This window comes from Metopolophium dirhodum, chromosome 2, assembly GCF_019925205.1.
Source record: "Metopolophium dirhodum isolate CAU chromosome 2, ASM1992520v1, whole genome shotgun sequence".
NCBI classification, from domain to species: domain Eukaryota; kingdom Metazoa; phylum Arthropoda; class Insecta; order Hemiptera; family Aphididae; genus Metopolophium; species Metopolophium dirhodum.
Window position 1 is genome coordinate 16095850 of NC_083561.1, and position 119302 is coordinate 16215151.

The 119302-nt window shown below is 27.4% G+C and overlaps 10 protein-coding genes, 2 long non-coding RNA genes and 1 pseudogene across 21 annotated transcripts; 6 read left to right on the plus strand and 7 right to left on the minus strand.

The window, feature by feature from the left end:
- Positions 1 to 9254: 9254 nt before the first annotated feature.
- Positions 9255 to 13812, minus strand: LOC132939033 (transformer-2 protein homolog alpha-like; annotated as a pseudogene).
- Positions 13813 to 18083: 4271 nt separating this feature from the next.
- LOC132939071 (GTPase-activating protein CdGAPr) lies at positions 18084 to 32526 on the minus strand. Of its 3 annotated transcripts, none has more exons than XM_061006087.1 (19): positions 32333 to 32526; positions 30931 to 31043; positions 29639 to 29839; positions 28566 to 28790; positions 28269 to 28496; positions 28016 to 28206; positions 27716 to 27858; positions 27147 to 27249; positions 26549 to 26788; positions 26159 to 26412; positions 25975 to 26103; positions 25703 to 25893; positions 24616 to 24865; positions 24398 to 24528; positions 23740 to 23937; positions 23006 to 23677; positions 22574 to 22922; positions 19896 to 20559; positions 18084 to 19813 (listed from the first exon to the last, which is right to left on the minus strand). In XM_061006087.1, the coding sequence occupies exons 2-19, from the start codon at positions 30961 to 30963 to the stop codon at positions 19723 to 19725; spliced, it is 4293 nt and encodes a 1430-aa protein (XP_060862070.1). In that variant the 5' UTR covers positions 30964 to 31043; positions 32333 to 32526; the 3' UTR covers positions 18084 to 19722. The 3 variants fall into 3 exon arrangements, with proteins under 3 accessions (XP_060862070.1, XP_060862068.1, XP_060862071.1); XM_061006085.1 differs by having other exon boundaries at positions 30931 to 31099; XM_061006088.1 differs by having other exon boundaries at positions 29639 to 29866; positions 30931 to 31099.
- Positions 32527 to 35734: 3208 nt separating this feature from the next.
- LOC132939692 (mitochondrial DNA helicase) lies at positions 35735 to 40355 on the minus strand. Of its 3 annotated transcripts, none has more exons than XM_061007002.1 (8): positions 39879 to 40355; positions 39586 to 39794; positions 38402 to 38696; positions 37659 to 37960; positions 37443 to 37592; positions 36686 to 36874; positions 35979 to 36302; positions 35735 to 35906 (listed from the first exon to the last, which is right to left on the minus strand). In XM_061007002.1, the coding sequence occupies exons 1-8, from the start codon at positions 40135 to 40137 to the stop codon at positions 35817 to 35819; spliced, it is 1818 nt and encodes a 605-aa protein (XP_060862985.1). In that variant the 5' UTR covers positions 40138 to 40355; the 3' UTR covers positions 35735 to 35816. The 3 variants fall into 3 exon arrangements, with proteins under 3 accessions (XP_060862985.1, XP_060862986.1, XP_060862987.1); XM_061007003.1 differs by having other exon boundaries at positions 39681 to 39794; positions 39879 to 40016; XM_061007004.1 differs by lacking the exon at positions 39879 to 40355 and adding an exon at positions 39208 to 39276 and having other exon boundaries at positions 39586 to 39648.
- An 8187-nt stretch (positions 40356 to 48542) lies between these two features.
- On the minus strand, positions 48543 to 51013 carry LOC132939045 (uncharacterized). Its single transcript, XM_061006042.1, has 6 exons — positions 50866 to 51013; positions 50686 to 50748; positions 50550 to 50591; positions 49498 to 49599; positions 49119 to 49415; positions 48543 to 48607 (listed from the first exon to the last, which is right to left on the minus strand). The coding sequence occupies exons 1-5, from the start codon at positions 51011 to 51013 to the stop codon at positions 49120 to 49122; spliced, it is 651 nt and encodes a 216-aa protein (XP_060862025.1). The 3' UTR covers positions 48543 to 48607; position 49119.
- A 494-nt stretch (positions 51014 to 51507) lies between these two features.
- On the plus strand, positions 51508 to 53078 carry LOC132939046 (uncharacterized). The gene is made up of 3 exons (XR_009663947.1): positions 51508 to 51627; positions 52442 to 52674; positions 52964 to 53078. It is a non-coding gene; the product is annotated as an uncharacterized LOC132939046 (long non-coding RNA).
- LOC132939044 (uncharacterized) lies at positions 52200 to 56126 on the minus strand. Its single transcript, XM_061006041.1, has 5 exons — positions 54738 to 56126; positions 53319 to 53478; positions 52956 to 53195; positions 52755 to 52863; positions 52200 to 52649 (listed from the first exon to the last, which is right to left on the minus strand). The coding sequence occupies exons 1-5, from the start codon at positions 54874 to 54876 to the stop codon at positions 52446 to 52448; spliced, it is 852 nt and encodes a 283-aa protein (XP_060862024.1). The 5' UTR covers positions 54877 to 56126; the 3' UTR covers positions 52200 to 52445.
- A 6770-nt stretch (positions 56127 to 62896) lies between these two features.
- LOC132938621 (uncharacterized) lies at positions 62897 to 66407 on the minus strand. The gene is made up of 3 exons (XR_009663924.1): positions 66238 to 66407; positions 66049 to 66155; positions 62897 to 65291 (listed from the first exon to the last, which is right to left on the minus strand). It is a non-coding gene; the product is annotated as an uncharacterized LOC132938621 (long non-coding RNA).
- A 5920-nt stretch (positions 66408 to 72327) lies between these two features.
- Positions 72328 to 81988, plus strand: LOC132938176 (bolA-like protein 2). Of its 6 annotated transcripts, none has more exons than XM_061004874.1 (3): positions 72351 to 72655; positions 80471 to 80565; positions 81846 to 81988. In XM_061004874.1, exons 1-3 carry the CDS (start codon positions 72593 to 72595, stop codon positions 81943 to 81945), a joined length of 258 nt encoding a protein of 85 aa, XP_060860857.1. In that variant the 5' UTR covers positions 72351 to 72592; the 3' UTR covers positions 81946 to 81988. The 6 variants fall into 6 exon arrangements, with proteins under 6 accessions (XP_060860855.1, XP_060860857.1, XP_060860856.1 ...); XM_061004873.1 differs by lacking the exons at positions 80471 to 80565; positions 81846 to 81988 and adding exons at positions 73082 to 73227; positions 77309 to 80460; XM_061004869.1 differs by lacking the exons at positions 80471 to 80565; positions 81846 to 81988 and adding exons at positions 73082 to 73227; positions 77149 to 80459.
- Positions 75344 to 77116, plus strand: LOC132938178 (general transcription factor IIH subunit 3). The gene has a single exon (XM_061004876.1). It carries the CDS (start codon positions 75639 to 75641, stop codon positions 76554 to 76556), a length of 918 nt encoding a protein of 305 aa, XP_060860859.1. The 5' UTR covers positions 75344 to 75638; the 3' UTR covers positions 76557 to 77116.
- Positions 81989 to 82027: 39 nt separating the features above from the next.
- LOC132938177 (mevalonate kinase) lies at positions 82028 to 84358 on the plus strand. The gene is made up of 4 exons (XM_061004875.1): positions 82028 to 82660; positions 82787 to 82958; positions 83644 to 83828; positions 83890 to 84358. The coding sequence occupies exons 1-4, from the start codon at positions 82028 to 82030 to the stop codon at positions 84151 to 84153; spliced, it is 1254 nt and encodes a 417-aa protein (XP_060860858.1). The 3' UTR covers positions 84154 to 84358.
- Positions 84359 to 88204: 3846 nt separating this feature from the next.
- LOC132937899 (endothelial differentiation-related factor 1 homolog) lies at positions 88205 to 92531 on the plus strand. Its single transcript, XM_061004488.1, has 5 exons — positions 88205 to 88682; positions 88750 to 88801; positions 90130 to 90290; positions 90354 to 90447; positions 92172 to 92531. The coding sequence occupies exons 1-5, from the start codon at positions 88611 to 88613 to the stop codon at positions 92231 to 92233; spliced, it is 441 nt and encodes a 146-aa protein (XP_060860471.1). The 5' UTR covers positions 88205 to 88610; the 3' UTR covers positions 92234 to 92531.
- An 887-nt stretch (positions 92532 to 93418) lies between these two features.
- LOC132937898 (EKC/KEOPS complex subunit TPRKB-like) lies at positions 93419 to 94178 on the minus strand. The gene has a single exon (XM_061004487.1). The coding sequence runs from the start codon at positions 93990 to 93992 to the stop codon at positions 93462 to 93464; it is 531 nt and encodes a 176-aa protein (XP_060860470.1). The 5' UTR covers positions 93993 to 94178; the 3' UTR covers positions 93419 to 93461.
- Positions 94179 to 94312: 134 nt separating this feature from the next.
- On the plus strand, positions 94313 to 106839 carry LOC132937897 (zinc finger protein 521-like). Its single transcript, XM_061004486.1, has 5 exons — positions 94313 to 94632; positions 94729 to 95153; positions 97175 to 97247; positions 97333 to 97534; positions 101845 to 106839. The coding sequence occupies exons 3-5, from the start codon at positions 97186 to 97188 to the stop codon at positions 106267 to 106269; spliced, it is 4689 nt and encodes a 1562-aa protein (XP_060860469.1). The 5' UTR covers positions 94313 to 94632; positions 94729 to 95153; positions 97175 to 97185; the 3' UTR covers positions 106270 to 106839.
- The last annotated feature ends 12463 nt before the right edge of the window (positions 106840 to 119302 follow it).

The following is a 119302-nucleotide window of genomic DNA, read 5'->3' on the forward strand; positions in this document are numbered from 1 at the left end:
TCCCAGACTACAACCACATGCAACATGAACAAATATTTTTTAAACGTTAATTAGAATCTATAATTATCATTTACCACATTATTAATATTCAATTACAAATGCGTATATTATATTATATTATATTATTAAAAAAATTATACATTATATATAATATTTTGTTTCAAACAACTTCACAAATATAGCATATAAAAATATTTCGAATGGTCGATACATCAAATAATAAAGTTAAAAACATAGTATACAAAATATAGGTAATAATAATAATAATTATCAAACAATAATTTATTAAATGTAGGCACAAGGCATATTACACATAATATATTAATATATTATAATATAATATACGTATTTGTAATATTATATATTAATAATGTGGTAAATGGTAATTATAGATACTAATTAACGTTTAAAAAATATTTGTTCATGTTGCATGTGGTTGTGAGTAATATTGTCTGGGGATTTATTTTCCGGGGATTTTTTTTCCTGGGGATTTTTTTTCCGATTTCCACCCGCAATACGCAAATAGGTTTGCAGCAATTATTATAAGCTAATATAGGTACGATATTATTGTATATAGGTTCATATTTTGAGTTTGTGTACTTTTTTCATTCTTAAATCTACCCGTGGAGAAAATAGACATACCACCAACGCACCTACGCATTGGCTTATACATGTCAATGACGCAGGATTATAATTTATAGGATAAAATTGTGATGGGAGATAACTTCTTTGGATAGAGGACGTATCGGAATGTATACAGTATATGTATCGTGTACAAAACTGTATGCAGTTTTGCTTCTATATCACCTATATCAGTTTTGTCCCAATATAACTTACAGTATAAGTTATCTTACAATTACGAGCACCAACGACCTACCTACTTTTAGTCACCTCAATATTGGCTATTGCTATCTATCCTCATGGCCCTATGCCCCTATATCTCTCTTTTATACATATGTAGATAATACCAGCAGATTTTGTTCAAAATATATACCAATTTAAATATCTACTTAATTTACAGGATGATTAACCAAGCAACCTCTCGCCCATTTTTTCATTTAATAATGAATTTATTCAAATTCTGATTTTTGGAATTTTCAAATATGTATTCTCACTCAAACCACATTTTTCAAATTCTCGAATATTATTTTAACTACTTACATAAGGAATGTCCTGTGGTGATATAAACTTCTGTTTTTCAAATAAGAACCCCCTTTATTACTTTAAATTATTTAATGGATAATTTTTTTTAACATTTTAATTTTTGATGTACTTACCAAATTCAAAATTTTGAAGAGTAGTTTCTTAGTTATTGAAATGTTTATACTAATGATATACTTTAACCCTTAACAATGGTTTTACTAAAGTATATAAAATAGATGTTAGATTGGATCTAGTATTTATTATAGGATAGTTGGAAAATCAAAATCACCGCAATAGGAAAAAAAATGACAGGTAACATTATACCGGGGATTGCTAAACACAAACAATTTATAGGAATTATTTTATAAATTATATATTAGAAATTAAATTAATATTGTACCTATATTATTGTTAAAAAAAACTATTATTTTATGAAAAATGTATGACACAATACCGATGTTTATAATAATAATAATAATAATAATATAACAATTGTATATAAATGAATGTATAAAAAAATAATAACAATAATTGTCTTTTACCCTATATTATATATATATATTATAAAATAAATATATACCACGATACCAACGCTTATAATAATAATTGTATATAAATTAAAATGTAAATAAATATAATATGTGATGGTAGTATATAATATTATGAGATTATATTACCTAATCAGCCACGAACTTATAATAAAATAATAATCATAATAATATTAAATATAAATGAAAATGTAATGTGTTTATAATATTACCCAGTCATTGCAGCGTTTTCTGATATTATGAGTGGTCGCTTTTAGGAAGTAAGACTCTTCAACATTTATTTTAATAACTTTGGATTCTTGTAAATAGTTCTCTCATTCTTCTTTCTGTAGTTTGAGTCAATCCTAGTTTTTATTTTGTTGAATGACTCACCTACATAATTTAAAGCCAAGAATTACATATTAATCACGTCTATTTTGAGTAAGGACTAGGGATACTGTTAAAAATGTCGAAAAACAATATTGTAGCATATATTTTATATACATATATTATAATATATAATATGTAGTAATATTGTATTTTTAACATAATTTACAATATACAATCTATAATTTATAAAATAATTTAATTCTTATAAATTATTTATATTTAGTCAAATTTAGTATAATTATACTGAGGATTTGTTTCCTCTATTCTTATTATAAGTAGGTATATATTTGGACCATTTTTACAAATTATTAATGTTGTTAGATTAATATTAATCACTAACATTTACAAATCATCATTGCCAATATCTTCCAAAATACAAATCTATTATTATGGATCTATTATCCTTAGCACAAAAAGTTAAATAACTCAAAAACTACTCGTTCAAATTTTGATTTAGGTAGGTATCTACAATATTTTTGGAAAAATATTCACTAGAGAAGAGTGGTTCTCATAATCTCATTTAAAAAACAGAAGTTTGTATCTTTACAGTATACTCCTTAATAGTTGTACAAGATATCTCAAAAATTTGAAAATATTGTCTTTATTCTTTAAATTTATTTAAAAAATCTAAAAATCTGATTTTGAATACTTACTGCATTATTGAAGAAACTAAGGAGGTGAGCGTATTTGGTGAATTACTCTGCATAATACATCGTTACATATTTATATATTTTCATTAGGTAGGTACGCAGAAAAGTAGCTATATAATAATGTTCCAAATAAAAATGAAAAAATATGAAATATTAGGTATATATAGTTACCTACATGGCTATTGGCTACATATTATATAATAAATATTCCACACGGTTTTAGCGCCAAATGCCGATTTGAAATTACGTAGGTAGGTTAAAAATTATCAAGTATCAGCCTAGTATTTAAAGAGCTCTGGATGCATATATATAGAAGGGCCAAGAGCCCCTAAAAATGTTATTTAAAAAATGATAAAAAAGTGCTAATTAACAAGTAGGTAGTGCAAAATATTATATTTTTTTAAAGGTACCTAATTTAAAATACACACTTATGTTAACTACATAGTTATAGTAATTATTTATAATTCTAAAATATCATATAAATAATACCTTATAATATAATACAACTTAATATTTTTTAATGTGATTCTAGTTGTGTAATTGATTTTGTTTGTCAGTAATTTTGGTAAAATGATAATACTATAATAGTATTATAATTTTTAATGATATAATATATAATAATATTCAATATCCAATATTCATAGTACTATCGGGGGCCCCTCAACAAAAATAAGGCCGGGGGTCCCGGACGCGTTCGTGGCCTTGTGGCTATCGCTACTGGTCATGATTCGCGATAAAAAGTAGATATCCATCTCTCATTCTCACACATTTCTATTTCCTACCGGATGTCCGGCTACTAACCAATCTTCCCTTCCTTGTAAAATCGTAATGATACCTATAAAGTATGTCAATTTATGTACAAATAGTCCATAGATACGATGGTAATATATAGGTAGTGCATTAGTACGTGACAAAAGGTAATTTTTAAAGTAATTGTTCCTGAGATTTACCAACTTTTGGGAGGTGGGTATCATTTTTTATATAATCTCATCAATTACCTACCCATGATATTGTTCATCACAACTTTAAACAATAATATTACTTAGGTATGTTTTTACAATAATCAACAATGGTGGCAATTAATTATAGCAAAACTAATAGGTACCCAAGTAATAACTATAAAAAAAGTTAAGTTTACTACTCTAAAATGGTAATGATGAAAATAATAATATTAACATTTTTGGATACTTATGATTAATATTCTTAAACCTTCTAAGTTATATAATATTAGTACCTATATGTTGAATAACAATAAAATTGACAACTCAAATATTTGTCATGGATTGAGTTAACAGTAGGTAGTTGAGGCCATATTAAGATTGAAGGTAAATAATAATTCCAGGCTTAAATGTAAGCCCACACTCCATTACCTCAATTACACATTAGACAAGAATATTGCTTTGCTTTTGACTACCTAATGATATTAATGCCTTGATGGCACTTTAATTGTTCTCATAATAAATTATGTATAAGTTATGTTATATAATTTGTATGAACTACTTATGAAATACCTTATGTTAAATTTCCAAGACTTAGGTATTAAAATTAACATTTTTATCGCATCTATTATTTACTAATCATTTATTATAATATTACTAACTGTCATTAACTTATAAACCCAATAGCAACCACACGACATACCATATAACAGTGGAATAAATATCAATAAAAATGAATCGAAAATTGCATTGTGAATAATAGATAATGTAATGATTTACAATAAAATAACTAAAATTGTTATCAGGTAAAAATGAGAGCACGTATATTTTAGGTTACCGTCATGACTTAAATATACAAGGTTATTGCACTTAGCATATATTGTTATGAAACAAAAATAAAATTGCAGCATTAAGGTACAGTCTGTATTTTAGTATATAATATCATAGTATATAGCCAGTATAGGTTGTCCCCTTACGCTGCCATTTTAATTCCTTAACGTGATAAAGTGATATAGTGGGGATACTATTGCAATAACATTGTATATTTAAGCCATGGTTACCGCAAGAACAACTTATGAGGAACTTTATCTTACATTTTAAAGTCTTGGGTGTTGGAATTAAAAATGTGATGAATTTTCAAGAACAAAATAATTTACATTTTATTCACGATTTTCATAAGAATCTGAATTTTAAATGCTTATAAAAAAAAATGTGACCCGGTATTTTAGATAAATTTAATTCTGGTAAGAGTAACTTATGAGGAACCTTGTATTTCGTTTTCATGCTTTTTTACTAACAAACAAAAAAACATTATCATTCGTTTTTACAAATTATTTTCAAAAGTAGTGGGAAATTTGTAAGTATGACATAACTAATGTACAAACTAGATCTAATTTGCTACAAGAAACCACTCTCAAAGTTGAAGATTGAAGCAGCATTTTACTGATCCAAAAGGCTAATAGAAAAATAAACACACACGCACATCAATATATCATTATTCATTATAAAACCAATATATTCATTGATTAATATTTATGAATTATAAGTAATGACAATTTTTTTTAATGATTTATTTATGTGGATAAAAAATAAAAGTATTTCCAACTATAAAAAAAGATTTATTTTCATAACATACCTACAATTGAATCCATTTAAGTAGGTGTAATAATATTAAAAAAAATCCAGGTTGAAGTAAGCAAACAAAATCAATTAAGTGATACATAATAACCAATATATAAGTTCTGGCTCATGAAAATAAAAATATAAACTACTATCGTTCAAAATTGATGTGAGAATATTTTTCATTATTATAAACAAATTATCCTTTTCGTAGGTGATGTTGAGTCAGCAACACCTGAATAAACATAAATACATTTTTTAATTAAAATTTTATTAATATATAGTATGAATATAATAAAAATATTAAAGCCTATTGTAAAATCATATACTTAGTATTTAAATCAAAGAAAATACCTTAAATAACTTTTTTCTTTTATATGTTTTTAATATTCAACATAAATACAGACAATACAGTACATTATACAGTATATCCAATGAAAACATAGTAACTTTGTATTGCTATGATAATATAGTTTTCATTACCACACCACTTCAAATTCATTTGTGTTCAAAGAATATCCTTTACAGTGTACATATACATATATATATAAGAATATATAAAATGTTCATTATTGATCATGTTTTATTAATATATAAATAATAAATAATTATAAATAAATAATATATAAAATATGAATATATATATTAAATAAATTATAAATTTGTAATCTGGATACAACAAATAGTTAAACATTTAAAAGAAAAATCAAATATTTATCGTTTTCTTAGCATGCATTAATTGTTTGAGACATAGGCTATTATCAGTACAAATTAATACAACATAAATTATAGAACAGGTCAAATAAAAAAATTATACATCCTAGACTTTCCATTTCACTGATTAAATACACACCTTATACCTACCATATTACAGTTTTGACAAATTGGACGGCGTTCGATGAGCTCGCCCTGTATAAAAATCTACCACACCATCATGTTGTGCCAACAATGAGGAACATACTGGTGTCATGATCACCATCAAATCAACACCATCAAATCAACACCATCAATATCAACAACACCATCATCATCATTGGCAAATGACGCCCCAATTAAGTTCATTTAACCATAACAACTCACATTCCTCCTATATGAATATAAAATTCAAACTATTTTATATGGATATAATTAAATTAGATATCAAAAGGATAAGAATAATTACAAAAAGAAATAAATATTGTTTATATCAATTTTTTTTTTTTAAATTTTACGTTAAATTAAGTTACAAATGTTATTTGCTAAAAATTAGTCCAATAAAAAATAATCCATTGCTTATTTATATAAATATATCAATTTGAGAGTTCAAGAAGAATATAGAAGAATTTTATACTTAAATATATTTGAGGGTGGTAGATGTTTTACACAATTTTATTAAAATGTTAACTTTTTAAATTAATTAATATGTATAATTACATAATTATTTACAAATGCATTGTTTACCATTTTAATATTTTGAACTTGAATTAAAAACAGATCTTATTTTATTTATTAATAACCATGAACATGTGTAAAATGAAATATGAAATCCAATATAAGACACTACTATTAACAGTTAACTGTATTGGTCAGTTTCAAAATGTAATATAAATAGATATGTAAAGAGACATAACCTTTTTTAAATTCTTTATCTACAACTAAAATATCACCAGAAAAAAATTACTGTCAAGCTACTATTTTAGAATAAAATCACATGCCATATTTGTACTAAAATAGCTACTTTTTAAGTCAAAAAAATATATTTTATTATTGTAAAAGTACACATTTTGTTTAAAGTGTTCAAAGCTAAATTTATTGAGTTAAAAATAATGTTTAATACTTTAGTATACAAATATGGAAATACATTATGTTATTACTTTTAAACACAATTTGAGTGGTCTGAAACATAAATAATTTTTCAACTTGAATGCATAAAATAGCTAATAATATAATTAAATGAAAAGTAGAAATAGTCTTTTTCTTTATATTTAAAAAAAATAAAAGATCAAAATTTCCTTGCTTCATTAGAAATATTATTTCAGTAAAAGTTTATTAAGTGTTAGAAAAGCTGCATAAGATATTCTTCAAAGCCAGTAATACAATTTATAGTAATTCATATAACATCACAGATATAGATACTCACTAACTAGTCACTAACTTATAATAAGAAATTAAATCACTATTCACTATTTTGATACATCAGATGATTCTTTTATTAAAGACTCTATCAATGTCTATAAATTTTTTGAAAATAAATTATATTTTTTACTATATTTTAACATAATAATTTTTAAGTTTTTACTGGTGTGAACCTACCTATCAGAACAAGTATTTTTATTTCATATACCAAAGTAGTAATTGTTGATATGATATAAACTATGTATATTTTGATACTTATTAGTTATAAATATTTAAAGTTTAGATAGAGTAGTGTACTAACATTTTGCGTGGTACTTTAAATATTTATAAGTTATAACTCATAAACTACTGTTCCAAAATGTGATTTTCATATCATAAATTACTTTGAAAAATATTTCGATTTAAAATAAGAAAAAAAAATTGTATTTAGTTATTCAAAAAAGTAAAAACATAAAAAAACAATAAAAGTACAATGGTTTCAAAACCATTATGAGATAATGAATGTTCTTTGATAATGAATCACCCAGTATAAAAATTTTTAATTTTAATTAAATTGTGATGATTTAATTACATCACAGTTTGTCATCAAAATGATGTAAATTATATTCAAGGATTAAAGAATTAATCTATTTTATTAACTATGTATCTGTATACTATATGATGTTCTGCATAAAAGCCAAAAGCTAAACATAAAGTACTAATACCATGTCTGAATGTTACATTATTCTAAAAATAAATTATATATTAGATTTTAAACTAAGTTAAGCACTATTATCGGGAAAATGAAAAGTGGCCGCTGATGCTCACGCTCCTGGCGGAGGAGTTTTGTCACAGTTTCACAAAATAAAGCGCGCACATTTTGAAATATTAGATATGGATATAATTATTAATTACCCAATACAAATGTACAAATTATAATGATGCAGTAAACCAATTTCAGAACCTCTGTTTATCGGAAAAACAAATGTTTCTATTAGATATATTTGCAAGCGGCCACTTTTCATTCTCCCGACTATAGTAGTGTACCTATTTTTTTACAGAATTTCTTTAATAAAATGATAAAATTTAAAATTAATGATCCAATTATCTTTTATGATTTATGATCAATAAATAGTGTATATTATAGTTTATATATATAGTGAAAACTAAACAGCATGCTGAGCAAGTGATAAAAAAAGAAGAATATTTGAATACAAATTAATATACTTTAAAATGTATTTCTCCTATTAAAAATAAAAATAATTAAATAACTAAAATTATAATAAGTTACAATATATTTTTTGTAATATTATAATTTTAAAATAGTTGAATGCATAAATTCAATTTATTAAAAGATCGCATATCTTGTATTTTAATACAACTATACTTAATATATTGTTATAAAAGAAACTCTTGTAGATATAAAAACTAAAATTGTTTTAATTAAATAAACAGCAAGCAAAGATAGTTTATCACCTCTATGCTTTTAATAAATAGAGCCGACACCAATAAAATAAAATATATAAACCTCAAGATCAATAATTGAAAAAATACATTTTATAAAATATTAGAACACCTAGAAAATACGAAAATATAGAATAAATTATATCAAAACTGTTTTACCAATTAACCAATGTGTGAGTATTTCTTAATTTCTTATTTTAACTTTTAGTGAGACTAAAATTATACATTATATGTATTATTGTATAAGTTGTTACAGTGGTTGATCAATGCTCAATTGTACATCAATTTATAATTACAATATGATAAATACATATTCAAAATAAGAATTAATATATTTCCAAAGGAAAATGTATTTAATAATTATTAAACATAATTACCTTAACGTCTGTAACCATAGTTGACTTCTTTACAGGAACGTGAGAAGTGTCCTACTCGATTGCAAGAGTAGCATCTAAGTGAATCACGATAACTGTTGTTTCTTGATGACCTACGACTGAGTCCACGCGTTTTTGCAAAACTTACAGTTAAGAAGCTCCCATACAATTCCCTGTATAAAAACACATTGGATTTAAAAATTAACCAGTTACATACAAAAAAAATAGAAAAATATTCACAGTAATATATTGTTATAAATACTAATTATTTATAAGTTTTAAGAACATAATTGAGTAATTTTTACAGCATAGATATATTTTTAAACTCACTAAAATCAGTAATAAATAATTTTTTTTATATTTTTAAAGCACCATACCTAATTATTTTCATTGGAATGGGGGATGTTCAGTTCTTTTTTAAAAATTTTTATCTATTTATCTTGCAAAATTCTATTTAAAAATATGTTCAAATTCTATTAATATTCAATTAATTTTTGCTACAACGTATTAATACTTTATAACAGTTATAGAATATGTACAAATAATTTGTTTGCAGGAAATTAATTAAGTATAACATACTTTATATTTAACTAATTAATATTAACAACTTAATAATATGATTGTAAGTGGTATAATTATTGTTAATTATTTGTCTCCATTTTTCATACAGAAAATATACTCAACTTATGTTTAGCATAATCGATAGTCATTTTATTTTCAATATTTAAGTATAATTACCTATCATCAAAGATTAAATAATAATTTGTTTTCTCCTAACAGTTTCCTTCAACATTTTCCTTTTAATGCGAGTAATAACAAATTTTAAATTATATATACAAAGCGTCAAAAATCCGTGCTATTAAATTGTTGTTCTATTTTTATTAATCACATAGTTCCAGATTATCATTTGTATTATTAAATTTAAGCTAAGCTTAAACTATATATATTTTAATCTATGTTAGAATTATAGTATACGCGGGTACTAATGTTACTTTTTATTTTATTATTATACTTTATCCAACATAAGAAGTGACTTGGGCGGATGACTTATACACATGGGACATGCCATTGTTTTGTGTATCGGTTACAGGTGGTTGATTGTAGAGGAAACAGTTGTGTGTGACCTGTGCATCACCAACTAAAACCATTCGCTTCTTATGTTGAATAGAGTATATAAGTTACATAAGTAATAATTGACTAGAAAATTGTGCAAATTATGACAACACTTTTGAGTCCGTAAAAGAAATTAAATTTTTATCTAAATTTATAAGTGATACAATTTTACAAATAAATGATTTTAAGCAAGGCGAAACATTTTCAGCAATGGAGTCCATAATGCATTGTATGGACAGTCTGAGACACACAACCTAATTCTTAATATTAATAAGGATAAAACATTAGGTAGACAAAAAAAAAAATGTTTAAGGGCGATGAAAAAAACACTTAATTATTGCTTTAAATTTTTTTTTTTTTTCATTGTTTGATTTATACTACACACTCAGTTAATTAATACACATAATTGATTCTCCACTATACTCAAAAGTATACCCTAGAGTTGTGTTTCCCAAACTTTATACAATGGCAACCCATAAATTAAATCTTTAATGGGTACATGACCCCCTGCTAAAAAAAAAATATCAAGTGGGTATGCCATAAATAAATAATATTTTTATTATACCTAATCAATTTTATCATTGGATTTTTATAAAATACAATACTGAATAATAAATACATAATAAATAAATAAAATAAATTATAAATAATACAAAAAAATTTGTATAATATGAAAATTGAGACTTCATGACAAAGTTGAAATAGTCTGAATAGGCATTTTCGTCGAGAAATCCAACGTACTTCTGAGTGAAGTAAAAATGATTTAACATTTTCTTCACAGAGTTTGTAAAACAATCTACTATTTAATGTTCCAGATTTAATAAAATTAATAATTTTAACAGATTCACTAGGAACTTTATCTAATTCAGTTGAAATTTTTTTTTGACACAAGTGCCTCTCTGTGAAGCATACAATGAGTCCATTCGTTATCTGGGGCGACTCGATGTTATACATTCTAAAATACTAGTTGGACTTCACATTATTATTATACAATATAGAGGTATCAATTTACAACTAAAATAACTGTAATCCGAATCGTAACTGCGAGTTGCGACCCATCAAAAAATTTTGCGACCTATGGTTAGGTTTACTTTTAGCTTTGTTAGCTTAAAAATTAGAGTGAATCGACCAAATATGAAACTTAATGGTAAGAACATTATCCATGTACTCATGTTAATTTTTTAAAGGTAATTCAAATTTTTAGCAAGTTGAGCATTTTATACAAGCAACTTGCTTAAAAAACTCATTATTGATAAAAACCTACATACTAATGCAGTTAATGTTCTTACCATAAAGTTTCATAAAAGATCAATTTACTCTTAACAAAGCTAAACCCAAACTGCTAACTGTACATTTTATATATTCCACACTTGTAAAACGAAAACAACAAATACGGGTGTAGCATCCTCCTAATGAATATTTTATACCACCTTTTTGGAGTTTAAGAACTGAAAAATCATGTATAGTTTATTTTATACAGTTATTATCTATATATATAAAAATAAGTGTACATTTTGAATAAATTTTATAACTCAAGATCCACCCAACCGATTTCGATAAAAATTTCAGGACATATTAAGATTGATATGTAGATGGTTTTTGTAGGCTGTGGGATAAGTGGTTCCGGAGTTATGGCCTCTTTAGTGCACACCTGGCAACATGGCCAAAAACAACAACATTGTCTATACTCTATTCGGAATGAGATTGTACCCCGGCGGCCAAGTTGTGCGCATGGGCGTGGCTTTATTCCGTGCCAGCGTCCAATGCGTCACCGTAGTGGGGATGACGTCTGACTATATGTCTGACCACGGTCCAACAAAAACTGGTCGTCGCCGGGCTACGATCTCATTCCGAATAGAGTATATGCAATTATTTTTATCTATATATATAACCCTAGCAACCATTAAAAACAAAAATTTTGATTGTGATCACTTCCCTTTTTAAATTAGCCTACGACACTCACAAAGAATGTGGCTTTGTATTGGTGAAAGAATTTTTGAAATCGGTTCAGTAGGTAGTTTCGGAGTTTATCCTGAACATACAAACAAACGCTATCATTTTATATATTAGTATAGATATAGATAAAATGAATGTTTGAGTGTAGATTAGACCTCTGGGAAGAAGATAGGCTAATTTAAAGTGTTAAATTAGTTTTTTTTTTATTCATCGGATTTTAGTACGGTTGCGTTAGGCTTTTGTATTAATTGATTATATTAATCCTCCGTAGGTGGAATTAAGTAAAAATGACAAACTTGGTACAATTTTGATACTTTAGAGTTAAATCATACACTTACGTACACTGCCTACCTGATAATACACTGCTGCAAATCAGAATTTTTATTCCGGGCAACAAAAAAGTTAAGATAAATTTTGAACACCATACACCGAATATTAAATAACGAATTGAACAAAGTTTGAGTCATATAGAATTGGTACATTTAACGGACAACAAAGTGCCAGCAGGATCAGCTAGTTATAGATAATCATTGGTATATAAGATTTTTAAAAACTAAATGAATGTAAAGAAATATATTAATTATTTAATATTATTTTCTACAACTTACATTCCATTAGTACGTTTTTGTGCTTCAGCAGCATCTTTATCTCTTTTGTACACTACAAAAGCAAAACTTGGTCTGGTTCTTGACATCCATACTTCAAGTAGTGTACCATATCGTTCAAACTCTTTTTCAATATCACGTCTTGTTATGCTGCTTCCTAATTCAGTGAATAAATACATCATCAGTAATTAACTGAAATATACAATAATATATTTCATTATCTAATAAATGGATGATATACAAAGGGTGAACTATAAATCAAAAATATTTGTTTTTACTAAAACTATCTACTTTACAATAACAAAAAATTTAAATAGCCTTAAATAGTCACTAGTCAAATTGAGCTATAGGTGGTCTAAGTACTAACCGATGTCTCTGACATGGAGCCTGTGTTTATCGACCGGCGTCTTGCTCCTGCTGCGACTGCGGCTGCGACTTGATCCCGAACGGCTTCTAGAATAGCTGCGTGATGTCCTACGGCTGCGCGAACGGCTGCGACTTCTGCTCTTAGAGCGACTATGGCTCTTGCTTCTCGACATGGTGCACTACGGTATATAAATCACATTATTAAATGACGGCATAATTTGGTTTAATTGGTTGATGTGGCTAACATTTATCATAATATCATACACTAAACGCTAAAACGAACACTTACGTCTCACTAAACTCAGTTATGCGTCTCCTACCACACATGAACTTAAATTGTATTGATGGGCAACGTTTTGAATGAGTTCATAAAATTAAAAACTCACTAAATGGAACGATACGAAAATTAATAGAAAAATGTAGATGAACAAAAAAAGCCGATCGAAATATTGTGCAATGTGAAAATTCTATCAGGAAGGTACAGTTGTGGCAAATGTGAAAACGTCCAATACCCAATGTAAGCCGCAGAGACCACAGAGTGCAAACGCATCAATTAAATAGGAATTATGGATACATATTGTAATCAAACAATAATGAATTGTCATGGAAAAGCAAAACGATAGCAAACATTCCCCTACCGTGGTAAATGATTCATTTTCGGCCATACTTCATACAATATACCCGATATATGCGATCTTTGGTATTCTGTGGTATGAACCACACAACAATATTACCAAAAGAAAATTCATATTTCATATGGCGGGGCTTCGTATGGTATTATACTATTATCTTAAGGGGGCTGCAGTCGGTTTTGTCAAAAGGCTTTCTCTTTTTATAGAAGCCTTTTGAACAATCTAAACATTAATTTTGATTGTTATAATGTTTTTCAATATATTTAAATTCCGTATCATAAAATAAACCTTAAGGGGACTAGGGGAGGCTCCAGTCAATGAAAAAAATCTGGAAGAATTTGGTTTGACAAATTTTAATTTTGAAAACGGATTATGATTGATCAACAAGTTTACTAGGGAATGATTGAGGCGATTTTGAATATTCCAATTATTGTTAGTGTCATAATGAATAATATACATAGAAAAATATCATATTTTTATTCTTGGATATCACTGCTAAAAAAAAATAATTCAAAATCACCTCGATTATTCCCTACTAAACTTGTTGATCAATCATAATCCGTTTTCAAAATTAAAATCTTTCAAACCAAATTCTTCCAGTTTTGTCTAGCTTATTGGTCTAAAAGTCACTTTTTTTCCATCGACTGCAGCCCCCTTAATATATCATTATAATTGTTGTGAATCGTAATAAATAATAATGTAAATATGTAATAAGAATTTAATTAATTAATTGACAGTTCTGCACTGTCCACGTATTATTATATTATATATTTTCAAATATAGAATGTCAATTTATGCTAAAAATCACAAACATAATTTATTGTCGATTGTTTATACGAAATAGGAATTGTCGTAATGGACGTAATTTAGTATTGATATATTTAGTTTGTTTAATTTGATTTGGAACTTTTTTTTTTTTTGTGGTTTCATCACTACATGGGGAGCTGTACGCTTTTACATTCCTTGGCCCCCTGCAGCATCGTTTATTTAAATAAGTAAGCATATAAATCTGTACAGCAGTTGGTTTCGGCTCGCATGGACCATAACATAGCTTCCGCAGCTGCTATCGCTGGTATATATTCCTATACTACGAGCTCCATGATGCCTTACACGTCTTTACAATATGGCTAGGTCGCTAGGCCGGGCAATCCTCTCACATAGTGAATTTTGCAGTTTTGAAATTTTGCAGCACAACATTGTTCGAAGTCTTCTTGGACTGGCCTAAGTTAGCCACCGTAGACTTCCCGTTCTCAACTTCCTCCTTCTCGAGCCGGCTGTAACCCGCCGCTCTCGCTTCACGTGCTTGATTGGTCACTCGCCTGCAGCTTCAGCCGCCTGACGAGCCCTCTCCTCTTCCTCTTTGAGGTTCAGGACCTCCACCGTCTTGTAGAAGATCCTGAACGTCTCCTCTGCATCGCGAAGGGATATTGCCTTCTCCTAAAGATCAACCGGGAGATCCCCGAAGACCGGTTCGCACAGTATATCCTGTACGTCTACAGCCTCTGGGGGCGTCCCATCCGCTCTCGAAGTTCAGTACGATACCTATCCCAGTTGGGGCAGTGGAATATCGTGTGTTCGGCGGTGTCTGATCCAGAGGGGCAATGCTTGCAGCTGGGGCTGGAAGCTCTTGGCAAAGCGGTGGAGGTAATACTGGAAGCATCTGTGCCCAGTGAGTGCTTGAGTCATATATAGTAAGTCCAAGGAGTTATCGGTGTAATCCTGTTATCCCACCTGACTAGGTCTGGTATGAGACGGCGGGTCCAGGAGGCTTTGTCAGTGGCACTCCACTTCGTTTGCCAGTTGGAAATTGTGGTTTTCCTTCCATCTTTCTTGATTTTGGACTTGGAAAGGGGATGAACGCCAAGTAGGGGTCCTCAGACAGCCTGACCTTGATCCTCCGCCTATCTTCAGCCACAATATCTACGGGGGGCATGTCCGCCAGCAGGAAGGCGGCTTCGTTAGAGACCGTTTCTAGGCCCTCATGGCCTTCAGCACAACTTGACGCTGAGGTCTCCTCAGATTCGTCGTGTACTTTGCTGTGGCGCTGACGGACGTAGACCAGATCAGGGCGGCATAGAGGAGCTACTACCGTACCAAGTAGTCTCCTTTTCCACTGGCATGGACCGCTGACGTTAAGCATGAGCTTAGACAGGGCTATGGCCGAGGCGGACGCTTTGCTGGCCACCGTTTTCACGTGCTTCCTGAAGGAGAGCTGTGTGTCCAGGATGACCCTCAAGTACCTTAGGTGTTTGGTAAAGGTGATGGGCTGGCCCGCGATTCTTAGACGAGAGGCCCGAGAGGGGTTGTAGGCCCTCATCCTCTTTGTCAGCATAACGGCTTCGGTCCTGTGGTGGGCAAGCTGTAGTCCACGACCAGCCATCCAACCATTAATCTTCTCGAGCACTGGGTTGACCAGGATCTCGAGAAGCTCGCCCGTCCTGACTACGCCCACGACCGCACCTTAATCTACATCATATGACACGTACCTAGTAGTGCACATGCCTCATATAACTTCATCGCATAATTGTTTTTGTTATTCAATAATAATTAGTTATAATACAATCTAAGACAATGTTCTATACAATTCCTTGATACCTACATGGCTATATGACTAAACATTTTAAAATTAAAAACGAAATAGTTTGGGTTAATATACTTATTATATTATAAACCGCCCAGAATATGATGTAGTTGGTATTATTTTTAGTGTTAAGGATTTTAAACGAATACAATATGCTTATACTAATTAGTAATTTTCAATAATCAATATTGATTTATATTGATATTTTTTTTATATAATGATATTATATCAATTTATCATTGAATTAAAATTTAACACCATCCATTACAGTGACCCACTTGTAACCTTCTGTACAGCAGAGCTGCCTGCCTTTTTTGTTTTGAACTGTTTTTTTCTGTTTAAAACGATGTTTGAGTTTTTAACAGTTGAAAACAATGTATAAACAATTTAATATGTAATTTAATTATATATGCTAATATGCCGTGTGGCGTGTACTAGTATATGTTTGATGTTTCACTGTTTATTTATTCCTTTTTTTGAAATCTTAAAAGTATGTGAAATGTATTTTAAATATTTTCTGAATAGATGATTTATGTGGACAATGTACATTATATTATGTATACATTAACTATTAAGTAAATATAATTTAAATTGGGTAATTTATTCAATAAAACTTAAAAAAAAACAAAAATTAAAATGTCAAAAACTTCTTATGTCTATAAATAGATCAAAAACATCAAAATATTTAGAAGTTGATAAGTTGATAGTATACATAAATAAATTGGATAAACATTGAACATTTTAAGTATCTACGGTTAATTGTTTTTGAATTACAACGAAATACCAAAAGATTTTTTCAAAAATTGGAGTTAGTGAAGTATTTTTTATTTATAGGTACCTATTTATTTTTAATTTTTCCTGATTATTAAAAAGTACTTACTTTTGAGTTTTGACCCTTAAATATCAACTAGATACAATTAGGTACCGCAAACTATCTTTAGTTGGAGATCAAAACATTCTTAGATGTAACGGAGTAATGAATGAATTAATTTCTTTTGACAAAAATGTTAAATCAAAAACAGTTTTTGATATAGTTAATTTTTTTTATATATATAATTAGAAAATAAATAACCATAAACTAGACATTTTTACAATATATGAATATTATGTTGTACCTTTTACTAGACATGTAAAAATGCCAAAATTTTAAAAATATTTCGTTTTTATTTGTGTTATTTATAAATACTTGAAATTTTGACTTTTTTAGGTTTAAGTATGATAAAAAGTTTGTTTTTAAATAAAAAATAAAAATAAAATACATGAACTCGCATAAGCTGTACTTACTGCATTTAAAATATATCGAAACTATAAAGTTACCGTTTTTCTTTTATAAGGGTTTAAATATTTAAATATTTACAAAATTCATCAAAACCACGAATAGTAGGAAATTATTTTTTAACTTAATTTTAAATTTCAATACTTAGCCATTAGGACTTAAAAATTTGTTAGTCATAAGTTTATTCACTGCAAGTTTATAAAGACAGATTACTGTCCTATTTCAGAAAATACATGTTATATATTTTTCATGATAGTTTTATTTCATTGCTGTTAGTTTCTGAAGGTATCTCTTTTTAAAAGATTTGTTCCATTAAATAATAATATGATAATACAAAGAATTCAAAATTTGTTTTCAATGATTGTTATGTATTTTGTTTAAAAGCCAAACAGAAACTGGTAATTATTTTTTTTTTTGTTAATTTTGGTGTTACAGGTAAAGTAAAAAAAATATATAATAATAATATAAACTTAAAAGAAAACACTTAAGTATACATGTTTTTACAATTTGTGCATAACAATATAAGAGTAGCTTAACAATTTGTTCATTATTAAGCTAGATACTATATTTTTAACTAGCAAAATAAAAATTAACATTTTAAGTTATTGACATAAAAAAAATAGTCATAAAATTATAACTGTGAAAAATATATATCGAGACAGAGTAATAGGCGTAATACTTAAGAAATATTTTTAATACATTGATTACCTATAGTTAATAATAAATACATTTAAAATTAAATGAAGATTAACATACTAAATGTTGTTGTTCTTAAATAAAAATAACAAACGACAGACAACCGCAACAAATAAAAAGGAAACAAGTATTAGCATAATATGTCAAATACACACTTCTATAATGTAATATGTATTAAATATTAATATTATGAGTTAAATTAGTTAATTGATAAGTTATAAGTAGTAAATTTAACAAAATAATAAAAATGATAAAAAAATAAAATAAAATATAATAATAGTAAAACAAAGTTATTCAAATTTAGTAGTAAGTTTATAAAGCTAAGTTAGCAATGTTGAAATTGAAAACATATTGAAATACTTTAATACAATAAAAACACAAAATGATTGTATTAAAATATTGAATACAGTGTAATATTATGTCATTGTTAAATAAAAAAACATTCAACTATATGAAAATCAATGATTTATAAGTTACTTGTACAGTTGCACATTATTATACTTTTATTGAAGTAGAAGATCTGGTATTAAAAAAGTACTTTTAAAGTCAACAAACCTATTGTCACACAGCATCTTAGAAAGATTTCATTATAACAATTATAAAATAAAAATAATTAAAAATATACAATTCAATCAAAATTATATCATTAGATATTTATATTATTCTCTCAAACTAAAGAGTCAATTATACATTTGGCATACATTCAAATTGTATTGAGTATTGACTATAATTTTATCTTTGGCCAAAGTTTGTAATTCATATTTCATTTAATTATTGAGTTTTATTAAAAACTAATATAAGATTTTAAAAAGAAATTATGTTTGTTATAACTTATAAATAATGCTTAGATAGCAACTAACTGTTAAGAAAATTCAAAGAAAACCATTAAATAACAATAGAATTTATATAAGAACATATAGGTTTTCACTAAAAGTGTCATATTTATTCATATTATATTAGAAATATGATATGATTAAAGAAAGCAAACATTATATTATACTCTACAAATTATTTCACAAGGTCTAAAATACAGACCTGATAAAAATCACTATCACAGAATTAGTTTTAATAACAAAACGACATTTTTAAACTTAATTAGGACATAAATATATAATTTATATATTTTATAACAGCTTATAACTAAAATTATGTAATTGTTAGAGATTAATGGTTTACTTTTTATTATTTGTCATGAAATTACAGAACTATAATTTAGTAACTTAATTAATAAAATAATTTTTAATTGAAACTACCAAATTAAATCATTATTTCTAACGATAGGTAATTTTTTTTTTTTTTACTGTTTTTGTTCGAAGAATGCTGCCATATCTTTTATACAAAATTGAGGTGGTCTATCACTAGTACTATGTGCTCTTTGTCGTATCGAACTGTAAAAAAATATATTAAAATGTTAATTACTTTACAATATAATATATACAAATTTATTTTAATTCATGTAAAAATATGTACTTTGAAGTCTGTTTATCTGTTTTTGTTTTCAAAGTATTTTTGTTATTAATTTCATCAGAAGAAGTTGTACATCCAATCAACTGATTTACTCTTGATGCAACTAAACCTTTAGTTTCTTTTTTAGCACATTTTTTACGTTCTAAACTTTGTGTATACCATTCTTTTCGTTCAGGATCTATAGATAAAGTATCACGTTCATCATAAGTGATTATCTTTACTAAATGTTTTGGTTGTTTAATGGATGTGTTTATATTATTTCCAGTGCATTCATCTGGAGATTTCAATGTCTTAGCTCTTAGACGTTTAATTATATCATCATCATATTGAATACTTTCTGATGTTTTAAAACGTTCACGGAGAGCTTGCCTACGTTCTTCTTTATAACGGTCAATACGTTCACGTCTTGTAGCATCCATATCAATAGACATTTCAGATTTTTGACAGCTAATTTCTGAGCTTATAAGATTTGGTGATGTTTTTACACGTTCCAAATTTTGATTATCTGTTGGAAAATTAAAAGCATCTAATGAAACTGTACTAGTTACATGCTGACAATTGTTACGTAGTCTTCTATTTTTTATCCATGTAGAACTGTTTTTAGGAGATTTATTAGAGTCAAATTTATTTAATGACTCGTGAAAATTTTTTGTATTTTCCTTATTTCCTAAAACAAATATTTGTATTAACTACAGAACAGTAATAAATGATAATAAAATACATTAAAATATATGAAATAATTAAATTATGATGAAACTGTGTATTGAAATACAAAAAGGTGGATAAGTGGATGTCGCTCTGCTGTACAGTAGGTTACAAGTGGGTCACTGTAATGGATGGTGTTAAATTTGAATTCAATGATATAATATCATTGTATAAGAAAAACGATTCTGAGCGAAAACGGTCAGTCAGCCTATGATTTTACCAAGTATATTTGATGATATTATTGTGAATAAAGTAATTTATATATAACCTATTTACTCGGAGCCTTGTTTTAAATTTTCAATCTTTAGCCATAAAAGTTAAACATTTTATACATTTTTAACCAGAAAATAATTAATAAATTATAAATTTGATAAATGTTGTCAACATTTGAACTTTAAATGCTTATAAAAAAAAATTGTGCATATGTATTTTCAATATTTTTCAACTGCTATTAGAACGATATATCAGGAGCCTTATATTAAATTTTCACGCTTTTTTACCCAACAAATAAAAATTTATTGATATTTATAGAAAAAAAAACTAAAAAAATTGAAAACTGACAATGTCCGTAGACAGCTCAAAAAGAGTCAAAATATTTTCAACATTTTATGGTGTATAGAAAATGCTAATATAAACATTCAGTGAAATTTTCAAGTATCTACAGTCATTCGTTTTTTAATTACAATAAAATAAGAAAATTGTTACATGAGAAATCGAGTAAATATCAAATGTTGTAAAAATATAAATTTCAGACGCTCATAAAAATTTAAATTAAGTTTCTTCTAGACATTTTTTTTTTGATAAAGGTAGACAAACTTATGAGTAATCTTATATTACATTTTCAAATCTTAGATTTAAAAAGAAAAATTTTTATGAATTCTCATCAAAATAATTTGCTATTTTTCGTGATTTTTCCGTATTTTGTCAAAATTTGAACTTTAAACGTGTATAAAAAAAAACTGTGACTAAGGATTTTTAATTTTTTTCATCTGCCTTTGAAACAATAACCTAGGAGCCTTCTATTAAATTTTCAAGCTCTTTTACCCAACAAATAAAATTTTATTGATATTTATAGAAAAAAAATTTAAAAAAACTGAAAACTGACAATGTCCGTAAACAGTTCAAAAAAAGTCAAATTATTTTCAAAATTGTATTGTGTATAGAAAATGCAAATATAAACAACCAGTGAAAATTTCATGCATCTACGGTCATTTGTTTTAGAGTTACACCAATAACCAAAATCGATTTTGTTAAAAATCGATTTTGCGTAAAAATTCCCGTTTTTCCTTAATTTTTCTTTTGTTTTTCACATCGCTTTTGAAAACTACTGGGAAATTAAAATTTTGACCTCCCCAATGCACCAACGATATTCACTTTCCCATCGAACAAGATACTGAAGTCGAAAATCGAAGCATTATTTCGACTACTTATCGTGTACACAGACACAAAAATAAAAAAAATAAAAAAAAATAAAAAAAAAAAATAAAAAAAAAAAACACACATCATTGTAAAATCAATACATTCATCGTTTCACTCAGAATCTAAAATGATAGTTTTTTGTTTATTAATAATAAAATGTATTAGAGTGGAGAACTTATACGTGATATAATAATTATTATTCTTTAATTAATAAAAATTACTGCAAGTGAAAAATATCAAGTAATAAAGTAATAATATTGTTTAAATTGGGTATTTCTAAATATTTCTTTACAATTTTGTTTTTTGTTATAGTAATAGCATTAAAAATTAATTCATAATTTTTGTGTAGGTACAGTTAGTTTATTCTCAATACTCAATCTAAAAAGTTAATATTGTAGTGCCATAAACAAATTGACAACTTTTCACTAAATATATATTATTATTTATTATAGTGAACCTATGAGATATGAATATTAAATTTATAGTTTTGAATTTATTAAATAATGAACACTAATAATGTAAGTGTTTTTTTTTTTAAATTCTGTAACATCACTTACCAGTAGAACTTGAATTCTCCATCAAATCTTTTCTCATACGTCTTTCGTGTACTATATCTCTTCCAATTTCTGATTCAAATTTGCGTCTATTTGAGTCTAATAATAAATCCACTTTATTCTCGGACACTTCCTCAGTAGAAATCACCAAAATGTTTGCACTATTTGTTATATTATTTATATTGTCAATGTGCTCAACATTTTTAATTGGTAAAATTATTGTTTCAAGTCTATTTTGTATTAACATTTCAGTATCTTCATTTGTAGGTGAAACCAAATAATCATTATTATCTAACATGTTTTGATTGTTTGTGATTTCTTTAATTTTTAAATTTTCATTCTCTAAATTATCCTTAACATAAAAAAAAATGTTCATGTATAAAATATAGAATAATACACTATATAATACACTGTATAATTAGTTAATATAAGTACCTGTGAAGAAATTGATATTTCACGTTGACTAGAATTACAAGATTCAGGACTAGTAACAACCAATATTTCATAATGAATATTTTCAACAGATTTATCTTTCTCAAAATTTAAGTTATCTATTGAATCAATAGAACTCTTACAGGATGATGGCATTACTTCTTCATAACTAGAATCATCTTGATGAAAAATTGAATTTTTGTGACCCAAACGTTCATAATTGTTACCCATAACAATTTCATACATAGATCCAGTTTTTTTGGGAGAACTATGTGATTCAGTTAAAATTGAAATATCTGATTTCACTTTTTCTTCAATTCTATTATTGAAAAAAGATTCACATGGAGCATTATCTCGAACATTTCTTAATTTTATTTCTTGAAAACTACGCCGGTCATTTGATAAACTTTTATTTCTTAAGTCACCCTGGTAACTTAATCGATTTCGAGGTGTGGTTAAAAGGTTTTCGGTCAAAACATCTGGTACACAAAAGTCAATCACAATTGTCTGGTAACCAGGTGTAGTGTTTTTGTCACTATAACTTTCTTCTGATAATGGACAGTATGAAAGTGTAGGTGTGGTAATAGTAGACAAAGAACCTGTACCAGTTTCATTACTTTCAACATCTGTCATTATTTGATCACATTCTGTATGTATGTCTGCAACAACAGTCATCTAACACAAAAATATGTATGGTTTTTTAATCTGAGGAAATAAAATAATATTGAAATAATTACATGTTCTGGAGACTGACTATCAATGAATCGAATATCAGGTGAAGCAAACCGTTCTTCTAAATATGATAGCCTATTATTTTTTGTGTGATCGCTGTCTTTACTTGAATCTGTGGTTTTCTTTTTCTTTGGTGAAGGATCTGCACTTAATGAATCTTCTGCGTGCGCTAATATTGGTAAACGTTTAGCACTACTATTCAACTACAACATAAAGAAATAAAAAAAAAAATCAATCAACTTTTAACATATGAAAGGCAAATAAAAAGCTTTATTTTCAAATATATTATATTTTATTTTTAGAAAACTCAATTTTATAAGACGTTTGTTATTTTTACAGTTTCGTTTTAAGTTTTATCTGGATATATTATTTCCGTAATTAACAGAAGGTCTACAAAAATCAAATGTCAAACATAGTAACTTTATAAAAATTATTTATTTCGAGTTATATACTGACTGTTAGAAAAATACTAACATTATTTCATTTTTGTGTAGTATTTTTTAATTATCTACATTTACAGAAAATGTAATAACTAATAAATATTGTAATGTAATACATTTTTAAGCTATTTATTTAATACTTTTAGCCTATGTAATTTGAAAACTTTAAAAACTTAACCTAAATAAAATCCTTTAACATTTTAATTATTAATTTTAAACTTACATTATTAGTAGTCACATTCTGTAAGTGTTCCATGCTTGAACGGTTACTAAAAATATGATTGGTATCTTCATCAGAAAATACTCTCATATCAGACTCATCCAAATCAAAGTTAACTTGTAAATCACTTAGATCTAAAAAAATAAAGTTAGGATGAACTAATATTATTCAGTAGGTGTTTAGATTTTTAAAAACAAATACATATTATTATTTATTTGTACCTTCTTGACTTGGGTGAAGAATAGGTGATGCCAGATCTTCTTGATCAGCAAGTTGATCAAAATAAGAATCATGTGACACAGAACGATTATGACCAATTGAGTTGGAACCACAGAAGCCAGGAGGAGAACATGGAGGTGTCCCCTTAATTTCTCGTAAAGACATTGTTTCACTAACTGACTTGGAAGTCTTAGGTGTGTCTTGAATATTCATACCTTCAGTTATACTCTGACGTACACATTCTTTTGAATCCTGAATAATTTCATAATTAATTTAATTTATTAATAATGACAATTTTTATTTTAGATACATATTCATAAGAAACCAGCCGGTCCCGTACATTTTATTGCCCGGCAACCAATAATTATTATAGTAGCTTCAAAACCCGTGGCAACCATTTATAAACAAAAATTTCCATAGGAAATCTCAAAATCCCTGTTTGGAGCACCTTCCGGGGTTGGTCCTCTCCCCTTTTAAATTAGCCTATCTTCTGCCTAGAGGTCTTCTAATCTATCTCTGTCCCACACCCATAAATAAACCAATTTTATTTTGTTACCTCTAATATAAGAGTACATTGGCCTATTTTCAAACAAAAGTTCAGAATTTTATCAGTACTTGTATGTTGACTCTTTTACATTATTTTAACTTTTATTTAAGTTGAGTATGTAAAATATTACAATTTTAAAAGATAAATTGAAATATCTTAAAAATACATACATTTTAATCATAGACAAATAGAGATGATTGTAATATATAATCTTTTTTAGATAGATAATCATCTTTATATTTCTATGGTGGTATGGTACAAACCCAGTTAATATCCTTACTTTTAGTCTGATAATAGGTCAACAATTCATTCTAATATATGAACAACACAAGATTGGTTTTACCTTATACTGAACACAAATTTACTATGTTGGCATGTTGTACAGTTCTAATACAGAGACAACACATAACGTGTGCCATCCTCTTACATAGATAACTCGTTTTCATAAACCACTAACATAAAAGTACTTACAAAATAAATGTATTAACTTCAAATTTTTTTAAATATTTCTTAAAAACGTAATACATTTATATAAATCTTACCATGTATTTAGGTATTAAGTTTGGTTCTGACTTTTTACGAAGTGGCAGAACTCCAAGTGAGATACTACTTCCGCCACGAGTAAACAATGATTTCCATCTTGATGGTGAACGTCTTTTGTTAGTATTACTTCTTCTTGACGGTAAATCGATAACAGTATGATACTTTTCAGGTAAACAAGAAGGACCTCCACCTAAAATGTAAAAGATAAATATTATCTATCAATTATATTACATAAATATATTTTAATTTAAACTAATTTTAATTTCCTTACCAACTTCAATATAATTAGGATCATTTCTTTTTGCAAAAGTTAGAACACGATTTTGAGCTTCTTCGAGGGTTAAAAGTTTTGTTTGAGTAGATATTGCTAAAGATTTAGGTCTAGATTTTTTGGGGGTTCCTAAAAAGAATTAATTGGGATAAAATTTGTTTTTTAATTATTAACATGTAACTACCTTTGGTAGGCGGCAATTTTGCTCCAACACTAGGAATAGGGCTAAAAATATAGTCTGTATACCGAATTAAAAATTCAGTAACTACAGCTTGAATACCAACACCATGTAAAGCAGCAACACCACTACCATTTTCTAGTTGTTTACTCCTTAACAAGTTAGGTGCCCAAACAATTGCAACATTCCTTGCTGTCATGCCTGTTTGTTCACCAAGAGCAGCCACGTGAGATAAATGTTTCATCAAGTATTCCAACGTTCTAATACAAGCAACATTTTTTATTGTTAATAAAGGAATAAAGGAATTTCCATATTTATTTTATAAAACCGGTTTTATAAGAACATTTTTGTTGGTCCATAGAAATATCTATTTAAAATAAGTTTTACTTTACTTACCTAAAATGAGGTGGAGGTAACTTTTGAACTGTTTCTCGCATAAGCTGTAACCTGACTTCAGTAGTTTTCTCTGGTATTGATTGTACAGCATTCACAAATGAATCATAAAGTTGATAAGTGCATAATGGATTTGGTAGTTCTCTAAAATATAATTTTAACAATGAGGCCACACTATGTATATCCTGTCTTATTGATTCATCTTCCCACAATGCTGGTACTCTATCTTCATCAAATGTTGACCTAATAAATGAACAAATTATGTTATAATATAATGGATAAGAGTTAGTGTTGTTGTTAGTTACTGTATTAATTTTATGGAAGAGTGAAGAAATACAATACATACTCTACATATTCTAACTTTATGAATGGAATATTTAACTTGTAAAATTTCAAGTATAGCCAAAAATTATTTTTATTTATTTATGAATTGATAGAAAAAAACTAAAATTTAACTAAAAATAGTTTTATAATTTTAGGTTTTTAGCTATAGTAAAAAGACCAAAGAAACGTTGCATACAAAAACATACAGTGTCAGTAATATGTCTGCTTTTAAAAGCTTGAAAGTATTTTAAACAAATAGTTCAATATTGATACAAACCTCAGTCTTTGAATATTGGATGTAACACCAGAAAGTCTATATATTCCATCAACTATTCCAAATTTTTCAATAAACTCAGCACAGCTAGTTAACACATCAGGTACTAAAATCAAATTTCCACAATTAGTATAACCACTTTATTAAGATTAGACAATATTTATGGAAATAATTAAAGTTGTTTGTTATGAAAATAGTAAAGAGGAATCTATGAAAAAAATAGTTTTTCATGTGGATGTTTTGTCTTTACTATATCAGTTACTAAAATGATAAATAATATATTAATTAAATTGTATATAAATTTATTCAAACTGTCAAATAAATAAAAATAAGCTATAATATTTTATTTTTTTAAAATAACTTCAATAACAAGGATTATGTTACAAAGTAAAAATAAATGATAAATAAAATATTGTTTACCACAAATTTAATAATTAACATTTCATAAGTTTTTTTTTCTATCAAAAAGTATGGTCTTCGTATTATTATTTTCAATAAAATAATAAATTTAGAAAAAAAACCCTTTTACATTAACAAATTACATTTAGTGTATAATTAAGAATTATACTAACAATCTCTTCCAGAATTTAGAAGATGTTCACCCAAATCACAACCAAATACTCTTTCTTTTAATATTCCAGATTGTTTTAATGTTCTTCGAGTTGGCCTTGATAATATAAAAGACCGAAAAAATGATATCAGTTTACCATGTTTTCTGAAAATGTTGACAAATATTTTATCAATCACAATGTACATCTTATTAATTGTTTAAGTAATATATTTGTATAAATAAATACCTATTGAATTAAGTAATAATAATTACAAAACGTTTATTATGACATCACAAAAATATAAATAGGGCACGGATTTACCTTAATACTGGTTTTGATGGTTCAGAAAGAGAAAGCATATGAGGGTTTATGTAAAGATTTCTCGGGACTTTGTCTGTTATAACAGCTACACAGCTAGATGGGAAAAACCCAACTAGAAAACCATGTTTGCCTCTCCACCAAACACTTTCTTCAGGCGATGGCATGTCAATAACAGAAATTATATCACCAATCTATTAAAATAAGATAATAGTTAATAATATTTATATAAGAATCATAAATGTATAATAACTACATCAAATGAAATTTCATCAGAAGCATGTGCAGTATATTTTCTGACTGAATAAGCTGCGGCAACTGCAGGGGTATTTATCGCACAATGATCTCCATCAGCAACTAAAAGGTGATGACCACGATTATCTAGTTCTAACCAGCTAAGAATAGGTCCACAGTTAATTAAACTTCCCACAGCTATTTGAGATAATCTTTTGCAATATTTACTAATCAAGTCTTTTAAATATTCCTAAAATGTGAAAATTAATAATGAAAATATTATAATTCAATAAAAAGTCTTTATAATCATATTTCTTACATTAGGATTTTCACAATCACTTGGTACAGGTTGAAGTTCTGGAAGTAGACTGAATTTTCTATCATAAACACATTTATGTAATTGATGATCAAGAGTTCTTGCATTTTCATATGATCGTCTTAAGACCCAGACTGTATTTTGTGATTCTACTTTGATAGTTAACCAACAATCGTTATCATTATCTACATTTCCAAATTTTTGTTCATCTTCTTCAATCAAATCAAACTAAAGAATATATTTATATTTAATAACAATAATTATGAATATGTCATACATGTATGAGAAGTAACATTTATAAGCAATTACTAACTAAAAGCCCAGAAGATCTCAGACTTGTGTGATGAAGTAGTTATTAATTTAAAAGGCTTCTACGCTTAAATTTAAAGATGTAATTTTTACATTAAACGATCTGTTTTTTAGTCAATTATTTTTAGTATATGTTTGATTTGGATACTATTCCATTATTGAATTATAAAATTATTAAAGTTATCTATACTTATACTAGTAATCTCGTTTTTCAGTAATCACACATGACACGTTGAATGCGCAGAAATATCAACAAAAAAAGTTATACTCATGTAAATATTTAACCAAAAATATATTTATATGCTCAAAAACATTATGCACAGCTGTATAATATGTATGTAAATATTTTATAATTAGTAAAAACATGTTTATCAACTTATAAAAGTAATTAGAAAACACACATGCAAAAATATGCAAATTCAATAAGTCCCTGGCCTCATTAAAATTAATATCATATACTATATAAAATAGCTGGGTATTCAAATCTATTTAATGACCAATGACTAATGTTTTAAATCCAAAGTTGTTTACCCTTATCTATTTTTATTATTCAATAGTTTTAAACGACCATTTTGTATTGTAACAATATTTAATAATTTGTATTCATCAGAGAATTCATAAATGGTCAAAAAAACAAAATTTATTTATATTTTCTACTAAATCAAAAAAATAGACAATTGAATTTCATATCAAAAATAGTCACGAAAATAAGAATATTAATTAAGTATAAACTATATCAAGTAAATTAATTTTATCAAATTACTAACTTTTAGTGGTCCAAGTTCAACATGTTCATAGTGAAAATGAGCACACTCTTCTAATTTTGGAAACCTAGACTTTCCATCATCAATTGATGTCACAGGTAAGGTGGCCATGCGCATACTTCCATTACTGACAACACTGCTTCCAGAAGATCTTCCTTCGGAATTTCGACTCAACAAAGTATGATCAGGCATTTTGAGAGATGTCTGAAAATTGACCAATTATTTAAGTTTCTGTAACATCAAAATATAAGAAAAATATATTATGGGTTCTTGTTTTCTTCTCCATAAATAATTAAAATAAGGAAATATAAAAATAAAAATATATTAGAAATGTCATTACTTTTATAATAAAAATGATTCATTACCTACTTATTAGGCTAAAAATGAAGGAAAAGCCATGGAATTATTATGTGTTTTAATCTACTTTTGATAAAAAAAAAAGGAAACAATTCAAATTATGGATTTATTAACTTTTTTTATAAGCGCCAGTAACTATTGGCTAACAATATAAGATATTCATTAAATAATTTAATGTCGTACGTAACTTAGCTCTAAGTAAAACCAATGCATTGACAATTTACATATCAGATGACTTGATGAGTGTAGTTTTACTAATGTATATACATATAGGTTTAGTAAATAGTACGCAATTTTGAGAACCATTGTTTAGACAATGTTTAGTTTATTTAGGCAGCCAATATGTGCAAAGTTAACTGATGATGATTAATACACCTTTAGAATAAAATATCACCCAAGGAGCAATAAAAGTTCATAGAGTGTATTTATCCCTTTTAATTTTATGTATAGTTTTTAATCGTTATAATTATAAATATTTAACACTACCCTCAAAAACTTTTCTTTCAATTTTTAAAATAGTAATTGTGGTCTTGAAATATATATTTGTAGCACAATTTTCTTGAACAACCCCTCTGTAGATATTCATTAAACTAATAACCAATAAACAAATATATTTTTAGCAAAACAATTGTCTATAATTGATTTTTAGTATTTTTATTAATACTGCAATCAATTGTATTGGCGATCAAAAGATTATCAAATTGATAAGCTGAAACGGGCTCGCTGTATATCATTTATATGTTATTTTTCCATCTGGCCCGTTTCAGACCATCCCCCGCTGGCCTGTAAATTGATAAGCTTTTGATCGTCAATATAAATTATTGTGTTTCTAAATATAACAATAGTTAAAGTTCTAAAAAAAGCACACAAGTAATAGGTACATATAAAATATTCAAAAATAAATATTTTTATTATTATTACTTTTATGAAATTCTTACTTTTGAATAAGAAGAATACTGCAACGTTCCCATTTTAGATTATTTATCTTGACAATAAATTACTAGAGTACATACTATAATGATTGATTCTGTAATGTTTTATAGAAAACATCCTGTAGAAATGATTTTTGTTTTGTATTAGTGGTAAAATGAATGCATCCATTTATTCCTTAAGACAAATATAAATTAATAAAATATAAAAGGAAAATATTATAAAAATAAAATACAAAAAAACTAGGTATAGATTAATACTTTACAAAATGTTGATAATTTTGTAAAAAAAATCTGTTTCAATGTTTTCTGCAACATAAGTCTACTATAGGTTATTCTTATAATCTTATTCATTCTACAAAAAACAAGTTATTATTGTCAGTGATATGATTTTTTTTTTCGGTGGGAGAAGTCATTCCAGTGCCATGGAGTATAATTTTAAATAAATATCAACCCTAGTCTACTAGTAACAATAAAAATGATACTCAGAGTTTAAGCTATACATAATTTATTTATAGTTCTGATTAAGATATTTTAAAATACAAATACATTTTTTTGGGGTAAACATTGTTAACAGGTTATCCATTAACAACACTAATGTATTATGTTTATACAACATTAAAAGTGCTTGTTAAATTTATTTTAAAATATACCTAACCGGATACACACAAATAATTTAAAAAGTTAGTTCACTTTCTATAAAATACAATAAGTACCTTTATCATACCTAAAACATTAATTATTTTATAAATGTAATTACATTTTTTAAAAATGGCCTAAATATAAAATTTTAGAAAGTATTAGAGCTACACATAAATATAAATTAAAACATTGATTTATTTTATTCATCATCTTATACATACCCATAAGTATATGTATAAATATAACAAGATATAAATGTTTTTAAACTATAATTAAAAGCCAATAGTTTATTAGTTTAAATGAATATTAAAGTAAAAAATGATTTACAATAAAATAATATCACTTGATTGTGCTTATGAAACATCAAAATTAAAAATGAAGGTATGCACCGGGCTAATATATTAGTGTTTATTTGATGAGTTATAACATAAGTTGAACATCTTCAACTTTTTATATTCAATTAATACACACAAACTATACATCTTGCTGATATTTAATCCAGTAATTTATTAAAACATTCTAAATTCAATAGTTATTATCAGTGTACCAAGTTAGTACTTAGTTGTTAGATTCTTTTTTCCTCAAATTTAAATGATAATTATTTTTTATCATTTAGCCAGTCCACTATATAGCTTAATGTTAAAATATTTAAAAATGTTTAATTATTATTATTAATTTGATAGTAAATGGTAGCAAATGCCAATTTAAATTAAGTAAAATTCTAATCTATACTCCAATTATAGTATTTTAGTGTATACAACTATTATACCTAAATTTTTACAAAGACACTGTTTGTAGATCCAATTGGAATGGACTCAGACGAACCATATGTTTTTATAAACATGCAAATTGTATTAAATGAATACATTTCATAAAAAAGCACCAATAAGTAAAGACTTTACAGTAACATTAAACTAAAAGAACACTAAAATAAAAATTCAAAAAATTAAAACAAAAGTTATCCTGCCCTAATCAGATTAGCCAAACTTTAATTCCAAAGAAGCTTCATCGTTTGTAGAATCTCTTTGGGAAAATGTTAATGAAATATAATAACGGGTTTAACATTTGGATGCACATTGCACATTTCTCAAAAATAAAGTTGATCTTTAAATATAGCTAGCTGTATTGAAAATACAAATTGATTTTTGTAAAATATGATATAGTTATTTAGTAAATAATCATTATTAAGTATTAGTTATTTCTGATAAGTGATAACGTCCTATTATAACCATTTATAACTTAATAAGTTAAAATCATAGAAATAGGTTAAAATAGGACGTTAATGCAATATTATCTTAGTATCTACTATAATTTACGGTGTTATTTTATTATTATTGTTATTAATATTTATTTAAATTTTAAATTTTAAAACTTATCATTTATTTAGTCATGGGTAAACTACAGAGTAACTTTTACAATCGACAGTTGTAGATATACATTCGAACGTGGTTTACTCGAAATCGTCGATCTACCTCGAACTTTTTCCCCGGTCCCTAGAATTTCCCGTAATAATTGTATCACCCTTATATAGGTAACTTGAACATTCTGGCCGGTCCCTTCAACTTCTAATTCAACCCAATTAACTTCGAACCACGATCGACTGTAATATTATTTAATGCATTTCAATCGAAAAATAAATGTCGATAACACATTGACGCGACGGCGTGGATAGGCTACCTAAATACCTAATTAATAGTTACCTTATAGTAATGTCATCAATACATAATATTATAGACTTATAAAAGACTTTAATCTTTATATATGTCTCTATAATTTTACTATACTTTATTATATATTTATAAGTAAATTCTTCAATTATTGTCGTCGGTTAGTCTTTTTAATAAAGCAACTATTACTATGTAAGTATATAAACAATGTGCCCCGTGAAGAAGTGACCTCCAGCTTCATAATATGACAATTGACAGTATACCTTAAGTTATGTAAAATATTAAATAACCCCTTTTAAAGATGGGACTAAATTTTTTATTTTTTTTTTTGAATATTAGCTATTCAACTTTTTTCAAACAAAACCAAACATTTGCTTACGTACCTATCTTCAAAATTTTTAATCGTAATTTTTTTTTATTTTAAAGCTATTTAATTTTGGTATCGAATAACATACACTGTCAAACCAGAAATGTAAATTATTATTAGCTATTTAGTTTAAAAAAGTAAAAAAAAGTTGCCAAACATTAGCAATTTTGAAAAGAAATCGTGTTTAATTCAAAATAATGTTATATTTACTATAGTTTTATTTTTATTTTATTATATTTTTTTTATTACATAGAATACTACATTTTCATAATTTATTTCTGAGTGATACACTGATTACTGATACCACTGCTAAATTTGAAACGAGTACACGACTTTTGTGATTGTAATGTGATCTTAATCTTGGTCTTTTTGCTACTGGAGTGCCACATGCCCACATTGTATATAGGTACGTGATTTAGTGATCCGACTTTTCGTCATGTGTGACCGGCCCATAAGAGCCGCCTCTTAATTATTTCATCCACTATGTTTGGTTTTTGGTACATCTCTTTTATTTTTGATCCCCCATTCTCTTGTATTCGCATCTAACGCCACCCGTGGGGGGGGGGGCACGCCCACCACCGCTTATTTAGATAATACCTAATTTGTACCTATAGCATTTTATTGCATTTATTTGCATTTTATATTGCAGTTTTGGATGGCGATAAGGAGGACTGATAACTGATAAGGTGACAAAAATTTTTTTTACGATGTGATATAAAAAACAGAATTTATGGTAAGTGAGTAGTATACATTTGTATGTTCACTGTACGTTTTATTTTTCACCGCGGTAATTTCATAACGTTCGAGGGAGGATGTCCTGCTTGAACATAATGATCTTAACGTAACAAAAATCATAGGGAGATTTCAAATTCGTTGTCCACTTATTTGCCCCTCACATAAAAATATTTACCGTATATCATTTTACAGGGAGATTTCACATTTTTTGTCCACGAATTCTCCCCTTATATTCCGTCTATAAACCTTTCCGAAGACTCAGAAATACCTTTGTTATGTTTGCAGAATGTAATTCATTTCCGAATATCAACAAAGATAATAATACATTTGCAAGTAGTTGACCATAATAATAATAATAATAATAATAATGATCGTATGTGGTGTTATATTAAACTGCAAGAGGGATGTTATGAAATTAAAGATATTAAGCATTGAGTTGTGAAACAAATAATTATTTATAATAAAAAAATTCAAAACCCGGTTAACATTTGACATTTTGGTTGATCCTAACGATTTCAGACCATACTACAATTTGAAATTGTACATAGGTAGCAATAAAAAAAATCTATTATCTCGTAATTTGTGTTCTGTACTTGAAATAATTATTTCAGTTTTATAATAAGGTTTGTTGGGGGAAAAAAAAAAATTTGGTGTGTACACAGTAAATATTTTTGAGTAAGGGTCAAAACCGATTTTGAGAGTGCAAACTCCCTGTAATTTTAAAATACAGTAAATATTTTGCGTAAGGGGAGAATTCATGGACAACGAGTGTGAAATCTGAATCGTGATTTTTGTTACGGTAAAATCATTGTGTTCAAGCGGGACATCCTCGTTTGAACGTTGTGAAATTACCGCGGTAAAAAAAAAAAACGTACTGTCAACATACCTACAAATGTATACTACTTAAGTGAAGCTATTATTTTTTCGCTGCAGGCGGCCTTGTTCGCATCTATGCATGGTCCAAAGATGGACGTAAGAATTTTTCTTTCAAATATTAGTAGGTTATAACTTATTCTGTTGTGCCTTGTGGAGTGTCCATGTTTCGCATCCATACATCACTACCGGACATATCAGGGTTCTATATAATTGCACTTTTAGGTTCTTAGACAGGATCTTTGCTTTAAACATCTTTAGTTGTAAAATTTCACAATGTCATCTTAAATCTTTAGCTGCCCTCACAGGGCACATTCTTAAATTACTATGTATATCATCAAATGCGAATGGGTTTGCAGGTTTCAGAAAATTTAACAAATCACTTAAGTATTCAACCCATTTTTCTGCTATTGTCAATTGGAAATAATTACTGGACAATGAGCAATGATGAGGCATGCACCTACCATAGTAATTGGCCGAGAGATAATGTGCATAGCGCATTGTGCATAATAGAATAAAATTCATTAAACATTTTTTGTAAAAATATTTATTTATATTTTATAAGCATTTCACAAAACAATAAATTGATAAATATTATAAATATTGTATTATTAGGTCTTCTGTTGTGAAAAACTTAAACTTTGTTTATTGAATTCTAAAGACATAACTCCAAGATTACCACTATATCGATTTTTGGAAACCTGAAAAAAAAATATTATTATTTAAATAAATTATATTATAAACTCTTAACTGAAACAGTAATATTGTTATACCTGTAAATATTTTTTAATTTGTAAAGATTCCATAATTTTATTTTGTATTATAAGAATATTATCAGCTTCTTGAGTGGCTTTAGCAGTACCAAAAATAGAATTGATGGACAACTGTTCGACATCTTTTTCTTTTCTAGGATGCATTACTAATGTCACATGACAGTTTGAATATGTAGCAAATCTCCTAAACTCTGCTATAATTGAATCTTGTTGCCAAAATCGTTCTGAACCCATATCATACTTGGCACCAATGCCCATCATAAACTGTACATTATCAATGATTACATGGCCAATATCATATACATAAACAGCATTGACTACAGCCTAATAATAACAAAGTGTTAGTATAAATGTATAATATTATAGATAAATTGTAATAAACTAGGACATTTTTAAACAAATTTATAATTTTAAAAAGTTTTGAAAAATTCATATATGACAAAAAGTTAAATAAATTATGATACCTACTTAATGTACATAAATTAGTGTTTAAACTAATTATACCATTATATCATGAATTAATTTAAATATTGATATTTTAAATGTACGAATGTGCGTATTTAGTCTTCTAATTTCTTTATCTAAATTACACTTGCATATTTTATCAAAAAGTGGTATATTTATTTGGTATAATATTCAATATTTAAATCAATGAACAGAAAAATAAGTTTTGGTTCTTATAAATTGACTTAATAAATTAAACTTACGTCCATCACCATATTTAGTGGTTGGGGCCCATGAAAAGTCAAAAAGTACAGTGGAAGCTTTTCAAATTGATCTGCTAAGTTGTCAAATAAGTCTAAATTAAGATGCACAGGTTCCTTAGCAAATTGTTGAAGCATGATTTTTGCTAAACGTTGATTACGTATTTCAAAACTTCCCCATAATGTTGGCAACTATACATATACAATACATTAGGAATAACAACATTTATATTATTTTAAAAATATGTTGTATGTGTTTAGGTTAGAAATTGAATTTTATAAAATAGTCAAGAGATACAACAAATTAATAATTATCATCTAAAACGTTTTCTTTTTAAGTAGGTACTTATGGATGAATGGTACTTCCAAGTCATCCAACTGAGTATAGTTTTGTTTACCTTCAAATCATAATAAATTATGTTAAAATTGAATTCATTAGATTTAAACTATATTGTTGCCAATAAATAAATACTTTTTTAAATCATAAACCTTAAATTTAAATTAAAACTCTAAGCAGACCATAAATAATGGTAAATTTAAAGTTGAAAAAATACTTGGAGGAAAATATACAAGAAACTATCGTTTGACAACTTGTGCATAATTTACTTTTGGATATACAAGTGTATATCTAAAAACTATCTAAAGATCTTATCACAATTTTAATATATTATATCATCTACTATAAACAAAAATATATTTTAAAAAAATGTAATTAAATAAAGTTGTTTAGTATCCAATTGAGACTATTTGAATAACTTACACCTTGTTCAGCTAAATCTAACGAATATTCACTTATAAAAGTTGTTTTTCCTGATCCCGTTGGACCCGTTAATAAAGTAAGTTCTCCACGACGATGGCCTCCAATAATTTTATTTAATGCCGGAAATTTTGTCCATTTCATTCCAAGAGTCTAAACAAAGTTCTTTAATTTTCAAACTGTTAATTATTACTATTTATATTTTTATTTATGCTTTACCTTATCATGATTTTGTAACTCTGCATAAACTTCATTACGTATTGTTGAGAATTGAATAATACTAGGATGAACCATTTTATCAGCAGTTTTAAGTATTTTGTCAATATTTAAACCAAGTTTAAATGCTAAATAAGGGGATGGTTGATCATTGGTAGGTCTTATAAAATAACATCTATTTTCTATTAATTTCTTAGCGAAAGTTCTTGCCGAGTTCCATGCAATTTGATCATTTCCAAACCATAAGATTAATCTGTTGAAATACTCCAATGATGGCAGTAATTCTTGTGGTAATTTCAGCACACCTTAAAAATATAAAATTATTAAAACGAGTTAGTTTTAAGAATATTATTGTTTTTTAAAATTTCTCTTCAGTATACAAATATAATTAAAATGTACTTGTAAAAGTATAATCAGAACATATAAAACTGTTAGGTAGTTAAATACAATTGATGAAAATTGAATTTTAGTGATTGTAAATTGATCCATCAACATTTACTTAGACACTGCTTCAAATAGTTTAAATATAACATTTTTAAGGATTGGATTAGAAAAATTATAATTAATTATAAAAATAAACCAATTTATAACATAAATTACAATCAAATAAACATTGTTGAATTATTTTTAAATTAATTCTATTTAAATAAACAATGTTAAAACAACACTGATCTTAGTTCATACGTATATTATACTTGGTAAGACATTCATTAACTAATTGACATAATGTAGAATAATATAAATACCATGAGGTAAGCAAATAATATGATGAGACGATTGATGGCCGACTAACACTAATAAATGTTTAAAGTCATCAACAATAATTGCACTTTGACTATGATTTGAAGTGAATGGAGGAACTTGAGCAATTCCCCAGCAACAATCATCTGGTACAGTCTTTTGATTGAGACTATTTTCCAATTTAATTTCTTTATATCCAACAACTATTTTATTATCAAGCATCATAGTCAGGTACAAGGAACTATTTTCTGAATTAACGTATAAACCTGGAATACGATCAAGGTCTTGAATTTTTAATTCCTGTAAAATAAACACTTTTATTCACTTTTACAATATTTTAAACACAAATAATGATACAAATTACAAAAGAGCTAATTTATTGTAGCTTTAAGCCGTACATGTCTATCTAAATACTTAATGGAAATTAATAATTGAACTTCTAAAATATAAATATAAATTAACCCCATCATGGAGGATATATTGTCACTTGAATATTTTTAATTTAATTTATTTTGATTTAAGGTAACTCACATAATACTTTAACTCCCAACAAATGTTAATATTTAATACATTTATCATTAATCAAAAATTAGAAATAATGAATGAAAAGGACAAAAAAAACTGAGCAATAAAATAAATAGGTAATAATAATGATAATAATAATATAAATAACACTCATAAAAAATTGTGTTATTTTATTAAATGTCAATTTAATCAGGGTAATTTTACTTATTTTGATATTTTTAATCATGCCAATAAAAATTAATCATATATTCATAATTATTATTTAAGTATAATTTTGTGAACTAACATTTAAATTACTATCCATTTATAAATCATTATTGATTGATTAGTTTTGAGTTTCAACATTTTGCTTTTTCTGTAACACACATATCAAAATAGATCAAAGAATTCTTTATAAACTTAAGTAATAACTTATAAATCAACTGTCAATAAATTGAAAGGTAAATTTGATATTAGAAAAAAGACAACAAATTAACAAACTGCAATGGTCTCTTTGACTCTTTCATAGATATATCATGTTATAAATTGAATACTACATATTGTGGATTTCCTACAAAACTTAATCTTATTTAAAAATTAAATATTATCATTTAAAATATTAATTATTAAAGTTTGAATTCATGTTATATATGAATTAGATACTAAAATAGTGTATAACTATTACCTCCATATTAAGAGATTTTAAAATACTCTTTTTACTACTAGTTTTTAATGATTTGAAATGCATTAAATTATCAGATTTGTTCTTAAAATCTTTACCAGCTTCAAAAACCTTAGGAGCGGGTACACAAAGTCTTTCATTATTCTTATTTACGTGTGACTTAAATATTGACCAATCGCCATATCTCAAACAGTGTGTACAAATAAACCAACCTAAAACATTTAAATATTATATTATTCAATAAGTACAAAAATGTTAACATTTAGTTGTTTAAAATTTTTCATAATACTATTTACCAGTAATTTTATTAATATATAAAGATGTGTTATTACAAAAACCACATCTCACCAATAAGCAAGTAAATTGATTTTTGTATGGCACTTTAAAACTGTCTAGTAATTTTGAAACGAAAAAATCTCCTGACGTCGTTCTATCATGGTCGATTGAACTCATTTTAGACATCTGATTTTTGATTTTAAAATTTAAATTTTGTCTGAATAATTTCCCTTGGGAAAAAATTTTTGAATAATTCATAATTGAATGGTATATTTTCATAATTGTAATTATTATTTTTAGATAAAAAAAACATAAAATATGTTATTTAAATGCCAAATGCGAATTTAGTATTTAAATTAATTTATAACATAGTAATTACAAGTTACAACTTTGAACAGTTTGAACTAATAATATAAAGATGGACATTTAAATTTAATATTTAGAATTTAAATTTTAAATAACTATTAACAACAATGATGAATTGATAATAACTACGATTTAAGATAGTAATATCACAGAATATATTCTGTGGTAATCACGGACTAAGATAAAATGGACTGGAAACGAACAGGCGGGCGGGTGACGGGGAGCCGGGCCGCTTATGAAATGGAGTAGGCTTGTGCGGGGGGAATGAGGCAAGTGCGAATGTAGCGCTACCACGGACTAGGATGGAACTATTGGTTATTTCTATTATTTATTTATTTAATATTTTTAATATTTATGTAATACATTTTTGATGTCGTAAAATGGTTTTGAAGGAAAATAGATTCTGGATTTTTAAAACGTAGGGTAATAAGTACACATACATAACAAAAATACGCGATTTATTTATTAACCAAAAATTATAACACTATAGTACTATACCTACTTTAAATTTTAGTTATAAAAATACAGACGAAACGGTAAGCATTTTTTTCACTCCCTTAGTCTCCATTTCAAAATTCTGTTTCTGACTGTATTCTTCAATTTGATTAATATTTTAATCTATGTATTAACAAGTTTTAAATCCTTCTTTTTTTTGAATTATTTTTTTTTTTTGATCATTGTTTAAAACTTTTGTATATTGACACATCCTCATCATTACGTAATATGATATAATAAAAGTCAGTACTTCAATTTTATGTATACTACATGGAAAAGTGTTTATAAGTTTCAATTTTTTGTTAAAAAAATCATCAATTGTCTGTTGAAAAACACCATAATCATTGCAACATTTTTGAAATGATTCCTCTACGTTCGTGTTCGTCAACAAATTGAATAAAAATGTATAATGTGGCATAATTACATCAGATGGAGTTTGTGAATAGTTAGTAATAACGTCATCAGGTGCAAAGTGTTTAGAACAAATATAGTTCAATGGTTTTAATTGATTGTTTACTGTATTATGTATTTATGTACTGCTGATTCCCAAGCTACTTTGTTACTTTCGTATACTTTGAACAGTGTAACATTTATCTGATTTTCACGACTTTCACATTCATTACCTAATTGAACATTTACGTACTTTACGTCTTGGTGACATTTTGCAACTTTTAAAGTAAGATAGAAAAATTAAATTTGATGTAAATAGGTATGTAATAACTAATAAGTAATAAAACCACCGACTAAGATAGTACTATGCATGTGACGGTAATCGGAAAAAAAATCCCTATATTTGTGAAGTTGTTAAATTAATTAAGTTGAATTACACATAATATTTAAAATAAAATATTATTCATAATGTATAATTTTTTTAATAATATAATATAATATAATATTATAGGTATTTGTAATTGAATATTAATAATGTGGTAAATGATTATTATAGATACTAATTAACGTTTAAAAATATTTGTTCATGTTGCATGTGGTTGTGAGTAATATTGTAGTCTAGGGATTTTTTTCCTAGGGTCGGGGATTTTTTTTCCGGGATTCGTATGCAGGCCAGAACTTTTGCTTGGGGGGGCTTAATAATTTTTATTTTCCCTTACACACAAGTAAACAATAAAAACTAATTTTTAAATAACCACTTTTGTTTATTATTATCATATGTTTTATTATTATGCATTTAATATTTATATAATTATATTTATAACTAAATATTATGACAAATTAATTTAAAATTTAAGTTTCCTGGGTCTCTTTTCAGAAAGAATTTTTAATACTTCGGATTCTTTAATTTGTATTTCTCGATGTATGTGGAGATTTGCCAGACCATTTAAACGTGACTGTCCCATTGTGTTCCGTAGGTAGGTTTTAATTCGCCGTAGTGTGGAAAACGACCTCTCAGCCGTACTTGTACTTACTGGTAACGTTGCAAATATTTTCAAAAGTATAAATACTGATTCAAATAGTTTAATATCACACAAATTTAAACCATCAATTGCGTTTAGCGGTAAAGTATAACCACAGTTTTTAAATTTTTCATACCACAATTCGAATTCGGCCTTAGCGACAGAAAAACTAATTTGTTGCATATCTTTTTCGTAAAAGTCAAAAAGATATTTAAATCTTGAAATTTGTTCATCTGTTGGATTACGTCCGATTGGTAAAAGACATTTATAACTTATTAGGAGATTTTAATGTTTTAAAAATCGATCAGAAAGACTATTCTGACTATTAAGAAATGAATCGACCAATGGAATAAAAATTGAACGTCTATAGTATTCTTCAATATTTTCAGATGGTGTATTACATCGCTTAGTTTGGTGTTTTGTTAGTCTAGGTATAGACATAGTCAATTCAAATGAACGTATATACATGAATTTTTCAATGGTTGTTTATATTTGCATTTATTTCTATACATGATAAAATTTTCAAAATATTTTGACTCTTTTTGAGCTGCTTACGGACATTGTCAGTTTTCAATTTTTTTGAAATTTTGAAAATTTTATGGCGTATAGAAAATGCTAATATAAACATTCGGTGAAATTTTCAAGTATCAACAGTCATTCGTTTTTTAATTACAATAAAATAAGAAAATCATTACATGAGAAATCGAGTGAATATCAAATGTTGTAAAAATATAAATTTCAGACGCTCATAAAAATGTAATTTAAGTTTCTTGTAGACATTTTTTGTTGATAAAGGTAGACAAACTTATGAGTAATCTTATATTACATTTTCAAATTTTAGACGAACTTATGAGTAATCTTATATTACATTTTCAAATCTTAGATTTAAAAAGAAAAATTTTTATGAATACTCAACTCAAAATAATTTGCTAATTTTCGTGATTTTTCAGTATTTTGTCAAAATTGTGTCTGTCATCACCTTTTAGGACAGTAAAAGTGCTTGGATTTTCTTCAACAGTAACTTTTCTGATAGGAAAGTGAATCTAGTTGGTACATTGGGGGGTCAAAAGTAAAAATTTCCCAGTAGTTTTCAAAAGCGACGTGAAAAACAAAAGAAAAATTAAGGAAAAACGGGAATTTTTTTTGAGCTGTTTACGGACATTGTCAGTTTTCAATTTTTTTAGTTTTTTTTTCTATAAATATCAATAAAATTTTATTTGTTGGGTAAAAAAGCGTGAATATTTAATATAAGGCTCATGATATATCGTTCTAATAGCAGTTGAAAAATATTAAAAATACATAGGCACAATTTTTTTTTATAAGCATTTAAAGTTCAAATTTTGACAACATTTATCAAGTTTATAATTTATTAATTATTTTGTAGTTAAAAATGTATAAAATGTTTAACTTTTATGGCTAAGGATTGAAAATTTAAAACAAGGCTCCAAGTAAATAGGTTATATATAAATTACTTATTTCACAAAAATATCATAAAATATACTTGGTAATATCATAGGCTGACTGACCGTTTTCGCTCAGAATCGTTTTTCTTATACAATGATATTATATCATTGAATTCAAATTTAACACCATCCATTACAGTGACCCACTTGTAACCTACTGTACAGCAGAGCGACATCCACTTATCCACCTTTTTGTTATTTTATTGTTAATCAAAAACGAATTCTTGTAGATACATGAAAATTTTACTAAATGGTTTATATTAGCATTTTCTATACTTGATAAATTTTTTTAAATATTTTGACTTGATTTGGACTGTTTACGGACATTGTCAGGTTTCAATTTTTATAGTTTTTTTTTCCATAAATATCAATAAAATTGTATTTGTTGGGTAAAAAAGAGTGAAAAATTAATGCAAGGTTCCTAATATATTGTTACAATGGCAGTTGAAAAATATTAAAAATACATAGGTGCAATTTTTTTTGTTATTATTTAAAGTTTGAATTTTGACGAAATTTATCAAATTGACAATTTACAAATTATAAATAGTTAAAAATGTATAAAACGTTCATCTTTTATATCTAAAAACTTAAAACAAAGTTCCATGGAAAAAAATTATACTGTTACCAAAAAATCTAAAAAATACATAGTTATTTTATTTTCATAGTTATTGCATATAATATGGATATATATGCATATATTATACCAATTTTTTTTTGTGTTTGTCATTACCTTTTTGGACAGTTAAAATGCTTAGGTTTTTTTCAACAGTATCTTTTTCTGATAGGAAAGTGAATCTAGTTGATGCTTTGGGGGGGTCAAAAGTAAATATTTCCCAGTAGTAAAAATTAAGGAAAAACGGGAATTTTTACGCAAAATCTGTTTTTGAGAAAATCTATTTTGGTTTTTGGTGCAACTCTAAGACAAATGACCGACAAGTGTCCCACTTGAAACCTTCTCTACAGCAGATCGACATTCACTTACCCACTTTTTTTTTTGTTAAGACTGTACCAGTTTTTATAACTAACAATTTAATAAATACTTGTGAATTTGATTCAAGTAGTTCAGTTGATCAAAAAAATAAATTTATAATAAATTTATCATATTTATGATAATATTTGAAAATATTAAACAATAGGCATAAATTAATTTCATATTAAATAATAATATTATATTATTAAATAGTAAACTTTAAAAAAAAAACGCTTGCCAAGTCAGAGATCGGCATGTAAACTTTCTTGATTTTTAATTTTTAGAAATGTATTAACTGATATCTCACCCAAGCGGTATAACAATTTAATCCTGAACAATTTTTGTGTAAACAGCCCCACAATTATCATTTTCATTTTCATTTAGTGAGATTGATCTCCGAAACCGGAGTGCGGATTTTGTTGTTTAGGGTCTTGTTAGATTCACATTGGCTAGGAGAAGTGCAGTGAAGATTTTCAGAACTTTATCTTTAATTGTTAATTCATTACGAAACCTTAAAAGTATATATAAAACATTTTATTCGGCGTTTTTTAAATGTTTTTATGCTTTACAGCTTTGTAGTGAATTAACGATTGGAGATAAAGTTCTGAAAATCTTCACTGCACTTCTCCTAGCCAATGTGAATCTAACAAGACCTCAAATAACAAAATCCGTTCTCCAGTTTCGGAAATTTACATCGCTAAATAAAAATCTAGCGAAAAATAACTTTTTTTAACTGTGAAAAATTAAATAATTTTGTAACTCCTTGATAATTCCTTTTTATTGAGTTATCAACCAACTTTCTTGTTATCACAGTTTATAATAGGAAATGTTCGCGATTCGCTCGTAGCATGACTAAATAAATTAGTCAAAACTCATGGCTAGTAATTTTCTTCTCCGCATTTTTTTGGTTGACAATATTAATAGAATATTTATCTATGTTAGAAATATAGACTCACAAAGACTTGAATAAGGAGACCAAACGTCCCGAAATGAGTCGCTGCGTACGCTAGGGTTGCTATTTTAACCCTCGTAGTATAAGGGTTATTCATGTTTTTTGGAAAATATATGCATTATTTTGAACCATCTTTAAATTGTATAGCTTGTACGATTACGCATTTATACATGTGTATAAATGTTTATTTCATATATATGTTATTCTTAACATTACAAAATAGATTTTGTCATGATTCTTAAGAAGCAAATTTGAGTATAAGTAGTATAACGATACATATTATATCGGTATAAAACGATCGTTCAAGAAAACACGTATGTGTGGTGTAACGCATAGTATCATAGACCTATAAACTAATGGACAGCGCTTAGAGAGAGATGTCAGGGTACGATATAGAGTAAAAGAGAAAAGAGAACGTGGGGGAAATATAGTATTAGTTTCATACGTCAATGATTACCCCCTTTATGTTCTTTCTCTCTTCGTTCTTTCTTCTTTCTTTCTCTTATATGATTCCCGTGCATTGATGGGCGGAGTGGAATGCGCTGTCCATTAGTTTATAGGTCTATACTCTACGCTAGGACTATGCATAGTATCGACTATCGGGCTCATACTTGCTGTGAACAAAGATATATAGGTATAATTGGGGGACCCAACACCCAACTGCCCGATGATCGTATAAAATAACGATTTTCACGGATTGTATGATTTAATTATTTACACAAAAATAAAAGTATTTATGAAATATACTATATAGTATATTACACACAATAATCTTCCTTACATCGTGGTCAATAATTTTTCGCATATTTAATATGTAAGTAACAAAGTGTTGGTAACACCATAATGTTCAGTTGGTTATGGAAGCACGCCAAAAAGCCACCCGACAAATAACCACCCGACATAAGGCCACGACATAACGACAAAAAACCATTCGACAAAACACCATCACCAAAATCCGACAAAATGCCATCCGACAAAAAACCATCGTACCACACTACCAACTGTAAATTTGCGAATGAAAATCGAACACTATTGAATCGTCAAACAGCCACTCGACAAATAACCACCCGCCATAAAGCCACTTGATAACGACAAAAGGTAATTCGACAAAAAACCATCATACCACACTACCAACCGTATAAATACGGTAACATTGTCATAAAATATCGACAAAATATCACTTAAATTAATTATCAAAATTAATTAAGTTTTTGGCGCTTGATTTGAACCACTAATCAGATAATAGATATTAAAATTTAAATCTTATGGGCCATGGCATAACGTTTTAAAATTTCACATTTTCACGATTCACGGATAAATGACACAAGTCACGTCGTTAATAATTTTCTTCAGTACTTCAAAATTTTCAAGTTACAAGTTGCGAATTATTGTTGATGATTATTAAATAATGTTCGATATATTTCAACATTAACACCAACTAAATTATAAAAAAAAACGATAAATCGAAACGTTTAAAACCAGAAAGTAAGTACTTCTAAATTCTGAAAGGAGCGAAGAATGTAGCAATGATTTTCCGATGTGTTTAATACTATTTTTTTTTGTCTGTAAACACCTTTCAGGGGTGCAGTAATATCTATAAAAACTAATATCGCATCGATTAAAATACATTTTGTACTATATACTTTTCGGGTAGAAAGTGAATCTAGTTAGTATACTTTGGAGGGTAAAAAGTAAGACATTTTCAGTAATTTTCAAAGGGGATCGGGTTAAACAAAAAAAAAAAAATTATGAAAATTTAAATCTTTTAGTAATATATATTTTATTTTTTTGGTGTAACAGAAACTTGTAACAGTATATAAGTACTTTAAATTTCACCAAATGTTTATATGATCTTTATCCATACATCATAAAATTTTCAAAATATTTTGACTCTTAATGAGCTATTTGTAACAATCAGAAATTTACTTTCAATTATTGTTATTTACTATAGGTATATATTAATATATTAATGGTTTATTCAACTTGCCAGTAAATAAAAATATTATTAGTTGATATTATTAGATGATACCGTTATATTATCTGATAAAAATATAGGTCCTTAATACAAAAACCAAGTGTTATTATAAAAAAAGTAAAATACTCGTTTGACAACAACTTATTAGAGTTAAATATTTAAGTCAAAATATATTAGTTTTAATAATAACTCTAATGTTAATAACATTTAATTGATAATATAATAATTGAACAAAACCTTTGTCACAAAATATTTATAAAAAAAAAAAAAAAATTACAATAAAAAATAACATAACATAGGTATTACCTGAGTTAGGGCAATATGTTATACAGTTTTTATATAACTTAATTAGTAATTAATTACAATATTTAATATTTTAATGTAATTAAAATGTATTTTTAAGCTACATTATTTCATTTTATGAAACCTTAATATTCGTCAATTATTTTACATTTCTATATTATAGGTACTTATCAATAGATATAAAATTAATAAATAATCATGAGCTCAGAACTGTCGACTGATAAACAACTTACAACTAGATATAGAACTTCAAACCTTACGGCTTACAACAACTTTGAAGATATCAATAAATTAGTTATGATTGTACATTTGTACCTACAGTATAATTACACAAATAAATTTATATTTTATATATTACTTACACTTTTTGTTCATCAAAATATATTAGCATACTTATTTTTATTTAATACTATATAACATTGAATACATATAATTAATACAGTGTATTAGCTTAAAGAAAATCTTGGTCGCAAAATATTTAACTAAAAAAAAGATTAGAATCAAAAGTAAGAATTAATGTTACCTTAGCTACATTTGAGTTGTTAGGGTAGTGATTTACAGTTTTTATATAACTCAATAAGTAATTATCTACGATATTTAAAATTGTATAGAAACTATATTATACATATTTAATTTCATATCAAACTATCAAAGATTTAAATAATTAGTAATTATAGTTATAATTTATAATAACATATTATAATTATAGCTTATATTTTAATATATAATAAAAATAATGACAAAAAATAAAATTAATGAAAAACAAATCTATTTAATCATCATGGAATTCTCTGAACCTGGAAAAATCAATACCTGCAAAATAACAAAATATATACATATATATATATGTATATTCAATCTTATGAATACATACTAAATAAAAAATAATATTATAACAATCTTTTTTGAATTTAAACATGCAGGTAATATCAATATTATAAATTTGATTTATTTTGAAAAATATGCGTTTGTATTATAGTATTCGTTCAAATAAAAATGTCAGTCCCTAAAATGGAAAGTGAAATATATTATTATTATAAGTGAGTTTTAAGTACCTTTTAAGTTTGCAATAATATATTTTATATTTTACTAATGTTATTGTTATTTACAAACTACTGTGGAAATTAATTTTACTATATAATATATTTGAAATTATGTTTAATGCTTAAGTATTAAGGTAGTACTTATTTTTTAAGTTTCATCATAATATTCAAACAACATAATATGTATGTTTACTATTTTGTTTATTATCGGCATCTACTTTATGTATATTTTCTATTATTAAATTATTAGGTACCATCCATACCTTATTGTTGTTACCTACTTTAAAATATTTGTACGATTAATGTGGTTTCGATGTTACAAATAGGGCAACGGTTGTGGATTAAATTGCCCAAGCAATCTCTACACAAGCATTTGTGTCCACAAGGAATGCATGCGTGGCTGTTGACATTGCTTAAACAAATAACGCAGCAATCGGCGGGTCTTGGTTCAACTCCATTGATATCGAGAGGAACATGAGGGATGTTTTCCCTGTCTTGAGCCCTCCTCTGTTCCTCAATTTCCACCATAGCAATGAACACCGGATCATCATCCTCTGCTAATACAAAATCAGGTTCATCTAGATTATAATAAAATACAGGTACTTAAAAAATAGGTTAGTAAATAAATAACATTTAAATTAATAATTATGGTATGGTTACCGTTAAAAATATTTAATGCATTATCCTGTTCTTCTGCCATCTCCCTTATGCGATTTTGTTGTTGTAAAATCAATTCTCTTAATTCATTTTGTCTATCAAAACCTAATGCAAAATTGAGTTTAATCTATATTTGCTTATAAAACATCTAATTTATAAAAAAAAATCATTAGGTAATGGTAAAAATAAAATTCCACATGAAACTAAATCTCTTTAAACCAAACATTTAATAAAACTAATAACTATACCTACATAATAATAATATAATAATGACTTCAATACATAATATTAGAGAGACTATAAGTATAAAATTAGCAACCGTTTATGAACACTTATGTCTTTATACCTACAGTTTTTATGTTAATAATACTAATTTGGATAGATGCAATTTGTGTGGGTAATTAGGTTACCAGTGAAGTATTTTTTAATTATATTTTTTATTTTATTATTTAAGTAACATCTGCCATCCAAAACATTTAATACAACAAATTAATATACAATGCTCGTAATAGGAATAGGTAGGCATTTGACGTATTTTCACGGGGGGGCCATGTGCATATTTGAGCAATTCTTAGCATATTTGTGAATATTTCGCATTTTTTTTTTAGTGCACTTAGAATGGTCGGAAAAATTTTATTTGAATAACATTCAAAAATATTTATTAAAATAAATTCGGTTTGGGTAGATAGTATAGGCACAAATAGCGCTTGAGATTTGGTGAGGCTGAAGCTTGAAAAGTCCTACTATTATAATATTAAAGAAGCTTAAAAAAAATCTAGAAAATATTTCGGAGGGCTGTTCAAATTGATGGTGGTAGCTTGGCCTCCAAATTCCTTCTTCCTATTTGTGCGTTTAGCAGCAGTAAAACTAATTTGTCACCTAGATTCTAGGTTGTACAATGAAATGAAAATCACAAGATAGGTACCTATGTGGTTGGTTTTATATTTGAACACCAAGTCTTTTTATTCCTATAGTTCACAATTGAACATATATTTGTAAGTACTTAAATGGTATTATTTTGAGTTCAAATATTTTAAATTTGATAAAAATCAAACCTCCAACAACGTTGTCTTCCACATTTAGAGTAGGAATTTGTTCTGAAATGTTATTTAAACAAAATAATAATTAGATAATTGCATATTGTCATTGTGAACATTGCACTGTGAATATTTTAGTTATTTTTTTATTAACCTTCAATAGTTTCCACGATTTGGGGTGGAACAATTCCTACGTTCCCCACTCCACGCCTTCGTTCTAGAAATACAATTTTTTAATGTAAATATTGTATGTTAAGCAAAATGATTTCTTTTATTTACAGTCACTTGAAGATAACTAATTATTTTTTATTTATTTTAAATGTATATTTCATACCTGCATCATAAGCCAAATGCCCAGTGTAGAGGAGAAATTCTTTAACAGAAATCCTGCCCTGGGCCAACCGTTCAGTGGCTTCGCTGATTTTTTTATCGATTTGAACATAAGCTCGACGCCGGGCTCTTAGAGTTGGTCTGCTTTGCATCCTTTCATATCTTGTGCCATATTCTTGTTCAATTTTGACTAATGTTTCTATTGATATTATTCATTGAAGTATTATAATTTATTGCATTAGTTAGAAACTAGAGTGGATGAAGAGTATGTATATGACTTCCAACTGGTTTGGAAAAATATTCAACAATTAAGGAAGAATAAAGTACATTATTCAACATAATCATAATATTTTAAAAAACAGTGTGGTTATTGTCAATTGCATCTACCAGATAAGTTATATAAAAAGTTTAAAGTTACAAAAATTTACCAAGACTTTTTAAAAACTAACGTATTTATAAAAACAAATACATTTTTTAGATTGAAAATATTTTTTTGGAGTAATCAAAATAATGATTATACATATAAAATATTAAAATATAACTTTTATTAATGTAAATATGTTGATTTCATTATTTTAGTGATATTAAATTTAACTTACTGGTAAAATGCCAAATACCAGGACGTGGACTATTCATGATAGTGTTTAAATGGCGGTGAAATATCTCCTGGTCGTTGTTAGTTCTCCTTGGCATGCCATGTACACAAAAGGTTTCCGGTCCAACCCCTAATGTTAATTAATATTATTATGGATAAAGACTACTTAAGGTAGGGTTATAAACTTTGTTTAATTTTTGTAATTTTGTTAAAAAAAAATCTGTAACTGGTTTGACTGAATATGAACACTTAAACTTACAGAAAAAACAAAGTTACGATTTATTTTTATTGAATTACTTATGATTTAACTTTTAAAATTAGATACTTAGTAATCTCAATATATTCATTAATTTATAAGGGTTCATTAAAAGAATAAATTGTGACTAAATAGATATTAAAACTCAATTTTTATCATAATTTATTATTGAAATATGAAAATTGAAATGTTTACTATCTGTAAAATATATGTCTATTATAAAAATTGAATTTTGAAATTCTATTCGTAAGTGTAAAATGTAACTAATTATCTTAATAATCTCATATGTACTACCTATTTAAACAGTTTTAATTATTAAACAAATTTTAAAAATAAAATTATAGGTAAGTAAAACTAATTCTTTTAGAATAACTCACGTTCCATCCACTGATTTCTAAAATATGAAATGTATCTTTCTGCAACCTCAGTATTTGGAGAAAGCCTTGCCTCGTTGACCACCACTTCGAAGCCTTCAATTATCATGTTTGCCGGCAAAAGTGCAAGAGCTTTTGACATACGAAACATAGTATGCAGTGCATTGTCAGTCCTGTATACTTGTCTCCGTATGCCAAAGTCTCTTGCATTCTTTTCGAGTGCCTATTTATATAAAATAAAGTGTTTAAGAAACTTGTTTTAATTTTAATATTATTTAATCATTAAACTGCACAATTCCACAAATCAAAGTATCTAAATTTTATCTTACAGAATTAAAATTGTTACATTTTTTAGGAAATCATACTTGGGCCATATGGAACCAGCATTTCTGTAATCTGACTCCGGAAAAAACGTTGGTCAACGCATTGCTCAACCCTACTTCGTAGTCAGTGACAATGTTACTTGCACTAATCCCCGGAACACAAGTCTTAATATGGTCCAATACACTTGTGTACGCCATTTGAGTTTTTCGGGTCATTAATGCGTATGCAACGGGAAATGCCTGTTAAAATAAATAAAATAGTTAGGTATTTAGTTTATAAAAAATTGGTATAATGTATTAAAATATAGCATTAGGTATATGTATTAACGTTTAAACAAAGTTTACCTGGTCCATGTACATGGCCATAATTATCAACAGTTGTTCTGTTTGTGGAACAAGGGGCCTGCTTTTAAATGTGGCATCTATATGAAGTTCTCGAGCAGAAGTCAATAGGCTAAAAATTGTTTAAATTAAGATACATGTTGAATATACCGAGGAGTAGATTTATATTCTAACATTGTGTTCTTGATAGTTAAAATTAATTACTTTTCCAGGGATGGAGATATGAAAACGACTGCTGATCCAGCGTCAGGAGGACCCATGACGAACCCTCTGAACATTTCTCGTCCATTAGCAGTTTTGAATAAATGAACGTATCGAGCATCTACCAGATTACCTGCGTATTCCATAAGATCTCGTGGTATTTGTGGTTGTGCTGCAGCTCTAGTTCTCTCCATAGTTCTCAAAAGAGAAGTATACCCTAGGTGATGTTCTAACCCTTGTGTTCTAAACAGTTGATGTGTAAGATAAAAAAAAAAACAATAAATATGTGCAACATTTTTTTAAAAGTAAAAGTACTGCTTCTGCCACTTCATAATTGTTAAACGAAAAGACAAAATTACTACCTACCTTGATGTCTCTTCTTCATAAATCACCCGAAGTGGAGTACATTCTTCCACGCACCTTCGTAAAATACTCTGCTTTAAAGTCACTAGGGCTAAATAGTTCATGTCAGGGCCATGTGTAGTGTGAGTACGTTTCTCATACAATAAATTTTCCACGATGAGACCTTTAAGAAATTGGTAATACAGCTATTTGTAAGTCAATGTGCAAGACTTTTCCACAGAAATTATCATATTTATTACATTAGAAACCTATTTTAATAATTACAATTGGTGAGTGTATTTACTATTTAAATTAGGTGCCTGTAGACTCTTTCATTTTTTTCAAATTGAATTTATTAAAACCAACTATTTTAATGTAAATTAAATTATTTAAAAAAAATATTACATTACAATTATCATATATAGGTAGTACTAAATATTCCTAGTGTATTTTTCAACTCCAGAGAGTGAAACAGATACCTAGATATTGGCTATTACACTGCAGTCCTTTTAAAATAACAAAATAATATGCTGAATACTCGTAGGCGTAAATAGTGTTTGAAATTTAGGGGGGGCTGTAGATCAGGTCTCTACTTATAAACTCTTATGATACTTTTGAATTATAGTAGTGAAATCATTAGTTTTTGGGGGCTACAGAAATTTCAAGGGGGGCGAAGCACCTCCAGACCCTCCCCCCCTATTTGCGCCTATGTAAATACTCTAACCTCCTAATTCAAGTTGTGAACTTGATTTCGTCCTAGTTCATTAAAATAATTACCAGTTGCAGGACAGTCTGTTTTAAAAATGTAGAACGGTTCTAGTACATTTAACTTTGTAAAAATATCCATTGCTAACGTGGACAATTTTACTATTTGAAATGAAGCCTTCAGTCGTGACGAATTCCATTATATAAATATTAACATCAATATTTAAATTTTACGTCATTATTTATTTAAAATATCAATTGTATGAAATTGTCAACGGATAGGAAACGAGTAAAAAAACGTGTCCTAAATAAGATTATCACCTCGGTAAAATATTTTTTTGACTTTTTTTCTAGTGTGGGACTTTTTTTACCAGGACTTTTACCGGGACTTTTTTTTTCCGATTACCAAAATATTAACATTATCAGTTTAGTATTCATATTATATAACTTATTTTATCAATATCTTGATTTTATTGTATAGATTTGTACAAAATTACAAAATACGCGGATTTTAAGAAAACTGTCAACCATTTTTAAAAAAGTGACTTAAGGTGACTTAATGAAACAAGGGGACTTTCAGACTTAATAAAAAAATTACTTTTAGTTGAAAAAATGACTTAGTGGCTATAGTTACAATCATTATAAAAAAAAAGGTGGATAAGTGGATGAATAATAATTTATTACCTATCTAATTCACTAAAAAAATGTTTTAAATATAATAAAATTTAGCATAAATACCGGTTGCAGAACAGTCTGTTTGTATACATTGCAATGATTTAGAATTTGTTCTTGTACATTTTATTTTGTAAAAATACCCATTGTTACAATGTACAATTTTACTGTTTGATCTATAGCCTTCAGTCGTGACGAATTCCATTATATAATTATTAAGTAGCTAATTTGAATTTAAATTAATTTAAATTTTTAAATATTATAGTGAATGGAGAGAAAACAAGAATAAAAATGAATAGGTCAATTCGGTTAAAACCTTAGAACACATAAACGTGAAATGACTAGATCTTAATCGCAAAGCTTGGTAAATTATATTTTTATATAATTATATATACAGTGGAACTTCTATAAGTGGAATTTTCGATAATTCCAAAGAATCCCATGCCCCCCGCATTTCAATGTTGGAACATATTACAATATGTGCGATTAATTTTCTAGATAATTAGAATTTCTCGATAAGTCTAAGTCATTTGTGTTGAATTTTGGCTTATAAGTTGAATTGTTTGATATACTGAAATACAATATATTATTATATAGTTCGTATGTAAAATTATGTAGGTACATACTTATTATAATAACGATACCTATTAGTAATCAAAAATCGATTAATTTTATCAATCTTTACGTAATACTTAAGAGACCGGATATACGGGTAGTGATTATAAATTTAACCTAGCCTAAATTTAAGAGGAACCTTGTATTAAATTTTCAAAGTTTTTGACCGATCAAAATCTTTTTTATCGATAATTACAGAAGAAAACAATTGATTAAAAATGTCAATATAGTTTAAAAATTATACTATTATGTAGGCAGTGGCGGCCATCCTAGAGTAGAGGTGTCTAGATGTGCTATTTATTAATTTAAAAAAAAAAATTAAGGAAAACCTGGGATTTTCACGCTAAATCGGTTTTCGACAAAATCGATTTTGGTTTTTGGTGTAACTTTAAAACAAATGACCGTTGATATATGAAATTATTTAAATAAATTAGCATTTTCTATAAACGATAAAATTTTGATTTGTTTCGACCCGTTTACGGACATTTTCAGTTTCAATTTTTTTTAGTTTTTATTTCTATGAATGTCAATAATATTTAATTTGTCGGGTAAAAAATCTTGAAAATTTAATACAAGACTCCTAATATATTGTTACAATGAAATTTGAATAATATTAAAAATCCAGTCACAATTTTTTTTATAAGGATTTAAAGTTCAAATGTTTATATATATGAAAAATATTTTGAGCTAGAAATTGATAAAAAAATTTTCTATTTATATTTAAGATTTGAAAATGTAATACAAGATTCCTCATAAGTTGGTCTACCTATGTAAAATGCTAAAAGAAACATTAGGTACAAGTTATAAATATCTTTACGATTATTTGTTTTTAATTTACAATAAAATACTGGTTTTTGTGAAAACTTTTTTCTCTAGTTTTTTAAAAAGTACTGAACATTTTTAATTACCTATTACTAATTTACTTCTCAAAGTACCTACCAGCTAGATTTAGTTTCCTACCAGAAAAAATATTGAAGTTGATAATCAATGGTATTAGCTATTTACCATTATTATTACAGTGAAACCAGGATTTTTTTTAGGGGGGTGTTTTTTTCTTGTAATAAAATTTGACTTGTGAAGGATTTTACACTTACTATATACAATGTAGCCACAAATTGTTTTTATAAATTTCAATATGCGTTTAACCTCCAAATATTTATTTAAAATAAATTGTTTTACTTTTTTCATAAATAATTATAATGCAAAATGGTAAATGGACATTTCCCTCCCGGACTGTTTTCGGTCTAGTAGAACATTTCCTCCTTATATATTTTTGATGTGGACATTTTCCACCCATTTTTTTTTAAAGTTTATTATTGACTAATAATATTAATTTTAATAATACAATATTATTTATTATTTAATAATATGAAGTATTATTTTTATTTTTTTTAAATAAAATATTATTAGTCAATAATAAACTTTAAAAAAAAATGGGTGGAAAATGTCCACATCAAAAATACCTATATGGGAGGAAATGTCATACTATATCGAAAACAATCGGGGGTAAATGTCCACGATTCAATGCAAATAGTAGGTAAACAATAGTATTCATATCAGTCTAATGCGACGATTCTTTCTAGCCATATTGTCTATAACTTCTCCAACAGATACTTCCAAGTCACGGTGAATGTTCAGTATAATATTATGTTAACCCATTAAGTCGTTTTTCACTTATTATATTCCTCAAATATGTTTTCAACCACCTAAGGGTCGAAAATGATCTTACACTAGTTGCAGTAGTAACTGGTAAAGAAGCTAACATAATTAAAAGTCTTAAAGACTTAATATCTTTAAGACTAAAAGTCTTATATTAAAGAATATAATATGTTTTCATAGCAAGTTAGAACATTTTGTATAGGTTTGGTTGTTATTTGTTCTTTCCATAATGCAAATTTTTTTCCAAAGTAGAATAGTCATCACTCATCAGCTTTAATGTCAACTACGTAGTTTTCAAAAGTGCTTTGAAAAATTCATCACTATTATCTTTATTTTTTATTCGTTGACTCCTAAAACTGCACACTCACGATAAAATACAGACCAAAACCGCACACTTTCAATAGGTTAAAACCACATAAAAATTTAAAATTGTTGTATCCAAAAACCGTATACTTATGATTTTAACTCCAAAAAGGTCTTTACAATACCTACTTTATAATGTATATTATGTACAATATTATACAAACAAGATTTAAACAAGTGCTCCTAAAAATAAATATAATTTAATTAAAAATCTAAAATATTACTATTATGTATTTACTAATTTGTTTTTTTGTTTTAAAACGTGTAAGCATGATTATTGTATAGTATCTTTTTATCTTTTAGCACACAAAATAGTGTGTGATCTTAACCCACTATAACTTATAAGTTTAGTTATACCATGACCGATAAAGTGTGGGGTTTTTGTCTATCGACATTTTTAGTTTTTGTGGTCGAAATCAAAAGTGTGCGGTTTTTGCATGCAACCCTTTTATTTAACAAAGTAAATTACTCAGAATTGATTTGTGTGCTATTTGTCTGCCATTCAATTGTTGATTAAAACTATCCAAAAAAGGAATAAATAAAGGGTCTCTATAGTATGAGTTAGCCTAGTCTGTTATCGCATTTGTTCTATGCTCTTGATTGTTTGCTAACTAGGGACTTTTATATTGATATCAAACTTTTCAGATTTTTTTAATACCTCATTATATAAGTATATTTTTAAATCGTTTTTCTGATAACATTTAGTACATTTTGTTTACTTTTTGTTACAATTGGCCAAGGTGGGGGGTGTTTTAACGAAATTATTTATTTAACCAATTAGTCATTTAATTATGTAAGAATATACATTACGGGATCATAACATTTTCGTTCAAAAAGTTTTTTTAACGAATTGATTTTGTGTCATTTTTCTGAGGCAAATTTAAAAACTATTTTATTGTCACATTTTTATAAAGTGTAGAAACTATTATTTAAATAAGAGCGTGCATTTTTATGGTTGGAATGGCACACAAGTTGTTCAACAGCTGGATATATAAAAGTTATTATTTTTTTTTTAAATATAATTTAGGTACATGCTATTAATATAATTATTTAAATGTATTCTATTTATTAATTATTAACAATTTTAATTTTTTTTATTTGGTATTTTATAGGTATTAAGGATATTGCTAAATGCGTAACACAAAATCCATTATCGAGTACATCTATATTATACTTACTCAATGACGAAGAATTCTATAAACCTATTACCACAAAGATACTTTTTAAACTTTGCTTTGATTACCTTGGTATTTTCATTCTAATAATAGCGTAGTATACTGTTATACTTATTATTTTAAACGTGTCTATACTATACTGTTATACCGAGACAAACCACAAGCGTAGGTATAGCTTATTGTGAATCAGGGTGATCCTACCTTTGTAGTTGGTGGGCCAATTTACACTTTCACTTTTGTTTCACAAAAAACACTGGCGGAAGCCAAAAGAAAAAAATTTTATTATTTTTTATATTTTATTTTATTACTAAGATATTATATAATGCACAAATTATTAAATTACAGATTAATATTATAACATATAGATAATTATGACGATTATGTAACTTATATTTATAAATTTAGATACCTAATTAATGCGATAATCGGCATTGATTTATAGAAACCAATTTTTCTTTGAACATCTTGATACACGATTTTAAAGAAGAGTTGTGAATACGGTTTTTTGATTTAGACTTTATTTAGGGTGTTGGTGCCGGTCATTTATTAAGGAGTAAAATTTAGGCAATTCAATTCACATGTTGTATCGACCTCACGCGGAATATGCATGCATGTGAGAACTATGTAAATCAATATTAGTGTGACTGTGTGAGTGAGCTTTAATTACACGCTCAGATAAAGATATTTACGCACATACATGCACAAGTCAGTGGTATACTTTGATGGCTATAAATTATTGTCGAAGCATTATTTTGATGAACAAAAATGCTTTTACAGGAAAAACTCTCATGCTTCGTTGATACGTCGGATTTTGGTAATTTTTTTTTTTTATCTGAAAGATGAGAAGTTTTTGCTGGTAAAAGCTCGAATATTTATTTTACTTTAAATAATAGAAGAAAAATACGTTTGAAAAATAACAAATATTGCGCATTATTCAAATGCATATTCCAGCTTCTATAATTACAATTGTCAACATCAGGCTTTGATCCGACCTACAAAATGTTCTGTACTTTTAAATAAAAAAAAAAAATTAACGAAATCCGACTATTCTACAAGGCGTGGAGAGTGTTTCCTGTAAGACATGTTTTTGTACCAAAAAACGCACCGGCTCCAACCCCATAAATTCATATGGCAATAAATGCCGATTCTCAAATATACTTCCAAATAATGAAAAAATATCAAGAGAAAGATTCCTAGATACAAATATGGAATTTTATTGGATAATGTCTTAATTTTTTCATGGATCATTATTGTATAGGTATGGTTGTAATTCAAATTTATTCTAAAATGAATCTAAAAAATATAAGTACTGCCGGTACTGGATTATAATTAATGACGCCTCAGACCGTTCTAAATTTAACTCACTATTAATTTGGTAAAAAAAATTACACACTTCATTATATCTGAGATAATAATTTTTTTATAATGAACTTGGTAAAAACGTATATAGTCTTTGTACCAGTATCACTAATTCTAATTTACCAAGTAAGTCAGGTCGATAATGACGATAATGTGTATTTAAATCAAAATATAATATGCTCATGCAAACTTTTGTAAAATTATTTAAAAATTAAATATTTAGGTGTAAACGTGTAATATGTAAAATATCTTAAATTAAAAGGCTATATAAAATTAGTAGCAAATAAAAAATTAAGTAAAATAATTTGTGATTTCAAAAGTTTTACTTGTATCTTACAATTTAAGAAATTTGGACAAGTATACTATCAATTATCAAGCGTTAAAAGTTTTACCTATAATTAATTATGTAGATGCGAAACAACTATAGGTTCGTTAAAATAAAATATTAAAATTTATTCCAAAAAAGCGGGTAAGTAGTTGTTGCTCTGCTGTAGCGCCTGTAGGTACAGTGGGTCACTCGTCACTGTAATGAATAGTATTAAATTTGAATTCAATGATATAATATCATTGTATACAAAAAACGATTCTGAGCGGAGACGGTTTGTTAGTTTAGGATATATTATATTATATATATATATTATTATTACTTATTATTAATAACGTTTACCTATACTAATATAAAATAACTAAAATCATTATTCTTGGTCATTTATTATGTAATTTCGTCCAAATTTGAACTTAAAATATCTATAAAAAATAATTGTATATATTATAATATAATATATATTTTTAGATTATTTAGTTACAGATTTAACTAATTATGTGCAACCTTATTTTAAATATTCAAATCTTAGTTATAAAAGTTGAACATTTCATACATTTTTTACTACAAAATAATTTGTACATTTCAAATTTGATAAATGTTGTCAACATTTGAATTTTAGATGATTATAAAAAAAAAAACGTGCCTATGTATTTTTAATAGTTTTCAACTGCTATTGTAATTTGTAACAATATGTCAGGAGCCTTGTATTACATTTTCAATCTTTTTGACCCAACAAATAACATTTTATCGACATTTATAGAAAAAAAAAACTAAAAAAATAATTTGCAAATTTACCTGATTTTTACGTATTTTGTCGAAACTCAACTTAAATGTATAAAAAAAAAAATGAATGAATTTTTTATATTTTGTAACTGCTATTGGAACAATATATTAGGAGCATTATATTACATTTTCAAGCTTACTTATCGACATCAATTTTAAAAAAACTAATAATATTCGAAAATTTTGTTAGAAATTTAGGATACATATTACAATAATTATTAGAAGTGGTAACTGGTAAGTTGTCATATTGTTGGAGAATCCATGAATCCATCACTATTAGAATAAAGATTATTACATTCTCATTCTGCTCCTCAAACCAAATTATAGTGTTTCCTATTTAGCTATAGACAGCAGTTAAATCTACCTACAGTTTACTGTCACTAGTAAAATCCAAATGTACAAATGCAAATGTCTCCATGCATTAACCAAATCCCCGTCCTATGTCTCAAATTAAAAATAACACTTAATAAACAATACTCTTAATCAATTTTATTCTAACAATTAGGTGTAGGTCAACAGTTCAAAACGTTACCCAAAAATTTGTAAAAAACTTTAAGCTTTTATTAACTTTTTTTTTTTAAAAATAATATTATGGCTTTATTAGAATATTATATGTATATTATCATTGATTATAAATAGTAGTGTGTACAAATAGCAATAGTTGTGGGAGGAAAAGACAAACTAAGTTTAAGGAATGGCGGCATGGTAGGAAGTCAAGACTTCAAGTCTTGTAAGTACCTACTTGCCTACCTTTTTTCATAATTATTTCAAATTTTGCGCCAGACACTTAATTCATTTTGATAATAGATAATTCATTTAGGTGGCTTTTTGTCGATATAAATTTGTCGGTTATCTAACATTATTGTACACAAATATACGGTTGGTAGTGTGGTACGATGTTTTTTTGTCGGGTGGTATTTTGTCGGATTTTGGTGATGGTGTTTTGTCGAATGGTTTTTTGTCGTTATCATGTGGTTTTATGTCGGGTGGTTATTTGTCGGGTGGCTTTTTGACGATTCATTAGTGTACGATTTTCATTCGCAAATTTACGGTTGGTAGTGTGATACGGTGGTTTTTTGTCGGATTTTGGTGATGGTGTTTTGTCGAATGGTTTTTTGTCGTTATCATGTGGTTTTATGTCGGGTGGTTATTTGTCGGGTGGCTTTTCGAGGTGTAACCGTTGGTTATATGTATAATATATTATATTATCTATAGTGCCCAGGTTCAGTCTGTCTTCACACTATCAATGTCCACCAATCAACACGGGGCTAGGACAGTTTTCCCGATTTTGATAACAGCGAGATATCATCAAAATCAAATTTCGGGAGATCGGTTATGCCAACCTTAGAAACATAAATTTCCCGCATAAAAATATTTTTAGTTTTACCTAACCAGCGTTTCCCACATAAAAATACAAAAATCTTAATTTAAAATAGCTAAAAACCTAACTACCACTTATCAATTATAACTACAGGTTATCAATATCCGAATTTAAAAAAAACAAATATTGGAGCTACCCATTACCCACCAAAGTTACACATTAAAACCTTGAATGCTCAAAAACTTAAAATAGTTTGTTCATGACACATCTAGTGAATCTTTGTAACACAGAATTCATAATAATTTTGATTATTCTTGATTAACTTTTGATAAAATATTACATGATTGAGTGACTTACATTTCCAATAACAATACGATGCGACATATGTTGAAGAATATTGGTGTATTGCTATTAATTTTATGTTCCACAACAGTTATTTGTTTTAAATGCAGTTTCAAAAACTTACATATGTCCATACATACATAAGCTCCTCAAACATTTCCTAAATTTTGTTTTAAGCTTATTCAATATTATCAAAGTAAGGCGTTAGCCACCCCAAATGCTATTTGCGCCCATGCATACATATTAGTATCAATTGTAAATTCATCATAATATATAAACAGTATAAGACTTAAAAATTGCATTTACTTGTCTAAATTCTATATATATTTTATGTATAAGGTACATAGTTACATAAGATACAAACATAAGTAATGTGTAAATTATAAAACTAAGATTTTATATATGTACTAAAAAAAATTATATAGCTAAAATTTAAAATATAAATATAATATTCGTCTAAGTTTATCAATAAATAGAAACAAAAAAAAATACATTCAAATATACATTAAATAGACAAATATAACTTAAGAAGTATGAAGTGAAGAATACACTGTTGAGTACTGTAGAGATGTGACAAGTTGTCTTTAATTAACTGATTCGTTTTTTTCAAATAAATGAACTGGTTCAGACAGTACAGTGAATCATTTGATCATAAGAATCATAATTTATTTATTCGTGACCACCACTGACGAGTTTATTTAATTGAATCATTAGTCTAATGCGAGTTTGTTCTTTTCATAATTATACAAAATTAATTAAATGAATACAAAATAATTTATTATAAGAATCTAAATAATAAATAGTATACAAGAAGTCACCATTTCTATTTTTTGGTTTTTATACATCAAATTTGACTTAAATAATATAAAATTAGTTTATTGACACATTAAAAACACAGTAAATAAAAATCATCTACATCTTATATGGAGTTAAGTAAAAAGAAATAATAATTAATATTAGTCCCAATTATCTACACACCAAGTATCTATTTAGTTAAATTTTTTATTTATTTTAAACTAACAAACCATGTTTAGTAATCAAAGGTCAGGTATTTATCAATAGAGTAATATGGTTTGAAACTGGCTGGACAGTGATGTACTGATGTGATATGATATTTAATCTTTTAGTCGGGTAAATATTTAAACATAAATTCAATCAACCAACCAGGGAAATTTTATTTTAGTACATTGAAAATGAAAATTTGTTTCTTAAATTACATTTTAACCGTTTCTTATTCTATTTTATTGTATCTTTTAATAAGAAAAATTTCAATCCCCTAAAGAAGAATTCAATTACAGTAAAAATATTAACTTCAAAAAATACAAAATTGTTTGTTTGTTTTTTCAATATTTTATTTGTAATATCTATTTATTAGATTTTGTAATTTGTAATTTAGTTTTATAATATAGGAATTTTTTGTATATCAAGTGTCAGAAATAGCGTGGATTTTTGTGAACGAGACATCTAGAATCTACATATATTTTATTGTAATGATATGCTCACACACCATTATAATAAACTAAAATTTTACAGATTAATAAACAACAGCCAGACTGTCGCTTGTAGAAATCGGTCGCATCAAATAAAACCATTGACAACGACAACTAATAATTCGACACGCACTCATAACAATATTACGTAGGATGTGTGTGACCTTATTTTATGCTGACGCCAAAGAATAATCTAGTTCCCAGGCCCACAATAAGTTAGTGACAAAGCCACCCTCCACTCTCTGGTCAGCATCCTCGCGTCCGTCCCTTAAACCAGTGCATGAGCACCAACCACCGAAGTAACAACCTCTCAAGTACCAAAGAAACCGATTTCAACGAGCGACAACTGGACTTCTTATGCAAACAATAATCAGTGCGTTCGTTAATTCAATTTGTGTATCTGAAGTAGTACTTTATTTTATCTAAAACCTAAAACTCTTACAATATTGTCTACGAACAACTGCGAATCAGGTAAGACATATGATATAATATTTTATGTTGATTGCAGTCAATACGTTCTATGTGCTTTTTTCCATAAAATCATATTGTACGGTGTATTTGATATAATTCTCGAATATACGATCTCGAGAACCCTCTGAACATCTGGAGGAAGGTAATAGCGTAATTTTTACAATTCTAACTTTTACTATTTTAATATAACTATCGGCAGGAGCCGTATTTATATATTTATTTATATGTTATCTTATTCTACGTTATTACACTATTATAATCTATTTTTCATTTTTTATATATATAATATATAATATTAGGGCCTTGTCCTTGAGTATAGGTAGGTGCAACGTTTTAATGTCATTAATTATTATTAAGGTGTTAATATTAATAAGGCAGAATTTAAATCTCTACTCATGGCACCCAATTTATTTAGTTGTGCCTTAACCACAGTGGCACAGGTCACGGATTACAGAATAACATAATATTATTATATATAAATAAATACACCGGCATATATCCGGAAACGGTATTTCCAACTCTATGTGGTATAGCTTAATGACGTTCTTTCAAGGGTGAACACAGAAGTTGAAGCTAGATGCCTATTTTGGTCATTACTCGTAAACCGCCATGTGGAACTGTTAGTGGAAACAGTTTTTTCAGAAGAAGTTTTTCCAAACAGAATAATCTCCTACATGGCTTGGGTACATGCATACACCAGTTACTGTATCTTGCTTACTAAAATTGGAAAAAAAAACAACTATATTAATTAAATTATTTTGAAAATAGTATTCATTTAATGGCTCAATATCATATAAAAAATCAATGAAGGTAAAATAGTAACCAATCAACATTATTCATAGTCCCAACACATAGTGTATCCCAATATATAATATAGCAAACATCCTTGTGTTATAGTTGTGAACCTATAGTGTATACTTGTATTATTTATTATTATCTATGCCTTATGGAGAAAAATAAAAAATAACAATATAGGTAAACATGTAAACTTTTTAATATTATGAATAATTAGTAACTCCATCATCATTAACCATTACTATAAAATTTAACACTAAGGACCATAGTCAATGCTTAAGAATAAGTATTGCTTAAGTAAATGTTGGTAATTTAAAAACTAAAAAAGTTGTGATATAAAAAAACAGGTTAGGTTAGCAGCTATAGTAACTAAAAGCAATGCTTGATGCAGGTCTCGACGATCCTTAGTTTAAGTAACACTATTTCTTTTCTTAGGCTAAAGTCTCGTATGAATCTCGTTTAAGTCATAAGTAGGTACAGCTTAAGCAATACCTATTTTTAAGCATCAGCTATGATAATGGCCCTAAACATTTACAAAATATCAGATATTAAATCCACATCTGACTGCAACTTTGTAAGATAAATAATTATCATTTTAATGTATCTGTTAAGTTGTTTCAGATGTATCACCACCAATAAGTAATACATTATAGGAATTTTAATACTATACAGAACATACATGATTTGAGTTATGAAGGTTTGAATGTGATTGTTGTAACTTGTAAATGGCATATTAAGTTTAACTTGGATTTGCAATGATTTTAATTCTTTGTAGATACATTTGACCTAGAAATAATACACTGTCGTATAACATAAAATTTAAAGAATAGGCAAGCAGATTAGTAGCCAAAATGTATGTACGACTTACGAAAATTTAAGGTGAACTGTTTAAATTTGTAATTTGTAACAGCACAGTGCACACGATAGTGAATAATAAACATATTGTATAAAAGGTAAAAAATGTAAAAAAATTAAATAATTAATAAATTAAATAAAAATTAACAAAATATTAACGAATAATTATTATTTACATTTGAATTGAACATAACCTCAATTATTGTTTGCTGACATTTGAAGTGGTAACCATCTACAACCTGAACAATGGTTACACATGTTAATAATTCATTATCATAATTTAAAATCTATGATTATTTGATAAAGCAAATTTAGTATGGTTTTTTGGTTTTTTTTATGGTTTTTGTAAGCTCTCTATTTAACAACTGGAAAATTCGTTACACCAACCATTTAAATGGAATCTCCATAATATTCTCCATCGACAAACTTTAGATTTCACCATTTCTCGTTCTCCTATGTGGGATTAATCTCATCCACAAACAGACGACCACAATAGTTCTGAATAGAGTACATACGTAATAGCTAATATTATATTATATATCTGTCATTTACTAATTCTCAATACGTTTATACCTATTGTCCAGCGTTAGTAAATTTCAGGACATGTCATATTAAAGTACATATTATAATTTATGACAAAATACATTTAGTTATAATCATTTTCGAGACGTATAATACGTCATAAACTTTGATGATTGAGTTCATCAATTATATAAACAATTGTTCATGTTTAACACTAAATAGATTTATTATCGATGTGATTATATGAATAGGTAACTACTTCTAGGAAAACTACTGACATAGAAAGTTGTATGTTACCGGCGTAATTACCAAATGCGAACTAACGTATAAATATGTAATAGTTTTTAAAGTTCAATAAATCTATAAGTTGTAGCTGATGACGTTTTCATAAGCTAATATTATACTTTTAAGTTCCCAAACGTTTCGGTTTAGGCCCTTCTAAAACGTAATCCCGGAGTCCCCCCCCCCCTAGTTGTATTTTGGAAAAGATTTAGTTTTTGTACGACGTTTCTGAAACTCGATATTTGTATAGTTTGGAGGTCGGTGATCAAATTCGGTTTCAGGTGTCGAGACCATAGGAGCCGTTTTTCTCCGTCTTTTGGGGCTTCGGAAATTTAAAATTTGCGTTTTTCGGGGTTTCCGGTACGGACACTTAGATTTCGGGAGCGGTGAGCCTTTTTTCGTAGTCGGACGTTATAGAAGACTTTGCGCCGTATCGATGGATACCAAGATCGAGGTTATCCCACTTTTGGTTCGGGAGTTATGATTTTTCAAGTGTTTTTTGTACTTAAAAAATTACGTAGTTACGTGTATTTTGGATTTTAGGTTTTCGTTTGATCAGTACGAAACTCGAGATTCCTGTCTTTTGGTGTACGAGGATTTAAAAAGGCTCTATGGTTGAAGTACGTGCGACCATTATTTCGCCCGTAATCGGAGAAGCAAAAAGTTGAAAAACGCAATATGTGATTATTCGTATAACCAGACGTTTCCTTATGGTATACGTATGTATGACGTTTTAAGTAATAATTGTTTTGAACTTTTTTTCACATTTATTCTAGTAGGCGTGTTGCTTATTATTTATTAATGTAAATCGATAGGCATATAAGAATAAAATATTAAAACCTATAAAATAATAGGTCAATTAACTCTAATATAATATTTGAGGTAACAAGTAACAACACAAAATTGGATGTACATCAAAAAAATTAGCTCCTTTAATATGGGTCGTATCGTTTTGAAATCTTTGAGGTACAATGCAGTGACATCTCTAGATCAAATTTCTGTTCTCGAAAAAGCCAAGTCTCGTATTTAAGTTTGAGAAATTGGTAAAACTAAATTTCCCGCTAATTTTTTTTTTAAAAAATTCAAATTTTGATCACAACATTTACCCCCTTAATAGTAGAGTTAATAAACTTTTAAAAACTGGTAACTGGTCTAGAGACGTTTCTGCTTCGATCCTCGAAAGTTTCAAAAAGATCGTACTTTTTTTGAAGGATTTAGTTTTTTCAAAATCGTAATATATTGAGAAAACCTAAAACCTACAATATTAATCGTATCGTCTTGAAATCTTCGAGGTTCAATGCAGTGACCCCTCTAGATCCAATATCTGTTCTTAAAAAATCACGTATCGACCCTAAGGCTGGATAATTGACAAAAGAAAATTTCCAGCCAATTTTTTTTTTGAACAATTGAAAATGTTGAACCTTAACTTACCCCCTTAATATTTGAGTTAAAAAAACTTTTACCAGATGACAAATGAACTACGCATGCTTCTGCTTCGATCCTCGTAGGTTTCATTAAGATAGGACTTTTATTGAAGGATTTAGGTTTTTAAATAGGTTTTTCAAATTCGTATTTTATTGAAAACCTAAATCATTCAATATAAGTGCTATCGTTATGAAACCTTCAAGGATCGAAGCAGTCAACCCTCGAGATCAAATTTCTATTCTCAAAAAAGTCGCGTACCGACCTTAAGTTTGAAAAATTACAAAAGAAAATTTCCCGCCAATTTCATTTTTGAATAATTCAAATTTTGAACATGTAATTTACCCCCTTAATAATTGAGTTAATAACCTTTTAAAAACTGGAAACTGGTCTAAGGTTGTTTCTGCTTCAAACCTTGAAGGTTTCATAAAGATAGGAATTTTATTGAAGGATTTGGTTTTTTCAAAATCGTAATATATCAAGAAAACCTAAAAACTTCAATATTGTTCGTATCGTCTTGAAATCTCCGAGGTTCAATGCAGTGATACCTCTAGATCAAATTTCTGTTCTAAAAAAAGCTGCGTCTCGTATTTAAGTTTGAGAAATTGGCAAAACAAAATTTCCCGCCATTTTTTTTGGTTTTGAAAATTCAAATTTCGATCACAACATTTACCCCATTAACAATTGAGTTAATACACTTTTAAAAACTGGGAACTAGTCTAGGCACGCTTCTGCTTCGAACCTTGAAGGTTTCATAAAGATAGGACTTTTATTGAAGGATTTAAATTTTTTAATATGTTTTTCAAATTCTTATTATATATATATTCAATATAAGTCCTTTCTTTAATAATAGCAGTATTTCCTATTTAACAAGTTTTTGAGACCAAAAGATTTACAACATCTAGGCATATTTTAAATGATACTTATATTTACATTTTTATAAATCTTGTATTAACAATATTTTTATGTTTTGATACAAGTAATAATAAACATTATTTAAATAGCTTTTCAAAATTATACACATAATATCAGAATACTAGCACAGTTTAGTAACTTTAATAGAAATTAAATTAATTAATTTATAGTTACTTTTAGTTATGTAAGTGAACATCATAAGCAAACCCCTAACTCTCAAAACCATAAGTAATAATTCATTGAACCAGTGAAATATAAATTATTCTCAATTGTATTTTATCAAGTATAGTACTAAGATTACGAAAAATGTAGTAAATGTTTTTAGTTACCACCTAGGTAACAGTAAAAGTGTTTTTAAAAAATATTTATAAACAAAATATGATGTAATATAAAATAATGAAAAAAACATAATAGGTACTTAATTTTTAAAACCACCCTAGGTAACAGTACAAGGAAAATAAAATACACGTCACTAGATAACAATTAGAAAAGTAATTTCAATTTTCAAGTTTCAAAGTACCTACTAAGGCACAGTGCATTTATAAAAACTGAATCTTCGATTGAATAATTTGAGGTAGTTTGAAAAGTTTGGGAACCGCTGAGTTAAGCTCTAGGTAGCACAATTATTTTTGGAGTTGCAACTAAATAGTAAATAATTAAAATCAATTTCAAACAAGTTTTGGAAAAACTATTGAGAATTTCGGAAAATGACCTCTAGGCCTTAACTTACATTTTAACAATTATTAATTCATCATTGCTTTCAAATTTAAATTCATCTATACTTTAAACCATACGCCTATAAACTAACTATGCATAGAACAGGTACATCAAGGATGATGCAAAAGGAGAATGCAGACATGCATTTAGTTACAGGTATAACATTGAAGGGTAACAAAAGTCAATAATATTTTTTAATATAAAAAAGTAATATAATATTAAGTTTGATAAATAATAAATATATCATAGTATTATTGTAATTTGTCAAAATATCATAATTATATAAATATATATTTATTCATCATGGTGTTGAAATGAAGTTAACAGTAAAAAATGAATTAACAGGGGTCAGTCATTGTCCATATTTCTTACAAACACAAATATTACTGAAAAAGTGACAGTAAATTTATGTTTGCTCATAAAATATAGGTACTTATATACATTGTCCCTTAATATGGACTATATTGTATATGTGTTATACAGCATTATCTTTATAAGGAGAAAAGAATACCCATTTTGTTATGTACTAGAAAATCCCTATGTAGTACCTTCTATTAATTGTGTATTTATTTGAGTGAATAAAGTAGTCTGTTTGGTCTGTTGATAGTCACCAAACGTGGAAGTGTGTTTAAATAGTATAGTCTGGAGTACATGTTTAAATCCAATAAAGGTATCGAAATTATGGGGTTAAATATTTTATACACTTATCTTTCTTTATGTTATAACACTTAATTATTGCAAATTGCATTACACTTAAATTTATTTTTTCTAAATATACCAATAAATTATAAATACTGAATAGATTGATACAGTTAATACATTTTAAAAACAAGAAATTGTCACACAACAAAATTAAACCTTAAACAACTAAAAACTATGAATAATTTGAAAGGTTAGGAATTAAAATAAATTTAAAGTACTTATTTTATTTTTTTAGTAAAAAAAAAAACCAAAATTAAAAACATTCATTGCCATTTAAATCATTTTAATAATGTAAAGAAAAATATCTTGTTGAAATAATACTGTCGATTTTGTACTACAATCCAGGCTGAAACAGAAATAAAATTGAATGATTCAGTGGCTTAATATGTTTAATCATATATTTAATACAGTAAGAATATGTACATAAATATAATTAGAATGAAGATTTAATAAAACTGTGAAGAAACTGCCTATTGCATGTAGCGATCTGCCATTTAGTTACATAATACCTATAACAAGTTTAGTTTATCTTTAATAAAAACAGAATTGTTAGTAATAATCATTGAATATACCTATTACCTACTGAAATACTTGTCCCAAAAAATAATTATGTTTACAAAGTATTTAAAAAACTATAAACATATCGATATAAGTAATAACTAATAAGTAACAACAAATATGAATTTTTATTTTTGTTTCTAAATATTATATAAATAAATAGTTTAGTTTCTTGCGTCAATATGAATTGTGGAATTGTAAAGTTAAAAATAATCAAATTAAATTTATTTTATGAATATCTACTAAAAATTTACTACAATAATATCCAAAGTAGTATTTAAATCTGAGAATAATTATAGGCATCATACATTCATACCTTTTCAATAAATGTAGTTATGTTTGTTTGGCACATTTAACATATTATTATATATTAAATTTATTTCTTATAGCACAGTAAGTATACTTTCATTAATATTAAAGCTGCATTTAACTCCAAAAATTTAAATAATAATACTAGTAATCGTGAGTATGTACCTACTGTGAAAGTGTGAAGTATAAAGCATAGAATAGAGGTTAAAGTTAAAGTATTGGTATAAAGTATAAAGTTAAAAGTATTAAAATTTAAATTTAAAATATGAATATTATATATTATGATTAATGATTATTGATCAATAAATGATAAAAACCTAACTTCACCGATTAAAAGCTAACTAAACAGGGTTTTATTTTATAGAAGGCAAAATTTCTCGCTATACATTTTTTCAATCATATGAAAAAGATTTTTATATTTTTGATTTATTCGCTGGTCAACGCCGCGGGAATTGGGATTTTTTCTAACTTTTGTAGGTTGGCATAAGCATTATTTTTTTTTTCTTATCAAGTTCGCTGTTATCAATTGTTATCAAAATCGGGAAAACTGTACCCGTCCCCAATCAACACAACGGATACAAACTCTGCAGTATAGATAATACATATGTATATTTATTGTAAATTATAATATAATAATTTAATATTTATTATCTATGTTCTGCAGCACTGTTGGCCGTACGTTGCCTGTAATCAGTAAGTTGTATTCCGAATTTACGTAGGTGCATTAAATTATCTGAGTTGTTGTCTATTGAACATTTGAACGATTCATTTTACATAAAAAACCAAATTGTATTTTATAGTTTATATTATTTACCGTAGTTGAGTGTTGAGTTTAACTGTTCGAGTACTGTGTAGGGTTCGAATGTTGTGTTAAACTAGATCATTCAATATTTTACGCTACACTATTTTTAATTCGATTATATTTTGCATTACTTGCTGTAATGACCATTAATGAAGATTTATTAAAATCTAAATTAACAGTTGCACTTGACGCATCATATGTAGTAAGTTCAATACAATACACTATTTAGTATTAAGGCTGTTTATTTTATTTATTCCCGTGTACAGTTTTACTCGGCAATTAATCATTTTTAAACAATATTTTTAATCCATCTTATAATTTGTACACTTGACTATAATAATTTTTCCTTAGTTATTTCATAATTAAAATTGTTTAAAAATTATTAAAGCTAAAAATGCTTAGATAAATAATAACTTATTTGAATAAAAATAAATACTGGTTTTAGAATATATTTTATTTATAGTTTATCAGTTTCTCTGATATTATTTTAAATATTATTAACAAAAGGTTAAAAGGACATTTATCGACACCCTTTTTTGCAATTTTTTTGTATAAACGTATACGTTAAGCATTGCAGAAAACGATAGTTAATTCAGAATTGACTGTCAGATCTGACTTAATTTTGTAGTTACAGCTATTTGAAGACCGAGATCCACATGTGGTTTTACATAACAAGTCGAGAGATGTTTTCGGTTTTGAATGTCTGAGAGAGTGAGTGACTACGCCGGGTGTATATGAAAATACTATACATCTAAAAAAGCTATTACTTAAAAAGTAAGTCCAACCGCTAAATTCTGACTTTACAATCGTTTTCAGCATGCTTAAAGTAAATATTATGTTAAAACAAAAAAAAAATTGAAAAAAATGGGTGTCTGGTAAAACAGAAAAGTTCCTTTTTTATTTTAGGTATCATTAAGTTTTGTATCAAATTCTAGATAACGTTTAAAGTTAATGTAACTCGTGCTTAATAAAAACAATAAAATATTAAATAAATACATTTTGTAAATAATACTATGTATTTATGTATAATCAGGCACTTAAAGAAAAAAAATGTGTGGAGGGTTCATAGTAGTTTTCAGGGGGTAGGTTGAACCATCAAAAACCCCCCTCCCCTGTGTACGTGCCTGGATAATATTCATATTATAAATGTTTTACTCTTAGAACATAATATTGTATTTGATATAACTAATTAGGGAAATAAAATAATACTTGAATAAGATATATTCTTAATTGTTTATGGTCATAAAACTGATCTTCAGATAATTGTCACATTTGGGTTCCCAATTCTATTTGCTAACCTATAATTCTTTAAATTGGTTGCATCCTGTTTATAGTATGAAAACAATTTTTTACTTATAGTTTACAGCTTAATTCAAGTGAACAATCACTACATTTATATAATTTATCTGAAGACTTAACAAATACAAATATCAGAATTCTAATACATCTGATTTGAGGAAGTAGCGGTATATCAAACATTTTTAAAGGAATTTGTTTCATTATACAATTTTGGACTTTTTATAAAACAATCCATATTTATTTTAAATTGGAGCTGTAATATTTTTGTGAAGTATCAAGCAACTACAGGGTGGGGCAGTAAAATGGTTAATGTTAACTTGTTGGGATTATCTACCAATTTGGTGTGGAAGCATTTGTAATAGAGAGCAGCAGTTTTGTTGATTGAGATTAATTTAAGGAGTCATTTGAAACAAACCAGGGTCCCCCATTGATTTAGTGCAGACAAATGTTCTGAAAAGATTGTATAGTTATTTTATTTAAAGTATTAGCAGAGCTCCAGATTACAATTCCATACTCCATATAAATACGACTAGTGGTTGAAGAGTTTTATAATGAATGATTTTTATTGGTGGTTAGTTTAGAGTGAAGGAGTGACCTTAGCAAATAAAGTCTGGAACTCAGTTACTTTGTTTGTCTTTGAGATGAAGAGACCAGGTTAAGTGCCTTTCAAGTTAGTTTTAAAACTTATAAGTTATAATTGCAGGGGTGCCTCCGCTAATGGGTGTCTTTACCTCCTATCCTATTTATTTTTGTTTTCATTTTATCTAATTTGCTTATTGTATTACTATAAATACAAATTGTAAATTAACCTTTTTTTTTGTAATAATTTAATATTGATAGCTAATTTATTTATGGTAAAACAATTTACAAAAATACTCAGCTTTTATCCAAAAATCATTTTGTTATCACAAATGTTGTAAAAAAAAGATAATTTCAAAACATTAGTACTTTTTGAGTATCGAGTTATGTCTGCTTTCTCTTGTGTCTTGTATTTTCAATAAATAGTAATCACTATATACTATGTATAAATCTTTGGATATGTAAATATATTCAATTTTTTTAATTTTTGTAACTTCTGAATTCTGATTAGCCCGTCATTCGTTAAATTTATTTATATTAAGATAATTAGATATCTAATTATATCTTAATTCGTGATGTAAATACATAAATTATATAATTTTGTTTATAATATCATATTCTGTAAATATACAGTGTAATATTATATACTATATTGCCATATTGGGCATCCATGATTACCATGAAAATAAATTCGATATTTTGATATTCGAATTATTATCATTTATCAGCGGAATACCGGATTAGTGGTAACCATGGATATCTTAGTTCATGGTTTACACCGACGTGGTATAATATTATGTCAGAATTAACTACCATGGTTCTGGTTTTACTCCGCTTGTTAATATATTCCTAAGATATTGTAACTTTTATCATTTTTTTTATAGAGCCTTGGCACTTTTAGTTATTACTTAATACTTATTGTTATTACTCTAGTTTCTAATTGGCTGCGGTAGTAAGTTGTTCGGCAACAGATAAAGCATCGGCATTTAGATAATTTTATTAAAATGTTGGTATATTTTAGTATTTAATATTTGTTATTTTACTATTTGATTATTGTTGACCACGAATACTAAAAGTTAAAACTAAACAAATAATAATTAAATATAATATTTATTAATTCACTGTTTTGAATTACGATTTTCCGCTCGAATAATTTACTGTGGGTTTAGTTTTGTATGTTATTTGTAATTGATAAGTATTGTTTTAGTATAATTGCCTATAATTCAAAATATTGTATATATTTTATATGTGATTTAACTAGTGAATTATTACATTTTGAATCTTGATCAATATTGAATGCAAGCAGAATGCAATCAGAAACGCCAAAGAAAATATTTTCCAGTCTTCTGGTAATAATCCTTGATGTTAACCCAGCTCAAGATACTTTACTTAGTGGAGAAATAAAGCTATCATCCATACTTAGTTCTGTAGTTGCTTTTGCTAATTCTCACTTAATGCTTCGAACCCATAATAAAGTTGCTGTACTTGCATCTGACCCAAATAGTTGTGATTTTATATATTCCGATCAAGATGAACTTGATTTTAAAAAGAAAACAGTCAGTAGTTGTAAAATGGGTGGAAGCCAATATGAATTGTTCAGTCACATAGATCGTTCTATCAAATTTAACATTGTGAAATTTCTCAAGGATGCGGCAGAAGAACCACATATGTCTAGAGATACCGTCTTTGGAGCATCTTGTGCTAAGGCTTTATGCTATATAAACAGATTACAAAGTAATCTATTTCCGGGCGAAACAATGAATTCAAGAATATTAATTATATCTGGTTGTGATAATGAAGGAGACAAATACATACGTTGTATGAATACATTTTTCACAGCTCAAAAACAAAATGTAGCCATTGATGTATGTAGTCTTACACATGATGTCACTCTTTTAAAACAAGCATGCTACATCACAGAAGGTTCATATTTTCGTATGCCTAAATTAGAGGGATTATTACTGTATTTACAGTGGATATTTTTGACGGAACCTTCTTCTAGGAAAAAATTAGTTATACCATTAGCTCCACAGTTAGACTTCCGACCTTTTTGTTTTTGTCATGGAACCCTAACAGCAATTGGTTTTGTGTGTTCATTATGTTTAACTATTTATTGCAAAATAAGTCCTATTTGCACAACTTGTGAAGCAGTTTTCAAAGTACGATCAGCCATTGCAGTCAAACCTAAAAAGAAGAAAATTAAAACAACAAGTGTAAATAATTAAGTTTATTTTCAACTTGATTACCATAATTTTTATAATCATTTTTAGAAATATAATAAAAATATGTTGAATATTATTAATGTTGTAAAATGTATTATTTACTTAAACTTGTATTTTATAAATTTTACTAATTATAATAAGTGGTTTTTTAAATTGTACAACACAAAAAGAAAATCTTATAAATTTAAAATTTTCTGAAGACTGCTCTCATTCAATATATTTTCTAATAAAATAATGTGTTAAAACATGTGCCCTGTATTATTTTTTAGTAGCAATTGACTTATTGATTTATCACTATACATACTATGATTTAAAGTATATAGGTTGGTAGTATATTACATTCAACTTTTCATAAAGATTTTGCTTTTTTGAGAAAAAAAAGACCAAGAAACTAGTTACAATAAAAAAATAAAAACTAAATTACCTATATAATTTTATATTAAATATGAAAATTTAAGAAAATAATTCAAATTGCTTTTGTTTAAAAGCAAATTTAAGTTTATTTAAATATATATTATAAATATTTTTTTACATATCCTAATTTAGATTAATTAAAAGGCCGTATTATTTACAATTTCCATTTTTATTTTTCCAGAACAATCATCATTTCTCGTGAAAGCAGGTGTCTCATTTTGATTTATGAGTTTATATTGTGATACAATGATTTACAAAAACCTAATACCTATATACTTGAAAAAAGTACTTGATGAAAAACTTATCTTAATGATTGCTGTATTATTTCGTTGGTTTGTCAGCTTGCATGATTATTCTGGAAAATCAAAAACTCCGATGTATGGTGATTATGAAGCCCAACGGCATTGGATGGAAGTTACAGTTTCTATACCAACCACTCAATGGTATTTTAATTCATCCGACAATGATTTATTATATTGGGGTCTCGACTATCCACCATTGACAGCCTACCATAGTTATTTAAATGGTTTAGTGCTTAAAAGAATCCTTCCAGAGTCCATCCAGCTCAATACATCTAGAGGTTTTGAGTCAAAGTTTCATAAACTACTCATGAGGTATTCTGTGCTTATAGTTGACTTATTGATATTCATACCAGCCGTTTGTTGGTTTTTCAGACAGTTTTTCAAAATTAAAAATAATAACCAAATTAGTCAAACAATGGCCATTGCAATGACATTGTTGTACCCTGGATTAATATTAATAGATCATGGACATTTCCAGTATAACTGTGTGTCTCTTGGTTTATTTGTGGCAAGTGTTGCTAGTATGTTTACCAATAAAACTATCTTCACTTGCGCTTTGTTCTGTATGGCCTTAAACTACAAGCAAATGGAGTTATACCACGCTTTGCCATTTTTCTTTTATTATATTGGATTTATTTATGAAACTTATAAAAAATATTCATTCATTACAGCTCTAAAGACATTGTCTATTCTTGTATTGAGTGTGATGATAACATTTCTATTATTATGGGTTCCTTTTATTAGTGATCCTAAACAAATGTTTCAAGTCATACACAGAATTTTCCCGTTAGAACGAGGTGTTTTTGAAGACAAAGTTTCCAATTTATGGTGTCTTATTAATGTTCTTTATAAGTTGAGGAATATGAATAATCATACCATGGCTACTATATGCCTAATGACGACATTCATCTCAGTGATGCCCACGTGCCTGGATCTTTTAAAAAATCCTTCTAAAATAAAATTTTTACTTTCATTGATTAATTGTTCATTGTCATTTTTCCTATTTTCATTTCAAGTTCACGAAAAAAGCGTACTTTTGGTTGCCATACCAGTTTTGATGTACTCTCCTCAAAATGTATTTATGTGTACTTGGTTTGTTACCCTGACAACATTTAGCATGCTTCCACTATTGATTAGAGATAATTTGTTGGTCCCTTTTATTTCTTTATCGTTAATTTATTTTATTGTGCACTTTAATATTGAAAAACTAATTTCACAACAAAAAAAAACATCAAAATTACATTTATTACGTAATTTATCATTACTTGGATGTGTTATATTAACTTTCTGTGCCATAGCATTAAAACCGCCCCCAAAATATCCAGATTTATGGCCTTTGGTTATATCTGTTTATAGTTGTATGCATTTTGTTTTGTTTTTGATCTATTTTAATTTTAGTCAATTAATGTTGCAAATCCCCAAAAAAAAATTGTATTAAGTTATTTAAAATAAATTGGTCCTGTTATTGGGATTTATTAATTTAATTTTCATGAAATTAAAATTGATAAGTATGATTTTATATGTTTTTAAAGTGAATATCATAATAATTTATTATAAAAGCTTAAACTTAATTGTTTATTTAAAATTTAAAATGTTAAAAATGTATACTACATGTACTTGTAAATAAATTTACAAATAATGTTGTCTTTAATTTAAAAATACAAATTTTGTGTCAACTGCCCATAGTTTAATTTGTTTTGTACACAGATAATACATTTATAATTTTTATTTTCAAGTAGTTTTTAAGTAAACCATGCCATAATTTGGAATAAAACCTAGAAATATGACATTATTATTTATATTTAAGTGATTATATTATTAGTTATTGTACAATTATTAAATATAAAGTAATGATAATTATATCAATGTGAAAATTTTAGTTTTATTCTTTTCATTTTACACCTCTGGCCTGTATACGTTATCGAAATTAATATATTCAACGCAAGGATAATGACTACTTGCAAATGCTTAATTAGTCAGAATGACACTGTTGATATTACACATTTGCACTTAAGAAACTGCTACAACTAAGGATACACATGTGACACTTGTAGCGTCGGCTTGCCAGTTTGACAACTCTCGCATTACTAAGTACTAACTACTTGTCAGTCTGAGTACAGTGGAGGGGGAATGTATTGATAACCCTTGTGGTTCACAATATAATACATAAATGACATAATATATTAGAACAAAACTACAAAATATTTAGAACTGTTATTGTCTGATATCTATTCAGTATGATAATATATAACAAAATAAAAGAAAAAATAACATTTTGTCAATGGTTATAACTAAGGCACCATAGGCGCAACTAGTGTTAAAATTCTTGGGGGCTATTTATTTAAAATAACCCATAGGGGGCTTATATCTAAATCAATTAAGGGTATTTTTGGGAGGGGCTAAATCTTAGTCAGTGGTGGGGTTTTTTTTTCAAGTCAAATTTTGGGCTTTTATTTTATAAATGTTTAATAAGTTATTTAAAATGATTGTACATTTTAAATTAGGTAGGTGAATATAATAAAACATTCCATTAAAAAAATAATTTTATACGTCAATTTTTAAGGGCATTATTGCGATAAACTAAATGTTTTATGAACATTTTTAGTCATTTTTCAAGTTAACATTTATATAATATTATATTATAGATTATAAATACAGAATTTTCTTATAAACCCAATTTGAATTCCTAATTCAATATTCTCAGAATTCTATTGCATTAAGATAATTTTTTCTGTGCAGGTAAATACAGAATGACCTACTAATTACTTCACTTTATTTTGTTCCCATAAATTTAAAATAGAAAAACGGGAAAACAATAATTTAGTACTTTAGTGCATAGATTATTGTCAATGTCATGTTATACGCTTGAACTTTTAATATTTATTATATAAATACTAAGTATTATACTTAAAATATTATTACCCTAACAGTCAGTATAGTAAGTTGATTAAAAAATAGTTTAACAAATGTCATGAAAAATAAAATTGTAATAATTAATAATTTATAAAATTTACTATATTATCTACTTATCAATATCCATTATATATTTATCAATTTTTATTAAAACAAAACAACATAAATTATTCCTATTTTATCAGGTTTTTATGTAATTATTATGACTCAATGTTTATAAAATAAACTTACTAACAATTTTTCAATGGTATATAAATATTAATTTATTTTATACATTTTTCATTTTAGTCTGTCAATGATGATTCAGATGGATGTGGTGCTAAATTTAGCGTAGTTGTGGTATCTGATAAATTTAATGGTAAAACATTATTACAACGTCATCGGTGAGTAGTTTCTTAGTAACTATTGCCTATTATATTTATTTTTAAATCATCAGTACAAATAATTATTTCATAGGAAGTTAATTATAATTTATAATGTATTTGTACACTAATTAGTATTATAATTGAATAGCATAATATTATGTGAATTATTGTTAGCAAATATATTACAGATGTTATTAGGTATTAAACTAAATTTTTAATAGAAATGTCATAATTTGTATAATATGTAACTAGGAGTCACAGTTTATTAGTGTAAATTAATCAAAAAAAATAATTAAATTTATTATTTGTTATTTAATAACATATTGCTGAGTCATACAACCTAGATTCATTATTTTCCAAAGTGTTTTTTAACCAAGGATATATATTTTTATAATCTGTAAAGGTACTTCATGAAAATAGTTCTTATAGCTATTGATATTGATTATTGTAAATATTAAACATTAACATAAGTAGGTACTAGAAAATAATTAATTTAATTATTTTAAAATATCACTAATAGTTATATAAATTATCATAATTATTTATTTTATACATAGATTTTTTGTGTTCTCTTTCTATTTTATTCATGCTACCTGGTGTATTATATAATAAACCATGCAATCTACAGAAAAATTTCCATTGACGTGTATGTTTTTTTCAATTAACATTTTTAAGGATATTGTATGTGTAATATGATCTAGCTATCAATTGATTGTCACTATTTATATATTAAAAATACAATTATTATTTCATGAGGCACTAGTTATCATTTATTTGCTTGTTTTCAAAAATAAGAAATGAGAAGAGCAGTTTTACTAATATATATCAAATAGAAAGGGACATATATTCTGACATATTTTAAAGTATTTTAAGTTCTCAAAGGTCAATTTTTTTATGAGTGAGCCTATTTGAACTATATTTGCTGATTAAAACTTCCAATTTTTATCAATATCCAAATAATTAATTGAGTCGTTTTTCTTTAAATTGTATTTTGTATTACTTTTTTAGTAAGGTTAAATATAGTTAAATAGTTAAAGATAATAAAAAGAAAGTTGATTAAGAATCTAGTTATAAATTATTTATAAATCACTACCTAATGAGTAATTATATTATTACATAATTATAAATTTACTATTAATACAGACATTGATTAAGTACAACTAGGTTGAATTATAATACAATGTGTCTAGAAACTAGAGAAACATTCTTATGTACGAACTGCATAAAACGTTTCCAAGCACTTTAGGCATCCAGTATACATAAATGTATAATTTATTAATTTATGTTTTTTTTTTCAGAATGGTAAATGAAGTGCTAACTGAAGAATTAAAAGAAATACACGCGTTCTCACAGAAAACATTGACAACAGAACAATGGAATAATTTAAATAAAGTTTAATTGCTTTATAAATTATAGATCAAGACCTAGTATTACATTTTGTCAAGACTTAATATTTTAACATAATTCGTATTATATAAAAATGAGTTCTAATATACAGTTTGAAGTAACAGCGCCTGGAAAAATAATCCTTTTTGGTGAACATAGTGTTGTATATGGGAAACCAGCAATCGCGTGTGCTATTGATCAACATACTACTTTAACATTTACTGAAAGTTATTGTAATAACCAAGATCTGAATACTATACCATGTCGCATTATTTTACCACTCATAAATTATTCAGGAATGTTGACAATTCATCTGGATGCAAAACCGACATTTTCGCCTACCACATATTTTCAAGAAACCTTAAACAAATTGAACAAAAATGAACCTTTTCTCAATGAATTAGATACATTATCTGGTAATGAAAAAAAAACACTTACTGTTTTACATTTTATTTTTGGAGGAATTTTGTCATGCTATATGAAACAATTGAAAAATGTTTCATTCACTATTGGAATCACATCTGTATTGAAGTTGGGAGCTGGAACTGGCAGTTCTGCATCTTATTGTGTTTCTCTAGTAGCAGCTTGTTTGGCCTACGTAAAGTTTAAAATCAATTCTAATGTAGAAATACAATTTGATCCATTGTTGGACGATTTCCATTCACAGAGTGGTGACAATCTGCTAATTATCGAGGCATTTACTGACAATATATCATTCAGTGACGGGGTAATATATTTTTGAAAATATTATCTTTTATTATTTACAGTTTTACCTAATAAAAATACTTATATATATTTCAAAGGTTTTCATATATTAAATTAAATTAATAAAGGTTTCATGTTTATTTTCCAGGAAAAATGTTTAATAAATCGATGGGCTTTGTTAGCAGAAAATTTTATACATACTAAAGCTTCAGGATTAGATAATACTATTTGCACATATGGAACAATGGTTCAGTACACAAAACTTAACAGCCATAAATTATTGGAAGCTCCTGAATTAAAAATTCTTTTGATATATTCAGGTTTGTTTTAAAAATTTTTTGAACTAATAAATTATTATTAATAAGTAATAATAGTGGCTTGGTGTAAAGCGGTCATTAGATGCTATTGTGTCAATTGTGTTAATGCTCTGAGTGTACATATTGGCCGGTGTTGCTAGCTCCTGGATGGGTGACCACCCGGGATTTATAGCTATAATCCTTGCCACACATACAAACGTGTTTCAACCAACCGTTCCCTCCACTCAACAAACAAAAAAAACAGCTAGTGGCCTTAGTTTCTGCACTTAAGCTCAATAAAAAAAATAATAAGTAATAACCTAGATACAATTTAAATAGACTGAACAGTAAGCTGCTTATTTTTAAATATTTTTCTATGTATTATTATTTTTTAGTAAATTTAATAATTAAAAATTTTAAAATAATAAATAATCTCTTTCAAGCTTAACTCATCAATTATTTTCACTTTTATTGAATTACAGGTTGCCAAGAGTAGACTGTACAATGTATTAAAACAATTATTAAAAAATTTCTATGAACAATTTTTAGAATGTATTAATGTATTTAATTACTCTTAACTTACTATAACACCCTTGACACTCATCCTAAATAGTATCTTACATCTTACATTTTTACCTAAATATAATTTCACTATAAAATATATTAATTTTAAAATTTGTAGTTAATAAGATCAATGATTTATTTTAAGGTATTGAAAGATCTACTGGAAATGTGGTGCAGAGTGTACGCACAAAATACAATGATGACACTTATCAACCAATTCTCGATGCCATTTTTAATTCTATAGGACAAATTGTAAATTCAGCAGTCAATGCAATTGATCAAATGGCTCAAAATCCACTACAAGAGCTTCAACAAATTAGTGTTTTGCAAGTGAGTAATAACTTTTTAATATTAAATTCTTATGTATAACACAACCATTTTTTCCAATTAGACTCTCATGGATATGAATCAAGGTTTGCTGATGTCATTAGGTGTATCACATGAAACATTAGATGCTATTGTGGCAATATTAAAAAAGTTCGACCTCCATGCGAAGTTAACTGGTGCTGGAATGGGAGGATATGCTATATGTCTTGTTCCTCCAAATATTCATAAATCTAAAATACAAACATGTATGCAAGAATTAAAAATTTATGGTTTTGAATCTAATATTTGTACAATTGGTTGTCCCGGAGTTAGAATACAAACTAAATAAAAAGAAAAATTGTCTTAATTATATACAGTATATACTATATTATGAAATTTAGTCTATAAACAATTTATAATGTTCTAGTTAAAATTTAATAATATATTTAAAAAAAAAAATTATACAATGTAAAATATTCAAAAAAAAGTAGTGTATTGTAGTATAGCTGATAGCATTAAACCTAAAGGTACAATAAATAAGTTCAATAATTTATAATTTGTTTTTTCAAAGTCCTTTGTTTTTTGCTTTGTTATTACAAAACATAATTGTTAATAGCCTTTCACACTGAATTGTGTTGTCTTCTTATGTATAGTATAATATTATATACAGTCACAGTAAACTCCATACGATGTCTGGCTTATTAACGCTCGTATAGATAAGATATTATACATCCATATTTTGTTTTGATGCCCATCTAAATTACAGGGAAAAGGTTTTTAATAAGGTAGGTACATAATACTCATGAATAAGTTTTGCATGAGGCCCTCTAGTATTTGTGACTACCATCATTTCAATCTTAAATATGTTACTCAGTACTCACAATGTCTCAATAAGTTTCAGCGTTTCAGTTTGTACACATTACCTACCATTGGCGCAACTATAGGGGGATGCACAGGGGACTTGTGCACCCCCAAAATATAAAAGACTTAATCTATTATATATTGATTATTTTGAAGTAAAAATTATCAATAAATACAAAAATGTTGTACCATACTGTATACTGAGGAATATAATGAGTGGATACTTCACTATTATGTCCTGACATTCCCAGTTATAACAGTATAACCTAATATTATGAAAGGTAATACATAGGTATTTGATGTTGTATAGAACAGGTCACAATTACGTAGTTATTACTTATTTGTGTAAAAATGATTATAGTACCTAATAATATTTTCTTATAAATTAACAAAATAAATTAGAAAACAGGATAACAATGTTTCTCTTTATCTTTGGCAAAATAAAAGACTACCCATGATTCATGAATGTGAGCGCGTTTATATTGTTTACTTGTTTATAATTTGTTATAATTTATAAAACAAGCGGGAGCGCGTTATATAGCCAACAATATTTCAGTTAAATTGTGTTGTTCAAAAAACTGTTATGGTGTTATTTTATGAAAATTAAATATATCAATGTTTATTCAATTATTTATAATATACAAATAATAAGACCTATAGAACCTATATTATTTAAAAGAAAAAGAAAATACAAGAAATTGACAATCTAGATTTTAAAGCTTTAAATATAACTTTTATTCAAATCAATATTTAAAATTTTTTTTATATATAAAATTAATATTTTTATTTTTTTATATTGAAAATATAAATTTCAAATTTAATTTAAATTTTTTGGAAAAATTCAAAATAGCCAATTCGTAAATCTGATTACAAGAATAATTTTAATGGTTAAAACATGTATCTAAGTCAAGTAGTTAATTTTTTAGAATATTTTAAAATATCAATATTTTTTTGGGTAAATTAATTTAGAATGTAATAACTTTTTTTCAAAATGTTTTTTCACAATTTTTCTCATACATTTTTTTTGTCAGATCTTTCTATTATACCCTGTATATAGAGTGTGGGTCTGGGGATTCTTTATAATTGTGCACCCTCAAAAATATAGGGCTAGTTGCGCCTATGTTACCTACAATAGTTGATTTTATCTCCATTCAAAATCACTCAAACCACACTACACATACTGACATACTGCAGTGTAATCAGGCATGTATACAAGAGGGGGTGGGGGGGGGTTAAAAGTTGTGTAATTTATTTATATATATAGATTATTAACCCCCCCCCCATATTTTTTTTGTGTACGTGCCAGAGTGTAATGCCCCCTTAATTAATAATTATTAAAGGTATCTACAGTAAAATGTAAATATAGTAAATACTGCACTGACTGTGGATAATTCTTATTCAGTCTTGGTGTGTTACAAAAATGCAAAATACTGTCAAGTACCTACTCAAGTTTCAACGCATTAACACATCACGACAATCATGATCAGGGCTCGTAAGTTCATGCATTTGCATATAAATCTTGCTAAGTTGTATTTAATGCTAGATGACATATAAATCCATTTCAAGGTACCACAGTTAAATTTGTGAAGTCTTATTTTGCACGTTTTTGCATATTTATGCATATTTCTATTTTATCGGGCATAATTTTCATGATTTTGATATTCCTATTTATATTATTATATCAATATGCATTTTTTTATGGAAATACCTAATATCAAAATATCAAAATTTGACGAGAAAAAAAAAGAGATTTATAATATATTTAAAATCTATTTTTTTAGGTTGACATAAAAAATTAAAAAAAATGAATAATTCATGTTATTTCGAAAATTGTTTATAATTTTTTTAAATAAGCATTTCTTTAAGACTTGAAGTGCATAATTTTAGTTATTTATTGCATATAACTGCATATTTTTTTAACTTTTTAAGGCATATTTTGCCAATTTTGAGTGTTTAAATGCATGCTTATTTAGGCATTTTTTAGGACATGAACTTACAAGTCCTGATCATGCTTCATGAATTTTGATTTTGATTTTTTTTATGATAATAATTGAATGAGCGAATACATAGGCGGAAGTCCATTAAAATTTAAAATTTCAGGGGGGCTAACGTTATAAACATAAATGTGAGCGGGGGGGGGGCGTCAATCCTACAAAATTAAAAAAGGAGGGGGGTTTGACGGACTTTGGGGGTTAAGCCCCCTAAATCCCCCCTGATTTCTGCCAATGAGCAAGCTGCCAAGTGGATTGAAAATTTGAATGATGTTCTGTCAACTGTCATAGAATCTGTGGTTCTGTCTTAGTAAGTAATCTGTAACAAACTCAACATGGGAATTTATAATTTTTAATAGGTATAATGATGGATTGTGTTGCTACACAATTTTTGTTTTTACTTTGACATGATATTTTAAGTTTTAGATGTCTAATTCCGTGGCAATACCAGACAGCAGACTGCTTAAAAATGTCAACTTAAAAGTTACAACCCAATAAGTACTATAAATTACGTTTATAGTTTTCAGTATTTGTTACAACGATATCCACATATTACCTACCACAGCCCACAGATATGTAAATACCTTCTAGCCTCTAGGTACCTACATGTAGTTGCCAGTTGGACAGTAGGTATATAAATGTATATAAATATTCTATTCTAGGTATATGTGATATGCCTTTATGTAATGTATACACGGTGGAAATAGCAGAGGGTGATTTAAAATCAACTAAAAATAAATATTACCTAATAGTTGTCCTACCTATATTAGTCAAATAAAATACCTATTTGATAATATTATGGAACGAATGCAGTTTAGCTCCCAATCGATTTTTTGGAATTTTTTTTTTTCAGAATGTGTTTTTGCATGGTTAATTTGATGGTGCTTTCAAAAAAAGCCGCTGGAACTTATTTTGGAAGTTATGGTCAAAAAACTTTAAAATGCTCAATTTTTCAAAAATCGTGTTTTTGAATTTAAAATACAAAAAATTTAAGTTACTACCCCTTAACCCCGTCCATATTTTAGTTTATAGGCCTATGGTAATGGTATAGTAACCCATCAAAATATAATTATCTACAATACACTTTCAACTTTCAACCATAGACGATCGACCTATAACTATTATAGTTAATAGCACGAATTTTAAAATAAATATCTTATATATTATACGGTAATACAACGTATCTCGATTTTGGTCATTCGTCATTTGGTCATTATTGGTCTAACTCTAACCTACTCTAACTAAACGTACTCTACTCCATGACAAATTAAATAGGTATGTCAGCAACACTCGTGATACGCTTGTCTGTGACGTAAGCATTTCTCCAATGGGCTGAGTAGTGGAGTAGTGGTGGAGTCTTCGGCGGCGGTGGCAATTTTCGGCAGGTGCGGCGGTAGACCAATGAGAACCGGAGAAATGCCTACGTCACAGTTAGTACATTGCTGGGCGGAGGGTGGGTGCGCGATTTGTTTCAAAACCGGTAATATTGCTGACATACCTATTTAAATTGTCATGCACTACTCTAACTATTCATATTCGAACGCACCACAGGGTCATGACAAATTCTAAATTTAATTTATTAGGTCTATGCTTTTAACAAAATATTTACCAACTATTTATTCCATCAGTTTGCAACATCTTTGATTTTATTGATCATATGTTTTCCGAGACATCCCATCACCGCGACACCGATAACCTATTACCTATTGTGGTTATTCAACTTGGTTAAATAATAAATTCTACAAAAACAAATCGTTGCCTACTTGCCTACTTGCCGTATTAATATTAACTATTATTTCACAATTTTATATTTGCTGTCACTACCCCATTTCTCATCAAATTAATTTTAAAGGATTATAAACGATTGATATTTTATATTAATCATCATAGAGGTGTGAACTGCGTTGTGGTATTAAAACTTAATTTCAAACCATCTGAATAAAAAATTATCATCATGAGCGACTGGAATACAGTGACAATATTGAGAAAAAGGCCACCAAAGCCTTCAACCATGAAATCTGAACAGGTTCATTATTTAATTTTTGTCAATGTGTATGTTGTAAATGTATAATTTGTTTTGGAAACTGTTCTAGGCCATCAACAAAGCTAGACGCGAGGGTGCAGTAATTGATACTCAAGTCAAATGTAAGTGTATATTAAAATTTGGAGTACCTAGGTAACTATCATAAACCTTATTTTGTTAAGTTGCTCATATTACCTATATCATAACAAGTTAATTATTATTTCTTGAACTCGTAAATACACATAATCTGTTAGTTGCTTAATAAACTTGGATATCTGAAATGTATAAATTTAATGATTAAATAAATATGGATTCAGGTACTTTATTATTTCATATTTTTTAGTTATTTGATGACAATATAGGAATTGGCTAGAAACAGTAGAAATTATTGTTTATGTTTAATACTGAATGTAATACACTAACATTGATTATTATTATTATGGTTCAATTAGATCTGTTTTGAATGGTTCACTGTTCCAACCGTATCTATCACATTATATACATGTTTACCATTTTCCAGTGTTGGTTAAATGAAATATTGGGAAAACATTGTGTACTACCTTGTATTTTTATTTAAAATAAAATGATAATATTACTGAATTAAATAGAACTTTTTTGAATACCTATCCAATTTCCATGTTAGTAGTATTTTTAACTTATGTTGAAAATCAAATATAGTAGAAACCATTTTATGACTTCTAGGCACCAGGAAAAATTAAATAATTTATCATAATAACTTATATTACACGCACATTTCATTGCATGAAAAAAGCCGTGTATCATCTGTATTATAATAGCCTTTTCGTAATTTTAACCATACATTTTCAAGCCAATTTTGTATTATTTCAGTATTGATTGATTTTTATATTAATTATGTCTTGATCCTAAGCAATTGAATCCAACCGGACGAACTATTAAAATTCTGCTTATCAATAAAGGCCCTCAAATAATTCATTGGCTTTTTGCTGGAGAATCGGTCCATTTATTGGGATATTTAATCATGCAGTTGAATTTTATTTTCTGGTCATTATAAATAAAATATTTTTCTAAAAATACTAAAACAATGACACCTGAACAGTTATTAAAAATTGTCATTATAACCGATATAAAGTTATATTTATAACAAGAATTTGGCCAGGACCTTCAATTTTTAGATCATTAAACTAGGTTTGTCACTACAATTGATGTCATAAACTATTTTCACTGTACTTAATACAAATATCTAATTATTAAACCCGCATTTTTAAAGAGATTCGTTCACCGCATTACTTACATTAACATGAGTTACTATATAATATATACTAAGCAACTTAATTTTATTATTATTATTACAATACGAATTTAAAATTAATGATTCATATAAATGTTTTTTCTTTTTCAATAGTTGTTGACAACTCATCAATTTGCATACAGTTACATAATTAGTTTATCTTTATTTGTTATTTATTAGGGGGTGCAGCTACTAATAAACATCAAGTTACAACAAAAAATACTGCAAAATTGGATCGGGAAACTGAGGAATTGAAACATGAAAAAGTGCCAATTGATTTAGGCCGTCTTATACAACAAGGGCGACAAGCTAAAGGTTATAATCAAAAAGAACTGGCCACTGTAAGTTACTTATAATATATTTAAATTTATTGTTTGATACTCAAATTGTTTTAATATTTTAAGAAAGTTAATGAGAAACCACAAGTAATTCAAGATTATGAAGCTGGACGTGGAATACCTAATCAATTAGTTATTGGAAAAATTGAAAAAGTGCTTTGTAAGTATTTTAAATGCATAGCATAAATAATTTAGCAATAACTAATAACATATTTATATTTGGTTTATACTAAATGCAACACTTTTATTGATTATAAATATAAAATAACTTGTCCTAACAGTCTTATTCATTACCACATAGCCGGAACCGCCCTATCTATGAGTATGAAATTTGGTCAGTAGTTTTGTTACATGATGTTAAAATCAACTAAGAAAGGATTTTCAGAAATTAGAATTTTAAAGAGGTCCTCAAACAAGGATTTTGAGATTCACAGTGAAAATTGAAACTTTTTTGATTTATAAATGGTTGCCATTGGTTACTTTATCATGCATCAAATCATGGCGTTTACGTAATTACATGGCCTCTATTAAAGAAAATAATATATTTTAACAGTTAAAACCAAATGTATGTTTGTAGCTTATACACGTCTTAAAAACTATTCAATTGATTTTGATCAAAATCTCAGAGATGGTCTTAACACGTTGAACGCCGGTGTCAACTACGGGTTGACATAGAATAACCTATTTTGTATTGGGTCTTTTTTGGTGGCTATAGCTGAACACATTTGAAATTTCTATCGGACATTCATTACCATATTGACAATTCCATAAAATCTACTAATTTTACAATTGGCAACGGTCGCCCGCAGGTCAAATCACGTCAGCTACTGGTGAGCATGCCAAATCGACGTTGGCGTTGAAGGTATTAATAGATATTCAGAGAAGTTTAGAGAGTAAGAGTTTAAACCAAGTGCAAAAATATACCAAGTGCTAAATCCAATCTATGAATTGCGATTATTATTATAAATACTAGGTATACTGAGGACCGATTAGTCCATGAACTGAGGTACACTCAAACTGATCAACAACTATATAGCATATATACTAAACAGGATTTTTCGCAAAAAAAAAATATACTCGGAAGAACCCTGGATATTCAATTAGTCTATAATAAATAAAATATAAAATTTATAATTTTTTTTTTTTAATTCTATTATGTGTTTTAAGAAAGGTTAAACAAGAATTAGTAGAATGTAAGAAAATATAATCATGACTGTTTAAGGAATTATTATCACAATATGCTGAGAGTAAATTTATGAATGTGATTGATAAATTAATGAAATGGTTATAAAATTTAAAATACGAGATTTCTCCACAATTAAAGAAATATTAATTGAATACCAAAATATAACTAGTGGCAAATTATATGTGTACTAACATTATTTTTTATTAATAATTATAATTTGAGTTTTCTTAAAACTTTTTCTGTTTAACACTTATGACTATATAGTATATACTATATTATCCTGGTAATATACAGAGTATGTTCATAATCACTATTAATGAGCTCCTCAGAGTGTTTGAACACTTTATAAAGTGTAGTTTAAATTTGAACTAATCTACAAATTAGTAGAACTCTAAATTATATGCATGTCTATTGCCTATATGTTGTATAATAATGAATCAGAAAAAGTACTATAAGATAAAGCAAAAGTAGATAACAATTTCAAGTATATGTTAAAGGTTTAACCATTGAAAATTAGGATTTTAGTTTTTACCTTATTTAATATTAAAAAATATTTTTAAAAAAAAACAAAGAATAATCATGAAGCATGTATTAATATATTATTTATCAAAATATTTGAATTAAGTTTCATGTTGTATAGTTCTAGAATACATTATTTTATGCATTCAATTTTAATAAATTACAATGTATTATTTCAGGTATAAAATTAAGAGGAAAAGATCGTGGCCAAGCGCTTCTGCCCCCTAGCACCAAGAAGTGACTGGCTTGGGGGAGTATTAACTCAAGTGTCACTAATTTCACATTAAATACTATTAATTATGCTTTAAATAAAAAAAATTGTTGTGACAAAAAAATTACCTTCTATTTTAATTTATTTTACCTTTTTATTAAATTTAAGCTGGTAATACAAATGGTGTAATATTTAATTACATATTAATTTTTTTTTGTATTAAACATTTTTCATATTATAGCATATATTTTAGTTTTGTGTGTATCTTGTACTTTGATATTCTGTTTTAAAAGCACGATTTTAAAATAAAAAGAGTTAAACTATATAAGTATTACTGTATTAGTACAATATTTTTAACTTGTGTATATCCAATACAAATTACACAAAGTATAAAATATTGTCTCGTCAATAGTGCTGACTACCTAAAAAAAAATATAAATTTATTAGATAATACTCTATTTGATATAAGAAGTTACCTAGGCATCCATTAGCATAATTTGAGGGGGGCAACTGGGGCATTTGCCCCAGTCTGGTATTTACATCAAACTTAAGTCGACACATTTACCAACCCTCCCCACCTTAACCACTATGGCACTATGCTATGAGAATCTGAGTGAAAAAAATGTTGAGTCGGAAAAGCAGTGAAAAGTTGCCCTAGTCTAATAAAAACTGAAATGACGCCACTGTTACAATAGGCAACCGACTACTAGTATAATGACATGTATATGTCATGGCTTACTATGTGGGGATGGTTAATACTGGTTGCCACCTGAGTACTTCTTATTTTAAGGAGTATATTAAACATAATCTGTTCACCGTAATGAGGTATTTCATTTCTTTCTATTAATTGACATAACTTTGATGATATACCATACAAATATAATGTCGATTCCCAGGACATATTGCTCATCATGGTTTGGTACATGTACTTATTGTTGGATTAAAAAGCTCAGTATAGTTAGCCGGTTGGACCTTATTAACAGTTATTAGTTAATCAGTACATGTGTACAGTACTAAGGACTCTGTTAACGTTAACCTTAGGAATGAAAGATAGTTTGTTTGATAATTGGTATATAATATACATATTATATCCAGTATATAAGTACACCACAGAAAAATAACTTCCTTTTTTGATTTTGAACTGTTTGTACTTTGTAGGACTGACAATTTTATAAAAAGTAGGATCTAGGAAATATTAAGCAATGGTATAAACAATTAAAGAAACATAATGAAATTGTAATTATTCTAACTTTTAGTTTTACATAGTTAGAGTTTTACAAGCAATTCTAGTAACAATGGAATCAAGTAGACTGGAGTTTCCGCTTTCTATTTGACTTATTTTATAATAAGATTTTATAAAATTTTCATCAATATTTTCTGCAATTTTTGATATATTTGTTTCACATCCCGTAATACATTTTTCTTGAAATATTTTCATTTCAGGAACATTGGAGTACTTTGATATAATTACAACTATCATGTCATCATCCTGGTCATTAGCGCTTGTATCTTTCAACGACTGTGTGATATTTTTTGAACTTGATAAATTGAACAAAATTTCATTAGCAAGGGACTTAGTTTTCATACAGGAGTTATCACTGGTCAAGTAAGCATTATTCACAGCAACTACAATCTGAAATGGATCGACAATCAATCTGCGGCTAATTAACACTGGCGATTTATCTTTGAAAATTGAACTCATGTTGTCTTTTAGCCATTTTATATTTTTGATATTTGTAAAATAGGATACACCCAAATATTTCCCGTTTTGCAGACAGTAAGATTTCATTGTTTTGAATGATTTTTTTTACCTTTACAAAAATGTAGTGTCAGTAGTCAGTATTGCCTGGAGTTATAAGTAAAACTTGTTTGGTCGCTACAGGCTACAGCCAACTTCAAAGTTTACATTTAAATTTCACACTCGACTACTCGAGTACTCGTCACTCGACTGTCAAATCACTTATCAGTCAAATTTCGAGGCTCGAATACTCTTTATTCCATGGCAAAATAAATTACGTCAACCACGGTCTAGTTGTAAACCAACCGTGGCTTGTAGCATATTATCACTATTGTAATAAGACCCTAAACAATGCAGGCTAACCGCTATCAAATATTAATTTTTGGCAATTCAGCATTGGGAATTTGGGCACATATTTTATATTTTTATCCATGATTCAGATTTCTGAGTTTCAATCATTCGTTTGCGAAGACAGTAGAAAATTCAAAATAGACATGAATGCGAATGTTGACGTAGGACGTGATCCGTGATTCCGAAAATCAGGACTACAATGCCGACAAGCTGTTTTTGATTTATTACAGTGACGCCGACATGCTGCACACGCGACACGCCGTAATATATTGGTAATTGACCGACCATGTTCGTTTTTGGGTCATAACCAATAATATTGAAGTGACTCCTCGTCGATAAGGTTAATTGATATATAATAATTAATAATAAATATTTTAGTCATTCACAGTTTACGCTACAATGAATGTTCATTTCTGTAATGGTGTTTTAATTTCAGCCGAACGTTGAGACAACAACTCACAACCACAACAGCCGGTTTACGGTTTACGGTTTGAATTGATTTCGGACCTTCTGTATAATCAGACTACAGAATAGATTATTCTGTGATCAGACATCGGTTTCGAACACAACGCCACAACCTGCCCTGTGGATGGCCGTAACCGCACTAACATTCACTACGGAAATGTCCAAAACTTCGGTCCACTAATCACTTCACTGTCTTGAATCCAGGCTTCAGTTTCCTTGAAATCGTATTTATTCAACTCAGATTGCCCCAAAGGTTTTGATGTTTCTGCATGTGAAACCGACACATGGATGTGTGTGATCCATTGAGTTTCTGGTGCGCGGCTAGATAACCCATTACGGGTTTGCTCTGCACGTGATCGCGATCAACTTATCACCCACTACCGTGTAAAGAAAATAGTAAGTTGACCTTACTATCATAAGTCATAACTAGGGCCCAGAATTATATGCACTATAAACGTATGAAATATGAATGCATTTATTCACTGATTAATCATTCAAATATGCACAAAAAAATGCATTTTAGTTAATAATTAAATTAAGAGTAGCGGAAGTACATGTACCTTGTTGTAATAGTTGTATTATATTGCAAAATTTTTATCCATATTTTTTGATTTGAAACAAAATTTATTGTTTGTATATATTAATAGTAATAGTAGGTAATAGTTTTTCCTTAATGTTGACTCGTCCGTAAAAACCAATGAACAATAGTAAAATACAGAAATATGCACTACGCATCAAAATATGTAAAATAAAACTTTGTATTCTGCATCTATTGACTATAATTCAAACTTGTAGCTTATTTAGCTACTTTTTGGACTGCTAAAAAAAACATGCTAATGCATATGAATCCGGGCCCTAGTACTTGGTTATATTATTAATTTTTTTTCTTCTTTGAACTTATTTAGTTTTATTATTCTATAATAGAAAGAATCTAAAACATTTGGTCCATTTAAAAATTATCCGATACCATTATGATTATAATATTATTAATATTGTTATTATACAGGGTGTATCTTATGTCATTGTATGCTATCAATACCATAATTGAGTTCATCTAAGTTTAAATATAAAATAACATAACTAAAACTTAAGTGTGCACAGATATGAATATCAAGGGGTACCTTCAGTATTTAGGTGCCCTCTCCTTAAAAGATAAGCTGGTAGACAGAGACAGTATCTTTTTGTAACTCTACAATTACTTCCCAAAAAACAAATATAGCTTTATCACTTTTTGTAAATTGTAGCACACTACTTCCTAAGCTATTGTTTAAATGCAGCATGTAACATTTCAACTATTTTTTTTGATTTTTGATTTTAAATTTTAATCAATTAGTAATAATAAAATATTATATTGTCTTATCATTGGTTATTTTGGGATCAGACATCCAGTTATTACCTATACTCAAAGAATACACTCCTCATTATCAAAATATCATATTTTGTATAATGTATTATGTTGCATTGCATACACAGTGTGCGTTCCAGTAAAATAATTTTAAAATATAGAAGTATATTTAATCAGATGAATTTCAACTATTATCAAGTAAGTTGTAATAATTTTCGGTGCACTAAGTATTAATTTTTAGCGCTCTACTCCAAACCACTTGATATTATTTTTTTTTATTTCTTTTATGTATCAGGGTTGTTAGATCAATTTAAATAGCGTATATGATATATGTAAATAAAACATGTTATCGCACAATCCATAAGTCAATTAATAATAAATAATTAAGGTAATGTATAGCCAGTATTTTTTTTTTTTAAATATTGTGGCTTTAGTACTTTGCTATCTTTAAAAATGACTTAATTTTTCATTCCCAGATTTTAAGTCTTCTGTCTTGCATATCTAGTTGGAAAATGTACCATTGTCTAGACTTCTCTACATTCACAATAATTTGTGTCCTCGTCAATTATTTCCCAGTCTTTCCGATTCTCCCTCGTTTGGTTAGTCGACCTTAACACGTTAAACGCCAACCCGTAATTGACAAGACTTAACGGGCGCCCGTGGCCGGTGTCAACCCGTGGTTGACATAGAGTAACCTATTTTGTATTGAGTCTTTTTTGGTGGCTATAGCTGAACACATTTAAAAATTCTATAGAACATTCATAACCATATTGACAATTCCATAAAATCTACTAATTTTACAATTGGCGACGGTCGCCCGCAGGTCAAATGATGTCGGCCACTGGCGTGCGCATGCCAAATAGACGTTGGCGTTCAACGTGTTAAATCAAACATTCTATAGGATAGGATTCAGTTTTAATTGTTAGCAAATATTATCATAAATTGGTCCAAATGTATATTATATAAAAAAAAAACTATCAAATAGATATAATTAATAAATTATGAGTTCAAATAAGATTTAGGTAATTAGATTTAATATGTACTTTGAATTAAAAAATATTTTGATCTTTAGAATATTCTTAAATGACTTCAATGAATGACTACATAAAAGTTGAAATCACTGGTGATGCTGATGCTGTTTCCAGGTATTTACATATAATCTTCATATTATTTTCTTATGTTTTTAGTTTTTTTAAATATTGTTAATTAATTATATTTTTAATTTTTTAGTGAATTATATGTTGAAAACACTATAGAAAATCCTACATGGTATACAGTTGAAGATAATCATGTTTCTTTGATATCTGAAAATGTTGAGAAAGTTATTAAGGTTGAAACTGATATGTTGGACGATTGTATGTGGGAAAGTAGAATTGAAATTACCAAAGATGTTGCCAACCAAAGTAAAATGGATTTACCCTTGGAATGTCAGGTAATATCCTTTTTAAATTTGTTATTCTTGTCGTACGTATGCGATTTATCACTTGTTTTCACGTGACATATTCTTTCTACCACATTTTAATAGGAATATCATACATGAATTATATAATATATTGATATATTTTAACTAATTTAAATTTTATAAATAAGTCATTAAAAACATTTTATTGTATTATTAATTTGAATACATTTTAACAATCCGTAGTGTTTTTGTAAAAATACTATGTAGTATTTGGTATACTCTCATTTATGAACTTAATGCAGTGATACACATATGCAATGAATATTGTGATTTTATAAGTTCAAAACAATTCAAATTCAACCTTTCAAAAAGCCGCTTGTGAAGAACTATTTTCTAAGGCTCTTACAAAATACATTTACAAATTCCCAAACTTTAACAAAAACACATTTTTTGTTGTTACTTAGTTTTGTACCTATGTTTTTATTTTTCACTAGTTAGAATTAATATTTTATAACATTTAACTTGATAATTCTATCAGAAATTCTTATTAATCTGTGGCAGGAACTCAAATATTTTATTTAAAAAAAATTCATTAATAACGGGCAAGAACGGCAATTAATACGGCCACGTGTTATGTACTTAAATGTGGTATTAATCAATCCTAATTATTTATTAGACGGTTCTAACTTATAGATAATTAATACAATTTATTATAATTTATACATTTAATGTCATAACGATTAATCATAATACAGAATACAGATTGCTTAATTTGTTTAAATTTTAAAGTATAATAATATGTACTATTTTCACAGGGTATACCCTAATTCACCAAATAGTAAATGCCTGGTATACTAGGGTGGTCCTTATTTTTCATTTATGGTTTTCAGATTACCCCCCCTAGAATGGTTCAACTACAAAAAATAATCATACAAAAAAAGTTTCATGCAAATTCTTTAATTTTAACTCGTCCTGCAAAAGCTCTAAAGTTATAAAAATAGAAAATTTTCAATATTATAAATTTTTTTTTATATTTTTAAACTTAACTTAAAAATTTTTTACGAGAAATTCGTTCAGATACAAATTATAGAAAACTAAATTTACTACAATTTGTTTTATATATAATAGTTTGCAAATATTTTATTCCTTCAAATATTTTAGTTAAAAGGTGAAAAAAATAAAATCTTAAAAATTCAGATATATCCGGCAACTTAACATATACAAATAATTAATTATAAAAACAATTTACAATAAATTATACAATATTACAATACAAAAAAAACAACATGTCTTAATACTCATTACTTACATCTTTAACATATTTTAAACATAAATGATACAACTAAATGTATGACTGTGTAAGTGTTTTTTTTTTTTTGTGGTCTGGTTATTTTTTACAATAATCACTAACAACTTGTAGTGGGTATTGTTTTGAGATTCATCTTTGGTTATTTTATTGTTATAATCCTCTATAAGTTTTGCTCCTCTTTCCGCAACATCATTTATAACTGGAATATTTTTTAAAATGAACAGAGCTTTATTATAATCTTCATAATTTTCCTAATATAAAGGGTCTTCATTCAAAAAAGTGGTATTGTTTGCAAATCGTTTAAATAGTTTTTTGGTATTGACACATAAAATCATTGATTTCCTTTTCTAATAACTCGTTAGCATTTTTTGGAGATATAATTAAACGTGCATTTGAACTTAATTCTGATGTACAATCGTCTTTGTTTAGAGCATGAATCATTTTTCTTTTAGTCTCCAGTGACACAGCCTCATCGAAAAAAGCAAATGCACGTAATTCTGAAGATAAATACCATAAGCACGATTTAAGATATACAGGTTAATCATCAGCCTATAATGAATAGTGCTTTACGATGACTGGTGAATCAACTATCTGAAACAGCTGAGGGAATCACTAGCGCTCGTCGTGGTTTAAATATGTTAAATCTAATATATAAAATTATCGTGTCACAGTTTTCGTTGCCATACTCCTCCGAAATGGCTTGACAGATTTTGATGAAATTTTTTGTGCATATTCAGTAGGTATGAGAATCGGCTAACATCTATTTTTCATACACCTAAGTGATAAGGGTTGTCCATAAAAAAATAAAAGAAGTGCTCAAACAAGGATTTTGATAATTTACGGTAGAAATAATTGTTTATAAATGGTTGCTAAGGTATTGGTTATAAATATATAAAAAAAAAAAATAATAGATACAACATACAAAAATACATACAATCCTCAATTTTCACCCTTCTACGATCAACCCTTATTATTTACAAAGGGTTAAATTTGTTTTTTTTTAAATATCGGATTTTAGTACGGTTAGGATAGGATTTTGTATAAACTGATTATATTAATCCATCGTATGCGGAATTAAGTAAAAACGACAAACTTGGTATAACTTTGATACTTTAAAGTTAAATCATACACTTACGTACAGCATGGCGAGGTCCCCGATCTACCGCAGGTAGATTGCCTACCTGATAATATACTGTTGCGAATCAGAATTTTTATTCCGGGCAACAGAAAAATTAAGATAAATTTTCAACACCATACATCGAATATTAAATAACAAATTGAACAAAGTTTGAGTCATATAGAGTTAATACATTTAACGGGCAACGAAGTGCACGGGATCATCTAGTATATATATAATATCGTAACGATATAAACCACTTACCACGGTTATCTGCTTTTGATACCAATAATACCTATAGTATATAGTATTATTGAATCTTTAAATTTGTCCTCAGGGTGTGCTAGTAGTACTGGGAACAGCTGTTTCAGATAGTTAGTTCACCAGTCAAATTATGGGAGTTCGATACGCAACCTGTATATCTTAAATCGTGACCATAAGTGTCCACAAAACTTTTTAACTGCTATCTGTGATAGATCTTTATCTATAGAGGTATAATGTAATAGATTTTTTATAAAACTCAAGTCTTGTAAAGGTGCTTTGATTGAAGATGGTGAATTAAACCATACTTTTATGTATAATCATACAATAAAAATGCAAATACTTCTTAAAGCACTTTCTTCTTTGGGTGTTAATCGAAACTGTTTACGAAATAAATAAATTGTTAAGCTATAAAAATAAATAGCTCTGGCCATCCACCGAGCGTGAACAAAAAAATTAATGTTAATTCTAGTAACTCTCGGTAATCATCTCGTGGATGCTTTTCTAAAAGTCAATATTTAGAAATTTTAATAATATGATCACATACGTAATTTACAGAATCTATAACAATTTTTTGTATGCCAGGATTAAAATTGTTAGGGTTAATTGTTCCCCAGGCTTGTGGGAACCTCTTAAAAATTGACACGTCTGGGCCCGATGCTGCCCCAAATTTTAAATCAAACACACTTTTTAATATAATTTCATATATATGGTGGCGGCATGGTAAATATATGATTTCACGTTCTAACAGTTGCTCGAGCAAAACACAAGCACCGTTTAAGCGACCTGTGTTTGATGCTGTAGTATCGGAACACAATGCTTGTACATTTTCATCTCACCAATCTAAAAGCGTTTGGTATACTGCGTTGGCTTGTTCGCGTCCAGTGTATGTTACAATGTGTTGTCGAAATAATCTTCACGTAATAATCGAAAAATACGAGTTTAGGTATACTATACCCAGTACCCACCTAACGATTCTATACTTTGTATCATAGATTACAACGTGTAGTATTACTTACAAACAATACAAAATATATTATTCACTACCTACATAAGTTTGTGTTCATTTGAATCGCATTATATGATATAGAAAACATTTTATTTATTGCCGCGCTAATACATAATTAATATTTATTTAAAAATTAAAATAAATAAAAAAACACCATTGTAAAACTACTAGCTTCCTCGCTCCGCTTAGAATCTATAGGCAATACAAACATCCAGGCAGGTACACAAAAAATAATTTGTTGGGGGTTCAAGTAGTTTCGGGGGAGGGTTGGGGGGTCATAGATGATAGATATAAATAAAATACACAACTATTAATTTTCAAGGGATTGGACCCCCAAAACTCCATTGTATATGAGATTGCAAACATCAATCACTCTACAAAAATGACCACACCAATATTCTCAGTCGTAAAACACCACCAATAACAATTTTAAAAAAATAGTCAAAACTATCTTTGCTAGCATTTTTTAGATAGTCGGACACCAACCAACGAGATACGCACATATGGGAACCTAACTTTTTGGAATAAGTATATTTAGTTAGTATAGATAACACATTTGGTGGTAGATCGCATACAGCAGGAATACTTTAAATATGTGAACATCAATTAATTATTTTATTGATAAATCATTTTTTTTCTCACAGGATGTTGCAGATAATAATATTTTCGTAAATCATGAAAATATAAGTGATAAAATATTTCATTGTAATATTTGTGGAAAAAGCTTTGTTTTAAATTATCTTTTAAAAAATCACTTGGCCGAACACAAAAAACAAGTAAACTATAAAATTAATAAATGTAAATTTTGTAAAAAACAGTTTAAGTTAAAATTTGGTTTGAATAGACACATTCAAAAACATCACAATTCCATGCATAAATATTCCAAGTATATTGAACACAAAAAATACCACGAAAGAAGTGATCAAACTAAGTTTGATACCATTCCTAATATAAAATTGTGCAAATCAAACGGTGTTTGGAAAAGTAAAACAAATGAATTTAAATGTAACATTTGTTTCCAAAAATGCTATAATGAAAAGAATTTGGCCGAACATATGGAAACTCATGACAACTGTCAAATACAGTGTAATGATTGCTTAGATTATGTTTCAGTTTCTGAATTGAATAATCATATGGAAAATATACATAACAAACATTTATTTAAATGTCAGAAGTGTAACCAACAATTTCCAAAACAACGACATTTAAATTGTCATTTAATTCATTGCTTAAGAAGTTCAAATAAAATTTGTGATCAAATTGAGGCTATTGAAAAAACTTGTTCTGCTTGTGGAATGGTTTTTAATAATTCTTTATCATTGACAAATCATACAACTATTGGTTGTAAGCATTACACTTGTAAATATTGTGGACAATTTTTTAATACAAGGAATTTTTGGCTAAAACATACAGATGTTCACAAAAAAGTTGAACAATGTGCAATGTTGAAAGAAAGTACTGGTAAAACATCTACAGTAAGAGAATATAATCAAACTGAGGTTGTAAATGATCCTTCTTTTAATACGAACGGAAGACAATCCTTATCCAGATGTGTTACAGGAATATATAGTCCTGATCATACCAGATTAGTGAACAGCAGTTCAACAATTGTTTCGACTACTCCAAATAACTCGATGCCAAACAATTATATTATTCCAAATCCTAGGAAAACTAATATCTTGGAAAAAAATAGTTCAGAACAAGCATGTTTAGTTAACAGCGCAACAATTGTTTCAACTGCTCCACACACCTATATCCCGAACAATAACATTATTTCAAAACCAGGGCAAACTGAAATCTTATTGAATACCTTGGACAGAAATAGTTCAGATCAAATAGGTGTAGGAAGCGGCAATTCAACAATTGTATCAACTACTCCTATGGCTTCACAGCCCTCAATGCAGCCGTACAGTGAGAATCTTCCATCCTTATCGAATACCTTGGAAAGAAATAGTTCAACCCAAATAGAATACCAGCTAGGGAGAAGAAATGTATTTCCAGAGCCGATGGTTCATACTAGTCCAGTAGACTTATTAGCCAACAGAATTAAGATTATAAAACAGGAAGAATTCTTTCATAATACTGTCAGAGAACATATTCAACGTCAAAAAATAATTCAGCAATCAAATGAATTGAGACAGCAATCAAGTATGTCGATTTCCCCACATAATTCAATAGCAAACAACAATAGCCCTGTTGTAAGTATTAAGCAGGAAACAGATAGTTTAGAACAAAATTTAGCAAATAGCAATGAATCAATTGTATCAACTGCTTCACAAAACTCAATGAGAAACAATTTCAATTTCCTAAATATAAAGCAAGAGAAAACCTTGTGTACAAATGTCAGAGAAAGTAACAGTTCAGATCAAGAAGATTCAGTAAATAGCAATGAATCAACTTCGGCAAACGTACCTCGTGATTTAATGATAGAACCAAACCCTATTAATATAGGTAATAACAATATTGTATCTACAGTTAGAGAAACACCTTATTTCTGTATTAGAAAATTGCCCAATATTAAAAATAGATTTTGCCACAATGATCAGACATCACAAGATAATGTTATATTTATATGTAGAATTTGTAAAAATTCTCCATCTATAGATATACATTCATTTGCTTTACACATGAGTGATCATAGTGAGTGTAATATGCATGAATGTATTGTGTGTGATAAAACATTTAACTCTGTAATTCTTTGGAAAGATCATATGACCTATCATCAACAGCAAATAGATTTAAATGTGTCAACAATTCAGTTTAATCATATAGAAACTGAATCTAATGCATTAGACCTTATTAAATCTAGAAACACGGAACCTCAAGTTTTCAAAAACCTAAGAAATAGAAAATCTGAGATATCTTTATCGGATGATTCACACTCAGATACAACAAGGTTAAATAGTGCCAACAAAATTAAATACCAATATGACTGTAGTACACTTAAAAAAGTACTTCCTTCCACTAGCGCATTAAAAGATCATCAAACTCTTCATAGTAAATCACAACCATTTTCCTGTAGGTATTGTGATAAAAAATTTTCTGGAAAGGGTCCATGTACAAATCATGAAAAATCTCATATCAACTCCCACAATTTTTTATTACAAAATAATGAGAATATTAAACTTGAACCAATTGTAATCCAAAACAGCATAAGTATAGAAGACAACAACTCTGATTCTGAGCCAATGGCAAGAAAACAATATAAAAAAAACAAATCAATTAATCAATCATCAATTAAAAAAACGAATTTCTGTAATTTATGTAATAGAAAATTTACAAAGCGCTGTTATTTTACAAATCATATGTTGATGAAGCATAAAATAAATCCAAACATACCAAAACAACTTACATCGATTGATTATGATGAATCGATCATTTTGTCTGAAAACATAGAGTTGACAAATGAATATGAAAACAAATTATCAGTTCCAGAAAATTATAAAAATAACAATCTGAACAACCATGTTAATAAAAGCAATGAAAAGAAATCAACATTTTGCATGTTTTGCAACACACATTTTGCACATCCTGGTGCTTTAACCAATCACATGCGTATTCATGGTTGTAAAACATACAATTGTCAATATTGCCACATGCAATTTAGTAGGAAAGGCCTTTATATTATGCATGAGAAAACACATGTGCTAAAGAATGTAGTTAAAAGTGCTCCCATTCAAAACAAAAACAATATAGTTGTTGAAGTTAATGATGAACTACAAATTGAGCATTATAATAATTCTGAGATAATTCATAGTCCAGTTGATAGTAATTCAAGTGGTACAAATTTGATGGACATAGAACATTTATGGTTTCCCTGTGATGTGTGTGAGAAAAAATTTTCTACTCCGTTCCAATTAAATGTTCACCGAAAGTCACATTCTGAAATTGTACCATATGTATGTAAGATTTGTAATAGAACTTATCAGTTGAAATTTCGATGGAATTGGCATTTAAAAGGCCACTACCAAAAACACTATGCAAATTTAAAAAGTAAGCAGCATACTAATAAACTAAAGATTGAATCTATAAGTCATAAAGATAAAATTAAATGTCGATATTGCAAAAAAGAATATAACTCGATATCTCAGTGGAAAAAACATATGACAATGAGCAAGGAATGTCGTCGTCATTGTAAAAGTAACCTTCCAGAGTTTACATCAAATAAAGCTACAAAGAATTCTACCAAATCTGGTCGATTTAGATGTAACATATGTATGAAAACATATAGTACCTCATACAATCGGACAGTACATAAAAAAAATGTTCATAAAGTGTTAGATTCAACGTATTTGAATACCTATGATGACACTGGTTTACAAAAAGAAAAATTAATAGACAAAATTCAACAAAAACCAGTGATTAAGAAACGAAATAGACGTAATCACATTAATGGCACTAAATGTGAGTTATGTGGTAAAACATACAGCAATGGAGCTAATTTAAGTCGCCACATATCCATAATTCACACACAAACTTTTGAACCTATGACTTGTAATGTTTGTGGAAGTACATTTAAGCACAAATATTCTTACAGAGAACATTTAAAAATTAAACACAAACAATTATTTAAACATTATGAAGAAACAAACTCTACATATAAAAAAACCAGACGGCAAATCATATCAGTAAACAAAACAAATATTATGAAATACTTTTGCAAAATATGCAAAATGAAGTTTGCTGACAATATTACATTACAAGAACATTCAAAGATACATACTTTAAATACGTATAAGTGTAACGACTGTGGTCAGCAGTTTGAGACAAATCTTACCCTAGGTACTCATATTTTGGAAAACCACAGTGCCGGTATTTCTACATCTAATAAAAATGAACATGTTGAGAATTATGAGAGACAAAATACTTCTCTAGAAATAATGAGTAATAATTTTGTTCAGTGTGAAATTTGTTTGAAAATCTTAAAAACCCCAAAATATTTAAGATTACACATGAGATTACACACTGGTGTAAAACCATTCAAATGTGATAAGTGCAACAAGGCTTTCAGATTTAAATCAAACTTAAAAGTGCATCAGAAGAAAGATTTGGCATGTTATACCTCATAATTATATTTTACGTATTCATAAGTATAATTTTAAGCCATTCAAAATGACAATTTATTTTGACTTCTGATGTTATTTTAATATTAGTATAATAATGTGGAAAAAGAAAATTAAAATACTTGTGAATTATTTGAATCTCACATTCATGCTTTTCTACGTGGTTTTATCCTAAATATGTCTTATACATTTAACTATTTTTATTATTTAAACTACTTATACAATGAAGTTAAGTTTTTACTATACATTCATTGAATGTATTTAAATACATATATCATAATATATTAGAAACAATATTTAATGTATATTTTTTTATTAATTAAATTTAAGTTTTAAGATTTTTTTTTATTAAATATAACTTGTGTTGTATATTAATATATTGTCAACCAAGTAATTTATTCAAATTCTTATTACATTGTGTATTTAACTGATTAAGTTTAATTTAATAATAAAGTAATTTTCATTTGTTTATTTTATAATTTAAAATAAAAATTAACTACCATCAAAATATTGTATAACAAGCATTTATAATTTGATTATATAAGTTTTAATTAAATATATGAATGTTTTAACGTTCTTTGAGTTAACTATCAATTTTTAGTTACACATTATTAGTGATAATTATGTTACTCCCAAGAATCTAATACATGTTAAGTTGTAGCTATTTTAGCTCTTCTTAAAAATGTGTATGCATTGATTAATGTTGTCATCAAAATTTAATCTAAATATTAGTTTAAATTGTGTATTTGTGCCTCTGAGGTTTTAAATTATTTTTTTTTATTTAAATAGTATTACAAACAGTCTTAGTGATCAATTAGTATATTAATAAGTTAATAGGTTTTATACATTTTGAATATTATATTTCCTCCACATTATGTATACTCCAATATCAGTTGGACAACTAAGTTTGTATTTAACTCTTAAATAATGCTCCACAAGAAAAAAATCAGCCCATGGCGCATGCTTGATTTACAACTTAGAACATTGATTCTTATTTTTATATTTATAAATTAATACAACAATGTATCACTTATAAGCATAATAAATAGGGTACAATAAAAATTTAAAAGTTGCTGTGCTGTATGGTAGGCGTATGTGTTGATTGTACCTCGGCATGTGGATTATAACTTAGTCAATAACTAGCTAAAGCAGGTAACCAGAGCACTTTATAGTGTATAGGAGTCGAAACAATAGAGTGCAAGCATCAAGAATCATACAGTTTTTTACTTGTGTGGGATCAAAGCCTGCCCCCCTCCTACACACAATTTTAGCCCCTTCAGAAATTTGAATGGATTTGCGACTATGGTAATGGATGTGCTATTTGTGTTGGATGATATTATTTGAATCCAATGACAAATCATTACAAACGAATAATGATTCTGAGCAAAGATGGTTAAAAATATCTATCTATACGGACACGACATTTTTATAAGCGTTTTTTTAGAATCACGAACATTTGCAAATTATTTTGTAGTTTAAAAATTGATAAAAAGTTCAATTTTTTTATAGCTTGGACTTGAAAATGCGTAATACAAGGTTTTTCATTGTAGTTCTTAGTGACACCTTAAAATCTAAAAAAAAACTAATGCTTAATATTTTTTAATACGCGTGAAGTTCAAATTTGGACGAATTTTTTTAAATTCTGAGTGAAACGATAAATGTATTGATTTTACAATGATGTGTTTTGTTTTTGTTTTTTTATTTATTTTTTGTGTCATCACGGTTTGGGGCAGTAAACTGCTTCAATTTTCTTCAACAGTATCTTGTTTGATGGAAAAATGAATCTAGTTGATGCATTGGGGAGGTAAAAATTCCCAATTGTTTTTAAAGCGCCGGGAAAACAACATACAAATTAAGGAAAAACGGGAATATTTACTCAAAAACGGTTTTTGGCAAAATCGATATTGGCTTTTGGTGCAACTTTAAAACAAATGTACGTATATACATAACATTTTCACTGGTTGTTTATATTCCCATTTTCTACACACGATAAAATTTTAAAAATATTTGTTTTGAACGGTTTAGGGACATTTTCATTTTCCAATTTTATAAGTTTTTATTTCTATGAATGTCAATAAAACTTTATTTGTAGAGTAAAAATGCTTGAACATTTTATACAATGCTCCTCCTATATTGTTACAGTGACATTTAAAAAATTTAAAAAATCCTTAGTCACAGTTTTTACTTTCTTGATTTTTAATCAAGTAAATATGGTAATTGAAATGAAAAATGTCTGAATTTGAAAACTTCAAGAATTTGTGTTAAACAGAAAAATTATAAAAATGTAACTCAGTAATAATGAGTAGGTGGGTAATTTAGTTAGCTTTAATATAAAATATTAATGAGAGAGACTTGATATCACACCTAAGCGGTATAACCACTTGAATCCATAAAAACGGCGTGAACAGTCCCAAAATTTCTATTTTAAAACTTTTCTTCTAAACTATGATAGCTAGAAAGTTGGTTGATAACTCATTAAAAAGGAGTTATCAAGTAGATACTAAATGTGGAATTCAAATTTGTTTAAAAAAATTATTTAATTTTTCACAGATAAAAAAAGTTATTTTTCGATAGATTTTCATTTAGCGAGGTAGATTTCTGAAACTGGAGAACGGATTTTGTTGTTTGGGGTCTTGTTAGATTCACATTGGCTAGGAGAAGTGCAGTGAATATTTTCAGAACTTTATCTCCAATCGTTAATTAACTACAAAGCTGTAAAGGTGAAAAACATCAAAAAAACGCCCAATAAAATTTGTTTTAACTTTTTTTTTTATGTTCTGTAATGAATTAACTATTAAAGATAAAGTTCTAAAAATCTTCACTGCAGTTCTCCTTACTAATGCGAATCTAACAAGACCCCAAACAAATAAATCCGCTCTCCGGTTTCGAAGATCTATCTCACTAAATGAAAATGAAAAATGATTTTTTGAACCGACATTTTTCTGGATTTAAATTGTTATACCACTTGGGTGTGATATCAGTTAATACATTTCTAAAAATTAAAATCAAGAAAGTTAACATGCCGATCCCTGACTTTTGGCAAGCGTTTTTTTATAAGCATTTAAAGTTCAAATCTTGACAAAATATGGAAAAATCACGACAATTAACATATTATTTTGAGTTGAGAATTCATAAAAATGTTTCTTTTTAAATTTAAGATTTGAAAATTTAATACAAGATTATTTATAGGTTAGTCTACTTTTATTAAAAAAGAAACACAAGCAAATCAAATTAAATTTTTATGAGCGTTTGGAGTTCATATTTTTACAACATTGGATATTCACTCGATTTCTCATGTAGCGGTTTTGCTATTTTATTGTTATTCAAAAACGAATAACTGTAGATACATGAACATTTTACTGAATGTTTATATTTTTATTTTCTATACATGGTAAAGTTTTGAAAATAATTTGACTTTTTGAGCTGTTTACGGGCATTGTTAGTTTTCAATTTTTTCATTTTTTTTTTTTTCTATGAATATAATTAAAATTTTGTTTTATTGGGTAAAAAGCGTGAAAACTTAATGCAAGGCTCCTGATATAATGTTACAATAGTAGTTGAAAAATATTAAAAATACATAGGCACTATTTTTTTTATAGCATTTAAAATTCAAATTTTGACAAAATTTATCAAATTTAAAATTAAATAATTATTTTGTAGTTAAAAATGTATAAATTATTCAACTTTTATAGCTAAGGATTTAAAATTTAAAACGAGGTTCCACGTAAATAGGTAAATATATAAATTAAAGTAAATATAGAACATTCTTAAAGATAAATTCGCGCTGAATACGATGGTGTAATTATAATTTAAATATAATTTTATTTTTATTTTTTTAATTATAATTTTTTAAAGATAATAAAGTTGAGTATGTCCCTATCTATTACGGGTTAATTATACTCCGAGCCAGCCTCAGATTTGACCGCGACGCAGACTGGTGGAAAAATTAGTGTGCTATGTTATGGCCTTCTTATCTCTAGTCTTCATTAATCTTTCACGATGCACGTAAATTCGTTCTAAATCGTATTCTTTTTTGGTTTTTTTTTTGAGGTTAGCGGTAAGTTCTTTATTATTTTTAGGTATTCTCAATCGTTTGGCAAAAAAGGTATAACGTTCTCAATCGTTTGATAGCCTTTTCTACGACCGCGCTAACCGAGAAACTACTGAACAGATTTGGCTGAAATTTTTTACTGTTATACCTGAAAGTCTGCTGATCGCTGAAGATTTTAGTACCACTTTTGTTAATTGTTAATAAAAATAAGTATAAAGTTCTTGAAAAAAAAAAACAAAACTATTTTTCTTATATATATGTTCCCATTTTGTGACGACACTATTTAACATTTTTCCAATTTTTTTTCACAAGGTTATACATAATACTCTTACAAGTGATCTATTATCCACAATATTATTTCATTCGTCATCATATAAAAATGGTGTCAAAAATGTATTTTAATTCATCAATTGAGAACGGCTGGGCCGATTTGGCTGATTCTTTTTTTGTTATGTTTGTAATTGTCAGGACACGATTCTTATGAAAGAAAATTTTAGGAATATCAACCAGAAAAAATAAACAAAATAATAAAAAAATTAGTTTATTGTTGCAGATTAAAATAATAATAGTGTTTACAATATATTGGTTGCTATAGGTTAATCGGGCATGTTTGTTGATTTGTATTATTATTTTTTATCAATATATTATATATATACTAGCTAATGCCGCGCAATTCGTTGCCCGTTAAATGTATCAACTCTATATGACTCAAACTTTGTTCAATTCGTTATTTAATATTCGGTGTATGGTGTTCAAAATTTATCTTAACTTTTCCGTTGCCCGAAATAAAAATTATGATTCGTAGCAGTATATTATCAGGTAGGCAATCTACCTGTGGTAGATCGCGGACCCCGTGCTGTTTGTATGTAAGCGTATGATTTAACTCTTAAGTATCAAAGTTATACCTAGTTTGATATAATACGGTAGGTTAATATAATCAATTAATACATAATCCTAACCTAACCTAACCCGTAACCGTACTAAAATCCGATGAATAAAAAAAACCAAATATAACTCATTTTAAATTAGCCTATCTTCTTACATTTAACGGGCAATGAAGTGCACGGGATCAGCTAGTATATATTATATAATAATATTCACATAGAGATCCTTAAAAATGTTTTGATATAATATTGATTTTATAGTGATGTTCAAAATAAGAGTAGAACGTCGTACCTAGGTGATAAAAATAGTAAATACAAACACTATAAACTTCATGCTTATGCCTCCGTAAATCATGAAAAATAAAGTTTCGCCTTGTCAGTTGTCACTGTGAATTAGTTATTAATACAACTATGAACTAAATGCATTATAAATGGGATTAAATAGACTGTTAATTACTTATTAGTTATTATAGAACGCACTCCTAAGCCGAAGCCCCTTTTCATGATCATGGCATAACCATCCTTTGGAACAGTTATGGTTTAATTGGTTACGGATTACCTAATAATTAGGTCCACTGTGAGTGGATTAAACAATTATTGTTTAATCCACTCACAATTAAATATAGAACTTAAGTTTAATTAAACCATATTTAATTATTCAAACGATTTTAATAACTAATAACTATGTATAGTAGTATTAGCAGTATTAGCTAAGTATAAGCTGAATAGCAAATATGTCATATTATATGAGTATAATAATAATATTATTATCATGTTATGGTTTTATTAACAAAGTATTTTTTTGATTCTATAAGAACGAAATACACACACAAGATGTATGATATTATATTATTCATAATATAATATGACATATTCAAATATACCTTCTCAATGATGGACGAGCATTTAATCCTTGACATATTTTATAACATTAAACATTAGCCGTGTTCTATGAAAAAAATAAACCCAAACTTAGGTATATGTGACATGTGTATACAAAAATATGAGGAAATATTAATATAATAACGGGCACTAAAATAATAGAACGAGACGACGATGAATTGTTTATAATGATACACAATTTAATATTTATATTACACATAATATAGTTATACGTTTAGGTATATCATATTATCATCTAGTGATATTAGCCAAAGTTTTGGCCAAAATATAATATACTAGAGATGTTCCAGGTACCAATTACTCAAAGGCCCGGGTACTCGATATTTAAGACTCGGCTCTTACTCGGTACCCGGCGTAATACCTACATTTTTACCCGGCCATTACTCGGTACCCGGCGAAATACTACATTTTTACTCGACTCATATCCAAAGGCAAACGCTGATAATCTATTTGTAAATATATGCATACCTATAATTAATATAACGCGAAAAATTTAAAATTCTAGGGTAATGAATTATAATTTATTTTGGTATATATTGGAGTAACTGAACCGATTTACACTAGCCAGTTGATTATAAACAAATCATGTTTTTCTTCTATGAATTACAAAAATAAATCTCGTGTTTACTGTTTAATGTTTATACATAAATTATCTGATAACAATTTGCAATCAAAACCCGTAATTAAATATAAATTATTACTATGTATACTACACAATTAATATTCTCAGTTATAAGTAATCACTAATCAATAATCACTATTTACAGTCTACACTCCACAGCTCTGCACTCGTTTGATCTGTAATCTGTATTTTTCCGATTTTTAAATTTTTACTCGGCCAATACTCGATACCCGGCTAAGTACCAGATTTTCTACTCGGAACATCTCTATAATATACTATATACATTATTACACTGTAACAATATTTCTGTTGACGATATATCATAATTCTGTTCCAACCTATTTTCGAGATGTAAAATAAAATTATCTGAACACTAATAATACAGATATTTTATAATACTCTTCTGATGAATTACAAGAATAATTATCATTTATCCTTGTAATTTTGTTTATTCGTAGTCGAGTAATTTTAATTTTAGTATCAAAATACATTTTAGATAATTTATATTAGCCTCTTGAAAGATTGGTGTAAACGATTCATTTGCATTTTGTCTTATATGTTTCAGCCTTTTTATAATATCTTTAGCATAATCAACAGTAGATAAAAGATCAAGCTTGGCAACTTGAGGCTTTGCAAATAATGTGACTACTGTAGAGTGAAACTCAAGACTTTCACAGACAAGTAATGAAATTACAAAAATATTTTTTTCCACACCTGCCATTTGCCAAACGTTAAGAAACCTTTACTGAAATTTCACGATATGTTTGCAGACTAACTATAATTGGTTCAAAAATCTCTACAAAAACATTTACTGCTTCATGTCGTTCAATAAAACGTGTTTCACAAAAGCCGAATAAACGTGTTTTTTTGGTATCTAGAATAAGTTCTAAAGTGGCATTTTTAAGGTTTTTCCGACCAAAGCATTATTCTTAAATATATTAATAATATCATTCATCGCACCAAGACAATTTCTAAAATTTTTTTAGAAAAAGTAAGATTTAATCGATGCAATGCACAATGGACAAAAACTGCTTTTGGATATATTTGTTGTATTCTTGACTGTACACCATTAAACTGTCCACTCGTGTTCCCTGCAACATCATACCCTTGGCCGATAAGTTTTTAAATCCAAACCCAATTTTTCGCATTTTTCTAAAATTATTCGAGTTAAATCCCCAGTGAGATCTTACCTATACGGCTATACTGGTAAAAAACATTAAAAGTCTTCAAGGAGTTGATTATTTTGATCTACATAACGGGCACACATAGATAGTTGCTCAGTACCAGATACATCAACATTTTCGTCACAAGGAATTGAAAAGCAATCGGCTTTATTTATCTTAGTTACAATATTTTTCTAAAAAGTTGGCCACAATTAATGGCTTATATAAGTAGAGTTTTTTGTCACTAAAATTTGCACAATAACGAAGTAAATCACGTTTTACCAAATTTAATGAGCCACTGTCATCGTTATTTTTTGGAGCAAAAACACCACCAAAATAACCACAAAAATAATTATTTTAGATTTTGAGCGAAGCGATGAATGTATTGATTTTACAATGTGTTTTTTTTTTTTTTTGGGAAAGTTTTTTTCAAAAGTAAAAATATCCCAGTAATTTTCAAAAGCCACATGAAAAACATAAGAAAAATTAAGGAAAAACGAGAATTTTTACGCAAAATCTGTTTTCGAGAAAATCGATTTTGGTTTTTGGTGCAAATCTAAAACAAATGACCGTAGGTACATGACATTTTGACTGAATGTTTATATTAGCATTTTCTATACACCATAATATTTTGACTTATTTTGAGCTGTTTACGAACATTTTCAGTTTCCATTTTTTTTAGTTTTTTTTTCTATAAATGTCAATAAAATTTTATTTGTTGGGTAAAAAAGCTTGAAAATTTAATACAAGGCTCCTACTATATTGTTACAATTACATTTGAAAAATATTAAAAAGCCTTATTTACAGTTTTTATTTAAAAGCATTTAAAGTTCAAATATTGAAAAAATACGAAAAAATCACGAAAATTAGCAAATTATATTGAGTTGAGAATTAATAAAAATTTTTTAATCTAAGATTTGAAAATGTAATACAAGATTATTCATAAGTTTATCTACCTTTATCAAAAAAAAATGTCTACAAGAAAGTCAAATTAAATTTTTATGAGCGTTTGAAATTCATATTTTTACAACATTTGATATTCGTTCGATTAGTTGTGTAACGATTTTCTTATTTTGTTGTAATAAAAAAACGTATGACTGTAGATACTTGAAAATTTCAATGAATGTTTATATTAGCATTTTCTATACAGGGTAAAATTTTAAAAATAGTTTGATTCTTTTTGAGCTGTTTACGGACATTTTCAGTTACCATTGTTTTTAGTTTTTTTTTCTATAAATATCAATAAAACTTTATTTGTTGGGTAAATAAGCGTGAAAATTTAATATAAGGCTCCTGATACATCGTTCTAATAGCAGTTGAAAAATATTGAAAATACATAGGCGCAATTTTTTTTTATAAGCATTTATAGTTTGAATTTTGACAACATTTATCAAATTTAAAATTTAATAATTATTTTGGTTGTAAAAATGTATAAAATGTTCAACTTTTATAGCTAAGGATTGAAAATTAGTATACGGCTATACTGGTAAAAAACATTAAGTCTTCAAGGAGTGATTATTTTGATCTACATAACGGGCACACATGGATAGTTGCTCAGTATCAGATACATCTAAAGTTTCGTCACAAGGAATTGAAAAACAAACGGCTTTATTTATTTTGGTTACAATATTTTTCTAATAAGTTGGCCACAATTAATGGCTCAATAACGAAGTAAATCACATTTTATCAAATTTAATGGGCCACTATCATCGTTATATTTTGGAGCAAAAACACCACCAAAATAACCACAAAAAATAATTGTTTTATATTCTGAGCGAAGCGATGAATTTTTTGATTTTACAATGATGTGTGTTTTTTTTTTGTGTCTGTCATCACCTTTTAGGACAGTAAAAGTGCTTGGATTTTTTTCAACAGTAATTTATCTGATAGGAAAGTGAATGTGGTTGGTATACTTTAGGGGGTAAAAAGTAAAAATATCCCAGTAGTTTTCAAAAGCGACGTGAAAAACAAAAGAAAAATTAAGGAAAAACGGTTTCGAGAAAATCGATTTTGGTTTTTGGTGCAACTCTAAAACAAATCACCGTAGGTCCATGAAATTTTGACTGAATGTTTTTATTAGCATTTTCTATACACCATAACATTTTCCAAATATTTTGACTTATTTTGAACTGTTTACGGACATTTTCAGTTACCATTGTTTTTAGTTTTTTTTTCTATAAATATCAATAACATTTCTTTTTGTTGGGTAAAAAAGCTTGAAAATTTAATACAAGGCATCTACTATATTGTTACAATTACATTTGAAAAATATTAGTCCTCAGTCACGGATTTTATTTTTAAGCATTTAAAGTTCAAATATTGACAAAATACGAAAAAATCAAGAAAACTAGCAAATTATTGTGAGTTGAGAATTCATAAAAATTTTTCTTTTTCAATCTAAGATTTGAAAATGTAATACAAGATTATCCATAAGTTTGACTACCTTTATCAAAAAAAAAAATGTCTACAAGAAAATCAAATTAAATTTTTATGAGGGTTCGAAATTCATATTTTTACAACATTTGATATTTACTCGATATCTCATGTAACGATTTTCTTATTTTGTAGTAATAAAAAAACGTATGACTGTAGATACTTGAACATTTCAATGAATGTTTATATTAGCATTTTCTATACAGGGTAAAATTTTAAAAATAGTTTGATTCTTTTTGAGCTGTTTACGGACATTTTCAGTTACCATTGTTTTTAGTTTTTTTTTCTATAAATATCAATAAAACTTTATTTGTTGGGTAAATAAGCGTGAAAATTTAATATAAGGCTCCTGATACATCGTTCTAATAGCAGTTGAAAAATATTAAAAATACATAGGCGCAATTTTTTTTTATAAGCATTTATAGTTTGAATTTTGACAACATTTATCAAATTTAAAATTTAATAATTATTTTGTAGGTAAAAATGTATAAAATGTTCAACTTTTATAGCTAAGGATTGAAAATTTAAAACAAGGTTCTACTTAAATAGGCAAATATATAAATTACTTTATTCACAATATTATCATCAAATATACTTAGTAATATCATAGGCTGACTGACCGTTTTCGCTCAGAATCGTTTTTCTTATACAATTATATTATATCATTGAATTCAAATTTAACACCATCCATAACAGTGACCCACTTGTAACCTATTGTACAGAAGAGCGACATCCACTTACCCACCTTTTTTATAAATATGTCCAGAATTTATTATGAAGTGGCAAATCATAAAAGTAATCATTGTAATTTGTGTGTTCACAAGTATTTGTTTTTTTTTTTAAATAGACTTATAAACGTTTTAGTTTTTCTTTAGTACTTGGTAATATACAGTGAACAAACTGATACATCATGATATAGGCCACATAGCTGACCTTGAAGCCAATGTAGGCATAAAACGTCCGTGTCTTATCTCCGTTGTACCAAATGATGTTATTTGAAAAGCTTAATTATTATGTTCCCGTATATTATCGAGGCAAACTTTAAAATGATGATGAGTACCATGAAGAGACATTATTCAATGGATCTGGCGGCTCAGCATTTTCGTCCAATATAACTTTCTCTAGCACAACAAAGGCAGGTGCTTCATTGGGAAATAACTGACAAATATTACTCATATGACTCATATTATAGAGATTAAGAGAGGATGGTAAATTGAGAATTTGTCGTTGACCGTTGTAGAATATTAATTTGACAGAGAAAAATTATTTTTTTTTGTTAGCTGTAATATAGGATGCGTTCGACGTTCTTGTTAGCGAATTCGTTCGCCAGCATTACGGATTTCTATATTGGCACTCGTTAAAATGTCTATATGATATTATGATAACGAAATATTTATTCCTCTCGTGTATACCAGCTAATAGTGGATATTCGCTTGTTAAAAATACTTGAACATTTAATTCCTTATTGATGTTATTATTGTAATTTAAAAAAGTTGAACAAAAATCCGCAATAGTTTTTAATGAGCGTTTGAAGTTATGATTTTGACAAAATTCATTAAAATCATGAACATTTACCAATTACTTTGTAGTTTGAAATTCATTAAAATGTTTCTTTTATATCTAATAAGATTCAAAATTTAATATAAGATTATTCATACATTTATACACCTATAATAAAAAAAAAAGTTTGCCGAAAGTCTTAATGATCGTTTGAAGTTAAAATATTTAAGAATTGGATATTTGAAAACGTAATCATTAACATAAAATAACGTCTATTATTTAAAGAAAATATTTATACAACATCATTGTATACATTGCAATCATTGCGTTCTGTTATTATCTCGCTTCACATTTTATTACATTTTATTATATTTTTTTAATATATTCTAATCTAAAATAATGATGTGCAATGAATTTTCCACGAATGCTTAAAGTCAATCGAGATTCGTGTAACTCTTTTTGTTATTACCTCCTAGTTTTTACTACCCCTGATGAGTAATGACTGAAATATAATGTATATAATATAATATATTATTAACACCTATAATAAGGTATCAAAACAATATGGGTAAATAACTTTTTAAGACATTGGTATTTCAATGCACTTGACATTTAATATCTTATAAAAGTTTTTATACTATCAACGTACACATAAATAAGTATTTAATGGAAAATAAGCTCATATATTATTATAATATAATGTAGGTATACAATTTCAGTTAATTAACCCAATATCCTCTTTTGTGCTTGGATATTATTTGATTACAAATCGGATTGAAAAGATAAATTTTTAAAAATAATCACTTAATGTAGAATTTTAATTTCATACCCTTTTATTTGATGACTTAACATTTGATTATTTGACATTAAGTATCATTCAATATTCTATAATATTTTAAAATAAACTTTTTTCCTTCTAATTATTACAGTAAATCATTGTGTATGTGTCTCTGTGTCATTAAATCATGTACATCTGACATATGGTTAATCAGATTATGCTATACATGAACGATGAACCACTTCCACATCCACGCTATATAGTATATAACAGGGGTTTCCAATCTTTTTTATTTGAGGGCTATATATAAAAACAAAAAATTGTGGTCCAAAAATATATAATCAGTTATTGCATTTTTTCAATTTTTAGTTATATAGAAAATATAGAAATGCAATGAACGTATTAACAAAGAAGTGCACATTTTTAATAATTTTTATTTTAAAATCTGGAACATTACAATCTATAATCAAAACGTCGATTCAACTACGTCACTATGCTATTATCTGTCACAGTTAGTAAATATTACATTGTTGGTTTGTTGAATGCTTTATAATATTAAATTTAAAATGTCGTCATTTAAAAAACGATGAAATTTTATGTGGAACCAGCACAGTATTGATGAAGCAAGAACATAATACCATCTTGAGGGTCGAAGGATTCAGGAATGACATATTGACATGTTTTCAATAGAAATCATTAGAAATC

Excerpts from the sequence above, each read along its gene's own strand:
- LOC132939071 (XM_061006087.1), bottom strand. The coding sequence starts at position 30,963 with ATGGGAACGTTGCAGTATTCTTCTTATTCAAAA. Across the intron at positions 23,938-24,397 it reads AGAATGTGACTACTAATAAT|TTGAATAGTAGTGCTAAACG; the intron begins GTAAGTTTAAAA and ends TTTATGTTGTAG. Across the intron at positions 22,923-23,005 it reads AAATATCAATTTCTTCACAG|GATAATTTAGAGAATGAAAA; the intron begins GTACTTATATTA and ends TTTTATGTTAAG.
- LOC132939692 (XM_061007002.1), bottom strand. The coding sequence starts at position 40,137 with ATGAAAATATACCATTCAATTATGAATTATTCAAAAATTTTTTCCCAA. Across the intron at positions 37,961-38,401 it reads TATTATTTGCTTACCTCATG|GTGTGCTGAAATTACCACAA; the intron begins GTATTTATATTA and ends TATATTTTTAAG. Across the intron at positions 36,875-37,442 it reads TAGATTTAGCTGAACAAGGT|TTGCCAACATTATGGGGAAG; the intron begins GTAAGTTATTCA and ends GTATATGTATAG.
- LOC132939045 (XM_061006042.1), bottom strand. The coding sequence starts at position 51,013 with ATGCAAAGCAGACCAACTCTAAGAGCCCGGCGTCGAGCTTATGTTCAA. Across the intron at positions 50,592-50,685 it reads AATCGTGGAAACTATTGAAG|AACAAATTCCTACTCTAAAT; the intron begins GTTAATAAAAAA and ends ATAACATTTCAG. Across the intron at positions 49,416-49,497 it reads TGCATTAAATATTTTTAACG|ATGAACCTGATTTTGTATTA; the intron begins GTAACCATACCA and ends ATTATAATCTAG.
- LOC132939044 (XM_061006041.1), bottom strand. The coding sequence starts at position 54,876 with ATGGAATTCGTCACGACTGAAGGCTATAGATCAAACAGTAAAATTGTA. Across the intron at positions 53,479-54,737 it reads AACAGACTGTTCTGCAACCG|GTCTCATCGTGGAAAATTTA; the intron begins GTATTTATGCTA and ends AATTTCTTAAAG. Across the intron at positions 52,864-52,955 it reads ATATCTCCATCCCTGGAAAA|CCTATTGACTTCTGCTCGAG; the intron begins GTAATTAATTTT and ends AACAATTTTTAG.
- LOC132938178 (XM_061004876.1), top strand. The coding sequence starts at position 75,639 with ATGCAATCAGAAACGCCAAAGAAAATATTTTCCAGTCTTCTGGTAATA.
- LOC132938176 (XM_061004872.1), top strand. The coding sequence starts at position 77,193 with ATGAGTTTATATTGTGATACAATGATTTACAAAAACCTAATACCTATA.
- LOC132938177 (XM_061004875.1), top strand. The coding sequence starts at position 82,028 with ATGAGTTCTAATATACAGTTTGAAGTAACAGCGCCTGGAAAAATAATC. Across the intron at positions 82,661-82,786 it reads ATATATCATTCAGTGACGGG|GAAAAATGTTTAATAAATCG; the intron begins GTAATATATTTT and ends TTTATTTTCCAG. Across the intron at positions 82,959-83,643 it reads AATTCTTTTGATATATTCAG|GTATTGAAAGATCTACTGGA; the intron begins GTTTGTTTTAAA and ends ATTTATTTTAAG.
- LOC132937899 (XM_061004488.1), top strand. The coding sequence starts at position 88,611 with ATGAGCGACTGGAATACAGTGACAATATTGAGAAAAAGGCCACCAAAG. Across the intron at positions 88,683-88,749 it reads CAACCATGAAATCTGAACAG|GCCATCAACAAAGCTAGACG; the intron begins GTTCATTATTTA and ends AAACTGTTCTAG. Across the intron at positions 88,802-90,129 it reads AATTGATACTCAAGTCAAAT|GGGGTGCAGCTACTAATAAA; the intron begins GTAAGTGTATAT and ends GTTATTTATTAG.
- LOC132937898 (XM_061004487.1), bottom strand. The coding sequence starts at position 93,992 with ATGAAATCTTACTGTCTGCAAAACGGGAAATATTTGGGTGTATCCTAT.
- LOC132937897 (XM_061004486.1), top strand. The coding sequence starts at position 97,186 with ATGACTTCAATGAATGACTACATAAAAGTTGAAATCACTGGTGATGCT. Across the intron at positions 97,248-97,332 it reads GATGCTGATGCTGTTTCCAG|TGAATTATATGTTGAAAACA; the intron begins GTATTTACATAT and ends TTAATTTTTTAG. Across the intron at positions 97,535-101,844 it reads ATTTACCCTTGGAATGTCAG|GATGTTGCAGATAATAATAT; the intron begins GTAATATCCTTT and ends TTTTTCTCACAG.